This window comes from Psittacula echo, assembly GCF_963264785.1.
Source record: "Psittacula echo genome assembly, chromosome: 17".
Taxonomy (NCBI): Eukaryota; Metazoa; Chordata; class Aves; order Psittaciformes; family Psittacidae; genus Psittacula; species Psittacula echo.
The window spans coordinates 695,843-840,021 of record NC_137753.1 but is presented as its reverse complement, the minus strand read 5'-3'; the positions used below and the strand labels follow the sequence as shown (position 1 = coordinate 840,021).

The following is a 144,179-nucleotide window of genomic DNA, read 5'->3' as shown; positions in this document are numbered from 1 at the left end:
CCCTGGCAGTGTTCAAGGCCAGGTTGGACACAGGGGCTTGGAGCAAGCTGCTCCAGTGGAAGGGGTCCCTGCCCATGGCAGGGGTTGGAGCTGGAGGAGCTTTAAGGTCCCTTCAGCCCAAACCAGTCTGGGATTCCATGGTTCTATGACTTCAGTGAAGTTCTTGACTGGTGATTTGTCCCTGAATTCATTCATATTTGCAGTTGAATCAGCTGTTATTTCTACCAGTGAAATACATGTGATCTCTATTGACTTTGGAGCTCCAGAACCAAAAATATTAACCAGTTGTGGAAAACTTCTTATATGTGAAGCTGGATTTCTCAGACTTTTCACAGCAAGCACAATCTATCATGCATTTACCTCCTCCTTATCTTTGTTAAATAGGAGAGAATTATTCTTGCAGCATTTTAGATAGGAATCTGGCATCCTAGAAAGCTGAATTGATCAGTTGGCAGAGCTCGCATGGAAGATGCGTGTTGACAAAGGAGGGTGAATACAGCTCTCCCAGCTGCTGCACTGGTGGTATAATCATAGCACTGGCCTTCACTGTGCTTTGCTAAGCAGCTCTCACTTCAGCAGCAGAGATTCCTAAAAATCTGTTTGAAAATGTTGTGCTATTTGAATGCTTCAGTTTGTCCATACAATATTCTCCATAGATGATAATTTACAGCAAATATGGCATCTATACATACGGTTAATTATTTATGGGTTTATGTCAGCTTCATTTATACCAGAGGTTTTTTTCCCCAACAGGCTTTATTCTTCTGCCTTTAGGTGGGTATGCAGGTAGCCAGTTGAGCGTTCACATGAAGCATCTTCCTTCATTTGCCCTTTTTCATATTTGCTTTTTAGAGAAAGTTATGATAGGTAAGAGTGCTACCAGTATCCCTGTCTAATGTGGGCTAATTCTGTGCAATTGATGCACGCAGACAAGTTCAAAGGAGAAAAAGCCATCAATAGCTCCCTTTATTTGACAAGGGGTTTTTTTTCTTATTGATTAGTAGAAAAAGCAGGGGCATCCCAGTTGTACTAAATCACCCAGCATCCCTTCTTCTGTTCAGGAGCTGCTATGGTGGAAACAGCACTCCATATCCTACTCGGTTTTTAATTCACAGCTGACATGCACAGAATTGTTTCTGTAATTGGCATAATCTGTATATTCTGTTCTCATTAGATTATTCTCACCCATAAATATTCTTCACAGTTCTTTATCCATGAAATGACCTGCTCTAGTAAAGCTGAGCCCACTGGAACTGGTACATACATCAGTAAGCTCATATCACTTGCTCCCAAGCTATTTAGGCTTTTGTCACTCAGTTACTGTCTAGTCCTGCAGGGAGGCAGGATGACTGTACGCAACAGAGCAAGCTAGGAACATTTGCTTCACCATCACGGATTCTTTTGCCCATGTCTGCCTATTTAATTTAAAAATATATACATGCCAAGGGGCTTGATATGTCTCTTGTGCCCCATTTAGCATCTGCTGAGCATCCCAGCGCAGCCTGCAGTGTAACACAAGTCACCAGAGCATAGATTTGATAGAAGGAAAAAACAAAGCAATTGATACCCTCAGGCTCCAGAAGTCTTCAAACTGATTCTTGCTGACTACAGGCAACAAAGCAATTTATGGCAACATGGTTGAAAGTTCCTTTTATTTCAAAGCTGCTAAACCCACCCTGGCACTTAAAGGCAAACCCAGTGAGCTTGCTGGGTTCCCAAAATCTCAGCCCCAGGAAGCTTTTACTGGGAGTCAAAAGAGACATTAAGCACTGGGGAAGAATCAAGGAGACACAAAGCAGAAATCAGGGTTTAACATGGAGCCATGAGGAGCTCAGTGAAGAAGAGGCAGTTCTTTCACATGATGTTTCCTTTCTCTGGCATCCCCCTCTTGGTCAGACGTTCCTGGTGTAGCTTTTCCTGTGGTAGTGGCCCACTCTGTCCCATGAATGAAGTGCACTCTGCAGATGGGAGCTGGGCTGTTTAGAAGCGGCTGTTTGGAAAGTGGTAGCCAGATTATTTTATTTTAAGGATCTATTGCAGCAAAAGGCAGGAAAACAGACAGGGGGAGAGTAGTGAGTGGTTCACTGGCACCGATTGTCTACCACAGCAGGTTCAGCACTTCAATTTGAGTGACTTCTCTCTCCAGATGGTTGGTGGGAGCTGACTACCCAGATCTCTGCATAGCGTGCTCCATAATGAAAACGTATGCCATCACTTGCTATCTTTTAGAAGCTTTTTTCTTCAACCCAAGTATAGCTCACTCTGTAATGGATCCCTCCTTTGCCTGGTGCAGGAAAAATGGGTATCTGTCATACGCCTAACCAGGGACCCTGAGCTAGGAGTTCCTTTACTTCAAGACAGACTAGCTCATGCTTTTACAACTGCATAATCCTACAGTAACACAAGTGTAGTCTTCCTGTCATTTTGGTGCTGCCACTGCTGCTCTCTTCACTTCCACTTTAACTGAGCCTTGTTTCTCTCCAAAGTCATGCCACCAAATTAGTCTGAAAACCACAGAGAATTTACACTGATTAAAAACCCTGTTTCCTTAACATCTGACTCTGCTGATTCTCAACAAACAATAAACAATGTAGGAAGATTTACTAGTTAGAAGTACCCAAAAGAAAAACATGTCACAGAGAAACGGCTAGAATGCCTTTTATTTTACAAGCCACGTTGTCAGTTTGCATGCTTTTCTCTGACCTCAATATTCAGTATAACAGGTGATTCAGATACAGTCACTGATTCTATGAGAACTGAGAAATTCAAGTAATCTAAAGAATGGATCTTTGTAGCCTCTCACTAAGCAACAGTGATTTTATGGAAGATAAACAGAGTTGTCATCTTCAGAAATGCTGGATGGGCATCTCCAGTTACTAGAGGGTGCGTGCCGGTGTCTGGCTTTTCTAGAAGTGCAGAATAATGTCACTTGCCCAATAGTACCCAGTGATTTTCCTTGTATTCTCCTGAGTTCTGGTGTCCAAATCAAGCTACTTCCCTCAATACTGTAAAACAGAGAGAAAAAAGTCAGAGAGGTTTTGCTGCAGTATAAACCACAAGCTGTGATTCACTGTAACTCAGGTTCATTTGAAATTACCATGTACACATCTTCATATCTATCAAATCCCAGTGACTGGTATCTCACCTGAAGCACCTGGGTCACTAAGCCCTGTCCGTGTTCACTATAAAAGCTATTTCCACATTTATAACTTCATTTTCTGGATGTGAAAACCCACAAATCTGCCCTCATTCGTACGTCCCAGAGTCTCTGGAGTAGTCCAGTGACCTTGGTAGTTTGGGTTTGTTTCTCAATGGTGTCAGGATTTTGCATCTAAATCATAGAATCATTGAATAGTTAGGGTTGGAAAGGACCTTAAGACCATCCAGTTCCAACGCCCCTGCCATGAGACAAACCTGGGTTAGAGTGGGTTCTCCTGACTCCTTCCCAGGCAAATGTAAATCCAAGTTCCTAGACAGCCATTCTCACGCTCTGGTTAAGCTCAGCTCAAGTGTTACACGAGGTGTGTGACGCACTGGATTCCGTTTGTTTCCACCACGTTTTATTTTCCATCCGAGATGTGGTGTGAACTGGGAAGTGCAATCAACAAGAAGAATATACAGGAAATAGAAGCCATAAACAAAAATGACTGATGGAGCCTCAGTGAGGTCTGGAGTACAGTTGTTGAAACAAACCACTGGTGATCCAGAAAGATCTGAAGCTAAACAGAATGCTTTCAAGATGGAAATGTGGGACAAAGATGGCACAGATGAGTTGGTAATGGTCTCATCTTTTCCTTTGTAGCCTCTATTCCAGATGTAGCTTTAAAATAATAGCAGGATGTTGGACCCACAAAAGGGCAAGCCTGAGAGTTAGGAAACCTTCATCTATTGTGAGGCTCACACTGTGCCTCTGCCTTTCTAAACCTGGAGAACTCTCTGTTAAAAGATCCCAACAGGCAGAGCTGGAGGCACATGAGCAGAATAATTCAGCTTCCATTCAGGACTTGTAAATACATACCTTTACATCTACTTGTGGGACATATCAAAGGTAAAAATACCTGATGCTAGTGTCTGAGGCACAGAAGAGACTGTCCTTCCCAGCCTTAAGAATCTATAAACCTATGTAAGTGTCCAGATATTCAGCAAACAGAAGCTTCAGGCTTTATCCATTAGCACAAGGTGAACAGGGAAATTGTATTACTCTCAAGAAACAGGGTGTAATAAGGGTATGTTACGTGGTGCTCTTGAGGGGAGATACTTGGGTTTGAACTTTGATTGCTTCTCACAGATGTTACAAAGCAAACAGGGGTTTGGATGCTGACTTACAGTGTAGATGCTATGTATCCATCCTGGATGTATTAAAATCCGAGTGGACATGGTGCTGAGCAGACTCCTCCATCTGACCCTGCTTGAGCAGGGCAGTTGGACATGATCTCACCCTCAGTGGTTCTGTGATAAACTACATCCTTGCTTGTATCATTGTGAGGACTCATCTGTGACTCAAAAATCATAGAATCATAGAAGATTCTTATCATTAATTTACATGGGAGTGAGATCAGGTTCCAGGATGTCAGAATGGCAGAAAGCTCTTTATCTCATAAAGCTCCCGGGCAACCTTTTGCTGGAATTAACTCTGGGCTTTTTCCCGTTCAGGTATTCTCCAGCCTTTGCAAAGAAAACTGCAGTAACAAATCAGATTCTGCAGTAACGCATTCTAAGTCCTGAAGCAAAATTGAGCCGTTTTAGAGGGGCAGCATGAAAGGGAATGGGGTGGAGGAAGTGGGGTGGGAAGTATTTATAATCCCTTGAATATTGTAAGGTTTCATTCTCTCCAAATTGGGTTAGCGAGACTGACAAGAGCAGTGCATCCGCAGCCTGGGCCCAGGGGCAGCGCTGCACAATGAGAGGAGAAATTAATAATAAAAAAACCCTATTGCTTCGAGGCAGCAGACTGGAACACTGACATTCCATTACTCCGTCTGTCTGCTGAATTCATTTAGCATCTGTGGCCTAAATAGGCTAGTTTTAAAGAGGCATGCTCCACTTTTTATGTTGGAAGAGGGTGGGGGTTGTCAGAGGATTTTTGTTTCATTGAAATCTGTCTCAAGAAAGCACATCAGACTGTAGTTAACAGGGTAAAGTCATGCTAGCCTCTGAGCAGGGGTTTAATAAAGCTGTACAGACTGGGGTCTGCATCCAGCCTTTGGGCCACTGCCCTGGCATCTCTGAGGACAAAGCCGGAGCAGAGATGTTGTTGAAGCACTGAGTCTAAACCTGCAAAGACACAACATCAGCCATGACCAAAGTACAGCCACTTCCAAGCTCTCTGTACTCAAGGTATTGAAGTGCAGATTGCCAGATACCCTCTGTACCTCTCTGAAAAGCACAGCGCTGTCCAGCAACACGACATGCCTCAACAGCAACTGTTCCTTTCAAGACATCATTGCAGCAATTGCTGCAACACGCAGTTTCTTCCTCAGGATGCTGCTTTTCAAATGCTAACTCCATCCACCTTTGCATGGCTTTTGTAAGACCAAAGATCAAAAAAGCTGAGGTAGGCTGTCTGCAGTATTACAGAGCTTATATGGTGTACCGGGGGCTAGAGAGATGGCTTGACAGCAGGCTGGAAGGCGAAGAGGAGAGTGGTTCTCCACTTTCTTTCCTAGAAGCCTGCAAGTGTTTCCCTTCCAGGTATTTTCTGAAACATCTGGATAGCAGGAGGATGAAAGGTACCAGCGTAACCTCCCGGTGAGATCAATTGTTTAAAGCTTTCTGTGTATTTCCAATCCTCTTTGGCTTCTTTCCCAAGGTTATAGAAACAGGAATGTGAATTTCCTTGGAATAGTATATAATGTATTCTGTATAGTTCCATTTTTCTGTTTCCATTTTATGCAAATAATCTTTGAATCCCTTTCCCCTAATTTATCATCTTCAAGGTCTTTGTGTAAATTATGCAGAAAGGAAAACCATGGCTTTTATGGAAAGCTGCTAAAATTGGCCTCTTCTCCTTTTCCTCATTCTTCTTTGCTCTCAGCGTGGCAATTTCTTCCATCACTGAATGGCATCATTATCTCATCCTTTGGTCATCTTCTGCTTGATCCTGCAGACACTGAAGTCAGAGCTAAATTGGTTCAAGAGCATAGTTGCTAAGTGAAAGATTGCATTAATGCTTCTTGGTATCACCCACTTACAGCCTCTGCCTTGGCTGCTGCTGGAACCATGCAGCCTGTAAACGGTTTTGTTTTGTCCTGATCTGGTTATTTGTGCTTCCAGGAGGGCTGGCTTCTTTATCTGCACTTCAGCAGCATTGAAACCAAATACTTGGCCTGCGTCTTCCCAAGCACGTGCTCTGGGGTTGTCCTGAGTAAGGGGAGCCAGCCTCCAGAGAGCTGCTTTTACAAACTTGTATTACTCCTCCCTCCCATCAGGCTGCAGATCAGCCACATTTACCTTTGCCTTTACTCAAACATTTCTCTTCTCTATTTTTTCACACAGCAACAGTCTGGCCTTAGGCAAATCTCCAGGGAGACTTGGTTAAAATACACCTGTGCTACACAAGCAAACATGGATTGCAAAGCTGATGTTGCTCTCTCTCGGCTAAAACAGTAATATTTCTATTTCACTATGGCCCATGCTTCTCCTCACAGTTCTTATGGGATTCATCTCCATCAGGAAAGAAATGTCCTGTAGTGTTGAAAGAGAACTTAATTTCAGTTATCATTATTTCACAGAATGAGAACTGTACAGCTATAAATCACCAGAGGATTTGCTGCAGTTTTCATTGAATTCTTTCTGCTTTGGGCTCACATCTTTCTTCCATTTCTAGCAAACCTTCCTCTTTCTTTAACTTCTCACCTCTGTCTTTCCTTTTTTCTCTATGTAGATAAATAACTCCCAATTAGATCCATACCCAAAATTATCCACAGTTGCTTTCTGTCTTCTTATTCCCTTGGCTTTATACCTTAATGGCAGTGTCTGCCTCATCTATGTTGATAACAATCAATCTGTAATCATATCAAAACTAGCACAAGACCACTTTGTTTTGATGACCATGTACCTGTGTGTGATTAGTAATGGTAATAATAAACCATTGGTTGCAGGGTTTCACTGGCTTGTATTTAACTTGCATTTGTCAGGTTCCATCTCTGAAAGAACTTTCCCTTAGGGAGTAGCTTAGTTCATTCTTCTGGGAAGAAGAAACGCTCTCCCTAAGTTGTTTCTCCACTGAGGTAACGGCTGTGGCTCCTCAGGACCCAGACAACCAATGTGTGATTAGTCCCAATTAAGTTCTCACACAGCTGCTTTTGAGGTTGCCATTTGGAAGCAGCAGTTCCTCCTTGAAGAGGGTGGGAAGGGAATGCAGAAGATGAGAGAAAAGAAGCAGTGGAGGCTTGGCCCTGGAATGGTGCTGCTTTTTGTTGAGGCAGGGTATGTATGGGGTATCTTTTCTTTACTGTTAGAGGTGTGGGTCCTTATTGAGCTTCAATTCCTGTTTAAAATAAAAGGGGGAGAGGGGGAAAGCAACAGTTAGCTCTAGAGTAAGCAAGGCATGAGAGCTGGGCTGAAGGAAGCCTGGGGAGAATGCATTACTGCAGGTTTACCATGAAGTGAGCCAGGCAGGATCAGTGCTAGTAGATGACTGACCTCACCTTGTTCACCTTGTAGTAAGTCAGAAGTGGCGTGGCTTTTTTGCAGAGAATCTGTGCATTGGGTAAGCTGAGCTTAAGTTCCCTAAGAACTCTGAAGCAAAGCCTAGATTGGGTCTGACCTGTTCTTATGTTGGCTTTTTCCTCGTGTAACTCTTACGTGTGTCAAAGCTGCTTCTCATCCAATGAAGAGAAAGATTGGGTCTTTAATTGGCTTTAGCCTGTTGCTTTATGGAGGAGGCAGGAGGGAATTGCGTAACATATATTTAAGGAGGAGAAAGCCTCTACAAACCTGACATGTGCCTAAAAGCACACAGGAAAAGCTGCAGGATTTAATCTTTTTCCCAATTGTTCATGTTTGATTGTCTGCCCGTGCTGGTGGTGGTTGCTGTGCTGATTGTGTACTGGCACCTTTTTAAACAAAACTGCACCGTCTCAGGTTTGCAGGTTGCAGTGGTTGCTACCCTGTGCTTGTGACTAGTTCCTGGAGGGCCTAGTGCACTGAATTTCAGTTTGGGGCAGTAGTTTGAACCAAAGTAGTGCTTTTCATTGTGGACTTTGCAGAAAGTAAGTGTATGTAAAATGCTACTAATGTTAATCTCATCCCAAAATAGTGTGGGCATTGCTCCACCTGCCCCTCCTCCCCCCACCAAGGTTTGTTCCTTTTCACTTACACAGCTGGGAGGAATCACTGCTTCAGTGGCAGTGATTGCCACGTGGAGCTGCTGAGACCATCTCACTGGTGCTGGGGGCAGGGGATGCCTGTGCACTCTTCAAGATCCAAGTGGTTAGGTAAAGTACTTAAATGCTTTGGAAAGCTATAAGCTATGCACTTCGTCTTGTGCCACTTGCCATGGGCTCTACTTTATTACAGAACTGGGGGTAGGTGCAATTGAAGTACTCTGGTTTGCTTGAAAATGAGAATATTAAGATGGTGCTTATTTTAATCCAACTATTTATCTGTAACTTACTCTGCGTTTGTATTGCAAGCCTTCAAGTGCAGTAGGATGTTAGCCCATGTCATTAGTCTAGCTCAATTGATGCATCTTTCCTACGTATATCCAAAGAAATGGGTTTGTGATCATATGGAAAGAACTTCAGAATACAGGAGTCACACGTGTTGTTGCTGCAAGTTAACAGGTAGCAAAAACTTCAGTGTGTGATGGGAGAGGAGTGAAATGCCACCTATCCCAGTTGTTAGTGATACATGGTCTCTGAAAAGTGTTTCTTGTGAGAACAAGTGTTGGATATATCTTTTACCTGGCTGTATCACCAAGTTGTGATGCAATCGTGTTTTCTTGGTGAAGAGATTTAGTTTATTGAGCAGAAAAGAAAATGATACAACCTGTCTTGTGATCACTAGTTTGTTCTTTTACTCTGCCTCAAACAGTTTGTATTCTTTAAAAGACAGTCTTCGTTACACAGCTGAGATCAAACAGGAATAGCAGACAGGTTGTTAGCAATGAGTGAAGCTAAACCTGAGTCAGCTGAGTAGAGGGTAAGTTCATTAGACCCTGCAAGTGAAAGAGATGCCTAGCTTTATATTGTGGGGTTTGAGGCAGCAGATTGTTATTAGAAACTGTAATGTACTGTGCCCCTCTTGTTTCTGTGTTGTGCTGCCTTCTCATGTGGTGCAATATCCAGTTATAAGAAGGAAGACTTGGAGAATGCAGACAGGCAATCTAACTCTTGGGTGTAAATCACACAACACTCGTTCCTGTTACTTGTACAGTTAATTTGTCACTGCAGGCTTTACTTGTATAATTTTTTTTCTACTGACTTCTGATAGTTTTTTACTTGGTAAAAGGCATGTTAAGAAACTAAATGTTTTGATTTACTTTGGTAGAACTGTAGTGTACATGAAGTTATTCCATCTTTGTGTTTGACATGACAAAGACCAGCAAGCTTTGCCCAGGCAAGGACAGGTGTATTTTGAGTAGTGTGCATTGTGCTCCATCTTGTATTTTCAATGTGCTACATCGTGAAGAAAAAAAAAAAAAAAGAAAAAGAACTTATGGTTTAATAACTGGAGGAATATTTGATAGTTTCCGTCTTCTATGTGTAACCAAGAAACTTGATTACTGGGAGTACAGGTAGGTGGGCTTCAGTGACAAAGGAGAAAGTCTATCACAATGTAGTATTAGCCAAAAAAACCCCATCGTTTTTCCTTTTCCCCCTTTTTTTTTAAACCCAGGATTATCTCTTTCCAGTGGGAAAACTCAGCCGCTTCTCATGCTGACTGTGTGTGAATCTTTTGGGCCTTAAACCCATCACTCGGATCACAGAATCCCTCGCCTTATTCACAAAATGGCACTGGCCTGGATACAAACTGCCACACTTTATGTGGGAGGAAGATGAAGACAGGAAAAATGTTGTGGCAGGTGGCTTAAAATAAATAAGAATCAAACAATCTCTGTTAGAAACTGCTTGGAGCTTTGACATGCTGGCAGCAGGCTCTGCAAAGCTGGGTTGCTTTGGAGAGCACTTGTGGGAAGGTCAGTTGCAATTATCATATGGTTTTGCCATTTTTTTTTTGCATGGATATTATGAACAACACTGTGTGTGTTTGCATCCTAGGAGATACATAAACTAACCTCGAAATACCACACTGAGCCCCTGATTATAAATCCAGATAGAGGATACATATCATGGACCTGTCTGTTAAATATAATGCACCTGAGACAAGGATTTGGCCTTAAAACTAGAGTTTTACTGGAGTTATTCTGTGCCTGGATTATAATTTTAAAGTGAGTAAGAAACTGTGCAGATGCTAACCAGATGCAAATATCAAACTATAGTTCAACATGTTTCCATGTAATAACTACAGTGTTACTATGGTGATAACAGATTCACTAGAGGTTTGGTTTAATAAAGCAGGATTGCATGTTAGTATCTGTACAGTTGCCATAGTTTTAGTCAAACAATTGGGCTGCTTCTGACTGAATTGATGGAGTTGCCACTAAGCTTAGTTTCCCTTGTAAATCTTTTTCAGGAATAAATCTGCTATGTAAGCAGGTTTTGTAGATTGCTTTAAATGACCTCTCTTCTCTCCAATGGCAAAAAAAAAAAAAACCACCCTAGTTTTGAATAGGAGCACAAAAGCCATTTTGCTTTGTGTTGGTTTTTTTTTCCTTTTCTCTTTTTCTCTCTCTTCACCCTCCACCTCCCCCAAAAGCTTCATTTGACCTCAGCTTTGGAGCTGTTTGAGCCAACTGCTCCAGACATCCCAAGAAAGCTGAAGGAGTTAGAGTAAGCAAAGCCTCTAAAACAGCTTTCACATGAGATGATCTGTATCCAAGGCCAGGTTGGATGAGGCTTGGAGCACCCTGGTCTAGTGAAAGGTGACCCTGTGCCTTGGTTAGAACTGGATGAGCTTTAAGGTCCCTTCCAGCCCAAACCAGCCTGTGATCCTGTGATTCACAGACCTACAGAGCTGTTACCAGCACCCTCCAGAGAGAAGGCAGGCATGTTTCCACTTGCAGCACTCCATACAGGACACAGGAAAGCTGGATACAAATAGCAAGTGCTATTCCTTTTTGAACTAACAGAAAGCTTTGCAACTTTTTATGGTGCAGCATCTTCTCAGGCAGAGCTATGGTTGCATGGAACAGAGGGCAGCGTGTGGGTCAGAACTGGGAACTCATCTGTTTTCCATGAAACCAGGAGGAGCTTTTGGGCTTATTTTATGTCTTAATAATAGAAGTAATAATAACAATAATTAATAACTATAATGATAGTGATAACCTTCCAGCTGAACATGTGTGATTTGTATTGCCTCAGCACTATTCCCAGGCAGCGCTTCATTGATATTCTGAGCGTCGCTGTGTCTGTCACTGCTCTCTGCACTTTGGGTCTGGAATCCTTGGGGAGCCTCGCAGCTGTCAAATTGACTTCCATCATTTCTCTGCAAGCTGAGAGACAAATTATCCAGCCAGCCATCAGACAAGACTTTGCCATCCAAGTTGCAATCTCAAAGTGATAAAACACTGCTGCCCAATTCAGTCAAATAGCTTGGCCTATGGGGAGGGAACGGCTGGGTTTGGAGTCCCTTTATTCTTTAGGAGCTGCTGGTTTTTGTTTTTAAGAGGTATTCATGGTCTGATGGCTTGGCAAGTTCTGGCGTGAGTCACTGACATATGTCAGTGTGGCTCAGTGCAAGCTGCGAGGACATAGGAAAATGAATTCGCCCCCCAAAAGGCTTTGTGGCGACAAAAGTTTGGAATGCCATCCCACTTTTTCTGTGGCTGCAAAGCGGCTCTGGGGAGGGTGACTGTGGTTATTCAGGGAGCTGGTTGGGAAGAGCCTGATTCCCGCTCAGCGCTCCAAGGTGAGCTGTGACCGGGGAGGGTTATCCGCGGCCGCGGTCCCGCAGTGTTCACCCTGCACCCATCCGCTCTCGGAGCGGGCGGGTGCTTAGCACGGAGTTTTAACGAGGGGAACCCCCGGGTTGGGCCCGGCCGCCTGGGCCCCGCCGGGCCCCGCGTCCCGCCGCTGCCGGCGGGGATCGAGGCGGGCGCGGCGGCGGCTCCGCTCTTGCGGCCCGAGGGGAGGCGGTGGCTCCCGCTCGCAGGTCGGCCCCGCGCGGCAGGAGGCGCGGAGGCGCTGAGCCGCTCTCGGGGACGTCCCGCCCCGTCCCGCCGCCCGTCTGCGGCCCCGGCGCCGCCCGCGACCCGCGGGCCGGGGGGCGGAGCAGACACGGCCCGCCAGGGGGCGCCGCCGCGGCTCTTAAAGGAGCCGTCCGTCCGCGCTCTCCTGGCGCCCGCAGCCTGACGCAGCGCGAGCGCCGGCAGCCGCCATGCCGCCGCGGGCACGACCCGGCCAGGAGCGGATCCCGCGCGGGTTCGGTGCTCGCCGGGGCCTGCTGTCGGCTGCCGCGGGGCGGCCCCTTCCCTGCGGAGCCGCGGGCCCACCGGGAGCAGCGCCGCTGTCCTGACTGTTGAGAGCTTGGTCTCGATGCTGCCGAGGGGCGTGAAGGTGGAGGAAAGAGACAGCGGTGCTTGGAAACTGACTATGTGCGCAGAGACATTAACTGGGCGCCTAAAAAGGGCCGTTCCCGAGGGGGAAATTGCAGCTTCGGTCGGTTGAGGGGTGAGGAACCCCGCTGTGTGCGCCCGGCTGAGGAGGGAGCGCTGCTGAGGGCCCGTGCGCTCCCCGCGAGCAGCCCCGCGCTGAGGAGGGCAGCGCCTTGACCCGTTCTCCCTCCCTAGGGCAGGTCACGGAAGTTTCTCGTCATAATCAAGGAGGTGAGGTTGACTAGAAGTGTACTGTACTAGGGGAGTCTGCTTGTGCTTGGTTTAAAGGCAGCCAGCGAGTTATTACATCTAGTGCAAGAGATAAAGGAATCATAGAATAGTTTGGGTTGGAAAGGACCTAAAGACGTGTCACCCAAGGCTCTGTCCAACCTGGCCTTGAACACTGCCAGGGACGGAGCATTCACCACTTCTCTGGGCACCCTGTTCCAGTGCCTCAGCACCCTCACAGTAGAGAACTCCTTCCTTATATCCAACCTGAACTTCCCTTGTTTTAGGTTGAACCCATCACCCCTTGTACTTAGAGATCAGACATACCCCCCCAAAGCATTGCATACCTTTCAGTTTATCATTAACTATGTGGTTCAACCTTTTAAGCAAGCTGTCCAACATCAGTCCCCAATGCTCCTATCCTATCAACCTCATGGGTCTTTCCTAAGTGGCAGGGTTCCAGAAAAACACACTTCTGATTCCAGGAGCTTGTTGCTGTGAGAGGAAGACATCTGGGTTTCCTCAGGAAGTCTTCCTGGGGACATTAGATGCCATTGAGCAAGCTGCCTTTATCAGTGGACTGTGCTTTTCTCTAGATCATGTCTGAGGTCAAGATTTAACCTGGCATAAAAAGGTCTACAAGAAAACACACTTCAATGAGCACTTCTTTGCTTGGTCATCTCCATAATGGCTTGCTTTCTCCTGTCCCTGTTCTCTGGGGATCTAGGTTAAAAACATAATAACATGGTTCTTACAAAGAGCTCTTTAGCTTCTTGGTTCTAAGTAGCTGCTTGTAAGGGCTGTTTTCTATTCTATTGTAACCATCATATGGCTATCTCTGGAAGATGCCCGGAGTTGATGATAAAATACTTTGTGTTTAAATCTGACATAAATATGCTGGAAGTGAAATAGCAATCTGCAGTATTTGTTTTTCTTCAACACATTCTGAAGTCAGTTAGCATTGCTATCAAGTCTAAAATGCATTCACTTCCAGGATTTTTACTTTCTTCTTTCTACCACCTCAGCTTTTAATTATGGCCGTCAAATAGAATACAAGCCAGACATGGCATTTAGCAAGCTCATTCTACCATCCTTCTCCTTTTCCTTTTCATTTCCTATAGGCATCCACAAATGCCTTTACCAGTGGGTACCCCTGACGTTTCCAAATTGCAGTTTGACAGTGTCAGAAAGGTTCATGAATTATTAAAATGTCTCAGCATCACAGAGGTTGGAAAATGACGTAGAACCTGACAAAACAAGCACATGCAGAAACAGAAAACCCCACCCAAGCATCCCCAAAGCAAGAGAGCACCTTTAAAACTTTCCTTTGAATTTGCTTAAAAGGCTTGAATAGTAGGAGAGATGCGTGAGTCACTCTCTTTCTCTGTCTCTCTAGAACAGGAAAGCTAGCAGAGGGTGGAGGCATGTCAGCACATAGTGTGGTACACTTTAAAATATCAGCTGAAATGACTAGGCTGGAGAAGTGGGAGGACTGATATTAGTCACACGCTATTACACAGTTCAGAAGATGAAGGCAGAAGGAATTACTGGACAGGCATATGCCACTTGGCCCAACCTTTTAAAACGTGTATCTTCACTTCAGATCTCTTCATTGTTCTTCAGAATGCCTCTGTCTGCCTTGCATTGTGAGTGAGATTCAGTATCTTAGCCACACAGAGAACAGCTGACTGTTCTTAAGCTGAGATGTTAGTAAAATGGTCAAGTTTACCACATAGCAACTTCCATCCCTGGCCATTTTATTCAAGCCTTTTGTTCCTTCTCCACTGGGCAAGCACAGGAGCTGTTGCTATCTTCCAGCTCCATGAGCATTGGTAGTGAGGATGAGGATCAGTGTAGGAGGCACCAAGATCATGGCGCAATCTTTGATGATTCCCTGCCTTGCTGCAGGCAGTTCTGTGTTAGCTGTCTGCACAGCGAAGTAGCATATTCCCTGTTTCTCAGGCCCTGTACTTTCACTGTTCTTGGTATTTACGGCATTATGCAGTTGGCTTACCCTGTAGAGAAATAAACAGCAGGTTTATCTGGTGACCACAATAGACAGGCCAAGGGCTTGGATGTACGTGCTGCATCAGGCTTTGTGACTGCAATAGTAACAGAGATGAATTTGGTTCAAGAAAAGGGGTGGTGTATCCTTTGGATGTGTGAGTTTCCCAGTTATAATGGAAAAAAGCTTCCTGAGCACTGGAATCTTTCTAACATGTTGAATATTTTCTTCAGTGCCTGTGGCTGAAGGATTTTGAAGCACTTTACAAACCTCAGCTCACCTGTGTGTGCTCATCTTGCTCTCCAATGCATCCAAAACTGTTATTTAAATCTACTTTATATGCAGAAATTAGGGTGACCTGTCAAATTTTGCAAGAAATGTGGTATCACAGAAACTGAGCTCAGGAGTTTCCTTTGTGTAAACTGCTCATCCATGTTAGCTTTTGATATACTGCAAAAATATCTTGAGGCCAAATAAACAGTAGAAATGAAGATGGCATGGGATAAGATCTTGTCCTTCCAAATTTACCTACAAGGCTCTGCATGTCCCATCTTTCCCAAGCAATCTCTTTTTGATCGGTTGTAGGTTGAGGCCACATGCTTGGTGCAAGGCTGTGGTCCAGTTGTGGTCAAGTCTTTCTTGAGCTGAGGTATAAACTGCCTTTTTGAGTAAAATAGAGACCTGGCCCCTGTTTTGCCTGGCTCTCAGTGAAGTATGTCCCTCTGCCTATACTTTTATCCATAGATGGAAAGAAGTTTGTACTTAAATGAACTCATTGATAAATGCAGACAACAGTTTGCTGGCCAGACCCTCTGCTTGGCCTTGTGGAGGTTTGCAGGATACAGACCTTTTGTGTAGCTGGCTGGATATTCAACAGAAGGTGTTTCATTAAGTGGCCCAGGTTTTGTCTCTGTTCTATACTGCTTTATCTCCCTGCAGTACATCTGATAATCTAATATAGCACGTTTAACTAAGCCAAAAATAAAACCTGCAACAGACCTTCCTAGTTGTCTGTGACTGTCTTGAGAAGTACTTCCACCACCCTGTGAACTGTGGTGGTTTTGCTCTTACCCAGATTGCAGCCTGGTCACCATGTGCACAAGTGTTTCTTTAGTACCACCCTCTGAGAAATATTTTCTGTCAGATACGAGATCTTTAAAAAAAAAAAAAAATCATGATGATTTTCTCTAATTTTCTGACAAATTCTGAAATTAATTATTGGAATTGCACCATTCCTCTGCCCTAATTGGATAGCTGGAAAGGATCTTAACAGCTGTCAGAAATTCTCAAGTGAGTAAAATTGAGTGCTAAGGCTTCTGAAAGTGTTTATAAGTGAGCTCTACTTGCTGGTGTTATTAAATCATTTCATTCATTAGAACATCAAGAGTAGTTTGCCCTTCCTTCTGGTTAATGTGCTCTGTAGGTTTGCCACAGCTTTTTTATGGCATATGTTGAAATCTCCTTCCCAGAACCATTACTTTAAGGATAATAATGGCAATAGCAGGCAGAGAAAAAAAAGACCCTCTTGCCTTTCATGGTGAAACTTGGCTCACTGAGTGCATTTGTTTGCTTTTCTAATTTATATTCTCTTGATCAGAACCATCTGACCCTCATGGTTTGTCCTGGGTTCAGCAGCAGTAGTCAGTTTTTCTCCTTCTTAGTAGCTGGTGCAGCGCTGTGGTTTTGACTTTCGGCCTGGGAATAATACTGATAAAGCTGATGTTTTCAGTTGCTGGTCAGAATGTTTACCCTGACCAAGGGCTTTGTGAGTCTCATGCTCTGCCAGGGAGGAGGAGAAGCCGGGAGGAAGCAGGGACAGGACACCTGACCCAAACTAGCCAAAGAGGTATTCCATACCACAGCACGTCATGCCCAGGATGTAACGGAGATTTCCTGGAAGGGCTGGATCACTGCAGGGTGGGGGTGAGGTACCGGTCAGTGAGCGGTTGTATTCTCTTCCTTGTTATTTCCTTTATCATTATTATTATTGGTGGTAGCAGTAGTGGTTTGTGTTATACGTTAGTTATTAAACTGTTCTTAACCCGTGGGAGTTGCATTCTTTTGATTCTCCTCCCCATCCCTCCAGGAGTGGAGGGAAGAAGGGTGTGGGGGGGAAGTAGACTGTATGGTTCTAATTTACGGCCTGGGCTTAAACCACGACATGGTTAAAGGAGCGTTCTTTGCAGTTTGAAGTCTGTCTGTTATAACATCAGTTCGGCAACCTGCAGTGAGAGGAGCAGGCAGATGCATGCTCAGCTGATACTTAACAAATCTGGCTCTCTTGCCATGCAGAATCCACACCTGGACATTCCAGCAGTGTCCTTGGTCCCTATACAGGGGACAAAATCCAGGTTGCGAAGTTACAGATTCCCCATTTCTCAGAATTTTCCTACACGTGCAAACTACTGTCCACAGTTTTCCTGCAGGAACCTTTCCTCCTTGTGTCTGGAGCTTTCTTGCTCAGTTTGAAATGCGTTTTCCTCTCTGCTGCGCAAAAAAGTATTCCCAGCCTTTCCATTACGCATGCTGTTCTTAAAGGCAAAACCAAAAATATTGGATGCTAAGGGAAGTGTACCCAGCAGCATGAAGAAAATGTGCTAACAAGTCAGCCAGTATCCACCCATCTTGTGCACAGAACCAAGATCAATGCTTCAGCAGTGAGATCATGCAGGCTTTGGGTGGAAACAAAGAGAAGTGAGATGGGGATTACTGTGTTGTGTGGGCTCTGTATTTTATGTTCCTCAGATCTCCACTGTCAGAACAGAGCAGGCGACAGTTTGTGTTTACTTTAGTACAAAGTGTCAGAGCAGAGGGAGAAGCAGTTCTTCTCCTGGGGTCACGTTTCTTGTTCTTTGAGAGTGCAGTTTCATTTGTCAGTCAATCTGGTCTAAGTTGGCTTTGCCTCCAAATTATATCCTCTTGCCCCTTCCCTTTTTCAGGCGTCATGAATGTGCTGTTGGTCACCAAGATGAGGAGGCTGAAATCCAAAGGGCTTTTTTTCCCTTGCATGTGAGCTCCATGATCTGGCTGACTGCTGTGGCTCAGCAAAGGGAGCAAGAGCAGGAGATGACAGGTACACAGCAGAACAGGTTCCAGGTTTAGTAGATCATGAAATAATACCTTCACTAACAACTCCTGATTAAAAGAGTCTGTTTATACTTAAAGTTCTACCAGCTTTCCAAGTGGTAAATTCTAATGACAATTAATCGGAGTTACAGAAGGAGTCAGAAAGCAGCAATCTCTTGTTTTGTGGCAAAGGAGCTCTCCTGTTGATGTGAAACTTCTTGATTTTCTCAAAACACCATTTTTCTATGGACCAAAAGAAACCAGAATACAGGTTCAGAGCAGCTCTTGTCACACACAGTTTTGGTAATTCAGCATCATTTATTATTATATTATTTATTATTATATTATATCCTAAATTGGGAGCTGAGCTCATTTGGAAAATGTGTCTTAATTTTTTGGTAGTGAACCATGAAAATGAACCTCCTTTGTGGAGGGGTTACTAGTCAGAAAGAATAGAATTGTCACAAGAATTGCTGCTTCAGGTTTGAAATTCCTGGCTCTTAATTCAGAATCTAACCTCCTCTGAAAATTCCAGAAGTCCTCAGGCAGGCACTCACCAGTTACTGAATTGTATAGATACATGCCTGGTTTAAAATGTTCAGAGTAAGGAGTTACTTTTGATTTACAGGAGTCTGAGATTAGAAACTGACCCGGGTAGGTTTCATCCTTGTGTGGTTTGTCTCTTCTTCACAGTATCACAGTATGCTAGAGATTGGAAGGGACCTCAAAAGATCATCTAGTCCAATCCCCCTGCTGGAGCAGGAACACCTAGATAAGGTTCTTATGGGGTAAGTCTCTCATGTAAGCAAGTAATGTGTTAAAAGTTAGCATGGTTGTGTGATTGAAGTTTTCAGCACAAACTTGTGCAGGGTTGTGTTAACTACACAGAGATTTTCCTGCAGTCAGCTACCAGGTGCTTCTCTGAAAGCATCTTATTTCATTATCAGACATAAAATAGGTCACTTTGTGGCTTTGAATTCTCTAATGAATCTGTTCAAGTGACCTCACAGCAGCATCCTACAGTCTGGCATGGTGGATTGGAAGCAGCAACAATTTCTTCACAGCGTGAACCTGCCACAGCTCTTCCTGGTTTTTCTTTGAAGTAGGTCAAGTCTGGGAAGACACTGTGGACCCCTCATTTATTTTTCTATTCTACCTTCCAGAATGTGGAGTAGCGAGATCACCCACTTCATTCTGTGTGAGCACTAGCAGCGTGAGTGCAGGAAACGCAGTTAGTGCATGCTAGGCCTAAATCAGAAAGCATCATACCTTGGCTTGATGAGGATAGTCTGCAAAAGGAAGCTCGTAGAAGAGTGGTTTCCGTTCAGTTGTTTACAAATGATTCTTTTCAACCCTGTTCTGTCCCTTTTCTTTGGTTTTCGGGAGATGGGACTATTGCAGGATGTTCTTACAAACACGGTGCCACAACTAGGCTGTGTCACCATCTAATTGTCCAATGCGTGCAGCCGCGAGCTTGCAGTCAGAGCTGGAGGGAGCTGCCAGCGGCTGCTGCTGCCGTCGCTGAAAATCACTCCTGAGCCCTTTCTGCAAAGTGCCAAACTTAGGAGTGTCTGTCTTGACTTGTTAATGTGTAGTTACAAACCATGTGGGAATGTGATCTAACCAGCTAAATAATGCTTTAACCTGACTACCATGAGCACGTTGCTTACTTTCACGCTTCCATGCATGCTAAGTGATCGCATCCTATATTCTGTGTCTCATATAGCTGTATTTAGCCTTTGACGGATCGGTGATGGAATCATCTTGAGCTACCAAGAGGCTGAATGTACTTGACAATGTTAGTAGCAGACAGAATAGATTTTATAATGGAAATACGTTTCATCTACATGTCTTGGCATCGCGCTGTCAATTGAAGTAATTTTTATTTTAATATATGTTGGTCCTTTGTTTTACCTTGTGTGTGTGTGTGTGCACCCAAGTTTTGATCTTGATCTTTCTGTTTGGTGAAAAACAAGAACTTTCAGCAAAAGTTGCTCAGATTCCCTCCAGATGATAAACAGAATTTGAGCTAAGGCTCCTGTTAGCAGTGGTGCTCTGCCTCTTGTATCTGGCAGGCTCAGTCCTGAACCCTGAACCCAACACCTAATTGTACTTTGTACACGAATTTCTCACAGTGATCATCTTCTTGTACAACTGTTCTCTACAGTTCTGACATGCAGGGGTTCACACATAACCCAAGGCTTTTGTAGTATTACATACAACTATTTGAAATCATTGCCCACATGTGCTAAAGTAAACTAGCAGAAATAGAAAAGCAGTAAACTTTTTTTGATTTTCTTCTCTGTTTCCTGGATGTTTCATGGTTTGACTAAGATCTTTCTATTTTCTTCTTCGAGTTGCCACCATGCAGGTTTTTTATGTAGGCCTCTTTGAAACTGTTCTTGATGTCTGGGCTATTTAAGCCAAAGTTCTGTTCATTTTGTCTTGGTGGTAGCTACTTCACAGAGAGTGCATTAATTAAAATTGTGCTTGTCCAAGACTCTGCCTTCAGGTTTTTTGCCACAGCGGAATGAATCTGTTCGTTAGCCCAACCAAGCTATCACAGTTCAGCCATAGAAACAGGCAGCTTGGATTCTGAGATGTAAAGAGCAAAGTGCCACTCTGGGAGTGTTGATTTAAGCCACCTTGTGCTTCTGTGCCCTTGTGTGGGCATCTGATCAGCAGTAGTGCTGGTCACCAACATCTGCCATATTGAACAGATTTGAGAGATTACTGTTTTGTACTGTAGGTGTGCAAATACAAACAGCTGCCAGGATTGCCCAAGTCAGTGGCTCTCAGTCTGGCACACAAACTGGAAAGTTCTCCATGCTAAAAGATAGTTTGGATGGGAAGTAGGGAGCATTCTGCTGCCTCATGTTGATGATTGTTCTGTCCCACTGCCAGACTTTTCAAAATCCTCATTTATCTATTTCTAATCTCCTTTTATACTGTTTCTTATTAAGATCCTGCATAATACAAGCGTTATTTCCTGCTTCAAGCAGGTGACCCAAGGAAATCTGCAAGCAGTCTACAAAGTTCTTTTTAGAGCAAAATCCAGGTGATATTTACCAGCAGATCCATGTGTAATTAAGTCTTAGGCCTCTTTGGAGTGTTTGTCGCTGAGTTCTGAGGATTTTCTGTTTTCCTTCTCAAATAAGGATATGCTTTGAGTTGGGTTTACAAGCCGATAAAAACAAGTACAAAATGTTACCAGTGTGTCATTTCAGGTTTTATTCATAGCAAGGAAAAGCAAAGTTTCCTGTTAGAACAGGTATTCTCAAGTTTCACCTGTGAGTCTTGAATGAGGAACCTAAAGCAAACATGTATAACTTTGTCACTGATAGGGGTGGGATATGTCCCAAGCTACTTGGCAGCTGGTCCTCTCCTCCTTTATTCATGGTGTTGCACAATTAGCCATTACATAAAGGTTTGTCATTAAATGCATTTCCAAGGACAGTATGTGTAACTTTCCCCATTTTACTGACTGAGGAAGTTAAGGTCTAGAAAAAGGAAGTGATTATTCACAGAGCCTGGAGAGGAAATTGAGTCCAGAATTCCGTGTAATAGACCATGTAGACAATGTAACATGCCCTAAAATAACCATTGCATTTCAGACATGCATTCCAAAGGTATAAAATACCCATTGCTCTTCTTTTTAACTAGCTAAGCCTCTTTCTTTCTTTTTTTCTAGCTAATATCTTGGAGCCAGGATGTGAAAACAGATGACACGTAACCCAGCAAAACTTTTGGTAAGTCAGTTAAATTTCATACAAAAGGAGTATGGTCAGTAATCCTACTGTAAGGCTTTACTTACTAGTCAATTAGTTGCAGTAGAGCAGAAAGCATACAGCTGTTCAATTAGACATTACTACTGACATGCTTGTGACAACAGGTGAAACTGTGGCTGTCAACAGGCTTGCGGGGAAGAGACAGCCCACTGCAGAGAAGGTGCAGAGGAAGTGCCAAGAAAATGGTGTTGGTGGAGCTGAGAATGCAGAAATCCCTTTATTTGCTCTGTGACTTCAGGTCTCAGCCCAGCTCTTTGAAACTGCAACTGGCAGAATAGTAATAATGTGTTGCCACAACGGCATTGTCTTCCCCTGTTGATGTCCTGGTGCAAAACACAAACCTTAAAACAGCTTGGCTCAGAGCAGCTAAATGAGTTCAGTCTCCTCTGTAAGCTCTTGCCTCTGTGGGGCCCTTACACAGCATGGAGAGGCTGAACCAGATGTTGACAGGTGTCTTGTGCACAGTTTGTGTCCTTTTTATTTATCTGCCATGAGTAAACTCAGTGGTCCTTGTCTTGTTCTTGTCAGACTAATCCTGTCTATGATGGTTATTCTCTGAGGTCAAGGGATGTTCCCAGTGCTTTGTGGCCTTCAAAGTTTAGTCCACTGGATTTGGGGAGTTTTTTGCTGTTAATTATTCTGGAGTCAGGAGCTACAGCCTGATTTTGTTTTCTGCTGTAGTTGAATCTGAGTAAGGAGTGCCCATTTTCATTCATTCTTCCAATCCATGGGTACAAAGGCATTGGTTAAAAAGGCAGATCTCCATTGGCTGTAAATCAAGATTGCCATGGTCAGTTAAAGTCAGAAAATGGAATGGCTGAAGGAGAGCTGGCGGGGTCCTGCAGCTGTTCCTACATCTGCTCTCAAATCGAGTTTATTCAGTTAGTAGGAAGGATTTTGTGCAGAAGGACTTGGAAGAAATCAGGTTGCACAAATGCTTTTTTCCCAGGAGCTGCCATAAGCTGCATCACTGCATGTTATTTTATTCCTCTTTTTTTTCTCTCTCTATGGAGCTGCAAAAGTGACAGCGCTTTAAATGGAAAGATTTGCAGCAAGCCATCAGTCATTGTGCATGGAGGATGGATCTCCTGGTTTAGTCTTGCTCGTGCTTCCATAAATCAGCATAGCTAAAATATTTGTGGTTGTCTGTAGGAGATTTATGCAGGTGGGAGATTAGAGTCAGTCTATCATTTTTGTGGGGGAAGTGAGAGATGGAACGGGCTGGGGAATGCTGGCTTGCAGGAAGGAAGGGTTTTATATTAATGTTGGTGGATACTTAGGGGTTCCATAGAGACAATTAGCAAAAATCCTGTATGTGTTTGTATGTGCTCATGTGTACACATCCCTCTGATTTGGAAACAGGCTGTTGTTTCCCTGCATCATTTTTTAGTTAGTGGAGTCAGAGAAAGAGGTTATATGGAAACTTTCCTTTTCTCACATCTGCCTTCAGGCTTGGTTTTCTGTTTTCTTTAGGTCCACAGTGCTCTGTATATGGGTTACTTTTGCTGACATATGCCTATCTTGCAAATTGGCTGTATGAGGAAGTGTGTCCAGTTAAAAAGGTCTCTTAGACTGGCTCTTGTCTCGCGGTCACTGAATGGGAGCTTGGGTACTTTTGCTACCAATCATGACTACATAAGTTCATCTGAGATGGGGATGAAGAGGAAGGAGGCACATAAGAAATATGTATTCTAATATTGGCAGCAAAATCCAGGGCATATTTTCAGTTCCTGTGACACCGTGTGGCTCCACTGACCCTCATGTTGCACTAGTTCATAGCAGCTGTGACTGTGTGGCTCTCTCAGTCCCAGGCAAAGGCCAGGACTAAGCTGGTGAAGGTCATGACTGTAGCTTCTCTTTTGTCTCATTGCTAATGAGATCAGCTGTGTTCACAGAATCCCAGAACGGTTTGGGTTGGAAGGGACCTTAAAGCTCATCCAGGTCCAACCCCCCTGCCATGGGCAGGGACACCTCCCAGTAGACCAAGTTGCTCAAGGTCCTGTCCAACCTGGCCTAAGTGCTTGCCTAGTTCAGGCAAGGTTCAGCAGACAATGGGGAGGCTGCAGAGCCCCGAAACCTTGTAAATACATTTTGGAAAGCCTAAAAACCAAAAGCGCTACAGAAAATACGGTGCTCAAGAGTTGTCCAGCCTTCTTTCTCCTTTTCCCCAATAGCAGGTTTCTGATTTTCAAAATACCTCTGATTTGCACACACTGATTCTTTTTCTCCCCCCAGTTTCACTTCAAACTGAGCTGTAACATGATACAAGTAGGCAACAGCAGCAGCCTGCCTTCAGAGCACAGACAAGGGAGTCCTGCGTAATTCCAGCAGACAAGTAGGCATAGTCCTATACTGAATCCTTTTCTTTAGGATTTGAGGAAGGTGCAACTCTCCATCTACAGGGCTCCCGAATTCAGCACACGGACCAGTGGTCCCAGGACTTGACTAGGTGAAAAATTGCCCCCAAGTTCAGCAAGCCAAAATGAAAGACTCCGTTGCTTTACCAATAGAAGAAAGATGCTTTGCCAATACTCTCCAATGGAAAAAAAGCCATGAACAGGCATATTAACAGATTTCTTGAAGCAGCATTGCTGTGCTGTGTCACTGTCATGTATTCTATTAAACTCCACTAAAGGTCATTTTCAGGGCTATGTGTAATAGGAAAGGACAGATATCCTAGTCTTACATCAGGTTTTTTTTTCCATTCTCCATCTTTGCCAAGTCCTTATAAATCTTTGCAGTTGTAGAGACAGCCTAAAAAACTGCTAACATTTCCAACTACAGAGCATAACACTGAATAAGGAGAGTTGAAAAATTTCTGTCAAAACTGTGTTTAATGGAAAATAGAGTTTTGATAAAATAGCATTTTCACCAAAAATAGCTGCTTTCCATGGAGAATGTTTCTTTTTCACTGCAATATTTTGACAGAAAATTTAAAATCTTGAGCTGAAGTGTGTACAGCTGTTCAAGTCCGTCTTGTGCCACTCATATTTCTTCACCTCCTCAAATCTGAGGTATTTTGCCAACTCTTTGGTTTTTAACATTGTGGTACTTGGGAGCTTTTGTCAAGCCCCCTCTGGAGTCATGTCACAGGACTGTTAGCTTCATGTTTAAAAAGCTGAGTTTCTGTGGCTTTGGAAGTTGGAGGAATAAAAACCTCTTGAAGATGCTATCCAAGTACACCAGGAATTAGAAATCAAAGGAAGCAAACAAAAATTCTGTCTTATTGTTTCAAAGACTTCTCAAGGTTTTTAAGCCATTTCAAGACTGTTTCTCTCTAGAAGGTGTTACACACTCTGATTAATTATTGTGAATACATTTCTCTGATAGTGCTTTTTTGCATAAGTTTCAAATGTGTGATTTGTTAACCAAATTATTTAAGGAATGTTAAAAAACACACAAGAAAAACACGAACCAAAACCACCTTAATTTTGTGCTGTGAAGTGAGTGATGATGATGTATCCCTTACCAGGCTGTGGTAAAATCTATTGGAATTATGTGAAATGTTATGTGACCTTAAGCTGTGTTTTAGGGCACAGATAGTTATCTGGTGGATCGAGGTGAGTGTAGCAGCAGTTGCATAGAGATCCATTGGAAGCAGACAATGGACAGGATGCTTACTCCACTCAGTAGGCTGTGAGGAAGGCTGTGGCGCCAGCTCCTCCCCAGTGTTTCTGTCCATGCTGGCTAGATGAGCGCAACACTGGAACAGATAGGCAATGTCAGGTAAAAGATGCTCTGTGACCTTTTCCTTTTCTGCTGATTCCTCCTGATCCCTTTCCCTTCCCAAAAATCACTGAGTGTTACACTGTTTCCATAGAACTTTTGGTTACTACCCAAAGATGTAGCTGTGTGACAGCTACAACTGGGTTTTCTCTGTTAAAATGACACCCTTGTTGTGTGGATTGGAAGGGACTAAGAGGGTGAAAAGCAGGAAAAGGGAAGCCTTGGACACTTGTGGGCAGGAAGCATTGTTTTGCTTTGTGCTTTCACTAGCAAGAGACACTCCTCAGTGTTTCTTGTTACAGCTGCTATTGAGTGTTTCTTTGAGATCCCTTTTTGAATTCCAAAGTTAAGATCTTGTGCCAGTAGTGTCTGTGGAATCTACAAGTGCTGTTGTGTTTATCCCAGGACAATCAGAAAGCGAGGGTGTAGAATAAAGGTCCAATGAGCACACGGCTTTCTGGCAAGTGCTGAATGGTGCTCGTTCCAAACTGGCCCTGGAATCCCTTTCAGGAAGATTCTTAACTGTAATGTTAATTTCTGCCGTAAAAAAGCCTTGATTCTTTTGGTTTGTGTGGGTTCTCTGTTCAGAAGGTACTGGCCAAGTAGCAAAACTTTATTCTGGTAAGCATCTGGAAATCTTAGGCTGAGTCCATACTAGTAAAATCAAGGATGCCTGGGAATGTTCCTCAAGTGTGGAATATGATACTGTACTACTGAAGTGCTGGAATGTTTTTTGGCAGAATTTTGGCCATGCCAGCTGGTATTTTTCTGAAGTGTTCCCAGATAGGGTTTGAAGCTGGAGGCAATTGCCAGTCAGGAGTGTATATGCAGTTGCCCTGTTTCAGAGAAAGAATGGGATAATACCATTGAACACAACTCAGGAAGCTGTTTACGTGTGTTTGTTTTAACTTACACTGCAGCAAGTGTCATGGTAGCCAATTCTGTGTTCAGTAATTGCCTTCCATCAGGCAGAAATACTTCTGGTCATTTAAAATGGTGTTCATAGTCATGAACTTTATGCAGCAGTGTGTGTGAATATGTAATCAACTTTTGAACAGTAGGAATTATTTTGTGATGTGCTGGCTATAAAGAAAGATCAAAGATGTGCTTTTCTAGAGCTATGTTCTTATGTAGTTGGAAGTTCCCACCCTCAAAAGACTCCAGTTTTGAAAGCTAATCTAGGAAAGAAATGCCCTAGGTTCATCTTTGTATTTATTTGAGTGGTCCATGAAATGCAGGGTAGTGGCTAATGTAACATTCAGGCACTTGTATGTTGTAAAAATGTGAAATAGGTATGGGCTCAATATATATAGATTGTGGGCATCTTTTTTTTGTATGTGTTTGTCAGAAACTAACAGTTCCTGTGGCTCTGCATTTTACGCTTGTTTCAATTGATTACTTTGATGATAAATAGCTAGACTTGCATTTAATACAATAAGATATATTTTATATCTAGTATATAATTGTAATATGATGACAAGGATCAAGGTTTTGCTTACACTTTCTGAATAACTTGAAATCTGCTTGATTTGTCAATATGAATTCAAAATGAGTATGTCTGTCTTTGGGTTCTGGGGTGGGGATTTGAGGGTTGACTCCATGTTAGTCTCCGGTAGGATCTTAACCCCATAACAAAGAAGTGGTAGTAAATGGGCCTGAGTGATCCTGGTGAACGAGAGCATCTGATCTAGTTAGAGGAGATGATGAATCAGTACAGGGCAAAGCTGAAAAGTGGAATGTGTGAGACATGAAGGAAATGACCACCCCAGTGATAAGGAGCTGCACCCCTGCAGGAGGCTTTCCTGCCTGAGTAGCTTCACAGCTCCTTTAAACCAAGACATCAAGCAGATGTCAGTTTATTGGTTTCCATGGTGACTGTTACTCTGATGTGCAAATGCTGTGACCTCAGTGATCACTTGAGGACTGATGTAAACAAAACTTGGTAAAGAGTTAAGTCCAACACTGTTGCATTGAGACCTGCACACCCTGGTCTTATCTAGTGGAAGGGAAGAAACTTTAGCTTTAGAGTGGCTCATCTGACATTTTACATCAAGAACCCCAGCCACTAATTCAGCCTCCTAGGATAGTTGTCCTCAATCTTAGCTCACAGAGTCTGCAGAGTCACTGGCAAAGTGACAGACCTGAGCAGTTTGAAGGTTTGAAGCCCACGAGCATGAATGTGAGTCCTTCCAGTTGCTTCAGTGGGCTCCAAATCCAGCTCAAGAGCAGAACTTCAGCAAGCCAAGCTTCCATAACAAAATCACAGAGCTTGTGAAAGAAAATTTCCCAGACTTATTTGAAAGCCAGTTTTTGCACTGTTTGAGATGAAATGCTCATCAAGGTTTACAAACCTTCCCGGTAAATGTTACCCATGTGTCGGGGGAGTTCCTGGGGGGGTGGGGGGGGGATGGTGAATGTTGAGGAAAGAGCTGTAATGTAATTGTGAAAGCATGAGAAACCATAGAGGGTTTTCAAATGAATTTTCAGGTTTGTTCACAGCTTGGCTGAAGAGCAGCTGTGGGAAATAAACCTCCCGAGAACCTAAACCCCTGGGTCTAGCTCAGAGCTGCAGCTCTTCCGTAAGGCAGGGAACTGAAGCATTTCAGTGCTGGGGAAATGAAACTGGCCAGTGCTATTTCACTAGGTGAGAAAGCAGGCTTTCTGCAGGGCTTGGCCTTTGTCACAGAGAGGTTTTCAAGATCTAGGAGGAAGGAAAGGTTATTTTACATTTCGTTTAGGCCTGACATGTCTGAGAAGGGAAATAATTTTGTTTAAAATTTCAGAACTAATCATCAGTGGCTTAATTTAGAAAGATATTGAGCATTAGTTTTGAAGGTGTTGGGTCCATGTAGCTGCCACTGAGTTAGCTGGAAAGAGACATCAGCATCATCAGATGACAGATGAACAAAGATTTCTTAACCGTTGTCCTGCTCCAAACCAAAGGGTTCTTCCGTGGTGCTGGACTCCTGCTTGGAGCTGGTGTTCCGTCACAGAAGCAAAAGCACTTTTCAGATCTGTCAGTGAAAACAGGAGGCTCTTGGGGTAGAAAAAAAAGCTTGAAATAGGATCTGGAGAACAAACTTTAAGTGACCAAAGAATGTTTATGAAGTATTTTTATGGCATTACAGGCACTTCATAAATCAACTTATTTTTAACAAATGAGAGGAGGACCAGCCTTTTCTCTGTCTTTGCCCTGTTACATGAAGTTACACAGTGGTGTGAAACTGGAGATGAGCCTTATAAAATCGAAGTAAGATGTTTCTGGACAGCATTCTGTGGAAAGTAGCACTGTAGAGCTGAGCCTACGGCTTCTGAACTGCACTTCAGCTTCCCCCGTCGTGCACAGGCCAGTCCTAGCAAAAGTCAAAGATAACTTTGAATTCTTCCCTTCTTTAAAGCTCCTGGGTAACCAAAGCTAACTTTGCCTGGAAGAGTGAATTCAAGTCAGGTAAATGCCAATATGGTGCATAATTACATATCTACAGCTTGTTCCTGAGCCCGGAGGCTTGTGAGATTAGCTGCTTCACTGGTTTGTGCTCCAGCCTTGGACATTTGGCAGCGCGTTCTTTAACTGCACCCCCGTAGAAGGGTCCATGTGAGCAGCATTCAGGGAGATGGTGCTTTGGATCTTTGTTAGCAGCTGCCCAGCTGTGCTGTGTCCCTTTTCTCATATTGTGCAGGGTATTTTTTTCTGGCAACCCTTTTACCAGACTAGCTTTTATTTTGGTACATCTGCAGGCTCCCTGAGCACAGGTAGACAACCTCCTGAAATATGTCAGTGGCACTGTCCCGTTGAGGATTACAATATGCTTTCTAGGTGTTGTCTCTGTGTGTGGGACTGTATTAAGTATGGAGCGTGCTTTCCTTATGATTCTTTCCTTTATAAGCTAAAGGTTTGCAGATTCATTTGTTCCAACAACTCATGAAAAGCGAATGTGGAACAGACAATTTCTTAGAAAGCTGTATTGTAAATTTGATCACGCTTTACAGTCAATGCCACGAGAATCCATATTTTCACTGGCCAATGATTTAAATTGAAATGAGACACCTCTACATCTTTTGGAGGTCTGCAATTTTATCTTTTAATTGCCACTGTAATAAAGAGGTGCGTTTTAAAGCCTGTCTGTCACTGTGATAACCTCATCTTCTCGTGGCCCCCTACAAGACCTCCTCAGCTTTTATCTCAAAAGCACCAAGTTCTTTGAATGAGTTTTCATTTGTTCTCAGCTAGATAAGCAGTATCCTTGTAATATCCACTTGCCACGCTGTCTTCACTGACGCATAGAGCCTGTGTGGTTAAGTCTCTATCAGATTAGCTGTTATCAGAGTGCACAAATGCAGCCTGGACACTTGTATCTCTAGGGTTACATTAAAGACTAGTCTGCCCCATATGCTAACAGACTCCATTCAGAAAAGTGTTTAAACACATGCTTAAGCAAGTCCAATTCAGTGGTAATGCAATTAGTCTTTTCCTTTGTTAAGAATATGCTTAAATGTTTCCTCAGATTAGAACTTGAGGTTGGCTGACTTACCTTATAAGTATATATCTTATAGGATGCATGCATAGAATGTAATTGTCAAGATGGAAATAGGTTCTGATGTTGCATAGCTCAATGCACCTATTGCAGGTGGGGATATAGGAAGAGGAAGCACCGGTTTCCCAGTAGTACACAAAGTTTTGAAACATGAAAAATATTGGCAGAGGAAAATGTGCTGAAGAAAGTGCTGTTGTGTAGATGCACTGCATTGTAAACTCTCACTAACTCAGATTTCATGCAAGAAGATGACTTATGGATAATTGAAATATGGTTTTCCCTGTGGATTTTTTTCCTTAGTGTGAATTCAGCTCACATGCACTTATACCATGTTTCAGTCATCCATAGAATAGAAACCCAGTGATGACACCACTGCTCTCTGCTAACACAGTCAGTAATCAAGGAGTAAATGTAGTGGAAGGAATACTGGGTCACCTGTCCTCCTGCCCTCCAACCTCAACTGCTCAGTATTGCTATAGTTGTTGATGTAACTGGGATTGACAGCTAACCAATGGCTGTGGAGTTGTTACCAAGTGTATTCTTGCAGAGGTGACAGACATTCAGCCCCAGGAGGGAAGAGCTTTGCTTCAGGAGTTTTCCAGTTTGTATTTGTGTTTGCTTTGGGGAAGACAAGTCGAAGAGCCAGAAGCCCTGGAACACTGGCAGTGGTTGTAGGTCATGACCTGTGACAGTGAGTCAAAAACTTGCCTTGGTGATTTCTGCCAGATGGCTTAGGGCTTTGATTCCCCAGAGTCCCAGCTGCTTGCAAGAGAGAAAACCAGGTCTTTGGGGAAAGAGGGGTGATAATATGTTTGGGTTTCTTTCCCAGAAAAAATCTCCTGGATTAACAGGTATCATTTGTGGCATAGAGATACATTTGAGGTGCATGAAAATACCAGTACCACTTACAACTTTCATACTCACCCTACTGAAAGTGTCAAAGAAATAAAGCTATTTGTATACTTGTATCCTTCCAAAGTGGGCAGGAAATACTCCCAGATATGCAAGAAAAACACCAATCACAACAAGATGCTGAAAATTTAAGGGACTTGGATATTCCTGCCTGCCTTCCTTCAGTGCAGCCATTTCTGTCTGTACCAGTGAGTGGCTGGCATCTGATTGCTTTGGTCACCTGAACTGTAGATAAGGAAAAATTGGGACCAAGATGTTTGGTATGTTCTTGAAGAAGCAACTTTCTGGTTCACTTGAGAAGGAGTTTTAGTTAACTTCCCATTCGCTAGTTCTGTATCCACCCTGTGGAAGGTGTGAGCCTGTCACAGCTTTCTGTTGGGTATCTGGGCTGTTTCTACGCTCAGATGTGTGGTTGATTTTTGAACTGCAGAGATCCTTGGGCCCATCTCCAGTGTGGCAGCTAGGATAACAGCCATTATACATTGTAAATGCTGAGTTTCAATTCATATCCTTTTTGTAAATGATTAATAGCTGCTTTAGTAAATAATTGTTAACCCTAGTGTGTGTAGTCCCCTGACCTATAAAATGTTTATAACATCTGTGAATGGTTTATTGCTTCCATATAAACTGCTTATAAATAGAAACTTAGTACAATGTGTGACTAAGCATGGGGACAGAAGTAGAGGACAGAGCGTCTTGGCCTCTGTTACTGGGATCCACTGGATTCTCATGACGTGGCAAGGATGTGAGACCCTGTGTATCTCTGAGAGCAGAGGCAGGAAATTGTCTCCTTTTGCATTTGTGCTGTTCAGTGTATGTTAGCTGGAATTTGTCAGAGCCCTTTGGTCTCTAATGCCTATGGGATTTATCTTGAGAATACAGATAAGAAGGTATTACGATGACTGGCAGCTGGAAGAAAGTGAGCAAGACTGCCTGAAAAAAATACTGTGAGTTTCAGTGCTAGAAGGCACTGGATGGCTCTCGGAGATGTGTTGTATTCCCAGTGCTGACCTGGGTGGTGCTGGAGGAGTCAGTGCCTTCCTTTCTCAATGCCTTTCCTTCTCCAGCTGCTTTGTTTGATATATCTGTCTATGTCACAAATGACATGGGTCTGAACCTCATACTCAACTCAGAGTATACCTCAACTTCAGAGGCTACCCACATGTATATAAACTACAATATACCAAAATATGAGTAATAGAAATCACAAATATAATTCAGTATAATGATGATAAACATGTTTTCCTTTATTTTCTCTTTCACCTAACAATGCGATGGAGCCTAGGAAGAAGAGAAGGGTTACGAGCAGTTCTGTTCAGCTTTTGCAGTGCAGTTTATTTAGCACCTCTGCAGGATTAATGGGGTAACTGTCTAAATCTTAGCACACTACTCAAAGGTAGAATGTGATACAGGTGTCTGGTAAACAGATGTTCCAGCCTTCCCAAACTGCTGGGAAAGTGTGCATCATTCTCAATAAATACGGAAGTAGCTGTGGCTTTGGAAGCTTTAGTTTTCTGGACACTTTGGACATCTATTCCACTTTTGCAATCGTGGCTGTGGTGACCTAAAGATACAAGTAAAGCATAGTTTACACTAATAGACAATACCTTTTATTAAACCAACTGATAACATTAGAAAAATAGATTTGCTTTCAAGCAGCTCCTCCTTGTATTTATTAATACTTCAACTATTGCACCTAGCCAAAGACTGGACATAATAATCTTCTCTGTTGTAGGCTTCTGACAGAGTGTATCTTGTGGCTTTTTCATACTAGTTTAGCTCCTTTAAGAAACAAGGCTAGAAGTCCTCTTAGGAGGGTTTCATTAAAGTGTTGATGATACAAAAATACAGAAACTTGCAGTATAATTGGTATTTAATGCATTGTCAAAACTGTCTGAAATTAGGTTAGTGAAAATGAATGCGTAGAAATCGCAATCTTATCCTTGTTTTTGGAAGGAAACCACTAGTGGCTCACAGTAATAGATCAGGACAGTTTACTGTCAGGATTCTCTTTGTGCTGGTAGTGAAAAGGTGCTGCATGCTTTAATACTGACAATAGACATCTCATTGCTGCAAGATCACCAGAAGATACCTAGAAGTAAGAGCTGCAAGGCTCAACAACAGAGTAATTCAGCAAGCTCAGCAGAGGAAGGGGTTTTGTTTAGAGCATTCACTGTCTGGCTTTTAACTTGACTCACTTTAGGCAGCTGGTGCTCAGAAGAGCTCCCCAGATGCTGGATGGCCAAAATGAGCACCTGTCCTTAACTGATTATTTTTTTAAAGTAGAACTTGAAATGGACAGTCTGCCCAAAACCATGCCTGAGGGGTGCAGACCCCAGAACAGAACTCGTGAGTCTGCTATGAGGTTTGAGTGAGAAATCAAAGGGAGGAAAGCAATGCCTTACTGGATGAGTCTCACGGCCTGTCCGGTGCTGTAAAACACCAGCCCAGTGGGGGAGCTCAGTGGGGATTTCCAGCAGGAGTAAAACTCCTACTTTTTGGAGGTGTAATTCAGACTTTCTCATTATCTGATCTCTGGGTTGGTTCATTCTTTTTCCGTGTAGCTGGCTATCTATCACACTTGATGGAGAGATTGCTATGACAAAATGCTAAAAGCTCTTGCTCTGGGCTATTTTTAGTCTACTGCAGGTGAAAGATCAGAACACATTTTTGGAAGGTTTATGGGCCATACCCTTGTGTTGTGCTGGGCAGGATAAATGGGAGTTGACAAACTACAGGACACGAGGTTTAAACCATTGACCTCTGACATTAGGAGTCATCACAACTGTATGTTATCACATTTATGTTCAGGAGTTAAAGGCTTTTGCTCTGAGTGAGTCTTGTAAATGCTTAGCAGAGGTACAGAAATGCAGTTCTTACTCAGTCTTTAAGCTTTATTGTTGGTGATGAGTAGTTAAATCTCTCAGGCCACTGTGGATTTTAGTGCAGAATATTTGTAAGTAATGTGTAAGTCTTTGGGTTGTTTGTGCAGAATAACACATCTGTTTTTCTTGAGAAGGGTGTAGCTACTCAGTGACAGTTCAGCTTGAGCAGACTCATCACTTTTTGCTGCTCCTTTTATAGTTTAGTATTCCAAGCTACTTCCCAACTCCAGGATCCCTGTTAACTGTGTCCATTTGTGAAACAAAAGCCCTGCTAAAGCAAAAAGGCTTTGGGATGCATGGGGCACTGTTCTCAAATCAAGTATGCACTTCAGTGTTCTGCTGAACTCAACCCCAAAATTCTGCAGTGCATTGTAATGCAATAGTGGGGGGAGGATGGGTGCATGCAGCTGCTCCTCTGCCTCTGACACACAGCATCTAAAACACTAGCAAGCCATTTTAGAAAACAGGGAGGAGAGGAATGAAGAGAGGGTGAAGCTGACAGAGCAGAAGGTGAGTTGGAAGTGGTGATTGAAGGGAAGGCCTGAGCTTACTGCAAGTTGAGACACTGCTCTTGACAATCACCAGGCTGGGACCTGTCCTGTGTAGAGGATCACAACATCCCATTGTCTTTATTGCTGTCTGGAGATTCTTCAGGCTTGTAGCTGACCAGCTGACCCTGCAGGTTCAGGGATAGGCTCTGTGCAGTATTGAGTTCATCACGCAATGCAAGCTTCCCAAATCATACATCATTCTGAGGGGCACAGAACCAATTAGTATATGGATTTGTTCTGCGTGTGCAAATCTTTTCTTGGGCTAAGGAAGTGTCATACAGAGACTTGGCTGAAGAAAAAAAGAAAACAGTTTAATCTTATATTGTAATTGTCATCCTCTGACTAACGATAAGCAATATTATGGCCTGCATATCGGCTGTAATTAAGCAGTGAGACACAACAAGGTGTATGTTACAGAGAGATAACACAGTGCTTAAGAGCCAGTGACCTGCAAAGCACATTATCTTCCAGCTGCACAAGCCATACACAGTCAGTTTGTACATGTTGTGGTGGCAAATCCACCAGCCCCTCTTCCCCACCTTCATTCTGCTTTTCAAAGTGCAGAAACTGTGAAGAATTCTTGTGTTACTGGTTGTGTTGTGTGATGTTTAAAAAAGCTCTCTTTTTATATCAATTTCTGCACATGTCATAAGCCAGTATGAAGCATTTCAAGTTATCATTCAGTGGAGCTCTGGGAAATTAGCGTCACTTAAAATGAGCCCCTTCAGTGTTTTGTTAGACAAGTAAGTATGGAGCATGCAGGGAAGGATCCAAGCACCAAACTGACAGCAACTCTTCGTTTGCTCCGAGAAGGATTTTGTGTTGTTTTCAAAGAGAGCAGAGGGAGCTTTTTGCCGGAACACAGTGTTAGATGAGACTTGTTTCAAAGTAGAATTGATTTTTAGTTAGAATTAAAGATTGGAAGCATGAAGCTTGTACTGTTTGTACTAAACACAAACCCCTTTCTTATCAGGGTACCATTGCACATGTAGGTGTCCTACGTAGGCTGACCGGACTGATGCTGCACAAGTGACTGAGTCTTTGAACAATCAGATAAACGTCTTGAGGCTTATTCCTTATCTTACCCCTAATGAAACTTTGCAGGGTAAATAACTTGGTTAATGTTGATCAAATTTTCAGTTTAAGTTCAGTCATGAACATGGATCTACAGCCCCATATACAGCTACATCTGCTTGTACAATTAATACAAAATACAGTAGATCAAAGTGCTTCATTTTGTTCTTATGTCACAGTCTCTTACACTTCCTTATTCATGTTGTTTCTCCCCCCAGCCACACAAATTGAATTCCAGATAGCAAATTAGAATGTCACTGTCATCTCTGTAAGCAAACTACTGACAATTTAGCCTAGGCAGAAGGAGAAAAGCAGCAGTGAGCTGAGGTAAGAAGTGTCTTATCTAATGTCTGTTAGCCAATAATTGCTGGAACAGAATATGTATTTTCTGATTCCCAATTTTCTGGTAGTGTTCCCCTTTGAAACAGGTGGATACTTCTTTAGCCAAATGCAGGATTTCAGCAGTGCAGAAGGACAGTCCTCTCATAGTCTGGTCAGAAGCAGCAATGGGTTACTGGGATTTGAATGGCGCTTAGCCTCTCTGGACAGTGATGTCAGTTGGATGTCCTAGATATTACTCTATTAAAAGCATAAAGTTAGGCTTAATGCAAGAACAGAGAGACAAGGCAGAGGCAACAGAGACAGCTGTGTCTCCCTCAAAGCCCTTCTACTGGGTGAGACTGTTTCTGATTACAGCTGTAGCACTGTAAATGCCTGCTAGATGTCTGGTGATAATCCATTCAAAGCAATTACAAGGCATCCGTCACCAGCAGGGTCTGAGCCACAGGCTTCTTATCTGGGAAAATTGATGGAAGAGAAGGGGGGAGTGAGGGAAGAAATCAATGCCTTTCACCAATGTTATCTGCCAAATTGAATTAAGCAGCATGGGATCCCTGCTTTACACACTGCGAGAGCTGGAGCTTGAAGAGTCTGTTTGTAGTAAGCTCAGTTCATGGGCAAGGCAGGTGGGAGCTGAGTGTTGGTTCTACTCACTGGCAATTTCTTGGGCACCCACTCATGTGTGCAGAAGTTCAGAACTTAGCAGAACCCAGAGCCTTTAACCTGGTAGCGCGACTTGTGGCTCTTGTGTCTGCTCATGGTCTTAATGTATCATTTCATGTGCTTTTGCTTTTTTTCTGGGTGTAGCCAAGAGTACCTCATTGCTCGTCACATCCCAGTTTATACCCTCAAAGGGTTGTAGAGAAAGCAATGGCAAAGGTACACTAATGGGCTCCTCGGAGGCAGTGCTAGTGAAACTAGTGTTTAAAAGTGGTGCATGTGTTGAGTCTTTTGGCAATGCAGCCGTGCTGCGCAGCGTGTGATCCAGTACTGAGATATACTGAGAGTTCGTGTGTCTTGAGGTCAGGAGGTTTTGGGTGGGGGTTTTAATATGCAAGGAAATGCAGCTTATTGCTGTGGGTTTTGGTGTTTTGCTTTCATGAGTGTATCTGCTTCTCATTGCATTTGCCTTATGGGTTGGCAGGATAAATTTCACTTCTGTACATCTAACTGCTTACTCATTTTGCCAAGCAATGTTGAAATCCAGGAGCGAGGTTTAGGAGAGTTTAACAGAGTTACCAGCTGCAAAATGACACTCCCTTCCTGGGCTGGCAATTAACATTTCAAAGGCCACCAGTATATCTGTGGAGATGTTTGGTAGGTGCTTCCTGCAGGGTATATGAACAAATATGACTGTAGTTCGATTTAGACAACAGCAGGGAGATTGTCACTTTGGGATGCTACAAAACAGAATCTGTTTGTACTGGTCAAATCAGTTTTGTCTGTGGGCTGTGTGGCCAACAGCTTGTTAGTGCTTGGTATAGTACCTGTTTTTAGACCTTTGCTCATGAAGTAGGGGTTTAATGCCATTTTTTTTGACAAATAGCCAGCAGAGGAGTTTCTGCAGCTCCAGAGCACCTACTGTTACTGGGTTTGGAATTGAGTCCTGCTGACAGCCCATGTGCCTGCTCTTGGTTTGTGAACTCAACATCATGGGTTTATGATTTTCTTCACAAAAGCATAGTGATCACTCAAACATAAAGTCTTTCTGATATTTACAGAAATGAGCAGATTTTGGAACAAATCTGACCTCCTTTCAAGGCAATAAAGCCTTGGTTTCTTTTCACCCATGTAGGTTCCCTCTTGTGTTGCAGGGTTTTTCTCCTGCAGTTGATGCATGCATGAGATGAGAGAGTTGTCATCTGGGGAGAGCGCTGGGGGGCTGGAGGACCAGGATAGCTTGGGCAGAATAGGCTCTGGGGACTTAAAAGCATAAAATCCTCAAGGTTCTGGATTGGAGCTGACTCGGCAGAGAACAAATACAAAAGTAAGTTGAAGCAGATGAGCCAGACAGCTTGTGGGTACTGGACAGAACAATTCACCTAAGTGCAGAGATCTGTGGAAACTTTCTCCCTCCCAAGTAAGTGTGTGTGGGAATCTGCATTGCAGTCAGGTGCGCTTAAAGTGCACATAAGCCATCTAATAAAAATTCCCCCGGAGTATATGTCATACAGCTGCGTTTTATTGTATTTGTGCTCTCTTCCTACTGACAGCGCCTTTAGAGCCACATTACTCACGTCCCATCATCAGCTCTGACACTCCTGGCTTTTTACTGCTTCCCTGGTTCCTATCATCTTCTGCACGCTTTATTCCTTCTTTGCACACTGGCCAAGCTGTATTTCTGTAGTATCTTTCCAACAAATGAACATGGGAGCATGTAAAAAGCACAGTTTGGGTACCACGGGCAATAAAAAGGGCTCTCATCTTTTCTACTGAAAATCCCTACTGAACCTCTACTCCATTGTTTTTATGGGTTCAGTTTTCCCTTTGCTCCATCTGTTTGGTATAAAGAAGGGTGCTGCTTGCACTAAAATGAGAAGGACTGAGTGAGATGCAGTGCTGAACTGGTGTTTAATCCTCTTTCAGAGCATTTTAATTTACAGTGTATAGACCATGGTCTGAATGAGCAGCTCCAAGAGTATGTACATGGGCTTGGGTAGGGGTTTTGGGGGTTTTTTGTTTCCCTTTTTTCCGTGGTGGCTGTTGAATAAGCCACAAAGATGTTTTACTCAGGCCTCAGGAAATTTGACTTTTGTTTCTATATCCAGCAGCTCGTTTGAGCATGGGGCAGTTCAGCTCATTTGGCTGCTGATTCCCCCCCACCCCTAATTCTTTGTTGTTCCTGTTGAATTAAAGTTCATTGGGGCAGGGGGCCTGTAGCTCACTAAGGACTTGTTGGGAACTGAGCACAGAGGGGCCGGGGCCTCTCTTAGACTTCGAAACTATTTCCACTTTGTGAAATCAAGTTGAACTCAAGAGGTGCTTCAGCATGCCACAGTCTGCAGGCAGGTTTCTGTGTGCACTGCCAGCATTAGCTGAACTCTGAGTATCAATTGGTCTCAAAGGAGTTTTGTAGTGCTCAGAATGAATGGATCACTGGATTGTTGGTTGGGGACCGGGCAGCAGTTTACAGAGCCATGCTCCTTATCTGTGACTCACTGCAGTGAGGGGCAGTGTCTTAACTGCAGCTGCATCGATGGAGGCATGTTGCCAAAAGAACTACACAAATCCAGGTGAGGTGAGGAAAATGGAGTAAAAGAAAAGCTTTCTATGAGTGACCATGAGTGGTGTGGACACCTCCATTTCTTGCTGGCCAGTAAGAAACTCTGACAGGTACCACTTAATGCCTTTGGCTCTTCCCAGTATGTCCCCAGCTGCCTGTTCACTCACAAACCACTTCTGGACACCTCATTTCCACTGTGAGATGAAACTGGCAGCCTTGATACACAGCTGCAGCTGGCAAAGGCGAAGCTCTGGGGTTTTGTGTGATTTTTGGTTTTATATATAAGCCACTAAGGAAAAAAATAAGATAGTAATGCTGTGGGTCTCTTAAAATTTTGCCAGCACTAACCCAGAGCTCTGTGGGATCTGTGACAGTCACCTCGGGGGTACAGCTCCCATCAGAGAGTCTTGTGTTCGGGACAGTGGAGGAGGCAAATGAAATGCACATTTTCTTGCTTTGTGTGTTTGTGCTTGTAATCTAGGTCAGTTAAATGAAAGCTCCTAGCATAGCGTAGCCAGATAAATTTGGTATAGCTGAAAAGGGATAGTCCAAGAATAGGGATGGAATCCAATAGGACTGGGTAGCTGGATTCAGGCATTGGAGATTTCCATATGCGAGGCCAAGCCTTAATCCAAGTTAGCCTCAGCTAACTTCAGAAGGGGACTAAACCAAACAAGGTTTACTCCTAAACTCTTGCAAACTCTAGAAGTGCAGCTTTGCTGCAGTTGGTCCCTGGAGAAGAACACTGAGTGCACAAAACTGAACATGTCCTGGGCAGTTCTGGCAAGAGCAGGAGGGGCATTGCTCCAACTGCCCCTCAGAAAGCAGGCTGCAGTGAGTCACAAAGAGGAAGCAGAGATATTTTTGTCTAAGCTGTTTGATCGTTCCCTGGCTTTTCCACTGTTTTACAAGGGCATGTTAAGAAATGTACCAGAGCTGTGGAAATTCTGCAGCCATTTCTCAGAAACCCATGAGAGAATTACTTTAACATGTTTCCATCTTCTACTTTTTTGCATTTTTCCCCTCTTGTATTTCTTTTTCTTTGACCCAGTACAAACTTTTATATGCTTACAGCTCTCTGTATTTGACAGACACTTCACTGCAGTGCTGGACTTTCCCCATGAAGCAGTACATATCGCTTCCAATGGAATATCCATTCTCCTTTACCATATCATCACGTGCAGACCTGAAAATGGCTCTGTTTAAATGATGCCTTCAAGAGGATTATACCAGGCTGTGTGGGGAACAGCATGAACAAGGTGCTGTCTTGACTCAGCTGCAGGTGGTTGGTGCACCTTGGCACATTGAAGGTGGTAAGGTGGTTTTCTTTGTGGGGGGGGTTAGGTATGCCAAAAAAGCTAAAGCAGAGCAGGAAAGCTGAACATCCCTCCAGCATCTACAATTGTAATGCTGTTTCCACCTACAGACAAAATGGGGTTTGGTGGTGGGTGTATGTGAGAGTGTGTATGTGTCCATCAGAGGATGAGTATGTGGACAAGTTCCATTGGCCTGCAAGCTACAGTGGGTTGGACAATTTATAAGCCTTGTCTTATATGACTTGGCTGCACATGCACTAAATACCCATCTAGTAGAACTGAAATGCAGTAACATTCCTGTGATCAGCCCTGTGAGGTGGCCCACGTTATGTGAGGCACTGGGCCAGTGCCAGCGGTGAAAGCTGGGCCTGCAAGTGTCCAAGCCAGGGACATCACTCATCTCTCCCCACGAGGCCACATCCCCCATCTCACACCTTCCCTTGGGGAGCTTGGCCTGGGTCTCCTTCCCAGCACTGAGGGTAAGGCCAGGGCTTTACCAGCACATGTGGTCACCTCCACTGGTGCTTTGGAGACCTCTCCGTGCACAACACGCACAAGGCCAATGGCAGTAACCATCGGATACATGCGTGTGGGTGTCTAGTTCCTGTATGTGCATGGGGTTTAACTTCAAATTACAAAGCACTGACCATTCCAGCAGGTCCCTCACCGGCTATGAGACATGGGCATGCTCTTACCTGAACAGTTGGCTCCAGCACAGCCAAGCCGAAAACCAAACCACAGCTACTGATTCTTTTCTGGACAAACAATTTTATTTTAGGTAATGCGTCTATACACTGTACATTCAGTCACTGTGGTATATAAGCATAGCTATTTTCATACATAATCTCATAAAGTCCTTTATTTTACAATATTATCTGCTTCGAGGGGAGGGGATGTGGAAAAGGACTATCAAGGTACACAGCGAAATAGATAAATATGCCAAGCTTTTTTCTTATTTTTTTTTTTAAATCAGGCATTTATAAACAAGAAAGCATACATTACTTACATAAAAATAGTTCTAGAATAGTAGAGTAAGTCATAATATTGTCATTAGCAGCAGCATAGGAGAGACCAGGATAACAAAAATGTGCTGAAATGCTATTGGCTATTATAAATGTAAAGATTCATTTTCTTCAGTTGAAAAAATGTCATTTCTGTGAGTTCTTTTGATTTAAAAAAAAAAACCCAACCCAAAACAAAACAACCAAACCAACACAAAACTTCTCTCTAAAACACGTGGACTGATGGGGCAGAGGGGAAAGGAACCAATCTTTTGGTAATAAAATACTTTACAGTGAAAACGAGGACAAAGGAAATGTCAGTGGTGGAGGAGGGTGAACCCACAGCGGCAGCTTCCAAAAAGAGTTTGTTGTGTTGTTCCTCACAGACAGCAAAGGTTCTTCTCAGTTAAAAACACAACTCATAAAACAAGACAGCTACCAGGTAAGAAAGAGTTTTGAAAAAGTAAACACCATATACACTTATAATACAACAGTGTAAAATGAAAACAAGTATTTACAGGTTGACTTGACTTTTAACTGTTTCTTTTTTACATTGGCTAGTTCTGTTTGAAAAGCAGAATATTATGTATATGAGTTAGCTGCTCCATAGATATGAATGTTATTGCTGTTGGTTTTTTTTCCCTTCGTTAAGTCTTCTTTCAGTTATAGAAACAATGAGTAATTAAACTGAATATACAAGTATTAAGTAATACATTTTTAAGCAGAGGGAGCGTCAACAGCCTGTAGGAAACACCTCTTCTCCCTGTTAACTTCTTAAAGGAAACTAACGAGCAGATGAAAGGCGAAGCTGGGACTTTACAGTTCCGGCCCTCCCGGGCTGGAGTGCGCATGGAATGCGGCAGGACCCGGAGTGAGCCCAAGGACAAGCCCAGCCCTTCCCCGCCAGCGGGTGCTCCCTGAAATTACACACACAACGCCCCACCTCCAGCCTGCCCAAGGGGGGGTCGCTGAAGATTCCCACCATCTGACAGCCCGTTTCTAGAAGTTAGTGTCTCTGGGGCTGTCTGCTGAGGAGGTGGAAATGAACGACACGCTCAGGAATTCTGAATTAGAAATCAATTCCATATTCAGCAGAAATAAATGGTAAAATGTCCTTCAGAAAGACAAAATTCCTGAGAATGGAATTCCTGTCCTTCAGGCCTCTCCTGCCAATTAGCTGCTGGTGTGGAACACTTGTTCCCAGTCTTCCTGCACCTTATTTAGGCTTTTGGATTTTAAACCTGAATTTATGCAAGTGTTTTTATAGAACGTTCTCACTCCCAAGGATCAAATGCTATAGAGCCTGAACCTCAACTATGGTAAAGAAGTTCATCTGTCATAGATCATGGAATTACTATAATGCTTGGCAAAAGGACACAACAGGTTTGTAACAATGGTTGTAACTTAAATTTGTAGGCTTCTTTCTTGCCAGTCTTAATCATAGAATCATAGAATGGTTTGGGTTGAAGGGACCTTAAAGCTCATCCGGTTCCAAACCCCTGCCATGGGCAGGGACATCTTCCACTAGAGCAGCTTGCTCCAAGCCCCATCCAACCTGGCCTTGAACACTGCCCGGCCCATCTCATGTGAAGCACAGGTGCTGGTGGCTGTTTGACAGGACCATTTACCACTGATAGATAAGCCCATGCACTGGTCTGGGTTCGGGGGTTATTTATTTATTCCATTTAAAAATGCAGAATTCATTAATTTAGGAGCTAAAAGCATCACCTGCAGAGCAGACGTCATGCCAGTGACCGTGTCTGCTTCCTGCACACTCAGAAAGAGCCACCGTGTCCTGGGCAGCAGATGAGTGAGCCACTTCCTGGGAAAAGGTGGCTGGAGGCAGGCACGGTGCCAGCTCTTGTTGGGTCACAAGGGGAGAGCAGGTGAAAACCCCAAAGGAACCAAGTGTAAACCGTGAGGGGTCAGATATGCTGGGGGGGACGTACGTGTCCTCGGTGTAATTTCGTAGCGTGACAGTGAAGCAGAGCAGGTGAGTGCTGATCCAGCATCAACTAAACCTAAAGTTACTCTGTTTCCCTTGAACAAATAGGTGAATAATACAGAGCTGGAAATCATAAGGCTGAGAACATTTTTATGCATACTGCATAACAAAATAAACCCTTTACATAAGACAGTAATAATGCCCATTAATGAATATACTTATGGCAGAGATTTTAATTCCATGCATATGATTTAATATCGCAGAAAAAAAACATACAAAGAAAAAAAACAAAAAACAACAAAACACATAAAAAAGAAACCTGCTTAAGCATAATCAAAATTCCTTTTGCATTGCACTTTAGAGGAGGAGATCTGCACTAGCCTCAGTCTCCGGCATCCCAAACGCACGAGGGCAGAGCCCCGGATCAGCGGACAGTTTCCCATCATTTACTTGGTGGAACTGTTTCTTGCTCCCAACAGTTTTACATTGTCCCAGTAATTCTACTCCTTTCATATTTCTTCTTTTTTTTGTACCTAAAACATATATATGAACTTCTTTGTTAATGCTCACAGTTATTATAATGGTTATTATAATGGTTTCAAGCAAACAGCTCTTGTTTAGGAAAAAAAATAATCTCTCTAATGTACTGTAAGTAAATAGGATGATTTCAGGACTGGAAGCCGCTTTCTGTCTACTGAGAAATAATTTGTAAGCTTACAGAGTTTGCAGTAATGTCCAAAAGCAAATAAAGATTACTGGAAATAATGGTTCTTTGTTTTGAGTAACTTCTGGGGAGGATGATCCATTGGGGGGGCTTTTTTTTCTCTCTTTTCCTTTTGTATTCTGTAAGGTCACCAAAGTGTCAGCGTTGCCTCTAGAAGATGCTGAGAGTTAAAACGAGCTGGAAGGCACATCTGCAGCCCCAGATCAATTTGTTCACGTTCAGGTGATGAGCTCGAGTGTGACAGGTGAGTGCTTAGGGGTGAAAAGAACTTTTCTCTTGTTCAGTAAAGCACCAATGTTCTTTGTTCAGCTCTTCTGGGAGCATCTCCGCTGCCTTCCGAGCTCAGCGGGACTCAAACCCCGCTGGGGAGGTCACGTGGGCAGGATTCCACCCCACAGGATGCTCCTGTGGGTGACGGTGCGAGGTGGCAGCTGGTGGAAAACTGGGCTGATGATTCCCACACCTGCCCAGTGGGGCAGAACCTGGACTGCTCAGCTTGTAAACTTGACAAATGTGGAATAAAATGCAGAGTAAGATTCTGACAAAGTGCAGTTTAACGAAAAACCAACTAAAAACAGACCACCACCACCCCCCAGTGAGCCGCGGTGCCTGCAGCCTGCACCTGGACCCTGGGGCTGCGGCTGGGATCCCAAAATTAAAGTAATTTCTCTTTTTCAAAACAAAAAAGTTTTGTTTTTTCAATGATGTAGGCTTGTTCACAGCAGCAAACATGTTTTCTTGTCTGTAGTATCCGATAATGCGATGTTGCACTCCCCTTGGGCACAGAACTCTGGACTGACAGTTCATAGTAAAAAGCAGGTAAATACTGAATTTATGGGAAGATGGTGCAACAAGGTGAGTTTTCCAGAAAACTGACATTAAGATTTCAGAATGGCTTCAAAACGCGTTCATCTTTTGCTTTATTTCTCAACTGACTTACTTAATGGATTATCCATTTCCTTCTTTCTTTTCCGTAAGCTGAAGTGCTTTTGGATGAAGTGAGTCCTTTGAACACACCGAGTAGTGAGGATGTCTTTAGAAATGATGGTGTGATGTCAAACACTGAAGTTTGTAAGGCTGGGCTTGTAAGTATAGCGCGTACTCTTCTCATCCCCCTCCCTCTTTCCAGTCCTGCATCTCCCTTGCTTCTTGTGTTCAGGAAACGAAGAGAATTCTTTCTAAGTTAAAAATCAAAGCACTCCGAAATTGTCATATACCCGTGACGGGATTAAACTGATGGCTTCCGAGGTGGCTGGAAAACTGCTAATGAAATGGCATCATCACCAGAGGGCTTCTGCATTGAGAATCCCCAAACCTATAACAAGTCATTAAAAATTGTGCATCAAAGGTTGTTTTTTGTTTTGCTTTGAAAGGTTCATTATAAAAATCTCATTAGTTTTTTAATACCAAGTCTGTGTAATGAATTATTTTAAATAGCTTATAAGAAAAGTTTGTTTGTTTTTGAATTCCAAAATGTTCCAACAGGCAATAGGGCAACATAAAACCCCTGCCCTACTTGCCTGCACTGATTTGAGCTGGACAATGCTGCTTGCTTGGAGTTTGCCAGTAGAAAATTTGCTGTGGACTCAAAAGTATTTTGTTTATAAACACTTTGTGTTTTCTAGGCACAGTAAGATGTTGTGCTATATGGATCGGGGAAAGAGAGGCATCATTCAGTGCTTCAGTTAGAGAGAGTAACATTTGCCTTCCAACTAGTACGAATCCATATTCAGAGCCCTGTGTGCCACGACACAACTACTCACACATGCACTTACACACGTCCCCACGTGTCGTCTCTTACTGTGCAGCTCTGGCGGGCTGGAGGGGTGGGTCAGTTCTCGAGGGCACTCACTGTGTTTTCGCTGCTGGGGGGTTGACTGCTTGGTTTAGGCCACAGTTGTTCCTGAAGTTCCTTGACTACTTTTTCCAAGTGTTCCCGAGCCTCCCTTTCATGCATCAGGTCAGCTCGGAGCTGCTCCCTGTCAGCCTCTGCGTGCTGGAGCTTGACCTGTAGGTCCTCAATCTGGAGAAAAGCACATTCAGAAGCATAATAAACTATTTTAGTATTTGAGCTCCAGTGTGAGTTTGTAGACTTTAACACAGACCAGGGCCTTTGCACAAAGGGAGACGAGCATAAAGCCATGGACTTGCAGACATACCACTGTCAAAGTCAAGGTGAGGAAGGAATTAATTCCCTTTTTCCTACTTCCTTCCATACGCTGCTGTACAATTATGAAGTGCATCGCATGAAGTTTCATAAAGGTGGGTGAAAACCAGAACAGTTCAGTGCCTTAATGTAACAAACTCTGGTCACTACTTACCCTTACCCATTCCTCCTCTTTCTCCAGGCAGAAAGCAACTCAGCCTAGTAATCACTGAGCTGAGTTTGCAAAGGTAAATTTGCTTTCAGTTCTTTTACAGTGGTTATTAACATGAGTGACTAGAGACATACTGAGTTACCCCCGTAAAAGGCCTGAGGTCTCAGCTATGGATTAATATCCAACAACAGCAACTGCAGTATCCTCTGAGACCTTCTGTATCCCTCAAATGTAAGGAACTGTAAGGTGAGATGGGTGTGGAGGATGTGTGTGTGTGGGGGGGGTGTAGATGGTGAGGGGGGATGTGAGCATGGACATGAGGAAGCTGGGATGCAGCGCATCCTCTGAATGAACAGAACCTCTCCAAGCAACAGGGAAAATGCCGATCCTTTCAACGTGTAAGTAAGAAGCTGAATGTTGGAAGGAACAGGATGGAACAGGCCCTAAGGTGTAGTAACTGCTCAGAAATGGATTTCACCCTTTCCCATTCTTTACTTCCAGGTAACTAAGCTAAAGCTCCAGGAGAGAGGGGTGTAAAGATGGGAAAAGCCGACCCCGTTTGTAATAGGCAGGTTTTAGGCCACAAACAGGTAAGATCAGCTGTTACCAAGGATTGCCACTTAACAGAAAAGGAAAGCACATACCTTTGGGGCTAACCCACCATGTAAAACCCCCACCTGTCCAGATTGGGATCTCACTGCCAAGAAAAAAGAACGGCCTAAAGCACACTGCTGTGCAGTAGGTATTGGCCGTCGAGTACTTTGGCACTTACGCATTTACATCCCCGAATTTGCTGTTTTACTTCCTCCCCTGCAGCCTGAAGCTCTTCCTCTCACACTGAGCCTGTCTCGAGAATTGTGATTTCCGCAAAAATAATCAGCAGTGATGAACAAACCCAAGTGATGAAGTCCCCCTGCACCGCCAAATGCAAGAGGAAAGGGGCTAGAAAGCCTTGCTTTAAAATGTCTTACATGACTCCAGAACTGAAGTCATATGGATGGACCGTTGTAAACTTCAGGCTTTGAAGTTACTGGAGGTATTTTTCCACTCAGTTCCATCCAGAAATCTCTGAGGGAGCTCCCAGACAAAGCCCCAGGTCCTGAGGCATTGGTAGTGATGAGGTGTTTGCCCCAGCACAGCACTGGCAGGGCTTTGCTGTGTCCTCAGGCTGCTCTAAAAGGACAAACCTGTGGATATTCAGCTTTTTGAGGTGACTTTAGCCTTTCACATTAGGAAGCCTCCTCTACTCCCTCACAAGGAATGGTCCCACATTACCAGCATTTGCTGGTGCCTTGCCCTGATTGCTGCCGGGTGGAAGCCAGCTGCTGGTAACGCCCAGCGCAGCAGCACAGCCCGGTTATGTTTAGTCTGGACAGCTCTTATCAGTGAGACATCCTGCGATGGCAGGAGGAAGCCCACATCATTTCCTGCTGCTGCACCCGCAGAAGCTCTCCCAGCCCTGGCAGAGCACCGCTCCCCTTCCCGAGCCCAGCTGATGGCTGCACCTCTGCCTGTCTCCCTCCCTTAAAGCGACAACACCAGCTGTTTGCAGCTCATGTTCTGGGTAACAACACGCTTGTAAAGCACGCGTGTGCAGCAACACGCCTGGTAGTAAACTTGTCTGGAGTAAGTAAACTTGGTCTGGAGGAGGCCCTTTAAGTGTGTATGTAGCAGGTAAGCCTGCAAATATGGCACGTGTGTGTATGTGCATTTAAATTCAGCCAAGCCAAGCCTGCCCATCCTTCAGAACCCACTGCTTGCAAGTGGAACTGAAATCCTGGCCAGCGTGTGTCTGTCTCTGTAAATGGTGCTGTCCGACTGACAAACGCACCTGGTGCTGGGCAGACCTGTAGGACTGACAGTGGGACACTGCCTTAGGGCTGTGAGCCGCTGTGATGGGGCCAAAGACCCTGCACAGGCAGGAGCTGGGCTTGTGGCCATCAGACACAAGAAGGCCACTGCCATTAGGGAACAGACACCTGAGCTACCCACAGGAAGGGTCAGTTACTTGCTGCTAGAATTAGAATACTCCTGGTGTGCAGGTCTTACCTGTGCTGAGTACTTGGCACGGAGCCTGCCGGCTTCACAGCCCTTGTCGCATACCCGGATCTGCCTGGCTTGTTCCAGTTCCCTCTTCAGTCGTATCCGAGACTCATTCGCTTCCTTCATTTTCTTCTCATTCTCAGCTCGCAGACGTTCAATCTCTTTCCTTAAGTTGCGCTTCGCCTCTGTTGCTTCTCTCAGTTTCTCTTTCTTTGCCACCCGTAGGAACTCCAGCTCCTAGAATACAAAAGCCGTTCACTTGTAAGCACAGACTAAGTCAGTGCACGGGAACAGAAGTGCGCAGGGAGCGGTCCAAACCCGGTTACCAACTTCTGCCGGTTATGACCAAGGCAGCTCATGTCTAAACCTCCTTCTGAACTTTACATACATTCTTCTGCTTTAAATCAACGTGAGATCCTGCACTCAAGATACTCTGAATTTTTGGGTAATAAAAACCTCTACACTACAGCCACATTTTGCTTTGTCACGCAAAATAGCTGTGACCATCTGTGACTGAATAAAGATGAACTGCAGTTGGAGAGCGCTACAAGCCACGTGCTCTACGCTTGCTCCAAGTTCCAAACCCCCCGACTGCAGTGCCTGCCCTTCAACTGAAGACACTGAAGATGCACAGTGTTGTGATAAATGCAGTCTGTGAATGCCCTATTGTGCAGCAATGCTGTTCCCTACTCACTGAAGGCATTGGGAAGCGGTTCCATTTTACCAAGCCCTGCCCCGCCCCAAATCCACTTAAGGCAAGTATGAGAAAACCAACGTATGATCTTTCTAACTCCAGGTAGTTCTGGTTGTGCTCCAGGTGGCTGGTGTGGAGCCTGAGTCTCCTGACAACCCACCAATGGATGGCTCTATCCCAGGATCTGGAAAACCCTGGGCTAAAACCCTCAGCCAAAGCAAAACCATGCTTTGCTCTGGAAATTGCCATTCTCACTGTCCAGGTTCTTAATAGAAGCTGTTACCTTGAAATCTCAAATCCAAAAGAGAGCCATTAATGGAAGTGATAATGATAAAGAACCTAAAGCTACAGTGGTAGAAAGTCTGGAGCTGATAAATGCTGTTGTTAAAAGGCCTCCCAAGCCCAGAAAGGTCCCCAGAGTGCACTAAAATCTGTCTCCCAGATGGTTAAATTAGAAACTCCAGTGCAGTTTCTCCCCAGAAGCAGCATTTCCGGTGTCAGAGTCACCCCTCGCAGCATCGCTCCCTTCAACGGACACTGCAGTGGGGTCATGGGAAACTCACTCCTTCCCTGTCTCACTTCCCCGGGTGGCCACAGCCGCTCAGCCCTGCCCTGCTCTGGACAGGCTGCCGTGCCTGGCACTGCTCCCCCCCCTCGACTCTGGCAGGCTTGAGTTAATGCCTCAGCACTCACCTCTTCATCAACCACCTCCAGTAACTCCTGCTTCACTTTAAGTACACACTGCATTGAGTTTAGATATTTAAAAATCAGCTTTAACATATATTACTTAAAAATATTTCATATGATCCCAGACTGGTTTGAGTTGGAAGGGACCTTAAAGCTCACCCAGTTCCAACCCCCTGCCATGGGCAGGAACACCTTCCCACCAGAGCAGGTTGCTCCAAGCCCCATCCAACCTGGCTCTGAAGACTTATCTATTTACTTAACTCAACCCCCAAAACCCTGCTAGTAGGTTCAAGGTTTCTAGTTCACTGCAATGAGAACAAACTAATCTGTCCTGGGCCCAAAGATTCCTTCAGCGATGGAAAGATGCTGATTTTGGTCCCTTGGGATTAGAGCCCAGGACAAGAACAGGTGGCAAGCTGAAAAATGTTGGAATGGTTCCTGAAGACTTGGGTTTCCCGGTTGGATTTACAGCAGTACCCCAGTAAAGGCTGTTGCTACTTGGGAAAAATGAGCCCATTCTTTTTCACATGAGCCTACCTAACATTCCTACCTGGAAGGGGCCTTGCAGACAGTAGCAAGGGAAAGCAATTTTTCACTCTTACCTGATGCAGACTGCGTTTGGCTTGCAAGGCCGCGTTCAGCTTCTCTTCCTGCTTCACTCTCATTTTCACAACTTCATGGAGGAACTTTTCTTTGGCTTCTTTCGTATCCAGGCCACTGTCCAGGGCCTGCCTTAGGTGCTCCAGCTCAGCTTCCAGCCCGCTGCCGTGAGAGTCGGAATGCGTTGGAACCTCGTACGAGCTGCTGACTGCCACCGGGGCCTGCATCCCAGGGGAGCTCATGTCCTTCGCAGAGCTGGATGAGGTGAAGGATGGGGAGGAGAGCGACGATAAGGAGGAGGTAACTGAAAACAAGAAACATCCAAAATTAATACAAAAACATCCAATCTAACTCTAAATATGCTGCATCCCTGTTGTACAGAGGAGACATTCAATATTCAATGACAAAAAAGGGAAGAAAGAAAATACCTGTTCTAAACTCTGATACTTGAAATGTGATCAAAATCAATTTGCTTGAATTGTGACTTTGGAATTTATGTCACAATTTATGTCATGGTTTTTTTCTCCATGGGTGTGAAGAAACAGATTTCTTCAGGGTTCCTACAGGGTCCTGCTGTTTTCGGTGGGTAAATGTCACCTCTTTGCATGCACCAGCTGCCCTGAGGAAGGACCGGACCTGCTGAGGGCAGCAGCACAATTATCTGACACCCGCATCCTCTTGCCAGAGCCTGCTGTGGGCACACTGTTTAAGAACCTTCTGGCTCCTCCTCTATATGCTCAGCTCCATGGATGTGGTACTGACACCGTGACCATGTTCTTTATCTGACACAAAACTCTGCTCTGGAATTTTTATGTGCTACTGGTGTGTATCCCACAAAGAGCTCTGACAGAAGCCTCTTGACCAGACATCAACCCATGAGGTTTATGTGAACACCACACACATTTTGTCCTCTGCACAACACTGACCTGCTTAAAACAATAAAAGAGTGGACACCTGTGGTTGAAAATCACAGAATCATTAGGGTTGGAAGCGACCTCTGGAGATCATCTAGTCCATGATGTTCTTCATCTCCCAGGAAAACACCCCCCAGCTTCTGGTTTTGGTTTTCAATATTACTTGAGATGGCATTATTACATCTCATTGAGGTACTGAGCTTCCAAAATTGTATTTGAACACAACAGAGGCTGAACAGCTAAGCTCTGTATTGCTGAGGAAAACTCAGCAGAAACAAAACACAATGGGCTGGAGCACTTCTGCTACGAAGGTGTCCCTGCCCATGGCAGGGGGTTGGAACTAGATGAGCTTTAAGGCCCCTTCAATCCAAACCATTCTGAGATCCTGTGATCCTGTGAAAATCCAGGCACACGGAACTGTCACTCACATTCTTCCCTGGTTTCTACTTCGATTTCTGCTTCTGATTCCTTGTCTTCCTCAGGGGCAGGCGCCGGGGCTGCCGTGGTGGCCGCTGCCTCAGGCAGGGCTGTGCTGTCGGCCACGGGCCTCCTCCTGCGCGGTGGGGCCGTGCTGCCGGGCTCGGTGCTGCGTGGCACTGCCGTGGCGCAGGGCGCGTTGCTCACCACCTTCTGCTGCGCCGGGGGCGCAAGCGCCACGTTGGGGGCCACGGCATTCTCAAAGCTCTTGTAGGAGTAGAAACTGGTTTAGAAGGGGAGGCAAAGGAAAATAGTCATTCTAGTAGTCATCTCGGACAGTTAAAGACAATGTCCTTGGCTTTAAATGCTTCCCAATCCATGTGTTACACCTAAACTGTAAGTAACTAGACTGGCAGCAAAGTTCCATTGACTGACACCACCTGAGACTCGGCCTGTGTTTGCTTAGTGCTTTGCACTCACTTAAACATAGAGACGACTTCTCCAGCTCATCATGTTCATAAACTCATAGAAGCAGCCTTCACTGCAGGCTCCTATGGCATGTTCACCTAACAAAACCTGTTCAATGAATGCACAAAATCTCAGTACTTTTGTTCCTCTTCTGTGAATTAACTCTGCAGCTGCAAATGCTATTTAATCCCATGTGAGCGGGGTAACCGGCTGAGCTGCAGAGCCACCAGCTACCAGGGCAAGGGAACAAACACACAACTGCTGTCAGATAAATCCCCTGGCTGCCAGCCCAGGCCTTCCTTCAGGTCCCACTTCCTTACCTGTCCCGGATCAAGGCGGGAAGGTGGGTTGAGAGCTCCTTCTCATTTGCCGACACAGCTGGGGACCAGGGCCGGAAAGCTGAGAGCCGCTGGCGGGGATGGACACAGCCGATGCTCTGGGAAGGGGAGGAAAGGGAAATCAGTGAATATGAGCAGTCTTTTAAACTCTAACCCACAATGAAGTGGTGGTTGCCATGCTTCTCAATTCTACAGCTTCCCCCCACTGGCTAGGACCTGCATAGTAGATCCAGTGGAAGAGGTTATCTGCACCAGCGTGAAACCTGACAGGTTTTTCTCTGCCACTAAGTTACATGAAGTTTGCAGGGACTACAAAAGGCTCCTGAGTCTTGCAGGATTCTTGGACCTCAAAGGCATGAAGGAATTGCTTCCTTCATGGTCACAATCAAGGAAGATGGCAAGGAAACTGGGAGGACTGAATAGTAGGGTGTTTACTAGGAAAAGGACAGAAAGGCTATGAATTTAGAAAACCTGGGCAAGTCCATGCTCTCCTGGTTTCAGTGAAGCGATGCTATGTGCTCATTCGACCTCTGTCGATTACAGAATACTCAGTAATCACCTTATTAGATGAGCTGGATAAGGACCGTAACCAACTGGACTGTTTTTCCTTCTCAGTAGAAGCTGGAGATTGGGAAGCAGAGTCATCTATTTTGAGCTTTTTGGAAGCAGGAGGATCTGAGGAGACCTGAAACAAAGACAGGCAAGAAAAATCAAAGTCAGAATTACTCATTTTGCAATCAGCTTAGAAGCAGGTTATGAGGCAAAAGCAAATTTTGTATTTAGAAGAAACACTGGGGATTCTTTTCTGCTTTTTACATATGAGGCCAAGCAAAGGGGTGAAAACAAGGGACAGACACAAACTATGACATAAGGTGGCTTCACTCCTTCATTTAAAGTACTCGGATAAAGTGTGGAAGGTGCAGCAGTGATGAGCAGTCAGATAAGTGAGACATTCACACCATGCTGCAGAGAACTATCAGCCTTTTCTCATTTCTGTATGCAGAAAGGTGAGGTTTAATGTGGCTGCCGAGCTGGAAAGATTATTTTAAAGAGAACAGAGCAGACTTTGTTATTCTGTTTGCAGTGGTTGTTATGCCGATGACTTCACTACCCTGCAGCTGCAGTGGATTCTGGGGGTGCTGCCAAGAGCTGCTTTGCCTTTTCCACAAGTGGCTCAGCCTGGCCCATAAATCATCCTCAAGCATAAGAAAGCCTTTGGCAAACAACTCCCCTCCTTCAACACCGCGAAGGAATAAAATTCCTACAGTCCCAGTGTGGCTTGCAAAAAAATTGGTAACTACTGGTTTAACTGGTGCGCTGGGGATACCAGCGGGAAGCCCTGGCAGGACAAACATGGGGAGGGAGAAGGTTCTGGACCTTACACTGCCTCCTGACTAGAAATAATAAGAGAAACATCCACCTCTGTTCACAGCCGCTTTCTTTCTTCTCTCCCTTGTTGCAGTTCCAAACTCTACCTTCCTGCTACTTGGAAGTGCTCATATTTGCATTAAACTTTTTCATCCTTACATCTCACTGTGATTTTTGAGGGCAAACAAGTATTTATACAGGTGGGTCTGTAAAACCCAGGCATGGCAACGTTCCGATATACTTCAGGTTTATTTGCCAGCGAAAGAGAAGATTTTATTTGCCAATGTCTTGTGTCTGAAAATCAGTCCCCTTCAAGGCATCTTAAATTGGGAATTTAAGAGATTGCTTCTCCAAATGACTATTCACTCCTGCAAGCTGCTATCTACGTGGCCTTACCTGGAGAGTGCATGAGGGACTGGAAGCAGAACTGTTCCAATGCACTTCTCCAGGCTCCCAACTGACTTCCAGCAGACCCAGCAGCTGTGTAAGCAGAGCAATGCCCTCCCTTCTGCACACCTCCATTAGGACAAATCACAGCCTCAGCCAATGCCAAATGCTAGCTTCAATGGATTTGCAGAGGATTCTTTCGGCACAGCTTCGGGCTCCCCTAGGGCTGGCTAGGAAGGGGCTACGGCACAATCCCTCCCATCTAACTTGCCTCAGAAAAGGCATTTCTAGACTCTTTTAGTAGGACAATGCATTGGAAAAGATTTGTTTTTGCTTTCAGAGATGCTGTCTGTGCAGAATTAGTGACAGCATTCGAAAGGTATTTTGGCAAGTGACTACTGATCCCAGCCCTCTCCACTGGGGATGTGAGCTGTGTGGGGAGGGGGCCAGAAGGAGGGCTGGGGGGAAGGGGGGCTTGGAATGGAAAAGGCAACAGGTGGCAAGACTCAGCATGGAAACGGCGGCCCACGAGCGGCAGCGCCGGGACACAGCCCTGGGCGCGGGGGGAACAGCAGTGCGGGCACAGGGGGAGCAACGCCCTCTCACAGGCAGGCTCCAGGGGAGCAGTGCCACAGGGGAGCCTCACTGAGTCTTTAAATGGACCAGGACCCAGCTTTCCCCACTGTCCCCCCTTCTCTGCCTTTAAATCAAGGCTGGCATCAACCATCAGGAGGGCTCTGAGCTCATTTCGGGAGACCTGGGAAGTGATGCTTAACCTTCTGTGTGAGGAGCCAGTATTGATCTGGGAACATGAGCTTGCTGCTGGGAAGAAAGAGAAATAAACAAGGTGTGTGCATGGGGTTTGCTTCCTCACAATGAGACGGAAACGGGGTGGAAAAAGGGAGAGAAAAGTGAGGTGTGCAGATTGTTCTGATTTTCAGCCATCTCCCCCTGCAGGACTCTCTTCCTCACAGACCAGTGCTGCCTGAAGGGATGAAGCACTTCAGCTGTGCTCGGGAAAGCACTCCTGCCAACAGCACTTCTGAACTGCTGTGATGGACACTGCTGGTTTTCCCTCCATCCACTGTCCCATTTTGTTTACACACATCATCTCCTGGTGGTTCTGGTTTTAAAACCTGTCCCAGTACAGTATTTAGGTTCTATTTTAACTATGTAAGAACATAACAGTTCTAGTAGTGTCCCACCTGGTCTATGAAACACCAAGGCACTACGTGTTGCTATTAGTCAAGAAATGGAGGTTCATCTCCAAAACTCATGGAACAGGAGGCTCCTGACCACAACCTGTAATCGTTTGGTTAAATATTTGCTCTTCTATATTTCTACGTGAACATGTCACTGAAAACACTTCTGCCCCCTCCCTCTGCAGAAATACTGTGGCTGTCAAGAACTACACAAAAAAGTTCCCCCATACATAACCAAAGTAGGTCTCTTGCTTTGTGCAGCCTTCCAACACTGGAAGAGGCAGAAGCAGAGCTGCTCCCAACTATAGGAAGACACACACATGCGGAACAAGACTAGACACTGAACACAAAATCTTCTCTTCACATGACTCATGGATTACATCCCACTCTAGGACAGATTCCAGGTAACAGCATACCCCACTCTGACACTTCCAACCCAGCCACAGCAGCCAGCAAACCCTGGTATTGGCTCAAATCTGATGAGTTTATTTCATTTCCTCTCTTTGCCAAATAATGAAACACATAAAGTTGCACGAGAGAGACTGAAAATCTGATGTAACTTTTTTGCCTTCCTCAGAAGTGACTTACGAAGAACTGGAGCCCGACCCCTAGAAGGCTGGAATAAATATTTCTTCATTCCCTATTAATTTTCCCTTCTGTTAGAGGCAACTTAATGATTTGTTGTCAAATGGGCTTTACACTGGGCAAAGCATAAAGACACTTTGTTAACACACATCTGATCCAGTCCACAGATGTAAGAAGCTTTATGATAAAAAGTGGACCCAGAAATGCACTATTTAAGCTTTTGGACTTTTGTTTTCTGAAACTACTGATTTTTTGAGGAAATACAGATACAGAGAGATTTATAAAGTTACTAAGAAAAGATTTCAGAAGTACATCCCAAAGGGAAATCTGGGCATGTGAACTTGCAGTCAGTCATTTTAAGGCAAACTGAAATCAAGAGGCCCAATTTGGCCTTTAGCCAGCCAGGGCCACATTTGACATGTCAGAGCACGTTTTCCACTTCAATTACGTGTCACAGTCACCAACCATGAGACCAGGAGAAGGAATTTTTGACCCTCTCCTCATGAAGACAAGTGCTCCTTCCCCACTGCTCCGCACTGTCCGCAGGCAGCAGTGCACCAGGGCAGCCTGAATGCTGCTGCTTGTTGTGACATAGAATGGAAAATGAGCCCAGAAGAGAGTCTTGAATGTCAAGATTCGGGAGTGCTCAGGGACATGATTCTTATCACCTTGGAAATGCGGATGCCATCCAAGCAGCAGTCAAGGCATCCTATGTGGTGGCATCTTTAGAAATGAAAGACTTAATGTCCCCAAAAGCTATAGAGCTGTTCCAACACACAGAAATGTGTATTTCAGTCTCCTAAAAGATTAATTGGGAAAATACTGTGAGGCTTAAGAATTCAATTTCATATTCCTAACTCAGGCATAAATCACATCTCCATTGAAAACTTCACAGTCAGAAAAGCATGTACAGCCAGAGCAGGCAAAATTAACAGAAAAGGGCTGTAAATCTATAAATACCATAGTCTCATTTGTTCAGGCCATTGCTCCTGCTGCTGGTCCATGCAGAGCTGAGAGCAGTTACACCCTGAGGAAGGGAGGGGCTTCCTGTCTCAGCTGATACTCCTCTGGGTGTGAAAATTAAGCAGCTTTCTCATTAGAGGCACAAACCACAAGACCAGACACCAGTCTGATATAAGCAAGGAGAAACCCCAGAGAGAGACTACTTGGGTTCAAAACGTGTCAGACATCGAGATAAATACACACTGAAACAGCAAGAGGCTGACAGTGAGCACATCATACAGCTCGCATCAACTGCGCTGCAGTGGGACTGAACCACTGTCTCCACTGGGCTGTTACTTACCTGGACAAGGCTCCAGGGAGACCTTGGTCTTCCAGTACCTAAAGGGGCTACAGGAAACCTGGAGAGGGGCTTTGGACCAGGGCCTGTAGGGACAGGCCAAGGGGAATGGCTTGAACCTGCCAGAGGGGAGACTGAGCTGAGCTCTTAGGCAGAAGCTCTTCCCTGTGAGGGTGCTGAGGCGCTGGCCCAGGGTGCCCAGAGAAGCTGTGGCTGCCCCATCCCTGGCAGTGTTCAAGGCCAGGTTGGACACAGGGGCTTGGAGCAAGCTGCTCCAGTGGAAGGGGTCCCTGCCTGTGACAGGGGTTGGAGCTGGATGAGCTTTAAGGTCCCTTCAACCCAAACCATTCCGTGATTCTATGATTGATTCTATGGTTATTTAATAAATTTTTCCTGTTAAAATCTGTCATCTGACCATCTCAGCTCACATTTACTCATTTATTCCAAGGGAATCTGGAATGTGGCGAACACCTAAACCAGCAACTGTCCTACAGAGAGGAGTAAAGGTGCAAGACCCAAGGAGCAATGAATATGTGCACCACAGGCCATGGAGACACTGAGACTAGCCAAACACCTATTGTGAATGAAACTTTCCTTCTGAGGTAAACTGCAGAGGAAAGATGATTTTGTAGAGGACATAGGGTGGAACACAAACAGAAAAGAGCTTGTGACTCTGATCCTAAGCAAATCATTTCCACTACCCTCCCCTGAGAAACTGACACTGATTCTGTTCTACCTCAAAAGATGTATCAAGACTAAAACCCTCTGACACTACAGATACAGCAGTAAAAATGTTACACAAGTGTCTGAAGATTTTCACCTATTTCCATGTATCTTTCCAGGCAACTGCTCCGTGTTCAGCTATAGGATCCCCAAATGAAGCATGTGAGCATGCTGCTGGTGCTGCTGCTGTTCACCATCACTGGACAAAGCTTTTAGTACTTATTACTGCCATTACCTGCACAACTAAGTCAATAAAATAAACGAAGTATCAGAAGCTCTGAAAGCATCTTTCTACAGGAACTGGTGGCTTTTCTTACTCAGGGATGAAAAGCAAATCTAAGCAACCACCCCAGTCTCTGTATCTCATGCTACTAGTAATGCCTGAAGAGCCCTAGGAGTCTCCAGAAGATACCTGCATAGACCTTTGCTAAGGTCAGAGTGCAAGAGTTCTAGTTAAAGTCAAACTAAACACTGCACAGTGAGAGGTATCTGCAATGTGGGGAAAAGGGAGGAGGGCCTTTCTTTGGCATCCTTCAAGCCTTCACAAGCACATCAACTGATGGGTAGAACACTTGCTTCCTGAAGGCCTCCTGTGCTGTCCAGGAATGATGAATAAGGTATTGAGGGCTTTATAAGGACTGCACTTCCACATGGATTAAAAACATAAATATATTCAGGTACAGATTGAAAGCTCTGAAGGGTTGTCTCGATAATAAAAAAAGCTAAAAATAATGCTGCTCTACAGAGCTGTAAGAAAATTTACTGCTTATCTACTGTATATATTTAAAAGAGAAAAAACCTACCACATTGCAGTGTCAGTTCTGGGGAGCGTATGCAGCATTTGGTTTACTTTTCTTTTTTACAATTTTGGTTTCATTGGGCAGGAGTCCAGACTTTCCATCTTCCCTTTTTTCACTGCTCTGGTGGAAGCAGAAGCACTCATTTTACCCTGTAATTTTGGGATGTGTGATTACGGGAAGTATTTGCTTTCTATTCTTGCCTTCACAGCACACATGCTGGCTGCCAGTGTGGCCCCCAAGTCTGACCTGTGGGGAATCTTCACAAACCACAGTGGAGAGCGCTTGGGAGAGCATGGGCATGAGAAGGAACTGTGGAAAATAAACCTCATGGGAATAACCTGCTCTCCCTTCCTCTGAATGAGCCCACAAGGACTCGCTTTGTCTCTTCCTGGATCTCCTGGTTGTGTGAAGGCCCCAGTTTACTTCACTGATAGCAGTGTAAATGCAACTTCCCAGCTGGTCTAAGAGAATTCCATGTAAAGAATCAATGTTTTAGTCATATGGTAGCATAGGAAGTTCACCTTAAGAAATTGGGAACTGACTTTTATCTCACACCTGTGCAAAATTCTTTTATTTCTATGAATCACATCCGAAGTTTACCACAGAAGCAGTGAAAAGAGACAGGATTCTTTTAATTCAGACATAATCTGAGTTTAAAGCATATTGCTACAGAATACCCTCTGATGAGTTCATTTTGTGAAGGCAAATTCAGATTATTTTCTAGCACACTCTACATAGCCCCTGGTGTAAGTCATCATCCATCTCCAAAGCCTCTTGGCTAGCATAAACCAAGGAAAAGAAAATGGTTTTCTCTCCTGTCTCAACATTTCTTTTCTTTTATTCTTTTAGTACAAAAATCCAGCCAGATTATTTGGCACTTAGCCAAAGCTTCTGCTACCTGGAAAGCTGCACTGAGATAAAACTGGCTGTTTAATTCCTGATCTCAACAGCTACTCTTTATATCACTGCTCTTGTAAATCTATCATATAAAATTACTCTTTGATATAGATCTCATCCTATAAATCCTTATGTCTCAAAATCTTCCTCAAACACTAAGTTTTTAATAGACATTCTTCTAGTCTTAAAATGCTACAAATCTTTAGCAGTTGCTCAACAAAATCAGTATTTCCCACTCAAAGTGATTCTGCTTCTCTGATTCTTCCAGCTGAAATCCCTCTGCTCCAGGAAATCAGAGGCAGCACAAACCCACCCGGGTGTGACGGGGACTGATGGATGGGAAAACTGAAATAGCCAGAAACAAAGGAAAAAAAAAGAAGAACTGTTCAGGCCAGGCTGGACGGGGCTTGGAGCAAGCTGCTCTAGTGGAAGGTGTCCCTGCCCGTGGCAGGAGGCTGGGGCTGGAGGAGCTTGCTTTAAGGTTCTTTCCAACCCAAACCATTCTAGGAGTATTTGTTATATGATGTACTTGTGTTTTGGCTCTCGGCTGATGAACTGGAAGCCTCTTTTCCATTGGCCAGGAGTCTGTTTTGCCCTTCCAGTGGAAACTAAAAGTTACAGCTTGAAAAGAATTCCTTGCCCTGTGGTTTAAAACAAAACAAAACAAGTTCAACTCACACTTCCCACTGTAGAGCCAGTGATCAAGACCAGTATAAACCAGGTCAAGTTTCAAATGTTACATAAAAGAACAAGTATTCCCCTTGTGACTTCCACTAACACTGGCTCTCTAGCAGGCATTGTGTTCTTCCGCAGGTACCAACCAATGCACAATGAACTTCAGCACACAGACACCTTATGAAGCCAGGAAAAGGGAGGGGGTGCCCAAACTCATGGAACACAGACCGGCTTTTGCTAAACTCTCCTGCAGTAGCTGAGCAGGCAGCTCCAGGCTCCACACTGCTTGGGGCTGTGCCCTTCCCCAGCTCCTTTTGTGCCTGCAGAGCTCCCTGGGGCACAGGATTCAACATTGTGAAACAAGTAACAAGCTACTAGACACTCTACCTGTTCTTTTTCATTACAAGGACAGGCACTTGCCAACAGAGACGTTTTTGCTCTTCAGAACATCTTCCTCTTGGGTATATCTTACTTTCACCTCTCTTACTTGGGCATCTTTCCTAAGCAGAAGCCATGCTCACAGATTTCATGACTCAGGGTGACACATTATTTTGCCACTGCACCTACAAAGTCCCATCCTGCTAGAACATGTGTCTTCCCAGCACATCTACTTGGATTTTCCCAGACAATCCCTAGAACTGTGCCCATCTGACACCACAACACCTCCAGGGCAGTTAATAGCAGCAATGATGAGCTGTCAGGATGAGATGTCAATGGATTAATATTTACAAATAATGCTGAAGTTAAAAGTGTAACAGAAACCCCCTAGTACCAGTGAAGGCCTCAGTTATCTCTCCTTTATCAAAAGAAAACTACATTTTTGGCTGAAGGAGAAGAGTCGTAACTATATAGTTAAGGACATTTTAGATGCCAATAGTTTTAAGCAAGATACCAGAAAAATTTAATATCATTAAAAGGAACTTGTTTTCCTTCCTATCTTTTCAGTCAAGGCAGTCTTACCCTTTCTGTAAGAACACACTTTCTGAGGAGTAACTTCTCACCATCCATATATAGAAGACAGGAAAAACCTTAATTCTGTGCTTACAAAATGTTTGGAAAGCTCCAGACAGGCAGATGCTTCCTTAAGCACCCGACAACTAACGTGCTCTACAATTCTAAGAAAGCCACAAGAAGCTCATCTACTTTAAGTAACAGTTATTACTTCTGAAACCTCCCTAGAGCTCCAAGGATAAAGGCAGACAACCAATTACAGCCTCAGACTCTCAAAGCTTATTTTTCTGCCTTTAGAAACAAGCATCACATGTTCTTTCCACCAGATGCTGAGTTAAGGGGGGTGGGTGGAGGTGGTTTAAGAGAGGAGGGAGGAGGAGAAACAGAGGAGAGGAGAGGGCCTTTTGGTTTACTCTTTCAAGCAAACCCATGCAGCAAATCAGCCCTTCTCTGTCAGAAAGGGTTTGCTTTGGAAGAACCTTTTACGTTCCAGTGAGTGCCTTGTCTAAATATAACTAATTTTAGCTAGGACATTTACCATGCAGGAGTGATGCACTTGGAAAAGAGCTTCTGCCCTTCAGAAGGGCTACTAACAGTGGGAAAAGAAACATTTGCAACAGTTACCAAGAAAAAGAGAGATTCAAATGACTGAGCAAAATATTACCCCCTACACCAGGACAATCAACATGGCCATCAATACTACAGAGGCCTTCAGCAAGTTGTCTCAATCAATAGACCACATTTTGACACAAAAACCCTGTGTTTTTTCTTTTTTCCCCAACGTAAACTCACCTTTTGACTATAGGTCAGAGATCTAAGAGCAAACGTCCACAGAATGCATGTGAGTATGTATAGAGATACACAACAACGTTTCCAAAAAGCTATTTTGTATAACATCAAATGAAGCAGCAAAAGATAATTTAAAGAGAAAACGGAAGGGGGATGGGATGGACAGGAGGGGGAAATCTGGGACACTACAAGGAACTTTCAGTTCTTGTGTAACCTGATGGATTTCAGGTCTTCGGGGGGAGAATTGTCTATAAGCAATGTTACAGCACAGCGTGACCGTGCAGCCACATGGGTTGTGTCTGCTACGACTCTATTAATAGGAGAGAAGATTAGAGAGGTTTGACTATATACAGGCTACATCTCTCAGTGTAATTCCTGCTTTCTCTTCCTGCTCCATTTCTTCTCATTGCCACAGGCTCCTGGGGGGAAGGGATGGGGTGGGGTTGTGAGTCAGAATGCCAAGAGCACCCCAAAAGGACCCACTGGAGACTACTGAGTAACTCCCTCGGGCTGCTGGCCCCATCCTTCCTATCTGACAAAGCATGCAAACTTTTGTTGACATCTATTCAAATTAATAGGCTTTAAACACAGATTTAACTTTTAGTATTTAAGTGAATGGCAGAATTGAGACCTCATTTGCTGGTGTATATATAATGAGTTATGTTTGCCCTGCCTAAATAATAACTATGAACACCCACTGGGCATGACATGTACAGGTTTTTTGCTCTTACTTCTCACTTTCTTGTTACAATGTGAGTTCTATTCCACATTCCCATTTGGCATGTGTAATATGCCTGACCCCTATAAAGATGGTCAAATAAATATCTGGTGACCTCACAAGTATGAAAATAAGCTTATTTGAAAGAAAAAGTGTATCTTCAGGGGGTTTGGCAGTAACTTTCAATTATTTTTAATTGCCTGGAAAATTAAAGTAAGAAAATAGTGTGGTATAAATGTTGGGGCACATTATTAAGCCGTTTTCATAATATCTCAGCCATAAGCTTAATAGACAAAAAGGGGTTTTTTAAGCCTCGGTCATCTGTTTGACATGAATGGACTGTCTGTTCCTATACTTCCTCAAGGGGTAACTGAACTGAAATACTCCATGATAGAAACCAGATTCCATTTGAGCTGGTAGGCAATGAGAACTCCACAGAACCTTCACAATTTGGGTTTAATTACAAACCACCACAGAGTCTGGACTGCAGCCTGAGATCAGAAATACAAAGAAAGGGGTTGAGAGAAAGTTTGGAGCTATAAACACCAACTTTCCTGCTACCACTTTCCTTTCCTTAAACCATGGGATGGATTTTGCTCTTATTGTCAACATAACTGACTTACAAACTGCAAGGCAAGCAAGACTTCCAAGGAAGCAGTCTGAGTCTGCCCTTCTTGTGGAATTACACTATCACACATTGACCTGCATTAATACATCAGGGAATCAACACAGACTTGAAATTCAGCTCTGGTATTGTGATGGCTCCAAAGTCTCATATTACATTTTCTTCCTTTATTTGAAACCTTGAAGCCTCAAAACTAGTTGTGAGTTGAACTTTTCCAGTGCAGCCTGTACTGCAGTCATTGAAACACACAAGACTTTGAGAAGTACTGTATGCTAAAAGCCATCATGAGCAGCCTGGCCAAAATGAAGTAGCAAGACCTTACCTAAGCACAGGTTTGTTGCCTTCCAGAAACCTGGACAGACAAAGCCATGGTTCAGATGTTACTGTTATAAGGTGGCATTAAGGGAACAAGGACAAGATGGGTTTGGTGGAGGGATGACTCCAGACAGGGTAGATTTTGGTGTCCCCAAGAGAAAAACTAAGAGCCTGCTGGGATGAAAGCACAGTACCATAACTGCAGGGGGAAGTTACATTTCACCTAAAGAAACACTACTGAGGTTGATAAAATAAAAGATATCTCGAGAAGAACCTTGCCAGCCAACAATGGGAACAAAAATTATCACCTTTAGGTGATATAGAACTAATCTCACCTGGTGCAACAGCCAAAAGCTTCAAAGGCCTTGAACACATTAAGGCAAAAATCCTTTGCACTCATCCAAGCTCTCCCATACATGTGGCTTGAGGAGTGTATTCCAAGAAATTTGGGCAGGTTCTCCCAGCCACGACAGCAAGACTTTTGCTGAAGTGGGAAAAGAACTGAAGTGTGATGCAAATTCACCACCTCTGCTAAACTCTCTTCAACAAACTTGCAACCCTGTCCCTCAGCAAGGCCAAGTTTAGTCAACTGCCGTAAGAGAGGCTGAGCCTCTACTGTACAGAAATAGGATTGTGCCGGTGGAACAGGGAATGGAGGTAAAGCAGCACATTTTAGGAGGAGGGAAGGAAAAATTATTTGAAATGCCCAATAGAAACCCAAACCTTTATTAAAGAACACAGATGAACTCTGCAGGAGAGGAGTTTATCATTGCAAATGCTGCTGCTGGAGTGGGAGGAGGGAGCTGCAGGAATCCCAGTGCTGCCTGGCTCAGCTGTTGGTGGCAGCAGCTGTCACAAACTCCTCATTGGAGGGAACAAGCCAGGAGGTCATGGGAGTCATGATTATTTGCAATGATGCAGGGAAACAATAGGTTGGGGCCCTCAGTCTCCTTGCCTTTCTCATGTCTTTTGTTAGCTGCTGCCTTCCCAGAATAGCTGTCTGGCTGTGTTCTGGGCAGAGTTGGGGCTGGTGTTGTACAGGCCTGTTCTCCCCTGCAGCTTCAGAATACTATTATAAAAGTGACACCTCCACCTATATTTATGCCTCTGACTCACATGCACCTCTTCCAGTTGAAGGCTTTAAGTTCTTCAGCAAGAAGTGGTATAATGCAGCTCAAACCAGAGACAGTTGTTTGTAATTTAGTTTTCTCAGATCCCTCTCCTCTGCTGAGTTTCTCTCCTGGGGCAAAGCTAATGCCATGCTGCAGGAGACATGACAACCAACAAGCCTGTCAAAATCACTGCTGCCTGCAGCACAGATGCTGCTGTTGCTCTTGCCATCATTGAGAAACCTTACAAAGAAGGGAAAAGGTTAGTGGAGACACTCATGCTGTTTGTATACAGTATAACAGAGCTTGGAGCACCTTGAGGGCTAACAGGGCTTGTTAACAGTTCACAAAGCTTAGTGAACAAGCATGGTCCAAAACGGGTTTGTTCAGATTTTGGACACCTGGTACGATGTGGTCCTTGTCCTACCTCTTGCACTGCAGACCTGCAGGACCATGGGCAAGTCACTTCGCCCTGGTCCAACTAATGCTGATGTCACCCAGGAATGTCATGAAGCTGATTCATTTGCAGAAGAGCTTTTAAATGGCAATCCTCACTTAATGGCATAGTCTAACTGCTCTGGCTCAGGAGAGCTACAGTGAGAGTGTAAGCAAGGAATTAACTTGGATCTCTTTCCTCAGAATTGCAGATAAAGCCACAGGCAGAAAAGACTGACTTTTCTTGCAGGAATTTCACAACCAAGACTCACCTATCCTGACTTCTCCTTCACGTGAGTTTGGAGAGAAACAAGTCTTAATTGTCAGTCTAGGATGAAACTCTTATAGTCCTGCTAACTCAAAAGCCTGCTGAAAACTACACTGCAAGTAGTATTTGGGTTAATCCAAGATAAGAGAAAATAATTTCTCATTTTAAGTACGTGGGGTTCCCCCCCCCTTTTTATTCTCTCCCTACAGCATTAATATTGATCCACAGATTAATAATTTTTGTTGGGTACCACCAGAATCATTTAATGGGACACTTCTACTGTTATCATTGTGGTAAAGAGACCCATGTATGGGTTTAAATAACATTTTGAAAGGAGACTTGACTGTAATAAGAAGGCAGGCAGGTTGAAATAAGATTAAAACCTCATTTGGTCCTCAAGTCCCAGGCACAGCATGAGAATTCCCCTTTCCCCATTCTACACGTACTCGATTCCTGACACTGTATTAAGAGGCAAAAGGCACAAGAACAAAAACCCAACAAAATTCAGAATCCAGTTTTGCTCTGTGCTTGGGACAGGTTTTATGTGTTTGCACAGGAGATGAAACCACAGCATAGTTAGGTGATTTTCAGTTTGGATATCCACCATCAGCAGACTTGAAATATCCCACTGTAAAGCAGCACTGCGTGATTTACAACAGCACCATACTATGGTATTTGGCTTGGCTTGGTCTTCTGAACTGCTGCTGCTCTTTGGTTCAACAGGAGACATGTTTCTCTAAGCTGATTTCTCTGTGGCTGAGGATTTAATCAGATCAAAGTAGCGATTAAAACATGGGCTATAACCACAATCCTTAAAGGGAGAGCTGCAACATTAAGCCCTTCCCTATTCCGTTTTACAATGCAAAGTGAAGCAATATCCATCTCTGGCAAATGCACACTGTTTTTAAAAAAGCTTGCAAATTTGCTACCTTCTGGGCCACTTTTCCTCTTGATAGGGTGCAAAGCTATTGGGAAGTACCAAGAAACTAAGATACACAAATGAATTAAGGGCTGCACTTCATGTGAATGTATTAACACCACCAAGACATCCTTGAAAGTGGGTTTTCTGACACTCACTTGACTCCAACACACACACTGTAAATTTTCAGCACAGCTACCTCAGACCCTATCAGTGCTCCTGACATTCTTTCCTACAGTTTTCCACTTGCTACTTTGTAGGTCTGTGGTTCTTTTCATCCACCCAAAGACATCAGGATAGCATGTCTGGAGTGGTAAGAAACAGAGGTATAAAAAATGTAAATGGAACAGCATTTCCACAGCTCTACACAGAGTGAACCAAACATTAAGGCCCAAAATGCTTTTTAGTGACAACCAGTTTAAGAAATTAGGCCTAATTTTACAGCAATTTCAATCATGACCTGGATGAAGAGCCAACAAGCTGTGCCATCAAATGCATGAGCTCCGTTTCCATCTTCATACTGCACAACAAAAGCCAGCCAAGTGACTCACTCCAGTGAATGCCAGTGCTAAGGATGAAGGCTGATGGGTTCTGGCTCCTGATCCTGTTCTCTGAACACAAGAAACCCCTGGCAGTTTTCATAGGTATGATTTTTCAAAGGTGTTGTACAAGAACAGCTTCTCCTGAGCTTTGTGGAAGCTCTGCATCAGGAGTATCAAAGGGGATTTTCACTTAATGAAGGAGTGAATGCTCCATTGGAAGTCAATATTTATTTGGTGAGCCTACTTGGCAGTTTAGTCCTCACTTCCATCACTATGACACCTTTGAGCTACCAACTCCATGGTATGTGGGATAACATCTTCTTCCAAGCTATTCTTGACACTCTACTCCTACTCCTATGTGTTTAACCATTTTAAAGCTGATTTGGGTCATGACTAATAGCATTAGATACTAAAATCATGTGCTGCTAGTGGCAGTCAGTGTAGAGCTAACAGGACCCACATGGAATGTGAGTTGGGGCACCTTTTATTCCTGGCTCTGCTACCGATGTTATTTAAACGGCTTTAGGTAAATCAAACACCGTGTATGTTTCATTACACTACACTGGTGTCAACAGGGTCCAAATTTCTAAAGGCATTTCAGATTTTCCAATAAAAGGCACTAGAGAAACAAAACTCAAGTTTTCATAGAAAACTACAACCAGAGAATCTAATTTTCCTAATTCTTTAATAGGGTTAAGCACCCTTAATTCCAGCTGGGAAGCAATTCAAGATAGAGCTCATGAATTTTTTCTTCTATTTGTTTTCAAACCTTTTTCTGCAACTTCCAAATAGTTGGAGAAAACTACTGCAGGACATAGCTGTGGAAACTCCCAACAATGATGTTCTCCAAAAGTGGTCACTGCACAAGAACTGCTCTTTTTTTTGCTCCTTTTCCTGACACATCTCATCCTAAGATGCTGGACCAAACTTATTCATAGCCTCATCCAGCATGACAGATCTCTTCACTATGTTCTCAAATTGTTAATGTGCCAAGTTCTAACCTGAGCACTTGTATATGGAATATGGCTATCTAACATCAGGTTCACCATAGGTGAGATATCATCTGCTTTTAGATATTTTCAACGGACTTGTCAACACGGGAGATAACTGTGTAGATCTCCTGGCAGTCAATGGAAAGGCACTTTCAGACTTCAATACATCCTGAAGTACATGCTTCAAAACCCATCAAATAATCTATCATTTAGCACAGACTTCAACGCCTACACTGTAGGAAACCAGTACATTTCCTAAGTTTAACCAGGTTCATGGATGAGACTTCCACAGAGAGAAACAGATGTCTAAATAGCCTCAAAAACCTGGTGGAAACCCTCTACAAGATTGGTCATTGTTCCAAGGGGCAATGTTTAAGCATCTCTTCTCCCAGCTCATTTATGTCAGCTGACCAAGATTTGTTAACATCTCAGACAAAACTTCAATGCCTCATGCATAAGTCAGATTTATTTTGGTAGTGTTTTCTCCTCCACGTGAAACAATGAGGCTGAAGGATTATTTTAGTGAATGACTCTCTCTTAATGATTACATTTTTCAGTAGGACAAAAATAACTTTCTGCTTCAGAACCACAAAAAAATCAATTTTTTCCTAATATACAGAGAGCCTGTGTGGTAGTAACCTGATAGTGAAAGCCAACTCCTTCCTGCTGGCTAAGATGTTTTACCTGCACCCAAAATGCAGGTCACAAATAAACAAAGTTATCCCTGTGTAACCTGGTTTAGCTGTCATACACAAGGTTCTACCATTCCAACCACAAGCCTGAACCATTTCACCTGCTTTAGCTGTGATTTTACCCATTCTGATGGATTTCTTGACAGCATCATTAAGAGGAGGTTATAATACTGCAGAAATCACCAACAGTCTGACCAACGTCCTAGTACAACACTGTGCAACTGAAGTACACCTTCTCCCTTCCCTTGTTTTCTTTTTCCCTAGAAAGGATTCTACAGATTCATCTCTGGGAGAGGAAGAGGACACCAATACATTCCATAAAGTCACAGCACTTCTAATATAGTGCTGAGGCTGCAGTTTTCCTCTGTCCTCTACTTCTACTTTCTCTTATGTCAGATCACATTAAAGGAACCATCAATTTTTCTGTCTGGCTCTCCCTGCACAGCGCAAGCATCCCCCCTCCTCTTCCATCCCTCCACCCTCCCTGGGTCTCCTGGAGGCTGAGCAACTTGGCTTCCAGCCCATGGGTCATCAATAAGCCAGTGACATGGCTGGTGGGAGAACCTGGCAGTGGTTTGTCTTTCTTCTTTTCACTGGCTTATATTCAAGCCTTATCCCTAAGTGTGATTACTACAAAGATTCAGATTTGCAGACTGCAATATGAAAACACTAGAAATACAACTTGTGCAGAGGCTGTCTTACCAGTCCAGGTCTCACCTGACTGACTGATGATCAAAATTAACCCCTTGTGACTGCAGCATCACTACCTGATTTTAAAGTGTTTCCAACTGTCAAAGAGGCCAATTGAGGATCCCAGCCCAAGTACAGTACCAGCTGTACGCTACTGAATTCTGACGCACGAAAGGTCCTGATTGTGCAAAATATACTGAATTAGGACAGGTAAACTTGTTGCACACAGAATATAGAATAATCCCTGGAATCCAGTAACAACCAAAGCTCTTTAATGCAAGTTATGAGGTCCAAGGCACCTCAGTTTCCCCTGAACATGGTCAAGTGCTGCTTTGTGTACCCAGTCCATACCAATACAGATCCACAGAAACAGCATTGTTCCAAATATTGTCATTTTAAACAAAGCACCCTCTGGACTTGCTAGAAATTTCAGTAAAAAAATAAAAATTAAATATAATCAATTGAAATTTCCACTGTTACAACAGTACTGACAAAGCCATGGTTACCACATGCTTAAGGAAATTAAATCATTTCATTTTCAGCCTTATTTTTTCCACTCAGAATAACACACACAGTCACTCCGGCCACACTTTCTCTGCCCATCGCTTACCTACAGACAGGTGCCCAGAGCAGATCGGCTCTGCCTGGATGACTTCATCAGTGTGACAGCCTTGTGCCTCAATACAGTAACAGTGAGCTTTGAGAAAGACTGCTGTGCTCAACAGGGGTGTTTCCTGCTACCAAAATGGATTTCAGAGATGAGGAAAGGCACAAGACTCCCTGCTCTATCAATTAAAAGCCACTCTGTCTATAACGTAAATGCTCTGGGAGGACAAGTGCCCTGCAAAACACCCTCAGCTGCTCTTCTAGGAGCAAAGGAGAAAAGCCATCACCGAGGCACGGTGCGAGTGCCCAGGCAAGGGGGGACAACCAGTGCCTCCAAGCTTTGCCAATGGACCAACGCCGATTATTTGACCTTCTGCCAGAAGCTCACAAGGTTTTAGGGGATGCAGCAGTGCAGGTGTCTGTGAAAATAAAGAGAAACCACCAAGTCTCCTGAGAGGACAGGCTGAGAGGAGGAGGGGAATCATTGTGTTTTAGAAAAGGGAAGGGGTTGGTCGAGAGAAATGCTATAAAAGCACCATGACAACAGAACAGGGTGATGGAGAGGTCAGCCTCTTTCGATAATGCTCTTTTTTTCTTGTCCAAATGAAACACTTGGCCACGTCCACCGTCAGAGTTCAGTTGGAGGTAAATGACTAGACAGGGAGGCCATAAACTGTCTCGTGAGGGATGCTGCTCTGCCCTGGGAGCACCCTGCCTTTCCAGACCTTCCCCACTTTTCCACCAAGGCTTTTCCACAGCAAAAGACTCCACAATTGCACCAAACAAAAGGTGGTCCCTGAACCTTACAGGCACAGCTTGGACTGTAACTCCTGTTTACCTTCAGCAAACACCTTCTGATGCCTAGAGCCCATCAAGAGGGATTGCAGGAGTGACAAAGAAGGTATTTTCAATAATGAAATAGCAATTAATCCTGATAGGCAGGCAGCCCTTAGAATTACTTTTCAGCTGCCTACTGGTAGGTGGTCAAATTATACCTTTCCATCACATTTCCCACTGTAGTGCACATCTCCTCAGTACATTTTCTCATGAAACACTGTAAGGATTCAGAACAATTAAACCTAACCACTGAGTAATTTCCACTCCTTTTTTTATCCCCTAATATGAAATCATTCTTTCTAGCACTTTAAGAAAACAAATGTAAGCTCTAGAGCTCAGTACTGAGGTACAAAAATGGTGCATTATAACCTGAGATGCAATATGAAGATTTGCTATTCCCCAGGAGTAGGGGCTCTGGCCAGCTGAATGGTCACTTCCATCACAGGTGGAGAAGCTTTAAGGGAAGGTGAAGTGTAACTGTATAGGGAATGTTTCTGGTATGACACAAACGAGGACATTCCGTGCCCATCACAACCCTCCTTAAAACTGGGAGTTTTCCTTTGTTATTTATTCACTGACAACTGATCCTGCCCATTTATTTCTGAAGAGCACAGGAGAGGTGACACATAAGCAAGTACATCAGGGAGCAAATATACAGTACTTGAGATCCTCTACAGCAACAGACATATATCCCTCTAACGCCAGAGTAAACCTTGAGTTTACTTTAGCTTTCCGCTCAGTGACACAGCTTTCCCTCCCTTCACCACTGAAGGGTGAGCTACCACGTAGCTGCAGAAGCTGAGTCTTTTATCAAAGTCACTGTGTTCAAATCCCAGTGTACCTGCAGCAATGCGTTTGTGTGCTTGTTACTCCTGTAGCAGATGTGCTGACTGATTTTACATTTCTACATCCCTCTAACTCAACATGAAGAGTTTGTTTGCTTTAAAGAAAGGGGACGGGGCAGTGATAATTTCTTTTTTTCATTGAGCAAGATGTTTTCTATTCTATTTATCATTTGGTTTTTAATGCCGTCCCCTTCACCCACTCCTTGGAATAATAAAATTCTAAGTTAAATTTTAATACGCATGGCCTGAGAATCTGAAAAGAATATGCAAAAAGCCCTTGCTTTTTTTCCCCCCTACATCCCAGAAGTCCATCTCCTCCCTGGCAAATTGTCTATCATACTTTTCTCTGGTGATACCAGTTCTCTTTTCATGGTGACTAACAACGGCTGGTGTTTCAGCTGGACGTAGTAACCCGAAAGGGTGCTTGGCTCAGGACTCCGCTGGGATAAATAATACAAAAAGATTTAACTTTTCCATCAAGAATTAGAGGAGATGCTCAATATAAAATTGAAGCATGTGGTGTTGTGGTTATCCTGCTTGGAAAATTTACTGACTACGAACCCCAGTGAATCAAAGGCAAGGTTTTTATATGAATATTAAGTTTGTATGGCTGTGTTTGCAGTTGCTTAGTTTACAACCTGGTCCTGGGCTCTTTTGAGTTTTGCCATTCGAAAGGCTTTACCAAATGGCTTCCCTTTATTTTTCATACACCATCAAAGAGTGCATTTTCCTGCGTATTTTTCATCAATACTATTTTCTAAGCCTACAACCTCTGCATAAGGAGCAGTGAGGCTCTGTAAGTAGTCAAAGAACAGCATTAAAATGGGATGTTTGGATGGCTGAAGAGAAAAAAAATTAGGGAAAAAGAAAAAGAAGAAAAAGCAGGGAATGAGCAGAACACCACAGGCAGCAACTATAACAATACCTTGCTGCCTTTCTAGCATGACTCATTAGATGCTAACAATGCCTGTAAGATAGGAAGTGTCATTACTACTGTTTCATAAGGGGGGAAACTGAGGTACAAAAATGGGAATATACATGTCCAAGTTCACATATGAAGCTAGCACCAGTTCAAACAGAGTCCTATCTTCTAACCCAGAGCCTTGTACTTTCCTCTGCAGTTGACAAAGTGCTCATGTTGAATTGGTTGATGAGATCCTTACAGTAGCATCCCCTCTGCTACGACTTTGTGAAGAGATCACCAGAATGGAAAAGAATTTGAGCTGTTAAATTACATAAGTGTGTAGTCACCACCTAGCAATGGAGAAAAAAAGGGCTGGATATTTTCAGTTACAACTAGATTTTCTAACCAGATGGCCAGAAGAACTGACGTCACTCACATTCCAAATTATAGAGCTGCCTGAAAAGCTGCTCCAGCATTAAGGATGCAACCAGGCCTGCATTCTAAGTCAATTTTCCAAACCCCATTCTGCAAGGATATCAGGAAGGTTTTAGCCGTCATTTTTGCTATGCTGTTGAAAATCTGCTTCTTCTCAAAATCCCTCAGGGATGTTCACATCTCTCTTTCCTGGAATGAGGTCTCAGTTCAGGCTTAGCATTTAACACAAGCTTCAGAATACAACCTAATGGGGTCCTCAGAAATCCTTAACTTGGGAAGTTTTCTGACTTTCACTGAAAATTTCATGGAATTGCCCACTAACAGTGACTCTTCATATTTAAATCATCTCATCTGGCAGCACTGCACAAGAAAACCCTTAGCACAGCACAGGACTCCGGCAGTGCCGCAAGACAATGGTTAAAAGGAAAACGCAAAGTGGAAACCGGCCTGCTGCGAAGTTCTATGTTTCACAGTATCAACAGCAGTATCTCGGGTGTGCGGTACTTTCTGCTGCTACTTCTCTTCCTCTCTTTTTTCTTTATAAATGTAAGAGCAAAAGTCAGGAAGAAGCCAGCAGGAGCTTTGCAGCACAGGGAATGCTGGAGCAGATTCAAATGTAAGAACCCTCTCCATCCCAGCTAAGCAAAATGTCTGAACAAGCTCCAAAAAACCATCAATCACTGGCTGGACATTTTCCCACCTTCAATGAAATGAAATACATAAGAGGCCTGACAAACATTTTTAAACCAAGCCATTTTAGAGTTATGGGAGGCCAACAGAGAAACCCAGAAAGACCTGCAACCACAACATGTGTTTTATACCACAGCACCTTAAGAACCACGAAAAGTAACATTATGTATTGTAAAATACTCTTGCTCCCAAGATCTGGTATTACTGTGCTTCAAGACAGCTGGCCACATTTCCATGGAATGCTAACACTGACAGGCTGTAGAGCAGATACAGATGTTGCACATCCAGCTGTGACAGGACTAATATTTCTGCCTTGAGAAACTATTCACCAGAGCAAGAGGACAACTTCCAGGGAGTGTACAGCCATGGCTCAAGTCTGTCCTACCAACAGGGCTTAAAAACAAGAGCAGAGGCTTTCTCTGAGGGCATTACCATTATTCTTCTGCTCATCCCAGTAACATTTTAAGACCACCCATCAGGAACCTGCAATTAACAAGTCTCTGCAAAGTGTTCTCAGATCCATAGATAGAATTGCAAAGCACCAGCACTATTCGCACACACACAGAAAAGAAAGCAACAGGAAAGAGCTTTTTCCACTAGCTGTTATCCTTAAAGACACACAAGAGGAATGTTAGTAAAAGGAATCTGGTGTAGGTATTTTGAAAGTGGTAAAGGAGAAACAAAAGAAAAGTAAGTTCTAGTATTTCTAGCAAAAGGTATATTCCTTTAAACCACTCTCCTGTGCAAAAGCAGCCCGGTATTAGATGTGTCTGAAGCTGGCACATGAAGGCTGCCAACTTTCCATGCAAAATAAAACCCTTTATTTCTTCAAATTTCTCTCTCTCTCCTCCCACCTTCCCCATGCAAAAGATTCCTGGTCTGGCACAGAATGATGAGTCCTACCTTATAGTTCAATTATGATGAAAGATGCTAAAGAGGGATCAAGGGGTGGAGGGGGGAGAAGGACAAGAACATTAGGTAAAGTAAGGAGAAAAGACAAGGGAACTTAAGGAACCCTTGGAAAGTTGAGAAAGGGTAGGACATGTTACTGCTCACAGCTTTAGCAGGAAAGGGAGACAGAATAGGGAATGACAGATTTTAAAGAGTTATGATACTAAACCTCAATTAAGCATCAGAATGCACCCATAGCCTGGCTCACCCTGTGGGTTAATGGATCTCTAAGAGGGAGAAACCCCACCCAGCTCATCTGGGAGCACATACATCCCACGGGAAGAAGCTGTGGTAGCTTCGAGACCAAACCACAGCTTGCAAATACAAGCTATCTGCAGCGGTAGATGAAAACCCCATTTATAGTATTCCATTATTTTCCTTTTCCCTAGCAACTGTTTGCTGTAAAAGGCCATTGAAACGAAAGGCATGTGCCTCAGCTAGGAAAGTTTTGATCTATCCCAGAAACCTCTTGTACAAAGATTCCCCTTCACAGACCTACTGCTTAGCTGCCACGTGTTAACTATTTCCTTTTCCAAAATGCTACATATCAGAAGCCACAGACACTCACCCTCTGTGCTATTCCATAAGTGTTGTCTCGTCTGCCTCCCCCCAGGAAAGAGCAGAAAATACAGCAGTGAAGTGACAACCTCATTTTTACAGGCTGTCTTCAAAATGGGTTGGTGCTTCTGTTCAAATGGAGTTTTACCTAAACCTCAGATCGATTCACAGAACAGCTCATGTAATGAGAAAAGCTCGTGGGAGCTGTCAGTTCCCAACATCTACAACCGACAATTATGGGCTGGGGGGGGGCTGTGTCAGTGAACTACTAGAACAGCATTGCTTATGCCATGATTATTGGCTACTATTCTTACACAGGAACATGTACACACTCATTACTCACGGCCCACAGTCCCGTGCTGCGTGACTTGGAATGCTGGGCTATAATAATGCTTCAGGACTGCCCTGGCCTCGGAAAGGTCAAGTCTCATTACTGACTGCTCTCAAAGTTCACCACTTACAACACTAGTGTAGTGTCTAGGGGAGAATTCCAAGAGTGCACTCCTAAAATAAGGAAGTTCATTTTGCTCACCTCTGCTCCATCTCCATCAGTGTGGCTGTGTGTACACTGCAGACACCAATAACCCCATGGCGAAGCCACTACCCTGAGTTATAAACACAAGACACCACACACACATCTACATTTACTAGCTGTGTTCAAAAGCAACACTTGAGTCACTTTATAAATACTTTTAATCACTGAAAACCAGCTATTAATTGCTAACCTAATGTATTGTAGACTGAAACACTTCTATAAACTCAAGAACTCTCCAAGGAATAAACTGGGATTAAATAATAGTCTTATAGTCATTAAAGGCTCTTTGCCTCTCCATGCACTGGGTTCTCGCACTCACTGGTATTTTACTACACATCAGTTGTCCTGAGCAATTGATTATCTATCGTGATGAAGGGAAGTGAGGAAGGAAGTGAGGAAGGACTGAGTACAGCTATTAAAGATCCATAGAATTTGTTAAAATCATAGAATCATAGAATAGTTAGGGTTGGAAAGGACCTTAAGATCATCCAGTTCCAACCCCCCTGCCATGGGCAGGGACACTCACACTAAACCATGCCACTCAAGGCCTCATCCAACCTGGCCTTGAACACCGCCAAGGATGGAGCATTCACAACCTCCCTGGGCAACCCATTCCAGTGCCTCACCAACCTCACAGTAAAGAATTTCTTCCTTAGATCCAATCTAACCTTCCCCTGTTTAAGTTTGAACCTGTTACCCCTTGTCCTGTCACTACAGTCCCTGATGAAGAGTCCCTCCCCAGCATCCCTGTAGCCCCCCTTCAGACACTGGAAGCTGCTATGAGGTCTCCACGCAGCTTCTCTTCTCCAGGCTGAACAGCCCCAACTTTCTCAGCCTGTCTTCACACAGGAGGTGCTCCAGTCCCTGATCATCCTTGTGGCCTCCTCTGGACTTGTTCCAACAGTTCCATGTTCCTTTTTATGTTGAGGACACCAGAACTGCACACAATGCTCCAAGTGAGGTTTCATGAGAGCAGAGTAGAGGGGCAGGATCACCTCCTTCAACCTGCTGGTCACGCTCCTCTTGATGCAGCCCAGGATACGGTTGCTTTCTGGGCTGCGAGCGCACACTGCAGCCGGCTCATGTTCAGTTTCTCATTGACCAACACCCCCAAGTCCTTCTCTGCAGGGCTGCTCTGAATCTCTTCTCCGCCCAACCTGTAGCTGTGCCTGGGATTGCTCCGACCCAGGTGTAGGACCTTGCACTTGGCATGGTTAAACTTCATCAGGTTGGCATCAGCCCACCTCACAAGCATGTCGAGGTCCCTCTGGATGGCATCCCTTCCCTCCGGCGTATCAACTGAACCACACAGCTTGGTGTCATCGGCAAACTTGCTGAGGGCGCACTCAATCCCACTGTCCATGTCACCGACAAAGATGTTGAACAAGACCGGTCCCAACACCGATCCCTGAGGGACACCACTCATTACTGGTCTCCAGCTGGACATGGAGCCATTGACCACAACTCTTTGCGTGCGGCCATCCAGCCAGTTCTTTATCCACCGAGTGGTCCACCCATCAAATTGATGTCTCTCCAATTCAGAGACAAGGATGTCATGTGGGACAGTGTCGAACACTTTGCACAAGTCCAGGTAGATGATGACAACTGCTCTGCTCCGTCCATCAGTTCTGCAGCCCCATCATAGAAGGCCACCAAATTGGTCAGGCAGGATTTCCCCTTAGTGAAGCCATGCTGGCTGTCACCAACCACCTCCTTGTTTTTCATGTGCCTTAGCATGCCTTCCAGGAGAATCTGCTCCAAGAGTTTGCCAGGCACAGAGGTGAGACTGACTGCTCTGTAATTCCCCGGGTCATCCATTTTCCCCTTCTTGAAAATGGGGGTTATATTTCCCTTCTTACAGTTGTCGGGAACTTCACCTCAAAGGGAATAATTATTCCATTGCTTTTGTAGTTTCTCCTCACTCTCCTCGGTTGTAAGAAAGTCCATTTTTCTCAGGGATGGGGGGCACAAGCCAAGCTCTCCTGCAGCTTCCTTCACTGAACAAGGGGTCCTGGACTGAATCCTTCATGAACAATCACCCCATGGTGGTTGCTTTGTCAGCCTGGGGAGCTCTCATAAAAGTTTATTTACAATCAACATGGCATTTATGAAACATACCCCATACTACTAATAATGCAAGGTTTATTTTTTTTAAACTCAAACCCCACCTCTTTTCTGACCAGGAAATGACTGAGAAACTGCAGCTAATGCACTTGAAAGGATCTCCCTGAAATGTAACAGGCATGAAGTAAAGGCTGACACAAAACCTGCGTGGTTTGATAGATAATTTTTGCTTGTGCTGTTCTACCAAAGACATAGAGATTATACATGCTAAAATAATTTCCCCCATCTACTATGAGCAAAGGATTCAAGAACAGTAAAAATCTCAAATATTTTCCTCTTAATTCTGATTAAGAGGAAAGCACAACAAGGTCTTGGTATTTCCCTGCATACAGAATTTATTTATTAGCATGAAAACAAACTAATGTGGAAAATAAATACAACCAGAGGAGGCAAAATGTTGTGCGAATCCTGTTCATAGAAAGGTAACTCAGTATAAACTCATGGAGCAACAGGAAAAACCATTCCGGGGCAATCTTCAGGAAGGGACTTCACAGCTTTCCCATGCAAGATCTGACACGAGGAACTTGGAACTCCAAAACCTGTGTTTTAAGTGCTCAGTAAAATGCCCAAGTTCCTCCATTACTTGCCCCATAGTTTACTTGTTCCATGACACAGATGAGCATAGCTTGGCAAAGCATGCTCAGCTCATTATTTGGGATTCATTTAAGAAAATCAGACCCAGAAGACACAGTAATGTAGGGGTTGACTGCAACTGCAGGCATCTTAGGCTCCAGAATAGGGAAATTACTCTCTCTGAGAATAACAGCACTTTTTTTATCCTAGATCTCAAGCCATTATCCTAACAGGTAATTATTATCATCATTCTACACAGGCAGCATGTAGATGAGTGAAGCAACCTGCCACGTGGCAGAGCCAGGAATAGAAGAACAGTTCTTGAAACCAAGCTTGGTAACATCATCTTCGAGGTTTTAGGAAGCACACAACCCATTCCTCTGTAAATCATGTGAGGTCTGTGGAGTGGAGTCAAGTCCTTGACAGAGTGACTATTCCAGACATACAGACAAAATAAACAGCCTTACAACCCAAACATCCAGCACAATCAGACTAAATTGTTGATCATTCCAACAGTCTGAAAAGAATAGATGATGAAGAAACATCTGTGTAAATTAAAAGGCTACTTACAGGCAGAGGAGCCTTCAGCTTTCAGGATGCACTATAAACACACAGAGCAGCCTTCTACAGCTCTGCTAACTCCCAGGCAGCTGTTACCCATTTGTATTTTGTCAATACAGTTTACCCTTGCTATCAGACTTACAGTAAGGTAACAAATGCTTTTATGACAAACAATCTTTATGAGAAGCAAATGGTTTTGCCCAAATTCAAGGTGAACAGTTGGAATGATGGAATGCTGAGATAACACAGGAAGAGGGCAAAGCAGTAGTATTACTGTTACTACATGGCTGAAGTGCTTCGGAATTCCTCTTTTAAACAAACATCAGCAAAAATCCAAACTCGAAAGAAATCTGATTCTCCTAAATACAAACAACTGTATTTCACAAAGTATCTTAATACAGAAAACATCTGGGGCACAATCTTGTGGAAGAACAATGACAGACTGGTAGAGCTGCTCTGTACGTTGCATGGACGTGCCACCTTTGCATACAGGACCATTCAGTTCTCCAGCTTGAGTTTACCCATGGAACCTCGCTATTCCTCTATTACACTCACACCTAATGCGATTTCAGGCAAACGGAAAGGCTGCTGGGTGAAGGGAGCTGATATGTTTACAACAGCCATCTTAACTACTGCTACACCTACTCCTTACCTTTGTCCTCCTCTGAACTGTCTCATTCATTGCTTCATTTTCTGCTAAATTATATTTCAAGAAGTAAGGAAGCAAATGCCTCTCTATGCATTTACAGAGCCCTAAGCACAGAAGGTCATGATTCTGGTTTCCAGCCTCTACTGTAGTATGGATAATAATGAATCTGGTCTTGGTGTTACTGTGAAATGGAGCTTATAATCACCACATGAGATCAGAAAGGGACATAGTATTATTAGCATAGAAAGAAACAAATGTCAACAAATGAATGTCAAGAGGATGTCAATGTAATTCCAGATTCACAGAACTGCCATGGAAAATAGCATCTGAAACCAAAACCTTCAGGCTCTCACAGATTATCCTCCTTAACCACCAAGTGGGAGAGAGATTCAATGAAAACTTATTCTTTCCCTTGTCTATCCTGCTCCTGGTTTGACATCACCTGGAGCAATTCCAAACTGGTGCGGGAAAAAAGAGAACAAATAATGAAAATGACTAGCTGAAACTCCTAAAAGTAACAAATTGACTAATGCAATGGGAAGACATTTCTTCTATCAGGTCTTTACAGAATGAAGCTTAATCTGGATGAGAAACTGCTTAAACTGAAGTTAAACTTCGGGATATTTTTCCTTTCTCAGGTCAGAACTGCCTGTTTAACAAGGTCTCTTTGTTAATGATATATGTAGTTTACAAATGGAGTCAGGAAAGACATTTTGTGCCATTTTTCATAACAGTTCAGCAAAGACTTAAACCCCACCTATTTAGCCCTCAATCTGTGAGTCAACACTTCAGCAACCTTCCCTAAACTCCTGGTTTTTTCGGGGGGCGGGGGGGAGAAGGCAGGAAGAGAGAGAATGGGATTCATTCTTTGCTACCTGTTTCTTTTATGATCAAATTAGAAGTGAAAAATCATAGTTGCTAGGTGGTGCACAGTTATCTGCAGATTCTTCTACAGGTCATACAGAGATGCCTGGGCAGGAAGGAAGGAACAGAAGGCTGGGAAAGGACAAACCCTAGCTCAACTGATGTTCTCTATAATCTCTTTTTCCACTCCAGCGGTGGTCAGAGTGCTGATGCATGTGTCTTTTGAAAGTTAACATTTAACAGAGATTTCAGGTCTACCAGATTCCAAGAAATCAAAATAGACTCTTGCCCTGCTTTAGCTGCCAGCTGAGGCCAATGTTTACTGAGGGGAGTGCTAGGAACCAAGGAGATTTTAGGCTGGAAGAGCTCCAGCAGACTTGCTGGCCTGTGCCCCCCTACCACACACACAATTTCCAAGCCAGCAGCTTGGCCCCGCCAGAGCTTTGCTCAGCACAGCCGTGGCTTCTGAGCAAACTTTATCAGCTAGTGAAGTTATTACAAATAATCCCATATATTGTGGTCACATACATGGGTAATTCAAAGAGCCTCCCTAATGTGCTGGAGGGTGCACACTAGATCCAACACCTCAGTCCCAAAGACACCACCACTGTGGCACATCCTTCAGCGTGTGATGACACGAGATCATCACGCCTTTGTCTACTAGTCCAGGGTGAAACTGTTGAAATAAGGAGGGTTACAACAGAACAGTCTCACCCTCCAGACCATGTTGCAATTAAGAGATTTGAAACTGCCTTTCCTGCAGTCAGTGGCTGCACTGTCAAAATAAAAGGGCAAATGTGATTCAGTTCACTAAGTGGTGTGGACTTTGTCCTAAAACAAACTACTCTTTAGAGAAAATCCTCTTTCCCCAGACTCTTCTCAATGCTGACCTTTTGTCTGTAGCTACAATGCTCTTCAACTTGACAGGGTTCAAAAATGGAAGGACATCCTACAGGACACCAGGACCTCCAACAAGAATAGCAAGATCCCAAATAAAATATGTATGGACAAATCAAAACAACATTAACAATAACAAAATCCCATGCGAGCTAGACTATCTTGGCACAAAATTACTTTCTACTGTCAACCAGTCATATGATGATCCATCATGTGTGTCTGTACCTTGTCCTGTACCTTCACCTGTCTATAAACATACCACCATACAACAAGTAGACGCAACACTGTCTGAAAATTATCTCCATTTAGTAAAGAAAGAAAGATACCCTGCACTGCCTGAAGAAAGCATGCATTCCTCTTGAGATTGTCTCTAATGTACAAGGTTCTGGTGGGTTTCTTCTCTTTTTTTAAGCAATCTTTTCTCTGTAAAAGCAATAAATTAGATTTATGACACTTTATGAATATTTGAGATTTTTCTACCTGTAAAAGAGTCCTAAGGTGCAAATAATTATGCCCACAGAAGACAGAATTTGTTCCTTGATTTGTCTTGATTTCCAATGTAAAATGTGGAAGCAAGAAGAGCCCCAAATGTGACACACTCTTACCAGTACATGGAAGTTCACTCAAACCAGAAGTAATGATTTCTTTTAAAGGCAAAGACACCAAAGTTCTGTGAGTCAGCAGTTCTGAGAGATGTACCGTTGGGTCTTAAAAAGAGGGAATATTCCCTATAATGAGGAACAAGGGAATACTGTACTGGGAGAAACTGCACTGATGGGGTTTTTACTGCACAAATAGTCAAAGGACATATACAGGCATATATAGCTGAAGGCAATAAAACCAAAACTAGGGAGAAAAAGCCCACAGAAACTCCGTCTGGTTTCTACACAAACCCATAAATTGCTCCCAAAATCCCTGAAATCCAGCTCAAGGTCTGGTCAGAAAAGAAGTTTCCAGATCTCAACAACCTCAGTTCAAGTCTGAATTATTATAATGACACCTGAAGACCCTACAATTTCCTTCTGCTTTGAGGAAACTGTAAGGGGCACTGAACAGCTCCTGCTTAGGGCTGCTTCAGGTTCAGTGAAATGAGGGTGAGGGCCTTGCCTCTAGTAGCCCTAAGCTGCGGAACGGAGGATCAAATACTGTAACATCACAGGATTCCCACTGAATACAGAAAACATGTATTTTACAATCACGGGTTAGTAGCTCCCTGGAGCTGTTCTGTCTTAGTAAGACTAAGAGATGTGAACAGCTTCAGAAACCTCCAAACACAGATAATTTCTTCTTGATGCGTTCTGGTTCCTCCTGCATCCCATTCAGAACACGGAATGCCTTGCCGCTTTACAGGAAGCTACAAGAACTCCCTGGAGTCAAGATCTTCAGAGGCATCTCCTACACCAAGTGAGAATTGATAAAACTCATCCCTTCCAGTAACAGAGAATATGCAGGGGCTTTTATCTAATGCCAGAGGGTGCTACTAAAACATTTGAATCATACCTGCTGAAATGTAACTTGCAATGTAGATGGAAAGGGGTAGCAGTCTGAAACTACTTCTAAAAGAGTGGAGCACAGAGCTTACAGAAATGAACTTACAAACCTAGGAATGGAAGGCAGAGTTTGGAACCACTTGCACAAAACACTCACTCCATTAATCCCTAATTCCACAGATCATCCAGAGGCTCTGACAGAAATACAACCTAAAGCACCTCTGTGATCTACCATGGGTGAGCCCTCATCTGTATCCCCCACTACTGGCCACACTGGGTTCAGCCATCCACAAAATAGGCTTCAGAGTCAGAAACCAGCCCTGCTGCAAGCACCCCTCAGTTAAAGATACATTTCAGTTTGACTTTGTGAGCCTGGGAAGTCAAACCCACCACGTACAATTCAAAAATGGGGGCAGAAATCAAGGTTTCACCTTTGGAGCACCAGAGGATCACATTTTTCCTCCACCCCAAGCTCCCCTCACCACCCTCCCCACTTCCTTCTTCTCCTTTTTTAATACTCACCCAGGTCTGGCAATCCCTGTGTTTTTTTTTCCCTCCATAGAAACCGACATAACAGCAAGCCTGAGCCAGCCTCCAGCTCCACAAACACAGCCTGGCCCAAGGCAGGCTCATCAGAAACACAGAGAAATGGAAAGAAACGTTCAGGATACCTACAGGCTGCCAAGCACATCTGATCCTTCAAGGTATTGTTCTAACTACTCGGGATGAAGGCAACAGTCCCATCTATCTAGGACTGTGAGGCTACCCAGAAAAGCAGCAGAATCTTGTGCCCTCTACACACCACAGACACAATTTTACAGCAACTTCTGCTGACTTCTTGCTTTTTATCTGTCTCCTTTTCTTGCTCTGCAGCAGTTAGCAGGAAAAAGAACACCCACAAAAGGAAAAGCAGAGGGCCCAGGTATCCACACACAGACTGCCCCAGGCTCAGGGGGTCTTCTGGAACACTAACCAGACTGCATCATGCCAGTACACTTGGACAAAACCCAAACAGCTCATTCCCATTTCTTTGCAGATAGTGTTTGCACAAAAAAACCCTGGACCTACATGCATTCTGTTCCCCATTACAAAGACATCTGTGACATGGGATAAATACAAAGACAGATCCTGGAACCCATCTAGTGTGTTCTCATGCATGTATCAAGCATAACAGTATTATGACATAGTACCTATCACAGGTGATTAGAATATCAGTCTACAATATGCATCTATGACTCTGCAGACATAAAAATGCACACAAAGAAAACAGACAAGTTTACCTGACTTTCTGCAGTTGGAGAAACAGACGTAAGAAGACACAGTAGGTTGCCACAAAAAGCCAGTACAACTAACAGCAGCCCCATTTCTTCCAAAATTCTGCCCTAACCCACCGTTACAGAGTGAAAAACAGCTCAGTGATGTGTCAAAAGCCACGTGCAGCTGTAAGACCGTTCTTTATCTAAGCAACAAGGATTTATGCTTGCAGGAGCAGAGAAGACAGTTTCAAACGTTAAAATGAACTTCTGAGTGTGAGAAAATACCTTGCTGGATACCAATCTGTTGTACAGTACTTCACTCAAAATATCTTCACACAACAAACTAATGCAGGAGGGGTGACCGATGGAGTAGTAATACATGGAAGAAAGGATTCATAGGGGTTTCTAGTATTTATTGTTTGCCTTTCAGTGTAAGAAGCTTCAAACCTTTGAAGAAAAAGCTTTCCAAATGATCAGAGTAAGCGAACTCCCAACCCTGCATTATGACAGTTATCCTTCTGCAATGTTAGGTAAGGAAAACAGCTACAGAGCATGCAAATGCTAAGTGAAAACAACTCCTGCTATCAAGAGGCAGGCTCAAGGCTCTCTTGCTGCTCCTTCCTTCCCAGTCTGCAGGAAACACTGGCCTCCCTTGGACACTCACTGGCCACCCTTCTGAGTAGAAGGCAGTAAGAGACAATGGAACAGGCTGCAACAGGCTTGTGAGCAGAGGGCTAAAGAAATCCAGATTTTTGGAGAGAAGAAAAAGGGCAGAGGCTGCTCACAGACAAGGACTTTACCCTGTATGCTGTGATAACAGCATGTGCCAGAGAAGCTTGGTGACTCCTGCTCTTGTGGGGTCCCTCAGGGCAAATGGTGATTCAACCCTTGCAAGAAGGAAGTTTCAACACTCCCTCCCCTCTCCTCTCTGTCAGGATGGAGAGACAGAAGGTTGTAGAGCACCACCAGAGAAGCTGGCATTACACTGGACCCCATCTGCTCTTTCCATGCTGTCAGAGAAAGAATAGGGTTATGTGGTAACTGCAGTAACTGCGGGTTTAGGGGGAAGAAGCCCAGGCTCACAAAGATCCAGCCCTAACAGCTGGATCTGTGAGACACTGCACACTACGCCTGGAACCCAGCCAGCCTGCAGCACACAGAACACGGCGCTGCTCCCAGCGGCAGTGAAGAGGATGCTGGTGCAGGTGACTGGATCACCCTCCCTGGGAGTGACCTGAAGTGTAGTGCCAGGGCATTAACCACAACCCACAGCGGACAGCACAGAGACACAGGGAATTCCAAGTCTGGACTCTCCTCCATTCCCCCCACATGCTTCCTCAGGACATTCTGCTACCTCTGTGCACTCTTTTTATCCTTAATGAGTGCAAAGAGAAGAATCAAACTTATGTTTCAATTAACTCATGCTGGAGATTCCCATCAACATACTGCCATGTGACTTCCAGAAAGTCCTCTCTGATTTATGGAAGCTCAGGAGAGATTGGGATCAGTCCAGCTCATCTCAGCTCCTGCTCTCATCCTGTAACTCCACCAGTGTATCACTCAGCATTACCAGAGATCTCCTCCTGCAGCCCATCATCCCGCTCCCATCGCCCCTACTGCCTGCTGCAGCTCCTCTGTGACCCTCGCATAGTCACGCATCTGCTTTGAGTCCAGATTGCAACTGCACTGGCAATAAACAACTTTTCTCAGAGTTCTATTCCCACCTCCCCTTCCCCATCCCATGTATTCTGTCTGAGGCTGTGGTTCAAAACACTGAGACAGAATTACTGCAACCCATCTTTTACACACTGTGCAGACTGTCTCCTCAGCATGATGCATTTTTAATAGGTTTTCTAAATGCAGACAACCAGGCTGATAATAACAAGCTTTTTTCCCCCCATTTCTTTCCTCCTCCTTTTAATTTCTTTTCACAAGGTAAAGCTGCTGCAGAGCTTTGATGTCTCACTGCTCCTTACTCAAAGGAACACAGTTTATATGGCAAAAACTGCAAAATACAGAGCACTTAAACTGTTAAGGCTGTAACATTCACCATTGAAAGATCCTAATGCTTGCTTGCCACTTCTGTTACATCCACCTCAAATCTTACTCTCACAGGCCACAAAAAGAATACTCTTAGAACATTAATTGAACAAAGGATCCATCGCAGGATGCTGGGCACTGAACCACTAAGAGTGATACACTCCAAATTTAGAATGCCACAGGCAAAGCCCATCTCCTGCAGCACTTGGAAAGAACTCCATGTTGGACTGAGATGAAGAAATCCTGCTCCCGGGTTACAACACCTTTCAGCTCCTGTCCTATCTGCATCCCTCCCATTACTTTGCAACTCACACCTCTGCTTCCTTGGCATTTGATTAACTGTAAGGGTATTCTTGTATGGATCAATCCATGGTTACTTGGAAAATGGCTGATCCAACATTACATTGTATGGCTTGAAGACACACCCCAGGCAACTTACTATATAATGACACCAAGTAGCAGGATGGGAGGCAGTAAGCAGGAGGTTCTGGCACTGCACGTGGGTGGATGGATGGATAACCAAAAGATGGATGAGCAGGCACACTCCTCACTATGAAAGTGCAAGGCATCACCCTTCTGAAGCTTTCCTAAACCGATCACATGTTCAACCTTTAAAAGTAAAGCTTCAATTTAGATCCACTTTTGCTGAAAAAGCCCCTAAACCCAATGCAGATAAATACCCCCCAGGAGCACTGATGTCACCGGCTGCTGCCCAAAAACGGAACCGTACAAATGTGCCAAATGCAGCAGAAAAGGCTCTACTGTCTCCAGAGCTAAAATGTACCAGTTTGACTTGGCAGCTGAACAACTTTCCACTGATTTGATGCTTTCCCCCTCCTCGAATTCTCCCATCCAAATGCAGCTGGAAATGTCGTTAGAGAAAAGAAGAGGCATTTCCTGTGCGGTTCTCCCTTCCCCCACCACATTCTTGGCACAAAAGGCAAGGGAAAGCTAGAGAGACAGAGTATGCATAAGAGGCAGAGAAGAGAGGCAGTGTGCAGGGATTTCTGGCTAGTCCCCAGGAAACGTACAACAGGAATTGCACGACTCAAGAAAGACAATTCACCAGCTCTCTCCAAGGCTCCAAAACCAAGTCGAGGGAGCACTTGGTGCAGTATGGAACAGCAGTCAGAGCCATAAGCATGGCACTGCAGCCTGGAAAGGATTCTTTCCAGATACTGGAGAGTCCTTAGAGGAGAGAGCAAGAATACTTCCAATCCCCAGCCACACACTGCTTATTTATTTACACCTTAAACCCAGCTGCATTAAAATCCTTCAGTGCACCCAAAGTGTAACAAGTAATGCGGGGAGCAGGGACTGTCTTACGCTATGGTCTTTGGCCATGTATCATTGATTATTTAAAGATCATTGGTTTGACATTTGAAAAGCAGACCAAATAGCAGACGTTTGGAAAAAGGCAGTCACCAAGGCAGCTCCTAAGACAAGCTCCCAGTCCTGTTTTTCAGAACCTGTGTATGCAACACTTAGAGGGATTTAATTTTCACAGCAGGACTAAATCCAAGCACTCAAAGGAGTCTGCCAAAGCACTCCATAAACAGTCTGAAGAACCCCAAATGTTGGTGACACTGGCTGCTGCCCAGGCTCTTTGCCCCATTGTGCACAGCAGCCTCTGGGCTGCTCTCCTGTCCCAGCTCCAGGATTCACAATGCTACTCCCAAACTGCATTTGGGAGGTACCAAACTGCTGGTACCATTCATTGTTCTTTGTGGAAATAATCCTACAGCAAAAGCCCTAAGAGGGGTCCTGTGAGCTGACTGCCCCTGGTTCCACTTAGTCACTCTTCTCCAGAATGGATCAAAGCCTCCACAAAGGTTGAGTCAATTTGAACATTCAGTTTGCTTCTTGAGCTGTGAATTAAATGCATTCTTTGGTGGCTGGGTAGGGATGAGTGACTCAGTCTGTATAAACATTAACTGACTCTAAAGCTAATGGAAAAAAGAAATATGGCAAGGAGAAAAAAAGAATCATACGTAACTTCTTGTTTCAGCTGGCAGCAAAACCAGATCAGGTTGGTGCCCAGCAGCTTGCATAGACACTGAACCATTCAGTCTCTTCTTTTCTAGGTAAGACACACATCCCTACCTTTAAGAGTCTTTGAGTCTCTCTCCGAAATTCACATCCGCGCAGGGGAAGGGAACATATAAAGGGTGGGGCCTAATGACTTCCTCCTTTGTTCTGCAATCAAACAACAGTACTGGGCTATCTGTACCCTGGCTTCCTCCTTGGCACAGAAGCAGCATTCTCAGGTCATTGACCAGACCTTGCTCTCTCTAAAACCTTTCAATCGATCCCATTCTTCCAGTATGAACACTGCCAAAGTTTTTACTTATCTCTAACAAGAGCACAGCATATACAAGCAACTGCTATCCCAAACAGTTTACAATCCAAAGAGGAGGAAAAGGAAGGCCTCTTTACAGATTTGGATTGACAGGAATTGGATAGTGCTTACGGAGGATTTAAGTAGCAAAGGAATTAACTTCACATATCCTTAGTCCCAGCTTCCACTGGAGTCACTACACTATTATATTGCGTGCACCAAACTGAAAATTGTTATCTAGATACCAGCAAAAGACACGCAATATAAGCACAGTGTCCAGGCCACCTACAGCACTCCAGACACACCGGAGACAGAGATGTGCTACTTGGAGCTGTACTGTCCCTTAAATATGAACAAAAGGCATAGATATTTTAGTGACCCGCTAAACTGGTGCCAACACCTCTGTAAACATTCTCCCACTCCTCCTAGGGCACTAACCTTTTCTTATCTCGAAATGGCTGCACTACTCAGAGACGCAAAGATAATATGCACTTGGCAGGTGGCATTGGGAAGTGTTTAATGCTGTTTGACTGCAAGATGATTTAGAGGGTCAGCTCCTACAGTTCTATTCTGCTACTGCATTTCACTATCATCTCTGTGTTCCATTAGAGTGGGGAAGAGGTGGTCCTCAGGAAACCGGCCACACTTGGAAAAGAGCTGCTAATTTTCCCATTTGTGTGCTTAGAAGCTGGTGACGGACTGCACAGTGCGTTCAAAATTGCATTAAAACCTCTTTACAGTAGCATAAAGGAGCATCAAAGCAAACAAAAGGGCCCTGTAAGAATAGATTTTCTACCAGTGGTTTCTGTAACAGTGCAAGTTGTGCTTCATCCCATGCATGGGTGTAAAAACGTGCTGTGGTTGTGTTTGCACACTCCAGTGATATGTCCTATACCCAGAAACAGTAAGACAGAGCACTCCTAAGGCTGCTCTAAAGTTCTGATTGACTGAGAAAGGCAGCTTACCTTGGAATGACTCTAAAAATGCTGCTTGTGGATGTTCATTTCTCCACATGCACACACACCCAAGCCACACATCCATCATATTTTGAATACTTAGAATGTTTTACAATAAATTCAGAATTGAGACGCGAGGCAAAAGCTACAAGCCCGTAACACAAGTAACCTTACTTCAAGTGTTCTGAACCCCAGCCTGCTGTCCAGTGCACGTGTGTAAAAGACTGAGAGACATGATGCATACGGACAAAACTGCAGCAATGGAGTGTTCTACACACACTGCACCAGGACTGACAGGGTTTTCCCTGTACATCAGTTCAGTGAAAGACCTCGAGCTGTTCCTCTCTCCCAGAGGAGAAACAGGGATAATAGTTATGGGCCATTATAAAACACCGATCTGTATAACACATAAGGCTTTAAACTTATTACTAACAATTCTGGAACTCATTTCAGAGTCTGGCATCCCTCCGTTTATAAAGCCAGTTGTGAGTAGTGAAGCACCTGGGCCCTGTTGCTAACTTACTCCAATGCAAGCGTGGTCTAAGTGTTTCAAACAAAAGCTCAGCTCACGAACAGATGTACACAGGTTCATTGTATTACTACTGCTTTTTCCTCCCGACATTGCTTAGTCTTTACCAGGTCTAACAGTGTGGTTAGATTTAGTTAAGAAACTGTGGTTAAATATTTGCGGTCATGCTAAGTAAGTGAAAAAAGGTGGTTGGACTCAGTAGAGGTGAGGGTGAACACACACAAGGAGGGGTGAAATCTGTTAAGTATCAGCTTCTCTAACTTTCTTTACATGAGCAGCCATGCTGACTTTGTTCTGGGAAAAATGAGGCAAAACACCCTCCTTTTTATTGGCAAATCTCAGCGGTGATCACCAGATGTGTTGGAATTTACCAAGCAGTGACATCCACATGCAAATAAACACTCCAGTTTTGTCAGGATGTTTATCCCTGGTGTGTGGATATTACTGCCAGCTCCCCTTGGATACTCCCAGCTGTTATTCACCACTATTTTGTGCTACAGAACTAGAAGGCTGGAAACTTCCAAACCACTAGTCCAGTATCACACAGCAATGGATCTTTCTTCAAGTGTGAATTGCCACACGTTTTACACCCAGTTGCTGAGATTACTGGCCCAGGTGGACAAGAAGCTGTCCTGTGTCTTCACACCAACGGACAGCCTGCGGTACTTCATCCAGCCACCGCCCCATAATGACTGATAAGCCTGACATGAACCAGCTTGGCTTCTATCTGAGCTGCTCTTTCGAAGTCCCTTTTGTTTCCCCACAGCACTTTGCATGCTCACTGTCTGTCTCCGCTTCCTCCTGCTCACCCTGCGGTCGGTCGGCGTGGGGAGCCAAGGGACTGAGGCCAATTAAATGTGGGAGCAGGTGGCAGCCAGGTGGAATGCCGGGAAGGAGAGATGAAATTTCCTCTGTTCTCGAGGATCTGCGCTCTCCACAGTGAGATCACTCACAAAACAGGTGCTGCTGCACCATATGGCTCAGAGAGACACTAAGCAAATTCAAGCTTGCAGCAGAAGAATCCTTCAGGTATCAAAACCCTCTCGGGAGACTCGGGGTTGCTTATATGAAAGGTGCCAGGAGCATAAAATGAGCTGATGAATCTTACAGTTGGATTTACGTGTGATGACATTTAGTCCATTAACTCCCTCCCTGCATAAAAGATAAAAAGAACTCAGACACGGAGCATCACATTGCCCAGAGAAGCTGTGGCTGCCCCATCTTTGGCAGTGTTCAAGGCAAGGCTGGACAGGGCTTGGAGCAAGCTGCTCCAGTGGAAGGTGTCCCTGTTCGTGGCAGGGGGTTGGAACTGGATGAACTTTTAGGTCCCTTCCAACCCAAAACAGTCTGGGATACTATGCTCAAATCAACACAGCGCAGACACACATACCACATACAGAGCTCTTCTGATCTTGGCTGCTTCTTTTTCATCCCCTTTAGCGAATGCGTAGAAAAGCAGTCCAAAAAACCTCTCAGACATAATGATGTTACACTTTATTAGGAAGCCATTAAAGAATTATTGGGGTTGTCAGAAAGGCCTAATAGGAACACTGAAGTCATCTGCCGCCTGTCCTCCCTTTCACCCCTATTCCTGGCCCTTCCTTTGGAGATAAGTATCTGGCACAAACAAAATTACCTTTGATTGCAACAGCTGAACATTTGAGGGCAGAGAAAAGCAGCTTGCTGACTCCAGTGAGTGTGATACCACACACACCAACATAGGGCAGCAGGCAAGAAATACAAGTTTTAATTAAGGCCACTTTGAAATAATCCATTTTCTCTTTTGTACCATGAAGTTCTAATATACATCTGAAGAGTGTGATACAACTGACATGTTACACGAGCGATTTGGTGATTGGGAGCAAGGTGGCAACGTGTGAAAAGCATGAGAATGCAAAGTGCTGAGCACCTTCAAATCCAAGAGGCAGCACACTACAGCTACAGTAGGAATCTCTCTTAGAACACCAAAGGCTGGAGCAGCACAAATATTTCTGTATTACTTTCAAAGCTCTAGGGGAAAATGCTTGGGTGGTAGTAGTGCTACAGCAGCACTTGCAGAGGCTCCAGCAAGGGTTCAGGTGATGCTAACACTGACACTGGGCATACCCATCCCTCCCAGAAAAGGTTATAATTTGATTTAATATCACTGAGAGAAGGCAAGGAGCCAAGGCAGCTCGTTCACCATCATGCAGCTAGTCAGAGGCAAAATTCCATGGCGTTCCTGCATCCCTAACCCAGCAATTTCTATGCTCTGCCTCACAATGTCCCAGAAGAGCCACTAATTCTTAAGCAGAATTGAACAGCTCAACTTTTTACATCAAATGTTCTAAGCTTAATTGATGTAATCTGAGAGAAGAATTTGGGGTTATTTTTAGCCTGTGGTTGCTGCTGCTTTTTATGTATATATACTAAGTAGAGAGCCATTACCAGGATCATTTTACATTATGTTCATGCATAACTGGATGTAGGAATATTTTTGTATGTTCACGTACACATACTCACTCTCCTTGTATTTCACGTATTTTTTACATACATGTAAAAGAATTATTACATGTGCAAGAAACCTAAACATATATCATCCTGCCACTGCGTTAAACAATTTCCTTTAAACCAGTTAGTCTTTAGAGACTTACAATTTGTCACACCATCAAAAGATAAATTAATCTATAGCATTGTAAAAAAGAGCACAATGAAATGCAATTCGCAATTCATGGGCTCGGCGGTTTGGGGAGGGGGTGAGGTTGACAAAGGAAGCTGCTGGGGTTTGGGTATAACCCAGAGGGGCCAGCGTGCCCCTTCCAGCCCCCTCCTGACACTCCCCCCCAGCCCTTTTTCCAAGTGCACAGCGCCTGTAAAAATTCCTGCGTGCTATTTGCAGGCAAGGTCACTGTGAAAGGGCATGGCTGGGAGCCAGGCTGCTTTCCAGCGGAGCTGCAGGCAGGGGAGGGGAGGCTCAGAGCTCAATTATAAGTTTCTCCAGTCTAGCCAGGAGGCTGGGAGCCCAGACTGCGGCTGTTCCGTCCTGCCGCGCACGCCCTGTCTGCCCCGCGCTGACGCACGTTGCCGGCATCCGCGGAGCCGCAGTGGGGCGGCCCGGGCAGGAGGCTGTTTTCCCCAGACGGCCTGGTGAAGCCATATGTGGTTTTCCGGCACGGCATACCGGGATGTGAGATGTGTGTCACGTGTCTTTTAATAGTCATCGGTGTTCATGGCAGTGGGCACGGATGGTGCTGTGTGTACACATACCTGGCGAGGTGTTTAACTGCGATCCCTGATGGCAAGCCCATGGAGAAACCTCCAAGCCTGACTGTGCATCTGGCCTGTGCTGACGGCATCCACTCACCCCGCCTGCAGACGTGAGCCACTCCTTTGTCATTCAGAGACAAGCAGGGTCATCCCCAGCGAACAGATCATTAATTCTCTGAAGCCTTATTTGTCTCGAGGCAGAGGAGTAACACACACGGGCTCGGTAACACGCACAGTGTATGTGAAATACTGTCCAGTGTCACCCAAGGGGAACCTTTGCCCTAAAATTGTCACACAATTTCCCTGGCTGGGACTACATCCAAGGCAAATCCATTCACCAGCACCGCATGACTTCCTTTAATGCCTCCAGGACAGGCAACCCCCTACCAGTGGTTTAAAGAAGCATTTGCCTGGAAGCTTGCTGCCCGCTGTATTTTGTGTGTGAGAGCGCACATGTCCACATCCTCCACCCTAAACATTACCTTGAGCTTTTTTCAGGTTTCTGACCTGATTTCTCTGCCTACAAAGTAGCAGCAAAAGCTGTCAGACAGAGAGCAGGGTCCTGGCACTGAAAACAGCCACCACAGCTGAAACAAGAAATATTAAACAGAATATTAAACAAGAGTGTTTGGATCCCATAAACGTAGTGCCAGCTGCTTTTCAAACCACCATGGATATACACTTCACGTGGAATGGTTACTCAACTCAAGATACCATAAATCCTCCTCCCCCCATCTTCGTTTTCCAGTTACATGTTCTAATCGGACTCAATTTGCCACCTCACCTGGGAAATGAAAATGCATCTTTAATTATCTACATAGTTTTTCATATAGGGACATTTTGAATATGTGCTCATATGCAGACATTTGCATCCTCCCCAGGCATTCACTTTGCTTGCTGAAATATGGGGAGTTTAAAACAACAGGGTTAATGGACCAGCAGGACCTTCTCTCTTGCCTGAAAACTGGGAAGCAATCCCATAATTGCACAAGGAATCCTCTGCTAACAGACACACATGGTAGGCCAAAAGCCTGAATTTGCTCTACAACGCAAGGGGCTTTTAGGTGGACAAATGCCAATGCCAATGTCCACAGGGCTCATGCTGCTCCCCTGAAGCCAGTGCATACCAGCGTATCTGAAATTAGAGCCCATTTTCCGGAGTTTTTAAGGTCATGTCACCTTAGATTTCTTGATAAAGGCTGAGCAGTCCTTGCCTGAGAATAACTTCAGCCATTGCTCAGAGGCGTTGCTGCATGTGAACTGGAGGAAGTGATTAAAAATTAATGCAAGCTAAGAGATAAACCTGAATGGGTGTGCCCGTAAAACACACTTTCAATCTGTCTCATCAGCAAAAGAGAGAAGAAATCAGATTCTTATAATACCAGACTCTTGGGAAGTGGTTGGGGCATGAACTCGGTGTTCTTTTACAATTCACCTTGAACAGCTAAAAACAAGAAACCCCACAATACCACAGAGAAGTTTCTTCCTTATTTTTGGGGTGAGGATGCTGGAAGGAGGGGAAAGGAAGCATGGGGGGGATGGAGGTACAGCTGTGGGTGGCTATTGCACTGCTGGGATGTGTAATCACACATTCTATAACATATGGGAGTGAGCTGGCCTTGTACCATTCACTTCTGTCTGCTTTTTATCATTATTATTTATTATTATAGTTGTTTCAGATACATCATTAAACAACCTTGAGAGAATACAGAACCTACTTCTCAAGGCTTCTCTGTGTCTGAGCTGCTAGGGCACACAATTGAGAATACGTATATAGCAGGAAAAGGAAAATCAAACTGAATAGCTTTTCAGGAAGTTGAAAGCAGGTAATTTTGTTGTTTTACACTGCCTTCATGCATGAACCTATGTTTAAGATACTTAGTTTGGCTGGTAACTGATGTACCAGCCAAAGAGCAGAACCTTTCATTGTCCATCAAGGAATGTCTGTCCCCAAACTGCAAAGGTACTGATGCTTCCCAGAGCAAGCAATGCTGTTTGGAAGTTTCATGGCTATTTGGATTTTAGTAACTTAACTAGCAGATACGGTTTCTTCTTTGGCGTCTAAGAAAGAGCAGGATTCAAACTTATTCTCCTAAACAGAATTAGCAGTTTATCTGGAAAAAAAGTTAATTTCTGGTTTGGAAAAAAGTAAGATAGAAGGAGGTATCCAGTTCATTGGATAAGCAGCAACATTCCCAATTAAGCTTCATGAGCCCTCACAGAGAGCTGGGACTGCTGTTCTTTCCCCATCTCCTCACTTTCTCTACCCAACACTAAAAATCCCAGTCATTTCACTAACAAGTTCAGGCTGCTTCTGTTCTTCCCAGCAAAGGGTCTTGACCCATGACCTTTGCCATTTCCAAGCCCTTTTGACTCCTCCATGCACCATCATCTACCCCTGGGATTTCCATTTTTTACTGCTCCCTCTCCATTACTGATAGTATAATGAAAGATGGAAATGAAGCATAAAAAAAGGGTAATAATAAATGCATGGCCTTTATATTAGGACAGACCCTGTACGCTGTGACAGAAATACCTTGCTATCGATACCATTACTGACTGGAAGGCCTTGGAAGGAGGCTACCACCAGACCTTGGGTCAAGACCTCAGCAGAGCTACATCACTGCAGTTATTTAAATAGATAAGTAAATCAGTTAAATCGATTCAGTGGTATCTCCCACAGGCCACCTTATAAACCCACTCAGGGACAAAATGGTTAGGTCTCTAACAAATTCACCACTGCCCACTGTGAGAGTAGTACCAGTAAAAGTAAACGCCAAAACCCAAACAACAGTAACTGCCACTTGCAAGGGGAAAAAGGATAATCAATAGAGAAATGGTCCCCTCCTTGATTCTCCTCCTAAGCACAGAGCACACTCCATTTCCCTTAATTATTCCTGATGTTCATTGTAAGTTGCATCATTTTGGAACACCAACGGTATCATTTTTAAAACTCTGGTTGCCATAGCAGCACAGAATGTGGCTCTTCACTGTTCTCTGCCTGCACATTCCTCTGGCAAGAGCCTGCTTTGCCTTTGCTGCTTTTTTTCTTAACAAAAAGAAAAAAAAAAGGCATCTCCACAGAGCAACAAGAAATAATGAAATAGAGACAAAACCCCACCAGAACAAGCACAGAAAGAAAATGGTGGCTTAAAAAAATATATGGGGGGGAGGAGAGAAGAGCAGAAACTGGGCTGGAAACTACAGCCAAGAGAACACTTTTCTTCTGAAGGCAGAATCCAGGCAGTGCATTTTGGATTGTCTCAGGAAGGTTGTAAATTCAGACAAACCAAGCCACTTCCTTAGTGACAGCATTCACAGCACAGCATTCAGCCATTGTTTCCCTCTGTAAGGTCTTAGGCTGGACTGATTACTCCAATCCAGAACTTTAAACCTTGAGCAATCTTTCAAAGAAGTGGAAGCAGGTGATAAAGGCCAGGTTTCTATGCAAGCAAGCAGACACTCCCTTACCTTGGCTGCCACTACACCTAGTAACTCTCAGCTGTCTGCAGGAGTTCAGAGTAGAGAGGGCAACACAGCCCCTTGTGAAGCCCTGCAACATGGTCACTGGGAGCATCACTTCCAGGACAAAGTGATTCTGCTCTGAAATACATCACTTGAAGAGGCTGGGAATGGTGAACAATTGACATTACCACCAAGTCTGGCACTAAAAAGAAGCTGGTACTAATAATAACAATCCCTTAACAGTATATTTTCCATCCGGCAATACAAGTTTGGCCATACCTGCCCTATATATTTTAAAGTTACTGTATACTTTAGAGTCCCAAGGGAATTTTTTTCATTAGGAATCTTCTAAGCAAGAGCCTTAGCTCAAATGAGCAGGGTGCTGAGCAGTCCCTCTTTGAAAAGCGATGGCAGAGTGGAGTATTTTTTGCACCTCATCGGACTGTGTCCTTCAACATTAGTAATGGGGTTTGAATCTTAGTTTAAATAAGAATACAGCCTTGTCAGTGATCCTCCAACCTTATTCATTAAAAACAAGGGTTGCACCTCTTTCATGGGAACCACTGCACTTCCTGCTTTCCATAGTCCTAGAGAAAAAAGCTAGTGAGACTTGCTTCTGAAGTGCTTCTTCCCTTCAGGCTTTCACTAGCAGCAACAGTGAAAATTTAAATTAAAATCTATTTCTCCAAATGTTCAGTGCAGCCTGGTTTTGGCACAAGCACTCAAGCCATTTCAGCCTTCCCTAACAAGCAGCCTATCAAAAAAGATAACCCTCCAAGTGCTTCATATGTCTGTAAGCAGCATTATCTCCAGTTTTGCAGACAGGTTAACAGAGGCAAGGATTTTGAGTCCATCACTCAGCAACAAGACAGGAACAGAAACCAATTGTTCTGATCTTCATGACAGTGCCCAGTGCTTAAGATCACAATATACTCTGATTGTAAGAAAATAAATGACGTCCTAGGTCAGAAAATCATCCCGGATGATGTAAAAAAGAAAGATACTAACTAAATGACAATTAGAATGACATAGCAACCTCCTGATTTTCATCAGGTCATGACATGTTGCTCCAGGCAGAATGACCAGGTCTTGATATTATAATCAAGATACCACTATGGCCCACAAACATCTCATCCTGTTTCTGTGCTACAATCAAAGTGCATTTTTTCTATGTTCTAGAACCTCCTCAAAGAGGTTATCCTCACATAAAACACTTAAGACTAACAGTTAGTCCTGTTCATATGTTTAAAGAATCAAAGTTTTGTGCCTGAAAAAATAAGACTCACACAAACCTGCTCATTCCCATGTTTCCTACAGGACCAGCTTCAGAAGCTCACCAAGAGGTGAAGTTAGGAGAAGGAGGTAACCACATCATGAGGACGAAAGCATCTTAACATGCAAACTGATTAATAGGAACAACTGTTCGTCCGTCTGCAATACTGCAAATGCTGACAGCCAGGAACAGGAATGGGCAAGGGGTGGTGTCAGAGCAATGGTCTGATTACAAACCCAAACAAAACCCAACTCCCCTGCAAGAGGACTGTTTCGTGAACGGAACAGACAATGCAACCACAGACAAACACTTCCTCTGATTTCTGTTTCCATTATTGCTTCGTGTGTTTCAAAGCTCAACACCGTGCACCTTCATTGCCCTCTTCTCAGGTGTTAACAGCCTACTTACGTTATTTGAACAGCTTAAAAGTAAAGGGAGGAGCAGTGTCCTGACCAGCCAGCCCAGCTGATGCTGCTGGTACTGGTGGAGATTAATTTATAAACTGGATTGCGCCCTGAGTTCAGAGTTCAGCCTTATCTGCACAATCCTTCCCCTCTTTACACATTCCAAGTGTTCCTACAGCTTCAAGTCACTAAAGCCTGTGATATTAACCTCTACCCAAGCTTTCACAGAGCTGTTTGAAGGAAAAGCAGGCTTGGCAATTTTTTGACAACGTATTTTTATATGCACCAGTTTGCAGAAACAAAACAATTTTCACTTCCTTCAAAACAATCCATATGTCCATTCTTGTGTCTGTGCTATCTAATGCAAATCATTCTGCTTTCAAGCTGTGTACAAATAGAGACCAGGCACTTGTCACTGGATACATCAAAAAGGCAAATAATCTTGGAAGTAGTCACGGAGCCAGCAGGGACACCTCCCTATGAGCCTGTCTTGCTCAGATTTCCTCTGGAAGTGCAGCTGGGAATCAGATCTATTCCATATTCAAAGAGTGACAGGCAGATCTGATGTGATCTGAATGCTGCAGTATCATTATTCCTGGGACACAATGGCAGTGTGTTCACAATGGCACTGCTGCTTTTTGCTGTTCCATTTGCTTGATTATCAGCTAGAGCAATCTGTGAAACCAGCAAGTATTTTGGGCTATTTTTATGACACATACACCACTGCACATTGGGAGTTCAGTATTCTTCACCTATCTACTGCCTCCTATTTGTTTTCTTCAAGCTTACATACTCACCTTCTCGGGAGTGGGAACATCTATTCTCTCGTCAGTACCTCCTATTTCTACCATAACACAAATAAACTATGACTAAAAATATATGCAATGATTCAATAACATTTTGTGGAACACTGTACAACAGATCTACAGATCTACAAACCTACAAAAGTGCGCATTGCTTCCCAGAAACTGGCCCCTTCTGAGGTGGTTTTGCTTCAGACAACCAAAAATAAATATTCCCTTCCTGACTATCAACATTTTGTGACAAAAAGGAGGAAGTTCAATAGCAGCCAAGATGTCGTACTTTGATTCTGAACAGCTAAGCAAGGAGAGCAGCTCATGCCTCTAAAATGCTCTCAAGGAGCAGCTTGGAAGTTGTAGGACAGGTCTAACTATCAGCCTACAAACCAGGAGGAAAACCTAAGGAGGAAAGCTGACACCTGACAAACTTTAAGTTGGCCTTATTTTCATAGAATCATATGATCACAGAGCAGTTTGGGTTGGAAGGGACCTTGAAGATCATCCAGTCCCAATCCCCTGCCACGAGCAGGGAAACATTCCACTACAGCAGGTTGCTTCATGCCTCGTCCAGCCTGGCCTTGAACACTGCCAAGGATGGGGCAGCCACAGCTTCTCTGGGTACCCTGTGATAGTGTCCCACCACCGTAAAAGAAGAATTTAAATACTTCCAAATATGAAATTCAAGAAAGCAGAAAACAAAGCTTCATCTGGCAGTGGTAAACCCCAGCCAAGTCCATATTACAAGCCCTGTGGCCTGAAGTCAACCAACTTGAAGCTATGTTCCTCAAGAAAACCGGTTACAATGAAAACCCAAAATACTCCACCACCAACACTGGATGCTCTAATGCAATGTGTGCCTCACTCCTCTCTTGGGTGCTTTTTAAACAGCATCTCGGCAGATCACTTTCTTTCAATGCCATCTGTAAAGCACAACTTCACATGAGTAAGAAAGCCAATATTTTGCATCAAGACAACTGAGGGATCCCTGGAAGTAGGAAAAGAGAAAGCAAATGAAAACCGGAACTGCAGTGTGATCCTATGGAAATCCTTATCTTAATTAAACACATCTTCATTCTTCTGCCTGTTCATAGCCTTAATTTTTGCACAACTTGATGAGCAAATGTGTCTTTTGGGATCTTCTATTTTTTCATTTTTACAGAAAAAAAACACTATTCTAAACTATTCACCTGTTTTTAAAGTAGCACATGAAATTTAAATACCTATTTCAATATTTAGGCTATTTCCCATTAAGCATTTAGTCAGGCACCCTCAGCAAAAGACCAAGTTTCCTTCTGCTCACTTTTCAGGGGATTCTCAGAAGATGTCCGTGATGAATAAGGAGAGACATCAGTGGATTATGAAAGCTAATATGCAATCAGGGAACATGCACTTCTCAAAACGCCACCCAGGTAATCAGTGCTGTGAAACATTTCTCTAAAGATACATACAAAATCTGTAATACAGAAGAGCAGCTTTGCCATACTTTGGCCAAAATATGCCCTGTTACTGTCTCTTTTCAACAAAGCATTAGAAGAATCCAATTGGGAAATACTTTCCTATACTGTTTACAAGGAAATTAAACTGTAATTTGACTGCAATGCATAGAAATGGTAAGGCAGATGTCTTCTAACAAGAACAGGTAATACATCGCTCTGGTGTTTAAGTGCTTTAAGAATCATTTGTTCACATTCCATTTGCTGTTATAAATAATTTGGAAGGGGAAGAACTAAACTACTTCTATTACAAAATAGATGTCACAAAACCACCAGGCATCCCCTGTGAAAAAAGAGCAGATTTGCTCCACCTTTCAAAGGTCAGGGTAAGGACAAAACCCATCTTCCAGTCAGAAAGACAGACAATCATCTGGAAAGAAGCCCAATTTAAATACAAGGCACCAAATATGTGCTGCAAATATGCACTCCACCATCCAGCACAGAGCAACAACAGGATTGGGGGGAAGGAGACAAAAGGAGGGGGAGAAGAAGTGGATTCTTGCTTCTTCTCCCCAAGCTTGTTCATTTCCCATCAGAATTTAGATGTCTTTTCTTTGCATCTCTTGTCATAGTAAGTCACATTTCCCAGAATTGAGTTTCACATTTTCAAGGGAAAAACATAATCCTGAGGGCCCTTGAAACGGTTTATGAATGTACTGGGGATCAGCAAGCAGTAGGATATATCCATCCTTCCCTGGGGAAAGGAAGGATTCATGGTGTTAGAAAAGAGGCAGAAATGATGTGTAGCTGTTTCTCCCCTCCTTCCAGCCCCGCTGTTTCTCCCACACTTGGGCTGTTATTCTAGGCAGCTGTGAAGTCTTGCAACTGCTTTTGTCTTCTGTTAAAATTAAGGTAAACACTCAGCTTCACTTGAAGAATAAAAATGTTTCAAATGTTATTTCTAGAACTTTCAAATGAGCTTGCAAGAAAGAGAGAGTGATGACTACTCCTAACAAAAACCGCATCCAGAGTCATAAAGAAGGAGATAACTCCCCTGACCTGGCTGATGCCCTGGCCAGTACTGATGATGGTCATGAAATGGGACTCCTGAGAACTAAACGGAAGGTAATAAATACAAACACACACACTATGACCTTTTGAGCTTTCCATCTACACAGAGGTACTAACCATGACGGTTCCATGGGGGAAAGATTCCTGGTAGTTGTGGTGGCTGCAGCTCCTTCCTTCTGCTGCTTGCAAACGTCTTCAGACCCCTGGGTTTGAACCGAGGAGCCAGGTAGGCATTAAAAACAACAGCCCCGGACAACCAGGCTACAAGCTACTGTTATCTTAATAAATTATATGCAATTTAAATGTCAAGTTGGATGCCAAGACAATCAGAGAGGCAGGCATGCACTAAAATGAACAGCCTGCAAACAAATGGATTAACAAGAGGGGAAAATTCAGACTCAGGTCAATTATCCCCTAAATTATCCAAGTAGGATGCTAGTGGATTATTTTAGCTATATTATGGGAAGTGTCACCTGCATTCCTCTGCTGCCCTGTACTATCATCCCCTCAGTAACAACTATGCCAAGCAGAGTTTGTAAGCAAGCAGATGGTCCCTGATGGTCCCCACAGCAATTGAGGAGGAATGGTTTCTTCCTGACCACTTTCACACTCCCTCCCAAGTGACAGGCACTAAATCTGACACAAATCACTCACGCCTGCTTCATCTACCCACCTGCATGGCAGTTCCTAAATGCAAACTGGAGATGTGTCAGCCGATTTCCTACAGAACCACCCTTCCAGCCTCAGATTTTACAAGAAATCATGTGGCCTGGGCTTTTTAACATGCTTTAATAAACATTCAGACCAGCTTTTCAGGCTCAGCAGTTGATTGATAGCAATTAGTTGGCACTGACAAGGATATTGCTTGATGTGACAGACCAACAAAACGCAACAATTTGTGCCAAGAAAATGTGTTCAGAAAAGGTGGCACATCTAAAGCTTTAACAGGGCTCCTGCAATGACAGAAAAAATAGTATTTAAATATAATGAGTAAGTTTTGTATAGATCAGGGGAAAGTAGTACCTCTCTGCACGGATGGATATGGATTTAGTAAGCTGTACAAACTGCTGTTACAGGACAGGGGTAGTTTGGGGTGTTTTAAATGTCTGCAATAAACAGTATCAGGAGAAAAGTCGGTTTTGTGCTAACAAGGCAACTTCATATTTCCTTATTTTAATCCTTGCACCAAACATCACTTTCAGCCAGGCCAAGTCATTCAGTGTAAGTGATTTTTATATGCCAATAGTGTCGTTAAACAGCTGGCAGAAAAAAAGCACGGTTCAATTGTCATGCATGTCAGGAGCCTGGCATACACTGAGTTGGAGATTTAAACTTCCTCTTTAAAGGAGAGCAATTAAACTGTGCATGAGGAAAGGAACACCAACATCATTTCTACCCTGAAAAGCTGCACCAGTTTCAAACTAAACTGGTGTCAACAGCAATGGATTCATGTTTTGTGGTGGTTATACTTCATTTCAAGATGCTCCTCACTGACAAATCTAAACAAAAAGGCCATTCTTGCCCAGTCTGTGTGCACACATACCAAGTCCAGCTACACTGACTTAGCTGTATGAGGTTAAATTCATCCATTAGGTTTGATATTATGCTGATTTTCCACGTGGACACAACATGCTGTAGATCCCACATGTGTGAAATCTTAGGGCCTGATTCTACATACTCATGACTTTATGTATATCCAGAGCCCCTGCAAAGCTCCAGTGTCAGCTGTGATGCTTAACAACACAATCTCCTCCTCCTGGGTAAAGAAAATCATCCAAACCCATCATTAGTTTAAGGTGGGCTTTGTGGAGTTCTTGTTATCATAAGTTGTTACATAGCACACAATATTCACTCTTTTCCTTTCCGGCCTTCTGATACCCCATACAAGCGTTAAAATTAGTAAGCTGAAATATTTCAACCACCACTTTAAGAAAATACTGCAGAGCAGCTTTTCTAAGCGCAATAAACAAGGGCCTGTCAACGCTTATTTTGGATGAAAATACAGTGTAAAAGATACATTTTCTTTTATAAGGTGAAGGTGCCAGAAATTCCCTTGCCTCCAGCTTCTTTGACACATCTGGGAAAATGGGGAAGAAACAAAAGATGTTTTTCATACCTCAAATACAATCTGGGAATTCATTGCCACAAGATATGGTGGATGCCAAAAGCTTGAAAAAACTCCAAAATCAATCAAGAGGCATTTGTGGCAGAAAAATCCATTGAGACATAATAACAAAAAGGGCCAGGAAGTTCAGGATCTGCAGGCAGTATCTGGGAAAGGCATACCGGGAAAGTATGGCTGGATGTTCGCCTTCGTAATAGTCATCTGCCTAGTGCATCCACCTAGGCACTCTTAGGAACGGACTACGCTAAACCAACCTGAGATCTTGCCTGCTAAGCCAGTTCTTAGGTCACCATTGCTGAAACAAGAAGAATACAGCAGTTCTGAAATGGCTTCTGTTTCAAAGCACGTGTTTCCATATTTAGAGCAGGGCTGTGCCTTACCAAGTTGCCACAGACAGCGCTGCAGGCATTTTCCCCTAAGGCACAACAAGTAACAGAAGCATAAGTAGTTTTTCTGAAGATGTGGGCAACAGTGAGTACTGCCCTCAAGACACTTCACATGCCATATTCCAGTGTCATTCAACCATAGATACCTTTGCCAACCACCTGGCATGTACATCATGGGCTTCTAGATGCACAGCAACATCCTGCATGCCCTGCACCGCCGCATCCCTATGCACACTTCTGCAAGTGAGCAGGGGGAGCACCTAAAGATCTAACTGATGTCCAGTGAAGGCAAACTTTTGTATCCTGAAACTGAAGTCACATAAGTCACAATAGTGACAAAAACCACAAGGACTGTCACATCCATTCAAAAAAAACCCATCCAGGACAGGACAGGAACTGTGTAATTTCACCTTCACGTGCACTCGAATACACCCCGATTGTGAAATGAAGGAGAACCACTGGAAGAAGATGAACTACCTGAAGCCTCTCTTCCCATCAGAATCTTTGCTTCTCTGTGTAGCAGCGTTTTAAAACTAAAACAAGACAATTTATGCCAGAGCAGGATACAAGCTTGTGTACACATTCTGCAACAGCTCCTCTACCTCCCACTGGACACAGTGGGTAAGAGAAGAAAGTTCTTTGTACGAGGATATGCAGAACTGCTGGACAGGAAAAAACCACTTGGCGAAAGCATGTTGTGACCGGGCGCCTGCACAGATGAAGGTAGGCTTCTGTGGTTTGCTGGCAGACACTTGTGACTGACACCAGGCTAAGAAATCAGCCCTCCCTCTTCCCCTTCCTGTCTTGTGACCTTTCGTGCCACATGGTAAGGTTTACTGTATGTAAGAATGTAGAGAGCACACTTTTAGTTAGAAATGCAAAATAATACCTTTACGAGAGTCTTAGTTCTTGAAAAACGCTGGGTTAATTTTTTTCCTAACCTACCAAGACCACCAATTCTTCCAACTCTTGCAGGATGGCATTTTATTATAGAAAGTTAGAAGTAAATGGCAGCAAAACTCTATACTTTTATGTAAATTTATTATAAATTTATTATTTTATTTTAAAAATTATTATAAAATAAAAAAAATAAAATAAAATAAAAATAATAAAAATAAAATAAAATATAATAAAAAATAAAATAAAATAAAAATTATTTTAAAAATTATTAAATTATTTTATTATAAATTTATATACTTTTATGTATAGAGTTTTGCTGCCATTTACTTCTAACTTTCTACTACTGCATCAAGATGAATATGCCTGGTGTGTGGGAAGTCCCGCAGATACTGATTAACCTAAATATCACTGAGCCCAACTTCTGGATTTACAGTAGCACATAAGCTCAAGTTCTGGGAAGCATTGCTAGTGAGGTCAGAGCAGTATTCTAATGTGAAGCGTTTTTAAAGCACATGGTAAATCTTAATCATTTTAAGTCCCTAAGAGAATTATCCCAAGCAACTTCTAAAATTATGTCCTGAGAATTGGGATTTCAAAGTGAGCATTTCTAATCTTCCATGCATCATTAGAAACCCTCCAGCCCTCAAAACTAACCCCTGCCATGCTCCCCTTGGCTACTATACATTTTGGTTTAATTCCCCACTTCCAGACTCAAGGTCCACCAGGAGCACTAGCTTAGTCTAGGTGGTGATATTTCAATTTCCATGTCATTCAGATCTGCTGCAGTAGATGCAAAATGGTGATTAGAATTCCAGCTTCCCTAGCAATCCACTGTAACTACAATAGGCCAGACTGTCAGGATGGCAGCAACAACTGGATATTCCAAAAAGAAATGTGTTAGTGAAGACAAAAACTCAGAGCACGTTCACCCATCACCCAGTACACAGGTTACTCTCAGCCCCTGGATCTGTAAAACAGGAGGGAAGCTGTGCATAGATTTCTGTGGTATTCCAAGCTCCTCAGCAGGACATTATATTGAGCATAAACTGGCTGTTTAAATAAAAACTGCTTGGCAACGGGGGCTTGTATAATACAAACATCTCTACATAAAAACCCAAGGTAGCTTGCTCCATGTGACTCCAGCTGGGTCCACAGTAACACAGACCAGATGTGCATTCTGCATTCCAGCATATTTGTTAAGCTGGAGATTCTGTGTTGTGCAGGGCGGGAAAAACCCCACAGTTTACAGAATGATTCATATTAACCAGGTACGGCTGCTTAAAAATGGTCTTTATTCAGAAAAAGAAATTAATCGAGTTCTCGGTTAGAAAAAGCCCATCTATCACCTCAAAGACATTCCATAGCCACAGTTTAACCTCGTTCATGCTTTATACTTGCTGATGGTTTCAGATACCTCTCTCTGAATGTTGTTGTTGTCGTTATAATAGCTTCAGCCTCATTCTGCCTCCCCACTGACTGATGCTGCAGTGGGGGTAGCTGCATGCACTGATGCAGTTACTCATGCTCCTGATTTTCATTATGAGAAGGGAGAATCAGACTGAACAGTTCTGGCCTTCGTTTAACGCACAAAACACATCTGTCCGATGTTACTCCTGTCACATCTGGTAAACCGGAATTTTCACCCTTAAAGTGAGGGTGGGTAAGTAGCTGGGTGGGAGGAGCAATAATCACATACAACATGCAAGTTAGCAGAAGAGAAGACCTTCTATAGTTATTCCAACTTCTACTTCCCTACAGGGTAATTCAAAGTATTCGATCTGCTGAATCATTGCCTTGTTTTCCCCTTTAATGTCATCTGGTTCTGGGATAGAATTGCCCATAAGTGCTCTACTGACAACACACCATCTCTACTGAAAAGATTTTGAGCAGCCTCTGAAATTGTCATCTCCTTGTTTTCCACCAAGGTCTGGGGCAGCAACGTTAACAGCCCTGGATAAGCTCCTAACTGTGTTCTGGGGAAAAGGGAAAAAAGAAAGACAAGCGAAAAGCCTGCACTTGCCAGTGCACTGCTCAGGAGCCTGCCTGGCTGCTTCACTCACTGCCCCGTGTCGCGGGGCTCAAGCCATGCTGGCTCCATGCTCTCCCAGCCTAGCGCTCAGCCTCCACCCTCAGCACAAGCAGCAGCAGCCAGGGCAGGAGAGAAAGGGATAGGAGGGGCTATCGAGGCCAAGCCATTTTACAGTCTCTCAGCATTCCAGTCCCTGCCTAATTCCCATCTTTGGAAGCAGAAAGAAGGGGGAGAGGACAGCCTGAACTCTTGACCTGCAGCGCAGACACCCAACCAGAACAGGGAAGAGCCGTAAAGGTGTCTGTGCAGGGCTGTGATCCCACTACAATCGTCTGCAGCTTGTTTCCTCACCATCCGCCTCCCAAAAATGTTGATTACTCATTTTATGATTGCCAGATGGTGGGCTCTTCTGAGAGCCTTCTCCCATCCACAGTGACTGCCTGACCTCACATAAAACTGGAAGGGGCTAAACCTTTTCCTACCCACCCCACTGTGGGAGGATGCAGACACCTTCGATCCTTGAAGAATCTGATCCCATTTGTATCGACGTGTTTTCAATTCTGTGCCCAGAATTCCAGCCCTCATTTAGACTCAGCAGCTGGTCAGCTATTCCTAGAACACTTATGTTATGCTCAAAAGCACACAACTCTTTTAAGACACAAACATGAGATGAGCTTCTCCTTGGCCTGAGAAGCAGATCTGAACTCTGACACGGCATGTAAACAAGAGCTACAGACCTCTCTTAGGGAGCATTTTAAGTCACCACAGGTAAACCAAAACTGCAATTTTAGAGAAACTGGCTATGGGCACACAAAAAATGGCAACACCTACTCCAGAACTGCTCCCGGCTAGATACAGCTATAACCATTCAACTTGGGAATACTCTGCAGAGATCATTGTCACCTCTCCCAAACAGATACCAAACTGGAAAACCTCCCACCAAAACCCCAAAAATATCTTTGTAAAAATCAGTCTGTGATAAGTAGGAATTGCCACCAGGGAGGCAGCAGATCCATCCACAACTCCATTTTAACAACTCTGGTTATTGATGAATCTTAACCACATTCCTCTGGACATTTCCTTGCCTAAACAGTGTCATACACTTACTTGTTGTAAATCAGCACAGCTCCGTTCAGTTAACACAGCTGCACAGATCTTCAGTGCTAAAAAAAGCAGGGACACCAAAGGTTCTTCCTGCAGGGACAGGCAGGATTACAAAACTGCAGGCACCACTATCACCAGCTGATATGCACTGAAGTGAGTGGGCTCACCACTATCCCACTGCAAATGCCATGTGGGTGATACAAGCAAGTATGTTTTGTTTAAGCTTCACTTGTAAGAAGCTAGAAACCACTTGCTTATCGGAGCTCAGCTGATGATGAGGAATGGCAATTCAAATGCCACTGATTGTTTGCCTATAACTTGACTTTTCCAGTGAAAAGCTAATTCTGATTTAGTGCTGGAGATGACAGCATTGATAAAATGGAGCTCTGACAAACTCAAGGAAGAAAAGTCCCTTAGGGCCATTGAACCCCAAGACATAACTTCCAACTCAGGAAGCCCCTAAGCCACATGTGACCAAGTATATACTGGGGAAACAATCTCTGTATGCTCAGCCTAGTCTCCTTGCTTCAGCATTTACTATTGCCCACTTTCTGAGACAGGATGCTGGGTCAGATGGATTCACAGAATGGTCATTCTTACAAACCACAGTTAATAAAGTGGGTTTTTTCCTTCTAACTCCAGCCCACAGGCAGCTCACATTCAGAGTTGGGTCACTTGGCTGTATTCTGTTATTTCATTCCCTCCTTCATCCTTTATTCCATCTGCCATTTGAACTGATAAAACCCCAAAGTTCACAACCTCACTGTCCTAGGATTCCCCTCAGATATGGTGTCCTCCCCCACATCAGTGATAAATAAGATTTACAGGGATGCTGACTGCACCACCCTCTAATCTCCCCCCAAGATACCAACAAGCCATAAAGTTTAGTGCAACCCCCTTTCTGTTGTTGTTTACAACACAACCCTGGCTTTAGCTTCTGTCTTGAATAGCCATCACGACGGTCAGTTGGACCTAATTGCTCTGGGTGCCTCCTAATGACCACAAATAGCACCTTTTTAATGAGCACAGAAGGGGGAGAAAGAAAGAAAATGGAAAAGAAAAGAATTCAGCCTTTCAAGACTAGAAAAAGCCCCAGCTCCAGCTTCTCTCTATTATGCGCATCTTTAATTTCTCATGAACTTTACTAGGAAATGCACAGCCAGGAGCTCAGAAGGTATCTTAATTTTTAACACCTAGATTGAATTAGGGGATTGAGTCTCCTCTCACTTCAATTGGATTTTATTGCTCCCTCTTCTCCCTTCGGTGTTCTCTTTACTAAGTGGTACAGTACAGGGCTGTGATGCAGCCGCACAGATTCATGGATGCTAGCAGGAAGCCACACGGTCACACAAGCAAAATGAGTTTGGATAGAATTTCTTATGTATGTGCAGATTTGTTCAGGTCCAATCATCACTTCTTTTATTTTTCCTTGTATGGATTCATCCTGGCCTGATACAATTTTCTACACAAGACAGTCCCATAAGACTTCTCAATACTCATCACCTCTCTTTTCCTTGTGATCCTGATCTTACTCTTGCTAGATAGCCCTAATATTAGAAAGCATCCTAAACATCGGAGTCCTTCACAGAACAAACTAAACCCACACAGATGTATATAGTAATGTTTGATTGGACAACTTCAAACAAATTTCTGTAGACCTGATACAACAGGATTAAAACTATAAATAACTCATGAATGAGTGCCAGAAAGTATCAGTTTAATGGACGGTCAGTGCAGTCCAATACTCAGTAATGACCAGAACCAAAGAATATGAGCATAGTGTCCCAATTGTTCCACCTGGGGATGGATACGCTTTGCTAATCTCTTCTCTTATAGATACACACTGCTCTGGAAGGGAAAAGTTCTTTGTCTTAAGAATGAGCCTTGAGTTCTTTGGGAAGTTCAGCTCTTTGTCAGCTCTTCCCCCTTCCCTACTTCCAGACAAATTCCAGACAAATGGAAAGGTTTCCAATTCTATGATGGAGTTCTCCTTACTCACTCCTAGGACAAAGGATACATTATTTTGGCCACACTTGAGTTCTTTTGCTATGCACTGTAAAACCTACACAGAGTTGAATAGTACATTCTTAGCACACCTTTTTTCTGACACTTTTGGGTTTAGTATTTTGTATTTTTTCTTTTCATCTAACATCTGGCCAGCAGAAGGGCTGATACATCCCTCCCAGTTACTGCATGCATGAAACTTACGTCCCAACACTGAACAAAGACCACATGAATCCTTCCAATACTGCCAAGGAGTCTGATACTTTTAAAATACTTATAAAAATGCAGGAAGTTATTTACTGAACTTAACATGCACTTTGCCTATAAATAAGTTAACACCAGGGGAAAGAAAGAAAAGAGGTTTGGGGTTTTTTTATTAATTAGCACTGTGCTAGGAAACATTCTGAGGAAGGGCTGTGTGGAATGTGGATACCTTTTATAGTGGCGTCTGAACACAACTGCACTCACTGTGTTAAACAAAATAGGAGTTTACACATAAGCCCTAACTTTAATTCAGCAAACTAAGAGAGCACCCAGGAACCAGTCCACCCCAGAATGAACACCATGAATGGACAGCTGAACTGCAGAAAGGAACAGAATTTGAGGATTACTACAAAGAAGATACCTAAAGTTTCAGTGTATTTACAGTCAATGCTTGCTTTAAGAGGTTCAGATAAATAGTTCAGTATCTCCTTCAGCATCTTCTCAATAAAGTAACATCTTTCCCTAAAATAAACCACAGAATCACAGACTGATTTGGGTTGATGTGACCTCAAAGCTCACTCAGTCCCAAACCCATGCCATGGGCAGGGACACCTTCCACTAGAGCAGGTTGCTCCAAGCCCCATCCAGCCTGCCCTTTGAACACTGCCAGGGATGAGGAATACTACTTTGCAAAGTATGTTTTTGCAGAAAGCTCTTGCAACATCCCATGCCATAGAGATGCCTCTCCCCCATGCATGCGGAATACAGTTTGGGGGGAAAGCCAGAACTAAACACAATTCCCATTTTACAAAAAATACATTATATCTGGGAAAGTGTATTGTGATGTGTCAATCTCATGCTGTTGAATTCCTTCCCTGCAATTTACACTCATAAGTAACTCTATTTTCAATGCAGCTCAGGGTATTTTGATAGTTATTCAAACTTTAATCTTTCTTCTCCTACACTGAGGTTGGCTTATAGGTTTTCTACTTCCTCAAAAGAGACACCATGTTACCAAACAGGATCCTGCTTAATTTTTGTGTGTGTGTACAAAGGGCAGAAGTAAGTCTTCTGAAGATCTCACCAGGCCAAAGACAGCACAAAGATTTTCTTTAAAGTACATCTTGTGCTACTAACTAAGAGTTCCACTCTCGCAGTCTCTAACTATCGTCAGTTGGACCTTTATATGCCAATTTATATGCCAAGGAACCACAGAAGAACTTGCAGAGCAGAGTTCTTAGCCTGCTCATGTATAACCTGAAGTTACATATGCATGGCATCTCATCCTAATTTTTTACTAGTCCCAATAGGAAGAGCAATAATTTAAATTTTGTGGCCCATGAAGAGAAAACCCTCCATCCCAACAGACGAGAGCTCAGTCACAAAGCTTCCTTTATGCCCTTGTTAACTGAGATCTCTGAAGTGAAATGGCATAACATCTATTTTTATCCCTGGGAAATGACTGAGAGGAAGAAGGGAAGAAACAAAGATGAAAGAGAGATTAGATAAATTGCATCTACTTGTGCACTACAAAACCCACCTCTCAAAAAAATCTGCTTTTTAATTCTCCAATCTGGTAAATTTCCAGAAAGTATGTCTTTATCTATACCAATGTGACTACATGTGGGACTGTGGCTTCTCTTCCCTCAGTGCTTTTCTAGTATGTCTCTTTATTGTTTTTGACCAAAGCTGTGGAATCCATACAAAGTTAGCATGCAGAAATTAAGATACAATTTCAAATTATTTATTCAGAAATGCCAGTACAGACACAGAAAGATGAGTTGAAAGGAATATTGCCTCTAACACAGAATCCCATCAAAAGCATGGAAAAAGAGCTTTCTGACAAGCCTGGTGTTAAGCTTCTCTATTTTCACAGTGCAGGGCATACATCTGCTGAAAATCAGACCCCAAGGAAGTATCCCAAAACTGAAAACACAAATTGAAAGGGAAGGGAGAGTATCTCTAAGTACTTAGAGCACTAGTGACCAAAGCAATCCAAAATGTTCTGGCAGCCTCTAGGGAAGGAACTGAGTGGCAGGGCAGGTACCAAGTCTGAGCTTGGTGAATCCCAGGCTGTACTAAGTCAGTGGAAGCTGGGAGGTCAACCTCGTCCCTGATTGCACTCACGCTGCAGCTTGCTGCTTTAACCAAGACTGGTAGTCGTGACACCCAGCTTTTCTTCTCAGGTCTGGAGATACAATAGGGAGTTCAGAACCCCACGCTGGAGGTGAAGACTCGCTGGTCCTGGGCTGCATGCTGGGAGGAAGAGCTTATCAAGTCATCAGATCACAGCAGAGCCTGGACTGTAGGTTCTAATTGCAGGTCCCCCAGATAACATCTTGTGTGGCCACAGACACCATCAGGTCATTCTCTATCTCAGTTTACTCCTCGAAGGAGCAGATAAAATACAACCCTTTGTCCCAGGGTCACACAATGGCTGTTTTACGTATGTAAATGAGTCCAACAGTCCCAGGCAAACCAAACAGGAAAGGCAAAGTACTGCTGGTGGTTCTGCTGTAGCTGCAGGCCTGGCAGTGTGTGATGTCACTGGGGCAGTGGACCTGAATGCTGAGCACACAGAAGCTCCTTTAAATGCAAAAGCAAAGTGCTGTGAAAGGACTGTATTCCTCATCAGGCCTCCTGCCGCAGCCCAGGCTCCCATGCACCCTTCAATCTCAGCGCAGCAGCACCATGTGCTTGTGCCAAAGTGCAGGCACGCCTGGCCTCTCCTCAGAAATGAATCTAACAAATCCTCCCAGACAGCCTTAGAGAGGCAAGGAGGCACCACCAGATCAAACCAGGCACCTGAAGGGAACCCCTCTTCTGCTTCAGAGGCAGTTACGTGAGCTTTGTGCAGGAGCAGGAAGATAGAAACACCACAGAAGGAGAACGCGCTCTGCCAACAGGTCCCCTTGGCTGTTCACAGGCAGGTACTTCTCTAACACACTCTGTTCTAATGAGCCAGCCCTTTGAAAGCAACACTAATTGTCAATCAGCCACCCTATTCCAAAGAAACAGCACCACAAATGCACAAGGGGACACATTTCACTGAGCAGCACAGCCTCTTCTGTACCTGAGAAGTTACCCTATAGCAAAACACAGTCCACCAAATGTTCAGATACAGCAGAAGTTATCCCTCATTCACAGTCAGCAGGAAGCCCCCAGGCAGGAAAATAAATACCTACAGTGTGTTTATTCCTGCATGGCCCAGCTCCTTTGCTTAAGTACAGTGTTAAAGAAATACTGTGTGGACTGACATACATGCTGAAGTTCCGTGCCTGCTGAAGCATATGCTCCTGACTCAGGGAGTAAAACCATTATCTATCTGGAAAACCATATGCTAGAATCAAAATAAGCTCTAGGACAAAAAAAAAAAAAAAACAAACCAAAAAAAAACCAAAACCAACAACAAAAAACCACCAAAACCAACACCTTTTGAACTCATCTACGTCAGTAAAAGTGAACAGGCTGGACTAAGATTTACCAAGAGTTTTGATTTCTTCATTTTGTTTCCTGAGTTATGTCCACAGTCTGAATGGAAAGTGGCAAAGGGTATTCTGTAGATCTTAAACACTCTTTATCTTGTAGCAGCAACCCAAAATAGCATCTTGTGATGTACTTGTGAAATTCTAAAGAAGCTGCACAAAAGCCCAGAGCCACAGGCAGTGGAAAATGGAGCACAGCAATGCAACTTATGATCACACAGACCACAGGAACATACGTAAGAGAAGAGAGACATTCATTCTGTGAGCGAGTAGTGAATGGGAGCCTGGGAACTGTGTTTGGGGAACTTTAAAAGTGACTTTTAAAGAAAGGGCACAGGCTTTCCCAGCCCTGACCTGCCACCAGTGAATCACAGAGTTTGCTGGCTTTTTACTACTACTTGTATCTCCCTGTTTGAGAGCCTCAACGGTTTCCAACAGTATTAATTGCAAGATGCTCCCAGAAGATACTAGGGCACAAATGAAAGAGTGCTAAACACTTTTACAGGCTTTAGCCAGGGACCTGTGCTATGGATAATTTAATTAACAGTTCAGCATCCAACACATGACTGCAGCCAACTGCTGCAAGTCTTCAGTGCCTTGGAGAATGACCTATGAAAAGTCCAGAAGAGAGAATACATCTCCTGGTGCATACTGACCACTCCTAGACAAGGTCATCAAGTGGCATACCACTGGGCTTCCTCTCCTCATTCTTCTTCAGCCATTAAAAGTCTTTTCTTTAGTACATGAAGGAAGTGTTTCACCCCAAAGATGTTCCTCAGAGGACTGAAAGCCACGCTGTACCACTTCCCATCCAGCTGCAGCCATGCAGGCTCTAGGATGTTAAATGAATACTTGACGTTATTCAGAGGGGCACCCTGAAACATGCTTTGGAACACCACTGTGCTTCCAGGTATGTTCTAAAAGTTATTGCTGAACCAAGACTGCTTACAGGAATGGACCATGTTTCTCAATATTTTCAACTGGATTTCACTAGAACCTGCTGACCAATCCTCTTAAAGAGGAAAGACCAAAATACACCAAAAAAGAGGTGGAGGAGAGATTCTTTCTTGCCAAATCCTTTTTCTGCAAAAACAGAACTGGCTTTTTGAATCTGCATTCAGGTAGCTCTGCTTTTGCTGAGTTCAAATGCGAAACCAGTAGAAAAAGAGAGGCAAACAGGATGAACAGCCTCTGTGGCTCCATAGAAGAGCTACCTACCAACCTACTTGGGTTTGGCACATTTAAAGCAAGATGTGAAGGAGAATAGTTTCTTTAGATTTTGCTTTACCTCAGGAGAGCAACAGAAGGTTGTATGTCTGAGAAACATGGAACAGAAGAAAGTCACCTTGCCTTCTCCAACTGGCCTATTTGGTTTGGATTTCTTTCTTCTCTTTCAACACTCCAGAACCACCATGACTCAACTACAAAAAACATGAGCTTCACGCTCCCTGTTTCTTGATGGTCACACAACTACATGTTTTCCAGAGGCAAATCAGCAAGAAATACAAGGTGTGACGAAGGACAGATTTGGACTCTTGCTGCTTACCAGTTGCATGCTGCATCTAGAAACAACTCTGAAGTTTGGAGAAACTTACCTGTAACTTTCAGTATTGGTCATTTCAGGATGTATGTACTTGGTACTTCTGAAAAGCAGGCCAGCACCAGGCATACCCATATGTACATACAAACTCACTAGTGTCTTCTGAAACTCACAGACAATGAGCAAATTCTGCTCCAGTTCTGTCAGTGCACATCCAAACTTGGTGGAGTTACACAGGCTTTTCACCAAGAGCAGTCTCTGCCCTATTTGCTATATCAACCACACACAAAGCCCAGCTGACATCTTACTGGCACAAAGTTGAATGAGAACAAGCCTATCATAGCTAGTATTTAGCACTATAGATACATGTGAATATGTATTTCAGAGTTACTATTGTTTTCTTTTCTCTCGGAAGAGGAGACATTCCCCATCCCTCAGCCTTCTCCACCTCATTTCCATCTGGCTGACACTGCATTAATGCTAAACCTCCAGCTGGATCCCACAGTATTGTCTTGAACATTTTGTTCCAGCAGAGCTGAACTCTCGGAGACTCCCAGCTCTAAACACAAATCACAAGGCTTTATGTACATACAAGAGCAGCCTCTCAATAACAGCCTGTGCCCCTGGTACCGTGGCAGGCAAGCTGGAAATAGGGCCACTCCATGGAAAGAGGCCAGTTGTTGTGCTGTGGGGTTTTTGTTTTGGTTTTTAGACACTGCCTCTTTTCACATAAAACAGGGGAGACTGTCTCTCTTTCCCTAATGAGAGGAGGTTTACTCCTAAAGCATTCCCAGACTGTGGTTCGAGGGTGGGCACCACCCTCATGCTGCTACAGCACACGGTATTTTTAAAGCAGGATTCGCTGGGATATGTAAGTGAACTGAAAGAGCCCACAGCACTCAAGCCACGGGTCCAGGGAGCCACATTTTTCCTCTCCTACAGTGAAATGCAGGAGAGCCTCCAGCTGCAACAGAAGCTAAAGCACCAGGCTAACTTGGAAAGACTTGACCTCTAGTCCAGGTCAGCTACCAGAAAACACTTCCATCTATCAGGGCAGGTAGCTTCCTTGTGACTGCTTCGTGCAGACTGCACAGCACCCTGCACTAAGAGTTAACAGGACTGGGCTGTTCCAATACTTCACCCTCACCAAACATGGTAAGAGCCTCCTATGCGGGAAACTCCTCTGACCCAGTTAAAAAAGACAGTGACCCAGTTCTGTTATGACAGGAGTGCAGCCTTTCTGATTTTCTTGAACAAGAATCATCTCAACTAAACAATCCAATTCTGTTCGGAGCAGCCCTCTCACTGGACAGAAACATGCAAAATTCCTTTCTATTGCCACAGACTTCCCCTTTCATAGCACCATTCATGCCAGTGTATCTTCAAGTGCATTACAAATTTTTTTCTTTTACAAAGAAAGCACATTTAATATAAACTAATTGCCCATATTCTTCTTTCAAAGATAATTCTCTGCTTCTCAAACCAGAACGAGACCTTTAGAGTAATCATCTGCACTTTATGTGTGACACTTTCAGGGCAGTATTACTCCTAATAAGTAATGTACAAACTATTTCTCATTTACACTCAACTCCCTTTGTCACTTGAGTAGAAAGGTGATGCAAAAGTGCCATGAAATGTATGTAAGTGTATTGGAAAGTATCTTTTGTACTTCACAAAAAGATACTTCTGATGAAAGCTGACTGACAAGCCCTTTGCATAGGAGAATCAGGTGCTAAGTGACATCAGTATCTCACTGCAAGTACGAGCATGACAATGTGAAAAGCCAGCCACAAACACTGAGAGAAAGAGCGAATCACTGTACTTGTGTGCAAAACAAGGAAACAAAGTATTTGCTTCAAGTGAAACTTTTTTACTACGCTGGAAAGTTCTGATTTACACAAATCATCAACCTGAAACCTCCTGATGATGCAGTTTTAAAACGAATTGGGTCCATGAAGACTTCTCAAACCTGTCCTTACAATACAAAGCAGAGAATGAGTTGGGGCAGGAGACAAACGAACAGGTTAAACACAATTTCTTGATCCTTCAAACAGCCCCAACCAGCCATGTAACATCTGGCTGTTAGCACAGGTCACCCCACTGTGATCACACACCCATACAGGCATCAGGGTTAGAGCACACAGAGCCACAACAAACCACAAACACCTCCCAACCTTAACATGAAGAGAATTCATTCAGAAACTCCTACCTCTACTGAAAAATCAACCAGGCTTTTCTCTTCTGCACATAGCATGTTGCTTGCAGTCTGGGCAAGATATGCTCTGTATCCAAGAGAAATCTATTTCCCTCAAAACAACAATTAACAAAAGTTTTAATTTCATTTCCATCACTGAAATTAACTTTCCTTTCTCCAAACAATAATCTGAATATGGAGATAAACCTGTAGATAATGTGGTTTACATATATAAAGGATTTTTTATAATTCACAAACCCTTCATACTAGCATGCTTGTTCACTTGAAAGGTAAAGCATATTCATCTTAAACCACACAAGCACAGAGCTTTAAGAACACACACTTTACAACATACTCTACCCCTGCAAACATTAACACACACAAAATGGAGAAACCTCACATGAAATCTCTGTTTCTCTGAATAAAGGTATGCATCTGCTTAGAAGTCACATGAACAGAATAAAAATACATTTAAATGTTGAGAGAAACAATAATACAAATATGGCTTAAGGAAATGAAGAAACCTACAACACAAAGCACAATGGATGGGCCTGTCAACTAGGGAATCAATGCACAGAGACGCTAGCTCAGAATCTTGCAGGGGATTCAGTTGGAGACTGGACACTACCTGCTCGCATGAAGCATTTCTAGTTTACAGCTTCTGTGGTAAAGTTCAAAACCAAAATTGTTTCTGTAACCAAAGTGGACAACCCCCAGCAGCCTTTATCAAAAGTCTGGACTAAAAAACCCTGAGAGAGAGTGCAGAACTCCAGGTAGTCTCAGCTGAGTTTGAGTTGAAAAACAGTTGCAAGGATGAGTCCCAGAGAAGGGACATGGAGATGGGCAGCCACGCAGAGAAGTCCACTCCTGCAGGTATTTTGACAGGTTTTTAGGGGGGAAGAGTGAGCACTGAATGTTTTACTAATGTAATTAAACCCAATTATTTTATCACAGCACTCCCCTAAAATGTGTGAAAATCCACTGCATCTCTTGAACCCTTCAACTTGATGGACCTGTGGAAGAGACAGGAGCCCTCTAGAAATTTCTAACAAACTCCTGAGAACAGCAGTGATGCTGAATCCATTCTACACCAGTTTATGTTTTTCATGTCACAAGCTCACTTTTTAATTCATTCTACCCACAATGTGTGCAGTGAATACAAGGAGATCCTAGAGATGAGCATTAACATTCTGGCCAAAAAGCACACGCTAAAAGACGTCAGAACAGGAGGAAGCACAGTTGTTTATTCAGATCAGAGCTTTTGACAGGTTTCTATCTGACCTAAACTTGCCTTGCCAACACAGTAGACTAAAATCTAAGATTGCTCGCTCTGAGCTGGGACAGGAGATGTTATCTGATAGCTGTCATTATACAACTGACTCATATCACCTGAGAAGACCTGCAAACTACAAGGCTGCAACATTTATCACAAAGCACTCTGTATTCACACACATCTGTCAACAGCTTCAACCGAAACATGGAGGCCTGTGACAACCCAAAACAAAAAGCCTTTCTTTTTTCCTTTTCAGTAGACAGGACAACTGAACCCTGATGAAATACTGGCAGCGCTCACAAGTAGCGGTCAGAAGCCCAAAACCAATGCCACTAATTCTTCACATGGCATCTGGGAATACATATAAATGGTAAAATAAGCAGTGTGTGGCTGGATGGGCACCAGCACCACCACAGATCAGAGCAGTAGTTCAGTCTAAGGTCACGGCCATATCAAGTCACTGTGAGCCACAGCACATAATGGTTTGCATAGGCAACCTTATGCCTATGATTTTTAGTTTCTGCCAAAGAAAATGCTCCCTCAACAACACAGGTTTGCTATGGTCTCCTTGCAATGCTCCTGGCTTACTCTGCGTAAAAGACCAAATGAGATGAGGATCACATCCTTCTTTCCCTTACAGACTGGAAACCCTCCCAGTGATGACCACTCTCACAGCTGCACTGTGCTATTGATGGAAAGAGGAAGTTTTCCTGGACACCACAAGAGTGACACCCTGGAGACAGTGCTTGTGCAACCTCCTCATGGGTCTCTGTGCTGCCGAGTCCCCCATCAAAGCCCAGTCGTCAGGAGTCAAAAATAAAACTATAACATGATGTTCCATCATGATTTATCCCCTTCTCCCTCAGCACTAAGAGCTGCATCATAGGATCTCACAAAAAGCTTTACAGAAAATAATACATACTTAGTCCAACAGGAGCCTTCTTAGGCCCCATCTCCAAAATGCTACCAAAAGGGCTGCATGCTCAGAATAAATACATCTTTCTTTTAACACCGTGATAATTAGAGAAGGAGAAATTGGGTTTGCCACTTTCTCTTCTGAGGATGTCAACAGCTTCTGGGGACAACACTCCTTGTCTCTGCCACCACCTCAATTCAGAGAAACCACAAGTCTGTAATGAGCTGCCAAGATGAGGTAATGTCTTAGCACCTTTCATACATATTCATAAAGAAACAACAATTCTCAGCAATAATACAACCCTGTATATATGCAAAATGCTTCACAAAAATCCTCTTTAAGACCCCTGTTGGGCAGGGAGGTAAATATTATTAGTCCTCTTTCACAGTGAAGTAACTCGCCCAAGGTCATCCAGTGAAATGGTGTCAAGAGCTGAGACTATAAAAAAATTCTCTTGCCTCAATCTTCTGCCCTACCCACTAAAGCAGCCTTACCTCCCTGCACCTTCAGTAATAACAATAACAAGTTATCCTAGCAAACACCAAGTAATTTCAGAGGAGGAATGAATGAACTCCTGTGTAGCTAATTCCAGGAGCTGATCCAGTCCAGGCCTGCCCACGAACAGAAGGAAATTCTTTCACATGCACAGTAAGAAGAAAAAAGAAAGAAAGAAAGGAGGACAGGCAGAAGTGAAGAGCTACACATGGCTTGTTTTTTGCAAAAAGCTTTGCAAGCTCTGCATAGGATATAAAACAGATTGACCACACATAGAAAGAACTCAGCTGCCTGAACAGGGACACAACTTACACATTAATTTCTTGCTAACCTGACTTACTCTGCAGTCTCCAAGGTGTGCTTGTGGCTTTAAATATTTTCTTGTTGCTGCTTTGAAGGCAAGAACAGACATGATCTCCAAAGCATCCACTGATACGCAGTTGGGGCGGGGGGGGGGGGAGGAGGAGGAGGTGAATACTGTAGCTAGCTGAGAACTGTCAGATTGTGTTTGCCATCAAGGAATGCCATTTCCCAATGCCTAAGTTTAACTCTGGAATGAGATGCCCGCTGCTGCTGACCCCTCTGCTGACATTCTATAGACTCCCTTATCTCATCAGCCCCTGAGCATCCCATCCTCACTCCTCCACATTCATGTTCCCAAACTGTCAATCTCCCTGCAATGACTCACAAGGTTCTGAACCCACCATTCGCCTCTATGAGTCTTCCTATTTTTTCATCCACGTCCTTCTGGTTTAGAGGGAGAGGCATCTTGTTCTCCTTAAACGTTAAAAACGCAATGAGAAAGAAACACTGAAAGCAATATGCCCTCAGCACAGCAGCACTGAATACTTCAAAGGAAAACACAAGAAGCTAATTCTGCTCTCCAGTTGAGTGCTCTAAATTCAGAATAATTCCACTGCAGTCAATCAAGCCACAATCATCATAACAACCACTCTGGGCAAAAACAAAGCGGGCCCTGAGCCTGTGGGCAGATTTCAGGAGTGACAGTGGATTAGAAAATATAATGCAAGGGTGTATTAAAGTTTAGCTCAGCTTTGCAGATTCTCTGTGTACTCCCCTCACAACCCACGCAAAACTAGAATTTTCTTTACCTACATTCTGATCCTCATCTTTATATCTGACAATTGAGCTGTATATGCATTTACTACGTGAGATACTCAGCAGCAGTGGTTGTCATGGTTTAAGCCCAGCCGGTAACTCAGAACCATGCAGCCGCTCACTCACTCCCCGCACTTCCCCCCCGGCTCCCGAAGGGATGGGGAGGAGAATCGAAAGAATGTAACTCCCACGAGTTGAGATAAGAACAGTAACTAAGGTAGAACACAAATCACTACTGCTACCACCAATAATAATAATGATAAGGGAAATAACAAGGGAAGAGAATACAACCGCTCACCACTCACTGACCGATACCCAGCCCGACCCGAGCAGTGATCTAGCCCTTCTGGGAACTGCCCCCACTTTATATAGTGGGCATGACGTGCTGTGGTATGGAATACCTCTTTGGCTAGTTTAGGTCAGGTGTCCTGTCTCTGCTTCCTCCCGGCTTCCCTTCCTCCCTGGCAGAGCATGAGACTCACAAAGTCCTTGGTCAGAGTAAACATTACTCAGCAACTACTAAAAACATCGGTGTTATCAGCACTGTTCCAAGGCTGAAAGTCAAAACCATAGCACTGCACCAGCTACTAAGAAGAAAAATGACTGCTACTGCTGAACCCAGGACAGTGGCGCAACCATCACCTGTGCATTGCTAACACAACTCTGAGAGAGGTGGAGTGGTTCAAGGTGGATGCCCACCAAAATTCCAACAATAGGCTTCACCTGCCATCTCTACATGGCATTAATGTATCATCCATCATGGATGGCTTCAGTTCTTCACCTTCTGTTACCTCACAATTTGGATTATCCCACATTAAACTAAAGGCTCACTTAAGACAGCAGTTTAAAAAACGGTGGAGTTCAGCAGTTGGTACTGGAACTGATTTAATGCCTTCTCATCCAATCCGACTGCAGAGAGCAGGAGGAAAATAACAGAATTAGATCTCCCCCAAACATTTATTTAGATGCTTTGATATTCCTTAAGCTACTGCGTAACTTGAGCAAAATGGAAAGGGTTAAGGAAAACCTTGCATTATTTTTCAGAGCATAGAACCAAACACAAACATGCACATCCATCCATTATTGGATTTGCTGGTTTAATCAGCAAGTACCAGTGACTCAATTAGCCTCTTAGCAGTGCCTAAAGGCCACTAATTCAGCCCACTGGCTGCTGCAGCATACACACACAAGCTTGTCCCTTCAGATTTAGTGCTAACAGCACCACTATTCTTCTCCTGACAGCACCAGGGGCCCAGACAGTCTCCACCTCTCTTCCTTTTCTCTGTTCTGCCAACCACACAGAAAGAAAAGACCCCAGGGCTGACTGTGTGTGAGCGCTGAGTAGGAGGAAAGAGGAAGAGGGAGACACTATTTCTATTCATTTTACATCTTCATCAGAAGCCTTTCTTAAAAAAAGAAAAAAAGAAAAAAAAAAGAAAACTGCATTCCCAGCCACTCATGGTTGAGTGCAACAGCCTAATAAGGTGTTAAAGAACAGACACTTGACCTAATCTTTAGCAGCCACATCTACTGCACGAAAGTTTAACAAATTACAGAAGCTAGGCCTGAAGAAGTACTCTTTGATTCTATCTAATTCACACTCCCACCATTGTGAGCCTGTCCCTTACATTGTTTGGTTCTACGATTAAACCATTTTTAACTGAAACCTTCCTAGCTTTGGCAATTACAAATAATACCATGTAACACCAGTGAACAAACCAACCAACCCACCCTGACTCACCTTTTCTGTAGGCTCAAGAGCACATTTGTTTAGCTGATTTTTGTGACTCTCCCTTATATAATGACTAATTTTCAGGCAGATTGATTCCCTGGTGAGCTGCTGCACATTGTGCAGCCATAAAAGCGCTAGTGACAGTCAAAGAAGGTGACAGGAACAGTAGGCTGGTGTTAGGGCAGAAGCCAAAAGGAGTTTTGGCAGCAAGTAGGTATATGTCAAATTAAAGTGACCATGCAACTACAGCTTCAAAAGTATTGACTCAGTACGAACAAAATGTGCTGTCAAAACACAACGTGTCAGAACTGAGCTCATCAGATCTATGTTACTTGATGACTATACATAGAATTACAGGTCAGGAGAAATGCAGGAGATTCCAGAGGAAAAGACCTTTGCTAATTAACTTACAATGTGGAAAACAGAGTCTTCTTACCCAGAAAACAAAGGAAGAGACACATGAGCTCTCCCCTCTCTTCCTCATAATCTTGCTCATCGCTTAAAAATGAAGGCTCATTAAAAAATGGTCCAAGGTAGATTCACTCTACATTTGAGAGCCACTGCATTTGCAAAAGAGGCAATATTGCTTTAAAACCCTCCCAGCAGCTTCCCAGCTGACAATCACTTGGCATCCCAAACCTAGGTAGGAACTTGGCAGCAACACAGGATTTCTACAGCAATATTTGCACCGTAAAATCAAAGAAACAAACAAAAAAGAATACCCCTTTCAGGTATCAGACAGTTAACAGGCCTTGCACTTCCACTCCTTCTCTCATTAATACTCAACAGTTTAAAATAAAGATGTACCAAAACACCACCAGGGAATCCAGGGAATTCATGAAGCCTTCAGTATTTCAGTTCACCAGTGTCTCATTTCCAATCAGCTGAAACTGGAAAATTGTTACTTCAGCTGCAGTCCAGGTCAGAGAAAAGACTAATCTCAGACAAAGCTGCCATGTTTCAGGTTCAGGATGAACACAGGGTGGGTTTGGACTCAAGGGGTTAAGAAGAATGCGTGACCTCAATTAAGGAAAATCAAACAACCTGTCCTCAAAACAAGGAGGTAGGCAGCTGGCATGAATCAGTGCTGCTCAGTAGAAGCCACTAGATCCACCCAATATGAAAACTGTAGGTAGCATGGCAAAAAAAAAAAAAAAAAAGTGACCAGTTTTCCTATTTTTGTATGGATACTTTGATTTGATACCTCGTTTCTGGAGATCAACATATATACATTTTACATGTCACTCACACCTACTACCCCAACCAATCACAAATACCAAGCTATCATCTCAGTACAGATACTGCCAAGACTATTCCGGAAGCAACACCAGCACAGTTTATTCCACACAACTGCCCCCCCCCCGCACAACAGCCCACATCATCTTTCCTGCACCAAGTTAAGAGGAAATTGTTGCCACTGAGGGGAACTCCATGGAAAGATTGTGCAGAGACAATATCCTGCCTGGTGAACCCTTAGGAGCAAAGCAGAGCTTCTAAGAATGGTAACATATTTGCAAGGCAGGTCTGTGCTGCATTCGCTGACCACATCTCTGCTCCTTTCTCTGCCTGGCTGATAAATCCCTTTATACACTCAAAGCCAGCTGCTCCTGGTGCTCCCCATCTAGCAGAAACTGCTGCTCCTCCTGTGATTTCAGCTTTAAAAAACAGCAGAACAAGACAAGCAGATCTTTGTAGTTTGGTTTTGGGTTTGGGGGGTGGTTTTGGAGGGACTGCTTTTTTTAGTTTGGAGGTAAACTTCAATTTGCAGCCCAATATACAGTACAAGCTGCATCTCCCTAAATCCCGTAGTGAGCAGGCCAGACAAGAGTTCTACCCAAATAGAGAGAGATCACAATCAAATCAAATGAAACTAAGGACTGTTCAGAGACGTTATCTTCAGTAGGTGATGCTACTGCAGCTTATGGACATTTTGTCTTCCCTTGTCAGAAAAGCTGGCTTGCTAATTTATGGGCAGAGTGGGAAAAGCAGAGGGATACAGACAGACACAGAATACTTAAAACAGGACTCAGAATGGAGACAAAGCTCCCCTTTCACCTCCTGCTGCTATTTACCATCTGGGATCCTGAAAAGGGGGTGATGGGGAGTTTTGTGATGGGTTTGGCAAGGGGCAGGACATTTAGGATTTTCTATGTGTAAGGAGGTCATGTGTCAGCACCTCTGCAGCACATGGGAACATTATCCCAAAGAAAGTGCAACAAAAGGGTTGCCCTGGCTGAACCAGAGAGAAATTCTACTAAAACACAGCCTGGCACAGAGGCAAGATCTTAAGATTAACAATAATATCGAATTTGAAGAAAGAACCTCCAGAACCTAGTTTGGAAAAGCACAGAAAAAAACTAAGAAATGAACACATCCAATGAGAAGGTGGATGTTTTTATTAATACATTTTCAGAAGTGTGTGATTTCCACTAATCCTGGTGGCTGAGGTGGTGCAGATACATTTGGGATTTCAATCCTCACTTGTAAGATGTAGAAAGAAAGGAGAAAAAAAACCAAAACAACAAAAAACCTATGCCGCAGCTTTGCTTTACAAAAGCAATTTACAAAGAGACGTGATACGGAATGAGGAGTTCCGGTTTTCCGGTTCAGAAATGTTTCTTCTGTTTTCATAAAAAGAATTATTAATAAGGTGAATTTCCCATCATATGGTGCTGCAGTAAGTCTTTAAGATCCTTTAATCAAAGAATCTGAAAGAAACCTGAGCATCCTTGCCTTCTGCCCAGTCCGGATGTCTGCTGACTAAAGTGATTCTAACAACACTGCTACTGCAGGCAGTAATCTGTGCCTTAAATTATTTGAAATCTACACTCTACAAGATATACAGATGCAAGAACTAGTCACCAGAACTAATGCAGTACTTCCTTATCCACATCTGTCGAGCTCCTGGTTGGTAGAAAGCCCATTTTCAAGTCAAAAAGCTTTAAACTGAGGATGTCACCACTACACCATCAACTGCAGAGTGACATTACTGGCAGCTTGTGTGTTGTGGAAGACAAATGAGCTAAATTTCTAACTGTACTGATGGAAAACCAAAAAGTTTTGTCAGATCTTAAAGAACAGATCCTTTAAAACAATCACTGGGTAATACCTGCAAATCTGTGGTGCAGCAGACTAAGTAACAATCCTGTTCTTGTTCCTCCCCAGCCTGTCCTTCATGCACGTACACGCTCAGGTTCACTGACCCAAAACTGGAGCTGACAAGCAGTAAAAAAGAATCACCATCAGCATATTGCTGTGAGACACACATGTGGGACACTTTCAGTCCATCAGAGAAAGGCTCTCCAACATCCTACAGCAATGGACTCAGGATGCAATAAAACCCCTTCTACCATAAAAGCCACACAACCCATCATCCTAAGAAACTACTGGTGAAGCCACAGAGCACCAGATATACTCCCAAGTGCTCACTTAGGCAAGCTCAGCTCAGTATCCTGCCACCCAACACTCTTCTTCCCTGACTTCCCAAGTGTTTCTATTGTGTATTCAAATTGCAGAAACGAGCAGTGGTTGACCATAATGAGAACAGGGTCCCTTAAGGAACCATGGGATCACTGACCACATACTGTAGTTGCTCTGACGAACAAGATGCTTCACGGCTAAACATCCTCAGACTTTTTCAGGAGTTATCACTCCTATTTGGCTATGTGCATTTATAGCAGCATCTTGGTATTTGGCAACTTCAGAAGAGAAGGTGGGAGTGAAGGAGAGAGAAATACCTACAGGCTAAGAGCATGAAAGCCAGGTTATCCTTTAGAGCCAGTATGCCAGCGACAACAGATGACAAACTCTATTTTGCAATTCATATCTGGCTTTGATAGATCTGCTATCATAGGGATAAATACTATTTTTGTTGATGAAAATGGGTATCAAAACAGAGCTGTACCAAGTTATACTAAAAATTGCAACATGCCAGAATTCTTTGCAGCCAGACCATCTGCTGTGCTGTGGTGGGAAGGGAAGGCAACATACCTGTATCTGTCCTGGGATACATTCAGATGTGATTTGGGGTTATTAAGGGAGGCATTTATAGAAATTAATCTCATTTCCTCTGTCTCCCACGTTCTTGCCTTAGTTATACCATTCCCAGAGATTCTCACACTGGGAGAAGAGAGACGGGAGAATTAAAGACAGAAATGGAAGAAGAAAAGAACCAACATCTAGCTGGAATTTGGGTGTTTTAAATCAGGTGGTCCTTGAGACAAAGGAGTTTCTCCGAATCATCCTGGGCCAGACTATGGAGCAACCCATTTGAGCTCCAAGGATTTTTGTGTGTGTGATTTCCCAATCTAAAATGCATACTGGGCTTTTAGAACAAAGGGTTTTCTCCAAAATAGACCTCTACAAAGATTACAGAGTGACTGTCAATATAAAACCGAGAAGTGATACAGCTAAATTGCTAAAAACAGCAATTGATGGCCTGTCTTAGAGAATTGATGTATATTTAAGTCACGAGCGGTGATAGAGTAATGGGCAATACCACAACCTACCATCACACATTTTCCCACACTTAAAGCTTTAAGAAACCAAACCCAAAGCCGCAAGACAGACCCTTCAGAACTCCAAATGGCAGGGATGGCCTGAGAACCACAGAACTGAATGGTGCCACTCTCACATGCTCAGATATTCCAAATGAGAAGATATACAACAAAAAGTCAGAAGTGTTCTTGCTTGTATTAACACTGAGCTATCTGCATCACTGCAACGCCACTGACATAGCAACAAACTGACACTGCAGTGATGCAGAAAAGCAACCTGGTTGGACAGAATAGGAAACAAAAGCCACCATTCAATACAAGGCATGGCAATCATATTAGACTATCACACAGATACTACTACAATGGTGTCATCTAACTACAGACAACAACAACAAAACAGAAAAAAAAGAAAGAAAAAAATAAAAAAAAAAAGGCCTTTCATTCCAGATTTGAAGAACAAAAATCCTTATTTTTTTTTTCTTTTTTTAAATATATTGTTCTAGTTGGGACAATAAATAGAATTTTGCTTTGTCCCCACAGCTCTGACAAGAGCTTTCCGAGTAAAGGGATGCACACACAGGAGCAACGCAGTGGGCACAGGGACTGGGTAATACTTGAGAGTTGAAAAAGTTACCAAAAACGAAAGAAAGAAAAGAAACGGAGAAAAAAATTAAAAAAAAAAAAAAAATAAAACTCACAGTTTTGATAGTTCTGTGGGAAAAAAAAAACCCTCAGCAAATTTGCAACAAAACTGTTAAGTAATTAAGGCAAGACACTTCACACATGAACTTAAACTGCTAATTAAATCCCCCCTGCTTAATTGACTAGATTTGCATATCATTCACTGAGGAATGGGAATGGCTTGGGCATTACACAAGCACTTCCTTGTGCAAAAGGCAGCTCAGTAAAACCAACCAAGGGCAATGAGAAAACACAATGGCAGATTCTGAATGAAATAGAAAATTTCAGCTGAGATTTTCAACATTCTTTTGTTAAGAACATTAGAACATAAGTGATTCCAACAGCAACATTCAGAATTACAGCAAACGTTTTATAGCCATGCTAACTATTCCCCTATTTTTAACCTGTGATCATTACTGCCTGCTCATATGCACAGCTCTGTTACTCTCAAAAATGGGTTTACATCCAAGAGAATCCATTTCAGCTAAAAAAACCCAAAAAACAAAAAAAAAACCACAAAACAAAAAACCAAACAACTTCATTTCAATCACTGTAGGAGAAAAAAATGTCAACGTCTGCATGCCTCTGCTACTAAATTTAGTGTGAATTTAAAGAAAGGTTTGAGAAAACTTTGAGATCTGTGGCAGGAAAAAAACTCTTTGACTCCAAGATTAACTCAAGTCAAGGAAAACATGCAATTATCTGCCAGCTACATGGTTCATAAATGACCCAAAGTGTGCAGGATGAAACTAGTCTGACAGAAGCGCTGCTCCAAGGATGTCAGGTGATGATTTTCTTTCTTTAAGTGGATAAGGACTGAGAGTCAAGAACACAATTTCCCAACATAAAATGGACTCATTGTTTCAGGCTGGTTACCAGACAGGTAGACACTACAGCAGAAGTTAATACCTGCTCACTTCTGGGAGGTAACCACTGAAGAAATTATGTTAACAAACTTCCCTTTTTAAAAGATGGGATTCTTTAGCATTTGGAAACCATGCAAACCAGAAACCTGCCAGGCCTGCAGCAGAGCACTTCCTTCTGCCTCTGAATGTTGTACTTGTGCAACAGAGATACTTCTGTGATTGAAGTGTTAATATTATTACATTATCAACTTCTATCATTTCTGATCTTCTAAATTAGAAAAATAAAAACAATATAAAAGACATTTAGCTTCTTTATCTTGATGTAAAAGGATTTTATATTCAGCCACTGATAAAAACATCAGAATGTTTCTGATGCCTAGAGTTGCACCATTAGTAAAACAAGATTAGGTGAGACTGCCGTCAAGTTTACTACTTGCATATCCTGACAAAAAAGGCAGTTCTGTGAGCTGCTCCTTTTCACAGCTTGCTTTTTAAAGTGAGGCTTCTTATATCGATAATCCAAGAACAAACTTTTTAATCTAATGGCAGCCCCATTTATTGCAGGAATTGAAGCAATCGTGTTTTAGAATACATACAAGCTTAGGAACAGCAACAGGACTGACCACAGGGTCAGCCTCGCACTGCTCGTGCCAAGACCGTAGATGATGCTGATACCACACTGTCATCAGCTCCAACAGACACTGCAGCTCTAAGCCAGACTAATGCTCTGCAGTGGTGTCTGCTTGGACACGTGAGACTGAGTAATAAAATGGCAAGAGCTGGGGAGTTGCATCTGCACTATATATTAAATGGAATTTAACACTAATCATTATTTTATCTTTAATAGGACTAATACAAGCAAGGGTCTGGGGTTTTGTTTGGGGTTTTTTACCATAATCTCATTTTAATTTATCTCTTACCAACCCAATCCAGATGGGGATGAGCACTGGAGACTACGGGCAAAGTGTAGCTGCCCTCCTCACTTTAAATGTTACGGAAACTTTCCCATCTGATTCCTAATGTCAATCACTGATACAAGAAAAAAGCAGCATTTTCTCAACCAAATTGCTCTTCTGTTGCACAGGTTTTACCGCTCTCAGCTGAAACTACAATTATGTTAAGGTCAGAAAAGCTACATTTTTCTTTTGCTAGATCACTTATAAAACCAAGCAGGAGAAATTTAACTGCAATCAAAACGCGCACAGATCACTAATACTGATGTAACTGAAGAATTAGGACCATTTTTACATTCAAAATCTCAGGAAGTAGAGTGCAGCCCTTACAGCGTATCTCACTGAGATCCTCACTGTTGTGTAAGCTGATATCACATCGCTGATATTACATTCCATTCACAGATATTGATAAGGAGATTATTTTTTTTACCTCAGCTTGTATCTTAAGAAAAAATAAAAATCCCATCCTTTATCTCATTTTCCAAAGGTTCTGCAAGTCTCTGAAATCTTAATATTCTCCCTAACAAAGCCAGCAGCTGCTCCACCAGCCTGTGACATGGATGGTTTTCTTAAAAGGTTTTCATGTGTTTTTTTCTCCCAGTTCAGTGTGCTTTGCATATGAAACAGGACATTTCCCCACCCTCCACCCCCATTCCCTCCTAATCCAGAAGGGACCTCACTTCCTCCCTCTCACACAAGCAGCTCATTCAGCAAAAGGGAAATCCCAAGATGCACTCGGGCAAGGAGCCTGGAAAAAAAACTACAAACCAACAAACCAGAAAACAAAACCACCATCACCCTCCAAAACAACGAGCTACCAATGTGTCCACAACAGCAGGAAGAGGAGCCACAGAGCTACTCATGATGAACTTACTTCTCCAAACTACAACTCAGAACACAGCTCTGCCATGCCACCCATTTAAGAAGCTTTTCCATGGTAGCAATTCATTTTTCGCCTTACAGCAATCTAACCCACAGAACTGCAGCTCCCCCCTGCCAGAACACAAATTACACAAAGCCAGCTTGGAGCCTCTTTTTCATCATTACTGAGGTAGATTTAGTGGGGTGAATTTGGAGCAACTCATTTTTTACTTTACAATTAGAATCTAAAGCCAAATTTGTTTCTGTTCTTTAAATTAAAATTTAAAAAAAAATCAAGCAACCTTTTCCTAGTTAAGAGATTTATTAGCAACAGGATCCAGTGGTCTCCATATTCCTCTTCCCTGAGATCTAATGCTCACTTTGTGACATTCAAACTGTCTCCAGCAATTTATTCAGATGTCACAGGGGATTATGGTTTTGACTGAGGCAGTGAAAGAGTTCAAAAGGGGGTGGGTTAATTAAGAAAAGAAACTACACAAAAACTACAGCAGCTTTAATGTAAGGATAAGACAGGATCCAGCATGGAAACTATAGGTAGGACAATCCATAGGCTGCTACTACTAATCTGGTTGAAACCACAGCTCATACTCCAGCTCCTTCCTGCTCTTCTAGTGTAGTAAGCATGTGTCACATAATTGGGAAAAAGATATGTAACATTTTTCATCCTGAACTGCTAAACTCAAAATAAAGCAAAGCGTGACAATCTGTACAAATGCAAATGTCCCAAATGCCAAGACTAACATCTCTAAAACCTAATTCCACGCTTTCATTTCTTAGCTGCAGGCCCTTCACCGCCGCTCCTTTTTTCCACCTAAACAAAAGACGAAAGGGATGACTCAAAGCAACTTGAATTTCAAGCTAAAGCCACAAAGTGCTGAGTGCCTGATCTCTAATTCAAGCAGGTGTGCAGATAGATCCACTCCTGCCTCAGCACAGCTAGGTTAGTTGTCACCAAAACTCAGAGAGACCAGATTTATTGAAGAGACACATGGATAAGTTAAGCAATGCTGTAAATGATGCAAGTAATATGGGAAACACAAGCAAACAGGAGTTACAGCACTGCCAGCTCTCTCTACCCCTTTTTCCCCCCAAATCACTACTTTTTCTTTTTCCCTTTGTATTTACAGCTTTAATAATTTAAAATTACAGAATAATTAAAATATAGCAATTTAATAATATGACGCCATCTGTGCTCTAGAATCAACTGGGCTGAAAGAAGCATCAATTAAGCAATTATAAAAAAGATTTTCACATAAATGTTTCTAGAAAATCCAGGCTTTCGAAAGGGAACTCCTGGGTTGCTCTGCTGTGAAGGCTAAGGCCTCTGAACAAATTGTGCAAATCCACTGAACAGTGTAACAGAGCACTTCACAACACTTCCCACTTCTACTCTGTCTACTGCTGAATATGGCCCAAAGATGAGATATTGCTTTACCCATTTTGCAAAAATTACTGCTGTGGCAAAAAAGAAACATGCCAAAAGCCACACAAAACTAACTCTTTGGATTATAACAGTCTTCCAATACCTAAAGGGGCCAACAAGAAACCTGGAGAGGAGCTTTGAACAAGGGCCTGTAGGGACAGGCCAAGGGGAATGGCTTTAACCTGCCAGAGGGGAGACTGAGATGAGCTCTTAGGCAGAAGCTCTTCCCTGTGAGGGTGCTGAGGCGCTGGCACAGGGTGCCCAGAGAAGCTGTGGCTGCCCCATCCCTGGCAGTGTCCAAGGCCAGGTTGGACACAGGGGCTTGGAGCAAGCTGCTCCAGTGGAAGGTGTCCCTGCCTTGAACATGAACAATCTGAGCCTCTAAAACAGGTAACACAGGGAGCAGAGAGGGTAGGGGCCTTCATAAAAATGCAGGATATGACTGAAATTATATGGAATGGTTTTCCTTACAACCCTAACAGATCCAATTAAGGATGCAAATAAATCACCTTCTGCATTGAGAGTCAGAAAGCACATGCATAAGAGCTTTGTAAATAAATTTCAGTTTAAACTTGCATAATTCTCCCAGTGGAGAAATCCGCTTCAATTTATGTAATCCTTAGAAAGAGACACTATTACACACAATTCTGTGCCACTAAGAAACAATCAAGATACATCTCTAGAAAAGAGGTGCACCCACACACAATTAATTACATGGTTGTGAAGAGAGCAGAGGGGAGAAGCTGCAACAGGGATGCAAAGACCAGAGTCTGCTGTTGCCACAGAGACTGATCTGTTACCGAGCTCAGGGGCTGCTGCTCCCCTTTCACCAGCCAGAGCTGCCTGTTTAGACTTAACCCAGACTTCCGAACACTTGATATCCTGTCTGCTATTTCAATGCCCTTACTCAATGTTTCAGACAGACATTACACAAACTGGCTGGTGAAAAGGGTTGAGAAACCAAGAAGCAATCCAAGTCAATGACCTTATTCTCTAAAACGATACCATTGACTGCGCAGAGGACGAAGAACAAAGCACAGGGTACATGTCTTCTGAATTTATCACTGAAATCTGTCATAGGAAAACACAAGCACTAGGCTGGATCTTACTTTGTTAACCTTGCTGCTGTCTTTTATTCTGTAAAGCCTAAGCAATTCTTGTGCTTCCAGTGCAACTGATTTCCACACCAAAACACAAAAAGCTTCAATTTAAAACAATACCTAAAAAACCACACCACAGAAAACCAAGTTACATTTTCTATAAAGCACGTGCAAAGGTAACTGTACATAAATCAATAAACAACAAAGCCAGAAACCAAGTTATTGATTAGCTCCTTTGCTGTTTACCTCCGGCATACAGAATGATGCTGCAATTTTTACATATCCACAGAGTCTATCCTCATGCCCCTTTCCCCTGACTTTTTAAATAAGACTGCTAAAACAAGGAAAGACTACTTCACGTGAGTAAGGGAGGCAGGACCTGTTCAAGAGAACATAGGACAATGCAGCTTATCAGGTTGTATTAATATGCACCCAGTCCTTGGAAAAGCCCAATTTTATGTGATAGCAACCAAACCATCAATGAAACCAACGATAAGAGCTCCACACATGGGAATTCCCATTGGCTTCCAGGACAGCCTTGTCCACAAACACTGACAGGATCAGAGTCTGAATTTGTATCAGTGTTTTGTTACCTCATCCAACCAAAAGTCAAAGCAAAATAATTAGCTGCCTGCAGAGGAGCCCACCTCCATCAGTCAGCAGGCTTTCAGCCCTAGAATCCAAATGCAAGTAGCAACCAGCAGACAAAACCCTTTCAGTCTGAAGCCTGGCAGTTGCAGGAACCACCACCCCATTCAGTAAGATCCATCTGGATCAGAGTACCACCAAATAAAATAAAATCTCATCAATGAGCTAAATTAAAATACTGCAGGAGCAGAACTGCAGGTTCTGCCCTCAACCCTAGCACAGTCCTGTAAATGCCAGCTAAGACCACAAGCTTAGTGAAGCTCCTTTGTCCCAACACTGGCATGTTCTGGGCCAGAATCTGTCCCTCTGTTCTGTGACTGCAAGGACTGCCAGTCAACACATAGGAAGAAGTCTAATACATACACAAGTCTTCTGTGGTTTGTGGGTGAACTGGTTCCAATTACTACACTGGCTGATTGCTGGAGTGAGAGCTGAAGGACCAGCCCCAGAGCCCCTAACCTTCAGATTAACCTCCAGATTAACCTCATGCATTTCAGAAGACACGGGAACGGGTGACTTTAGTAATAAACTGAATTTGAATCTCTGCACTGACAATGAAATGCAGAAGACATATAAGGCTATACAAGGTAAGGAAGGGACCAGAGCACATCCTTCCAGAGAAAACTTGCTTCTTTGTAATTATTTTGCAAAACCAAATATTGACTATATTAGGGACTGAGAGAGTGAAACAGCACCAAAAAGAGGTGCAGATTTATTAATGTAGATTATCCAGATTCAAAAAACACATGCAAATGAATAGATATTATCTAATAAAGCATATCATCAACACACACACGCTATAATTGACAAATTTAACGCAAAACCACACTATATTACTACATTTTAAAGTAATGCTTCCTGTACACAAAGATCAATTTGAATTAAGTGCTCTATGGCCACTCAGCTAACATAGATTAGCTTAGTAACGGACAGTATTCTATTGATAGATTCTCTAGAGTTCAGCCGAAGTTACTTTTGCCTAAGCTCTAATTTCTTTCCAAGAACCCCCCATTGGATTTAGCATAACTGTTCCATGACAGTTACCTCTAAGTAAGAGGGGATAGTGTCAAGTCCAAAGTTTGCTGATTAGAAAAAATTACACAAAAGGTGAGAATTGAAGTATTTTCTGGGTCTAAATACTGCACACATTGAGCCTCAATTCTTTGTGTGATGGCAAAGCAGTCTGGCCAGCCAAGCCAGCATTGTGAGTTCCTATCATCAGTTATCACCAGCCATAGATAGCCTGCCCACTCCTTACTGCAGCCAGTGCCATTCAAAGTCCTTGACCTTGCCAAAATAACTTTGCTGATAGACAAGAATAACATGAGTTTTCAGTAAAGATGGACAATACACTTTAGATTAATTACAATACTCTTTAGATACCCACATCTTGCTTGGGCTCAACCACCTCAATATGTCCCCTAAGTTCCACCCATTCCAGCAGCATGGAGAACCCAGGAAGGTGCAGATAAGGTCCAAGCAGCTGCCAGGATTTTAATCGCTGTGTTGTCTAGACATGCTCCGAGCAGCCTCACACAGACGCCTCCAGATGCTTCTACAACACGGATCTAAACGCGCCTCTCAGCAAGTGCAAACACACCTTTGCTGGTCAGTCAGCTCCAGCTCCAATAACCACACTCACATCCTGGCAGAGACCAGGTGTGGGGCTCCTCACACATTCAAAAATCAGCTCTGTTGACATGCATCTTCAAAGCATGCTACTGTTTGGGCAGAACATACGCCCAAGCCTGAAACCACAGAAATGGAGAGGCAAGAGAGACAGCCCAGACAATGAAGGGAGAGGCAGATGTTCCAACATTTTAGGCAGCGATTTGCAAAAGAAGAGACTGCATGTGATTCCCTCCCTAATTCAGAACTGAATTCAGGAGCTTAGGAACTATTCTGGGGCAACAGAGAGCCACAGTTGACTCAACATCATTAGATCATCATTTGCAGCATATTCTTTGTTTAACACACATGCATGTACCTGCTTCTTTGTTCTTGATCTACAACATCTGAAGAACTGTTTGCAAGCAAGAAAAAGTGCTGATGTCTGCTTAAACACAGACATCTCCTCAGGTTCACAGGGTTTTGTTTAAACGTGGTGTCTGTTTTGAAGTTCAGCTTGTAAGCTGTAAAAGGATTCTGAACTAAGCTACTGCCTCAAGACTTCAACGTTTTTTGTTTAGGGACATCAAAATTTTTACTGTAGGGTCTCTAATGTAATTCTTGAGGTAAGAGAACAAATGACTTCATTGCTCCATGATAAAACAACTGAACTCTTCAGCAAAATTTTCCATGAGTATTTATCAAGTTAGCTCTTACCAAAAGAATAAATACATTCAGCGGTCTGAACTTGTGGATAAAATCAAGAGTCTCTCTGCTATACCTACCGTCAGATATACTGTTAACAAATAAAATATATATATGTAAAAGATACACTGTATAACAAATAAAGAAGGTTACTACTGGCAGAAGGCAGGACCTTAGGATACAGAAAGAGAAATATATGCCTTCCAGCTCTACTACTGCAACATTTCAGATGGTCACAAAGCACAGTTGTTGTGCAGCCCCTGAACGCCCACAGCCACCCCACACCTCAGCACGGCACTACTCTACCCGCAGCAATTTCTGTCCTTTGATTTGGCTGCACACTTGACCTGGCTAAACCCTACTCCAGCTGAGAGAGCTGCGTGTTGTGGCAGCGCCAGGTTGGTAGGCATTGTGAAATCAGGTGGGAGGCCTCCTGTGCTCATTTGTGTGTCAGTACCCAGAATGCTGCTTCTAGCTTCCAGCTACTTCATAGAAGTGCTGCTGGGACTGGAACCGTGGGAACGCTGCAGCGCTGGCGTGTGTGGGTGTGTTCACACGTGTGCAAGGAGAGCTCCTTCATTCTCTGATCACATCCAGCCTTACTGCAAGTACAGATGTCTGGCACACAGGTAGGAACAGGAAAGCACTGACAAATGTCACTCGGTTCAATAAGTAAAAAAAAGACAAAAAAAGGGTTCAGAAGAGACAGCTGAACCCACCCTCCTTCACTGCAAACAGCAACCCACAAAGCCTTCAGGCCTGTTTTTTGAGCTCATTCAATCCTAGAGAAGGCATGCTGATGTTCAGAAAGCACAGTGCTGTCTCACACAGCAGTGGAAAGACTGCATGAGACACACACCAAGGCTGTTACCTGCACCAAGCAAGTGGTGCTCAACATGCACCAGCTGCTGAGCTCAAGAACAAGGCTTTGGCACTACGGATGGATTTCTAGGACCCTGTTTTGCAACCCTGTGAGGTTATTCATGTTTGAAATTTCTAGAAACTTCCCAGAATGTAATGGTTGTTCTCCACACCAGTAATGGCTGAAATGAGACAGGCAGGGAAACAGAACATCCACTCAAGTAAAAGCCATGCTGATGTATGGAGACTCTGAAAGACCAGAGAGAAGGCAAAGCAGAGAAAAAACCCTGCATGAGCATAAAAGGTGGAAAATCCAGTGAAGGATACATAGGGAAATGGAGAAGTTATCATACGGCTCAAGAACAGACCTAGCTTTGGGAAGTGGCAGGAAAGTGGCAGGAAAGTGAAGGAGCTTATAGAAGGTAAATCATTAATCCATGGATGAACAGTGAGGATACAGAAACCTAAATTTTAGAAGACAGTAAAGGAAGTGGCTGAGGCCTCTATGGTTCCTGCTGTAGTGAGGGCTCAGCTGTCACAACTCTCACCAGTTTTTGGTTAAGACCCTTTGCTGACTTCACATAGATGCAGATGAAAGCTGCTTCTGCAAGTGGCAAGACCAAGCAACACACATCTTGTTCACCCAACCAGGCTGACTGAGAGACAATGTGTCTGCATCTGCAAGTACATCTCTGGCTACAGACAGATGTGCACAACGGGTACTCGATCCATATAGAGGATACATCAGAAATGTAGTATCTGGTAAAGCTCTGCTTTGTAGCAATGCTTTAAAACCACGGGGGGGGGGGGGGGGGGGGGGGGGATAAATAGAAAAAAGAAACTAAAAATTGAAGGGAGAGGGGGAAAAGGCAGGTTTGCCACTGTGCTGAGTCTGCACCAGGGACTTGTGCCAACCCAGCTCCTCCATTTAAGTCAGACCCTTAAAAGGCAGAGCTGTGCTGGCAGAACTGTATATACCTCATTGCATATCCTCATAAAGACACAGAAAAAGGTCAAAAAATTCACTGCTGCTCAAACAGCCATTAAACAGTCATATGCATCCCATGCTACCAACATACTGACGGAGCCCCAGGGAAAACAAATCACAAAAAGCAGTGTATACACATACATAAATAAATAAATTGGGAAACTGATAAAAAGCCCACTCTTGAAAGTAGAGAGAGGACTGAGTATCTGTCACAGCAGATTACCAACACCTCTGTATAAAACAGAACAAAGCAACACAGAGATCTACATCAAAAAGAACGACCACCACAAAGACACATATGCATCACCCTTTCTTCCACAGAGACAGACAGACACAGAGCCCAACAGACACACAAAACCCACAGGGGCTGACAGGAATTAACACGAACACACAGTCATGGGACCATCCTTTCATTTCCTTACTAGGCACCTAAACTTTACTCCAACACTACTTGCCCCTGGCCACAGTCCACCAATCTTAGAGCCTGATTAAATCTCTCTGTAATTATCTGCACACACTGCTACAACACAAATGACCTTAGCATATGATATCCGCTGGCTGAGCCCAATGGAAAAAAGACTTCAGAAAAAGGAAGGATAAGCAGACAAAACTCTGCCAGCACTGCTGGGGTCTCCTCAAGACTGCAACACATTAATAGGAGAGCCATGAAGACGACTCTAAGGCCTTGAAAACTTGAGCCTAGTCCTGCTCTGGGTATATGATAAAGCATTCTTTATTCCCTACCTCATCATCTGAGCACACACTCACCACTGCTCTTCCCCGTAAAACTCCTTGCCATCTCCCAAATGAACCTATGCAGGAGACTGTAACATCTTATCATGACAGATTTTTGGCACCATATTCCGTGCAATAGATGGCATAATTTTTGGTGTCCACTATTAAGGATCTTGAATTCCCTCTGCAAGAAGAGCTGTGCTGCATGCAGATTTTGGAGGGGGGTGACGGGGGAAAGAGCTCTTGCCATGTTCTGATCTAGGACCTATTAAAGGATGGCCAAAAAACTCAGGCAAAGACAAGACTTCATAGTTTTTTCTTGTTCTCCACCTGCAACTTCAGCTGGGATAAATCATCCAACTGAACAGAATGCTTTAAAGCCTTGGAAGAAGAGGAAAGTGCACCTCTACCAACATTGATTTTAATTAAACTCTGTAAATGGCCAAGCCAGGAACACGGTACCTTTTCTTGAGCAAAAATATGGAGATTTCTTACTTTTGCTTCCCAAAGAAGCCTGTCCTAGAAAATTCATTTCCCAACATGTAAAATGCCTCTGCTTTCAGAGCAGATTTCTCCTCGCACAGGCATTCATATACATCCATCCCACCATTCCATCTTAGCACATGACTGACAGAGAATAGACAAGCCATTAAAAACACATCCACCTCCAACCACGGAGATAATGTGGCTCATTACAGCCTAGCTTTGTCACAGCGGTTCTGACACTCCAGCGGGAGGAAGAGGAGGGGTGAGGGCGAGGACTGAAACGGGGGCTGAGCACAAGACCAGGAGAGAAATTGGAACTTGCAGAGGGAGCCTCTGCTCTTTCTCCACAAAATGGGTTAGCCAGGCCTCTCAGGCTAGGCGGAATTACCGCATTGTCTGGGGAGGGTATCTTAAAAACGCTGTTGTGTTTTTAACAAATAAAAGCTCTATTTAAGTCCCATTTATTAAGTCTATTTAAGGCAGTGTATCTGCCCGTTTAGACAGGTGTTTGATAATTAAGAATTTTATTTAACATTCTCAGTGGGCTTTAAACATTACTTCTGTTTTGAGGCTTGTGTTACTGCCATCCACTCCAGACACATAAAACCAAAGAAAAGTTCAGAATCTCTAACAGACCAGCCAAAATCCAACCAATGAACCCGCAGTGTAGAGCTCAGTAGGTGAGAGTTTGCTTTAAATCATATTCTGGGCATTGGGGAAGCCAATTGCTCACCCCACAGGCTCTGCACCCTCACCAGCACCCTGGAGTCTGAGAGTGAGGCCTCAAAGCCCTGTGGACCCATCACTGCCCATGGATAAGTCCCATTGCCAGCTCGAAGGCAACCTCCCCCACACACACCAAGGATGCTGGGAGCTAAAGGCAGCTCAGACTGAAAGAAAAAACAAAAGACACCTAAAAAGAATACTGTGCTTCAGCTGTCTGGCTCGGCACACGAGGCACGGCATACCTTAAGCTCCTGCTGCAGCTGCCCCGAGACAGATTCTTTTGCTGAATGTATACATAATCCAATACACAAAAGCCTGTCCGGTAGGAAGACTCCACAGGAATACTATGAAAGCAGGGACTTGGCCATTCACGTTCCACACAGCACCAGTAACCTGTGCTACCGTCTGGATTTTTTGTTAGCAGCCACACTGTTATTTCAATACAAGCATTTAGATACTCTATCCTCCACCTCCACCCTTGGCAGCATGCAGCTGATCGTATAAAAACCATACATATTTGCTTCTGGAGCGATCAGAAACCGATTTGTTTTTTTCTGGCCTCTTCCTTGTCTTGACCCCTGACTGAAGCTCTCAAGACCTGAAATCACATACGTTCTACCAACGTCTGGGGCAGGGCGACGGATTTCAAAGATCAGGTTCCATCTATAACAAGCTATGCAAACACACATGTATCATTTAAACAAACTCCGAGTTCAGAATAGAAGCCGAGGAAAAAAGGTGCCACCTCAAACGCCGCTCGTCTCCATTAACACACACGTGGTGAGAATTAAGAACACGATTAGATTGCTAAATGACTCAAAGGAAAAGCAGCTGCTAACAAATTGGGTATATCGACGGCTGTTAGAGACACTGGAAAAAATTCCTTTTCTCTTTCTTCCCCCACCCCCTTTAAAATCAAAGGCATCACTTACCCTGGGGGCTTTCCTCTTGTATTTGTTGTTATAGTCAAATTTTTCTTTCATTTCATCTAAGAGCTGGCCCAGTCTAGCTTTCTCCTCTTTCCCAGTGTAATCCTGGCTGAGGAGGATATAGGATCTCCAGTTTGCAGAGTCAAAGCCCCAGTGGCAAGTCCTGTTTTCCAGCGATTTGTGAGAGTGGACCACGAATTTGTGAGGTGGATACATAAGCCTGCAGTCCAAGCACTGGATGCAGGCTGCGCTGGGGTTACTGTAAAGCTCTGGCACCAAGAGTCCCTTACACTTCCCAAAGCACTCATGATACACCTTGAAGCTCTTCTCCGTGAGCTCCAGCTCAATTGTGCTAGAGAATTCCTTCTTGCAGTGGGGAGGATAGGTGCCACCATAAAGCAAGGCATTACAAAGCCTCTCAGCATCAGTTTTAGTGATGAGCCCGCAGGAAGGAGCAGAGAAGGGCAGGATGCCCATGACTTTGAGGATTTCCAGCTGGTCAGCAGTACATCTGGAGCAGTAAATATGTAGCTCGTCACACACCGAATTAATCTGCTGCAGGGAGAAGTCCCTGAGCACAGAGTTCAGGATCTGGGGCAAGCAAAGCCGCTTTTCTCCACCCACCACGAAGCAGGAGATGGTTTCCCCTTCCAGGATGGTCTCGCACCTCTCCGTAGATCTGTCCGAGGGCATGAAGAAGGGACCAGGCATCACCGGAGGAGGCTGGATAGGGGGCAGATGCAGTACAGGTTCCGCTGGGTCTTTGCCATTGTCCTTCTTGTACATCTCCTGTGCCCATCGTGCTGAGAAAGCAGCAGGGCCACCCAGGGAGCTCATAGAGCTCAGATGAAACTGTTCCAAGGTCTTCTGCAGTCCTGGATGAGGCTGGAAGCTGCTTCTACTTACAGTCTCCATTTTTTAGTTTCTATTCCCAAAACAAACAAGAAAAATCGCTTGTTATCTTCCACCCTCGTACAAATCCACTTAAGGGATTTTTTTAAAGAAAAAAAAATCGAACAAAATAAAACAACCCACCCTTGTTCTTTTCTCCTTCCCACTCAGGTTTAACAATCCACTAACGAATAGGAAATAAATCCTTTTGTATGCGTCTCTCTCTCTTCGTTTTTTCTTTCCTCTTGCTTCGTTACAACCTCAAACCCTCCAAGTCTCCAAGCTGCCCCGATGGAGCAGAGAGTCACGGCAAAAAGAGGTCTTCATCCGAGCACTCAGCCCCTCAGCCAGCCCCCCAGGCAAAGCAATCCCGCCTCCCACACCTACACACACACACACACACACACACTCACTCACTCACACACTCACACCACCCACAGCAACACAAAAAGTCCGTGCCACGCTCCGAGCTCCACGGGCTCAAATATGTTCTGGCGGCTGCTGCTGCTCTGCAGTGATCGCCCTTCTGTCCATATCCACCGGCAGGAAGGCGCGGGGGAGGCGAGGAAAAGCACAAGGAGGCGGAAAGCTTCTGTGGAAGGGAACGACGCAGGAGGAAAGGAAAAGGCCCAAATCTCCGGCACTTTCAAAGCAGCGCGGGGGCTTCGGACGGGCGATAAGCAGGCTCCTTCCCCCGCGTGGCCCCTCAGCTCGGTCCGGGAGGGCTCCTCGTCTCTCCGTTCGCCCTTTCTTCCCTTATTTCTCCCAGTTTTCTCGGCGTGACGTGGGGAGCCGCGGTAACAGAGCGCACATCCTCCCAGCTCCTCTTTCCAGCGGAGACTGAGAGTGCCTGAGAGCTGAGCTAATGCAGGCTGGCTCAGCCTCCTCCTCCGCCTGCTGCTGCCCGCTCTGTTTGTTGGTGTCTGCCTCAGTCATTGAATCCCGGCCAAGAATGTGACCAACTCCCCGGCCGGGCTCTTCCAGGAACAGCGCCCGCCTCCCCCCGCCGCCGGCACAGCCCGCGCCGGGTAAACTGCTGGGTTCACGGACCGCCGCGTCGCCGAGGCCGGGCGGGAGGGCGATGGCTTCTCCTTTCCTCCGGGATAGCGGGGAAAAAGCGAACGATCAAATGGGCGTCCGCCGCCAGAGCTGGTTACAACGCCGGGGCTCAACTTGGAGCCCACGACCCTTTCTCTGGGCGGAAATCGCAGGCGTGCAGGCTCGGGTTATAGCCGAGGGCAGCGCCCGCGGTCCCGACCGCGCGACGCCTTAACACGTGGAAGGAGCGCAGGGGCACCACCGCCACGGAGGTGCGCGGGGGCCGGGTGAGTAGCCTCAGGGCCTGCCGGCAGCCGTTCCGCCGAGGCCGGGTCGGTGAAGCCCACCTCTGTCGCAAAGCGGGAGAGCAGCAGCCGCCACTGCGGCGCACGGGAGGGCCGCCGCCGCCGGCACCACCACCACCCCCGCCGCAGAGCGGGGGCGAGCGCCCCCTACCGAGCGACGCGCCACGCTGCTCCCCTGCCCCCTATCGGCCCGGCGCGGCCCCGGCGGCGCGCTGACATCACTAATGTGACGTCATTGGTGCGGTCGGGAGCGAGGAGTTCCCTAGTCGCGAGTGACGTCAAGTATGGAGCAAAATTTGTGGCTTCGCCCCTTTTCCATGGGCTGCGTAACAGGAATGGTGTGAAATGCATCCAGCGGAGCCAAGTGCAGGTGTTGGGAACAAGCTGGAAGGTTCCGCCTGTTGTCTCCAAACTTGCTTAATTGTGTGCACCAAAACAAGGCTGGAGAGCGCTTTGACACCCAGACAACTGTTAGAAAACTACCTGTACCACCGTACCTTTAACCACTGTTCATGGAACAAAACCTTGAGTGATGCACAAACCGAGCATCCTGATAGTCTCCTCCAGAGTTCACCATTACAGCCT

General features: G+C 43.8%; 1 protein-coding gene and 1 long non-coding RNA gene across 4 annotated transcripts; one reads left to right on the top strand and one right to left on the bottom strand.

Annotated features, from left to right (window-relative positions):
• Window positions 1-40,702: 40,702 nt before the first annotated feature.
• On the top strand, window positions 40,703-44,207 carry LOC308228133. The gene is made up of 3 exons (XR_013958174.1): window positions 40,703-41,084; window positions 41,602-41,749; window positions 44,103-44,207. It is a non-coding gene; the product is annotated as an uncharacterized lncRNA (long non-coding RNA).
• Window positions 44,208-45,775: 1,568 nt separating this feature from the next.
• SKI (SKI proto-oncogene) lies at window positions 45,776-142,578 on the bottom strand. 3 transcript variants are annotated; one of them, XM_080631255.1, is made up of 9 exons: window positions 142,396-142,578; window positions 141,364-142,285; window positions 115,993-116,103; window positions 53,015-53,140; window positions 52,438-52,553; window positions 51,661-51,932; window positions 50,321-50,622; window positions 48,344-48,574; window positions 45,776-45,999 (listed from the first exon to the last, which is right to left on the bottom strand). In XM_080631255.1, exons 2-9 carry the CDS (start codon window positions 142,273-142,275, stop codon window positions 45,808-45,810), a joined length of 2,262 nt encoding a protein of 753 aa, XP_080487381.1. In that variant the 5' UTR covers window positions 142,276-142,285; window positions 142,396-142,578; the 3' UTR covers window positions 45,776-45,807. The 3 variants fall into 3 exon arrangements, with proteins under 3 accessions (XP_080487381.1, XP_080487380.1, XP_080487382.1); XM_080631254.1 differs by having other exon boundaries at window positions 141,364-142,578; XM_080631256.1 differs by lacking the exon at window positions 115,993-116,103 and having other exon boundaries at window positions 141,364-142,578.
• Window positions 142,579-144,179: the final 1,601 nt, after the last annotated feature.

Coding starts and splice junctions, on each gene's coding strand:
- SKI (XM_080631254.1), bottom strand. CDS start 142,275: ATGGAGACTGTAAGTAGAAGCAGCTTCCAGCCTCATCCAGGACTGCAG. Junction 53,141..115,992: donor GTCAGCCAGATGGAAATGAG/GTGGAGAAGGCT, acceptor TCTTTGTTTCAG/GTCTCCTCAGATCCTCCTGC. Junction 46,000..48,343: donor GTGCCAAGTACTCAGCACAG/GTAAGACCTGCA, acceptor GCTTTTCTCCAG/ATTGAGGACCTACAGGTCAA.